Source organism: Bufo gargarizans, chromosome 3, assembly GCF_014858855.1.
Source record: "Bufo gargarizans isolate SCDJY-AF-19 chromosome 3, ASM1485885v1, whole genome shotgun sequence".
Classification (NCBI taxonomy): Eukaryota; Metazoa; Chordata; class Amphibia; order Anura; family Bufonidae; genus Bufo; species Bufo gargarizans.
In genome coordinates this window covers 313,060,782-313,204,960 of record NC_058082.1, presented here as the reverse complement: position 1 = coordinate 313,204,960, position 144,179 = coordinate 313,060,782, and the positions used below count along the sequence as shown (strand labels likewise).

Below are 144,179 nucleotides of genomic sequence, written 5' to 3'. Positions count from 1 at the left end.
TTAGATCACTGCCACAATACCGTAAAACAGGGATTACTCCACAAGGTTTAACTCTATATAAGACACCAGCAACTGATTTATGTGGAGATGAGTTGAATTCTCAATGGGAGTGTTTTTTCAAGTTGCAGTCTACAGCAACCAATAAAGAAAATAGAAGTCAGATTAAACTAAAGATGGATATGTTTGTGAAAGATGAGGATTATTTGAGGTTACAAACGGACTTGTTTAGGAGATTCGATAAAGTTGAACAAGAAGTTATACAGAAAAAACTAAAACATTTTCAATTACAACTAGGAAGCCCACAGAATTAAATAATTCACAAAAAGGTGGAAATAACGGAAAGGGAGAGAGTTCAGTATCTAAACAGGGGGTGTCTAAGATTAATATACCCATTTCAAATAGGTACCAACTATTAGCTAGTCCTTTTTCGGGGAAAGGTACCCACACCAAATATCATCATCGACGAGGAAACAAAAAAAGTTATACAAAACCACACTTCAAGAACAATTATGCACCAACACACAAGAAGTGGAGCACATATATGAAACCAGTCACTAAATCGGTTACACTATGGACCTTTTCCCTATAAAAAAACACACAAATCTTACAATCAACACAACAGTCTGTTACATGTTGCTTCACTGTGACTGTGTTGCCGTGTTGGCTGGCTACACGTTCCCGAGCGTACCGGCTGCAGGTTGCCGCCTGTGTAGGCTGGTTGCTTAGGGCTGCCCCCCGGTTCGGTGGTGTGCGCAATCCGTGTACTTTTTTCTCCTCTTTGCAGTATGATATCCCAGAGGGTATTTCTGGTACTGCAGTTTTCGGTGCTGTGGTTTCTGTTTCCTCTGACCTGCTTGTAGTACCTCCCGTTTAGTTCTGAAAGGGTTAACTCCCCTCTGAGGTTCTGTGGGTGTGTCCTTGCAGGTGCTCTCATTAACTGGCTATTTGTGTCTGTGAGCGTGGAGTCTCTTGGTCAGTCTTGCTTGTTCTGTTCCTGGTTATGATGGGTTTGCCCCTTGCTACTGACCCTTGGGGTCCCTGCTGCCGTGCATGTCTGTCCATGTTTCTGTGTGGAATTCCTTGTTCTGCATTGATTTTTCCATGTGGTTGCTATGTTATGTCCTTGTCTGGTTTTGTCTGTATTTGCATCCATGCGCCTAGCAGAGCATATCTGCTTCTGTTCCTGTCCCTGTCTTTCCCTGCCTGTTCTGCTTATGTCTGTGGCAGCCCTTACTGCTCCTTGTGTTATGTCCATAGCCTAGCAAAGCTGATCTGTGTCTGTTTCTGTTATGCCTGTTTCTGTTCTTGTTTGTTGAAGTTTTACTCTGCTTCTGTTCATGTCTGTTTGTCCGCCTGCGGAAGTGGGTTCCTGTGTTACCCGGAGGGGGAATGCCCAGTCTGTTTATGCCATGTCTGTCTATGTCAGGTTTCTGTTCTTGCTTTGCCTGGGTTATGTTATTACCTGTATTCTGAATTTTCATGCCTGTCTTTGCCTGCTCAATGTACTGCTGATACCTTTAGTACCTTCAGGTTCCTGGTTCCTGCTGCCACTGATTGGTTTACATTCTGAAGTTTCCCCTGGAAACTACCGACGGTTAGTCTATCCTCACCACCAGGGGCTCTAGTGAAGTCCAGGTAGTTGCTTAGTTACGCCCCCCAGAGTATGGCTAGTCAGTGGCACAGTGGGTTTTTCCCGCTACTCAGTAGCAGTACTCAGTCACAGGGGGACAATGCACCAACAACAAGCCTGACAGTACCAATTCACAATCCATTTTCATTACATCTCAACAGAAAAAAGAGAACACGAAGAGGGAGAACCAAGCGGAGGCCCAAAACAGAAAATCAGGAAATCACAGGGGACAACATAATTAATTTAAACTCTAGAGTTTTAACGGAGGATCATAAAAATGATTGAGTAAAGGTCTGAAGTTTGCCCCTAGTACCCCTTTGAATAAGTTTGATACTTATGTGGGTATAGAGAAGTACATTAAAAAGTTATGTTGCAAGAAATATTTTTTTAAGAATCCTATGAACCAGTATAGTGGGGTAACATCTAGTTATCGACATGTAAATGTTAAGTTAAAATCGAGAATGTATCCAAGACAAGACATAGGGAATGAAATAGCCGCTTTTAGGGATGCAGTGGAGGCGGACATTAGGAAAATAAAAACTAGGGATAATAGAAAAAAGAACTTGACAAATAAGGCAATAGAGGCAATTAAAGATCTACAGCAGAACCATGAAATCACTATACGCCCAGCTGACAAAGGCAGGGCGATAGTGATCTTAGATACCAAAGAATATGAGGATGAATGTAGAAAACAGTTGTCTGACATCAACACATATATTCAGTTGGAGAAGGATCCAGTGGAAGTGTATTACAATGAATTGGCTGCAATTTGTGAAAAAGCATATAATAGGGGAATACTCAATAAATCTGAATTTGACTTTATTTTAGGAACCCCAAAAAGACTGCCAGTGTTCTTTTGTATGCCCAAGGTTCATAAGAATCCTGTTAATCCCCAGGTAGGCTGAATCTTTCCGGCATATAACATCTAATCTGTCCCAGTATCTGGACAGATTTCTGCCGCCTTATGTCGGAGACACTACATCCCACCTGAAAGATACCACAATGGTGGTTAATTTGTTGAAGAATATTGTATGCCAGCCTCATTGGATTTTGGCAACATTAGATATTAGCTCTTTGTATACATGCATAAATCACAATCAGGGAATACATGCTATATCTAATATTTTAACACAAGAGGGTAAACTTAAAGGGGAACAGATACAGCTTATATTGGAGGGTAAGTTTGTACTGTCCCATAATTATTTTTATTTTTATTCTAGATATTATTTGGAGATGACAGGGACTGCCATGGGCACGAGGTTCGCCCCCAGTTACGCCAATTAGTTCATGGCGGCATGGGAGCAGGAGACTAGTCACTCCCAAACTGGGGTCGAGCCTGGTGCTCTGGCGAAGATATACAGATGACATTTTGATTATATGGGAAGGTTCACATCAATTATTAATGGAATTTATAGACTAAATTAACAATCAGTATAATTTGAAATTTACCCCTAATATTAATTCAAAAATGGTGGATTTTTTTTTGCAGTACAAACCGGATTCCCAAAAAGTTGGGACACTATACAAATCGTGATTCAATACTGAATGCAATGATGTGGAGGTGCCAACTTCTAATATTTTATTCAGAATAGAACATAAATCACGGAACAAAAGTTTAAACTGAGAAAATGTACCATTTTAAGGGAAAAATATGTTGAATCAGAATTTCATGGTGTCAACAAATCCCCAAAAAGTTGGGACAAGGCCATTTTCACCACTGTGTGGCATCTCCCCTTCTTCTTACAACACTCAACAGACGTCTGGGGACCGAGGAGACCAGTTTCTCAAGTTTAGAAATAGGAATGCTCTCCCATTCTTGTCTAATACAGGCCTCTAACTGTTCAATCGTCTTCTTTGTTGCACCTTCCTCTTTATGATGCGCCAAATGTTCTCTATAGGTGAAAGATCTGGACTGCAGACTGGCCATTTCAGTACCCGGATCCTTCTCCTATGCAGCCATGATGTTGTGATTGATGCAGAATGTGGTCTGGCATTATCTTGTTGAAAAATGCAGGGTCTTCCCTGAAAGAGATGACGTCTGGATGGGAGCATATGTTGTTCTAGAACCTGAATATATTTTTCTGCAGTGATGGTGCCTTTCCAGATATGCAAGCTGCCCATGCCACACGCACTCATGCAACCCCATACCATCAGAGATGCAGGCTTCTGAACTGAGCGTTGATAACAACTTGGGTTGTCCTTGTCCTCTTTGGTCCAGATGACATGGCGTCCCAGATTTCCCAAAAAAAGTTTGAATCGTGACTCGTCTGACCACAGAACAGTCTTCCATTTTGCCACACTCCATTTTAAATGATCCCTGGCCCAGTAAAAACGCCTGAGCTTGTGGATCTTGCTTAGAAATGGCTTATTCTTTGCACTGTAGATTTTCAGCTGGCAACGGCGGATGGCACGGTGGATTGTGTTCACTGACAATGGTTTCTGGAAGTATTCCTGAGCCCATTCTGTGATTTCCTTTACAGTAGCATTCCTGTTTGTGGTGCAGTGTCGTTTAAGGGCCCGGAGATCACGGGCATCCAGTATGGTTTTACGGCCTTGACCCTTACGCACAGAGAATGTTCCAGATTCTCTGAATCTTCGGATGATGTTATGCACAGTTAATGATGATAGATGCTGGGTAACACCTTTCTGATATTGCTCCACTATCTTTCTGCGCAACATTGTGGGAATTGGTGATCCTCTACCCATCTTGGCTTCTGAGAGACACTGCCACTCTGAGAAGCTCTTTTTATACCCAATCATGTTGCCAATTGACCTAATTAGTGTTAATTGGTCTTCCATCTCTTCGTTATGCTCAAATTTACTTTTTCCAGCCTCTTATTGCTACTTGTCCCAATTTTTTGGGGATTTGTTAACACCGTGAAAATTTTAATCAACGCATTTTTTCTTTAAAATGATACATTTACTCGGATTAAACGTTTAAACGTTTGATCTGTCATCTACGTTCTATTACAAATAAAATATTGACATTTGCCATCTCCACATCATTGCATTCAGTTTTTATTCACAATTTGTTTAGTGTCCCAACTGTTTTGGAATCGGGTTTGTACATTTCAAAAAGAAGTAGCAAAAAATAGTTTCATATTGAGTACAAGTTGCCATCTACCAAGATGGCTGCTTAATGTTCCAACAAGCCAATTTCGACGTTTGAAAATAAATTGTACACAAATAGAACAATTTGAGAAGGAAGCAGAACTAATGAAATCCCAGTTTTTACAAAAACAATATCCGGTAGAGCTATTAGATAAATCTCTTACTAAGGTTAGAGAAATGGATAGGCCATCATTTTTTACATCAAAAGCAATACAAGTAAGCCAAACCATAGAAGATCCATGTAAAATCATTTTACCATTTAATGTGGACCATAGTAAAGTTGCCAAAATCATTCAAAAACATTGGCATTTGTTAAAAGAGGATAGAATACTGGGGTCGGTAATTCCAAATCAGCCACCAATAGTCTATACTCGGGCACCCAATTTGTGCCTACAGGTAGCAACAATGGTCAGGAATGCTCATGCCGCTCTACAGAGCACTAGTGAGACCTCATTTAGAGTATTGTGCTCAGTACTGGAGACCACATCTCCAGAAGGATATTGATACTTTGGAGAGAGTTCAGAGAAGAGCTACTAAACTGGTACATGGATTGCAGGATAAAACTTACCAGGAAAGATTTTAAATTAGAGGGGCAAAGGTTTAAAAGCAATATCAGGAAGTATTACTTTACTGAGAGAGTAGTGGATGCATGGAATAGCCTTCCTGCAGAAGTGGTAGCTGCAAATACAGTGAAGGAGTTTAAGCATGCATGGGGATAGGCATAAGGCCATCCTTCATATAAGATAGGGCCAGGGGCTATTCATAGTATTCAGTATATTGGGCTATCCATAGTATTTAGTATATTGTGCAGACTAGATGGGCCAAATGGTTCTTATCTGCCGACACATTCTATTTTTCTATGTTTCTATGAATAATAAAATGAAAACATTAGGCCAATTGGATGAATCTGAAAGTTTTTTTTCAGATGCAGATTGTGTCAAAACTGTAAACAAACTAATTTTGATAGGAAGACAACTGTAGTATCATCCACAACTAATGGTTTTAGATGGGAGATAAAAGAAACACTCGTATGTTACATTAAGTCTATTATATATTTAATAGAATGTCCATGTTCAAGACAATATATAGGGAGAACGAAGAGAGCCCTGAAAACAAGAATTGCCGAACATATCAACAATGTCAAAAAAAGATACGACAAGCATACATTGTCAAATCACTTTAGAATACATCATGATAGTAATCCAATGGGTCTAAAGTTTGTGCCCATCAAATCGTTCAGTGAAAATTGGCGAAGGGGGATATTTTATCTCTCAAATGTCCAGGTGTGAATCAAAGAAGATATACTGTATGGGTTTGGATCCTTGTTGCCAACGGGGTTGAATGCAGAACTGGAGATCTTCGGGTTCCTATAATGCATTGGGGGGATGGAACACATGAAGCGTTGATGCCAGGCTGTATACCAGCCCATTGACGCTCCCTGTAGCTTTTCTCTCACCCCTCGTCTTCATGTTTATTTTTATTTCTATTTTTATTTTTCATTTTTGTTTTATTTATTTATTTTATTATTTTTTCATTTTTTATTTTTTTTATTTATATCTGGTATTTTCTGGTCCTGCTATTCTGTTTAGTCCTGTGTAGAATGTCATGTTAGAGCTAAATGATACAACTAAGTGAAAGATCGGTTGTCTAGATTAGATAAATGGTAAAATAGATTAACACATAGTGTGTATTTAGCCTATATTAGCTGTAAATGGAATGGCTGAAATAGCTACACCCAAGGTAATTGTGAGACTAAGGCTCCATTCACACGTCCGCAAAATGGGTCCGCATCCTTTCCGCAATTTTGCGGAAAGGGTGCGGACCCATTCATTCTCTATGGGGACGGAATGTGCTGTCCGCATCCACATTTGCGGATCCGCACTTCCGCATCCGTGCTTCCGTTTCCGCAAAAAAATAGAACATGTCCTATTCTTGTCCGCAATTGCGGACAAGAACAGGCATATTCTATTATGTCGGCAATGTGCGGTCCGCAAAATGCGGAACGCACATTGCCGCTTTCCGTGTTTTGCGGATCCGTGTCTCCGTGTATCCGCAAAACACATTGCGGATGTGTGAATGGAGCCTAAGGCTACATTCAAACGACCGTATGTAATCCGTTCCGTTTTGCGGATCCGCAAATAACGGATCCGCATGTCCGCAAAAAACGGAAGAGTGGCTTCCGTATGTCATCCACAAAAAACGGTCCGCAAAAAACGGATGAGTATAAAAAAAAACCCTGAGGGCAGAGCCTTCATTAAAATATTTAAATAAAAAAAACGGAAACGGATCCGCAAAAATCGGATGACATACGGAAACCATTCCGTATGTCATCCGATATTTGCGGATCCATTAACTTCTATGGGAGAGCGGACCAATTTCTACGGACAATAATAGGACATGCTTCATATTTTTGCGGTGGATAAAATCGGAAACACGGTGGCAGACAACATACTGAATGTTGTCCGCTAATTTAATTCACCCATAGGAATGAATGGGGCCGATTTTATTCCGCAAAATACGGAACGGATGCGGATCGGACACAGAAACAAATAATACGGTCGTGTGAATGGACCCTAATTGTGATCTGGTCCAGTTTTTGTAACCCACTCAGAAGGTTTTAAATTAAGAGTATTAGGTCCCTGATATCAGATACTTTTTTACCACTGACGAAGGAACAGTTTGTTCTGAAACGTGTCTTGTGTCAGTTTCCGAGGTGAAGGTGTACACTGACATCTGAGAATACTGCATTCTCCCTTGGCGTCTTGGTGCTTCCAGAGCGCATGCGTGAGTGTAGTGCTAACAAAGCCAGCGTACACTGAAGCCGGTGTACAGTAGAGAAGGAGGCCTGTCTGTAAGGGAGGAGAGTGTTCGCCACGGCGGGATCTGTAAGTAACAAGTTTGCCAGTTACTATTAGGATCAACTATGGACCCGACAACAGTTTGCATGTGAACACTCAATATATGCGCATTATCTATAGCAGCTGATAATGTAGCTGACTAGCAAGCAATACTACAAGATGATCAACAATAAGAGAACTCTGGACATAGACTGTTACAAAGTGTTGCGAGTCTGCTATTGAATGAGAGAAGGTTTGGAAATTGGAATTGACATCAAATAGAGATATACAGTTGCAAGACAAAGTATGTGAACCCTTTGGAATGATAAGGATTTCTGCACAAATTGGTCATAAAATGTGATCTGATCTTCATCTAAGTCACAATAGACAATCACAGTCTGCTTAACCAGCTCCCGACCGCCTAACGCAGGGATGCGTCCTGCGGGCTGGCAGTCTGTTCCTCCTTGACGTGCCGGCGCGTCATCTCGCGAGCCGCGAGATTTCCTGTGAACGCGCGCTCACAGGAGCCCGTGTTCACAGGATCGCAAAGTAAACGAGTTGATCTACAGCCGATCATTCCCTGGCAGGCTGTAGATGCGATTTTTTTTAACCCCAAAAAGGTATATTAGACGCTGTTTTGTTAACAGCGTCTAATATACCTGCTACCTGGTCCTCTGGTGGTCCCTTTTGCTTGGATCGACAACCAGAGGACACAGGCAGCTCTGTAAGTAGCAGCAATCACCACACTACACTACCCCCCCTGTCACTTATTAACCCCTTATTAACCCCTGATCACCCCATATAGACTCTCTGATCACCCCCCTGTCATTGATCACCCCCCTGTAAGGCTCCATTCAGACGTCCATATGTGTTTTGCGGATCCACGAATCCGCAAAACACGGACACCGCGGATCTGCAAAACACGGACACTGGCAATGTGCTTTCCGCATTTTGCGGATCCGCACATTGCCAGAACTATATAGAAAATGCCTTTTCTTGTGCGCAATTGCGGACAAGAATAGGACATGTTCTATAGGCTCTACAAAAAACGCAGTGTTCGCCCGATCAAGCCTGATCTTGTGCGCACACTTGCGTTCAGTCCGCCCCACCACAGTGACAGAAATTTTGATTTTCTGATCACTGCAATAACACTGTAAAATCGCTGCGGTGCTATAAAGATCACTTTTGAGGGGCATGGCGAGTTCCTAGAATATTTTTATTTTTTGGGCACGAGTTAGCGGAGATTGATATATATATATATTTTTTCTTACAGTCTCATATTCCACTAACTTGTGACAAAAAATAAAATCTCACATGAACTCACCATACCCCTCACGGAATCCAAATGCGTAAAAAATGTTAGACATTTATATTCCAGACTTCTTCTCACGCTTTAGGGCGTGGTGCTCGGGCTCAGACATGTCCTCCAAGCAGGATATGTTGGCTAATTCTCAATTTTACATCAGTATGAGGGTTAGTAAGACCGCATAGTGCACCTGTCTCTGTTTTTGTTATGTTATTTTGATTGCTTATCACATCCACACAATTGCTATCCTGTGTAGGATGTCCATTGTGGTACTTGTGGTCCGCTGCAGGCATCCTCCATTGTATGCATTTTTGCTGGGGATTGCCATTAGCAACTGGGCCACAAGTGCGGGATCTGCCCCCCCAGTATAGATGCACCACTGCATATGGGTTTGAGCACTTCCTGCTTTTTAATACCACACCAATTTGTAGTTTGTACTCACGCTTTAGGGCCCCTAAAATGCCAGGGCAGTATAAATACCCCACATGTGACCCCATTTTGGAAAGAAGACACCCCAAGGTATTTCGTGAGGGGCATGGCGAGTTCATGTCAAATTTTGTGGAATATGAGACTCTGTAAGAGAAAAAAAAATAATAAAAATTTCCGCTAACTTGTGCCCAAAAAAAATATTCTAGGAACTCGCCATGCCCCTCAAGGGATACCTTGGGGTGTCTTCTTTCCAAAATGGGGTCAATTGTGGGGTATTTATACCACCCTGGCATTTTAGGGGCCCTAAAGCGTGAGAAGTAGTTTGGAATCCAAATGCGTAAAAATGCCCTGTGAAATCCTAAAGGTAATCATTGAAATTTGGGCCACTTTGCACACCTAGGCTGCAAATAGGTGTCACACATGTGGTATCGCTGTACTCAGGAGAAGTAGGGCAATGTGTTTTGGGGTGTATTTTTACATATACCTATGCTGGGTGAGATAAATATCTCTGTAAAAGACAACTTTTCCCATTTTTTTAATACAAAGTTGTCATTTTACAGAGATATTTCTCTCACCTAGCATGGGTATATGTAAAAATACACCCCAAAACACATTGCCCTACTTCTCCTGAGTACGGCGATACCACATGTGTGACACTTTTTTGCAGCCCAGGTGCGTAAAGGGGCCGAAAGTCCAACGAGTACCTTTAGGCTTTACAGGGTTGCTCACAATTTAGCCCCGCCCAAAATGCCAGAACAGTAAACACACCCCACAAATGACCCCATTTCGGAATTTAGACACCCCAAGGTATTCGCTGAGGGTCATATTGAGTCCGTGAAAGATTGAACTTTTTGTCCCAAGTTAGCGGAAAGGGAGACTTTGTGAGGAAAAATAAATAAAAATTTCCGCTAACTTGTGCCAAAATAAAACTTCTATGAACTCGCCATGCCCCTCACGGAATACCTTGGGGTGTCTTCTTTCCAAAATGGGGTCACACGTGGGGTATTTATACTGCCCCGGCATTTTAGGGGCCCTAAAGCGTGAGAAGAATTCTGGAATCCAAATGTCTAAAATTGCCCTCCTAAAAGGAAATTGGGCCCCTTTGCGCATCTAGGCTGCAAAAAAGTGTCACACATGTGGTATCACCAAACTCGGGAGAAGTATGGCAATGTGTTTTAGGGTGTATTTTTACATATACCCATGCTGGGTGAAAGAAATATCTCTGTAAAATGACAACTTTGTATTAAAAAAATGGGAAAAGTTGTCTTTTATAGAGATATTTCTCTCTCCCAGCATGGGTATATGTAAAAATACACCCCAAAACACATTGCCCTACTTCTCCTGAGTACGGCGATACCACATGTGTGACACTTTTTTGCAGCCTAGGTGCGCAAAGGGGCCCAAATTCCAATGAGTACTTTTAGGATTTCACAGGGCATTTTTACGCATTTGGATTCCAAACTACTTCTCACGCTTTAGGGCCCCTAAAATGCCAGTGCGCATAAATACCCGACATTGTGACACCCCAAGGTATTCCGTGAGGGGTATGGTGAGTTCATGTAAAATTTTATTTTTTGTCACAAGTTAGTAAAATATGAGACTTTGTAAGAAAAAAATAATAAAAAATATAATTTTCCGCTAACTTGTGACAAAAAATAAAAACTTCCATGAACTCAATATGCCCATCAGCGAATACCTTAGGGTGTCTACTTTCCAAAATGGGGTCATTTGTGGGGTGTTTCTACTGTCTGGGCATTGTAGAACCTCAGGAAACATGACAGGTGCTTAGAAAGTCAAAGTGCGTAAATTAATTGTTTTGCACCATAGTTTGTACATAGTTTGTAAACACTATAACTTTTACCCAAACCAATAAATATACACTTATTGCATTTTTTTTTATCAAAGACATGTAGAACAATACATTTAGAGAAAAAATTATATAGAAATGTAGTTTTATTTGAAAAATTGTACAAGAGAAAGTGAAAAATTTCATTTTTTAGCAAACATTTGGGTCAGTTTTGATTAATATAAAAAAAGTTAAAATGTTAGCAGCAATGAAATACCACCAAATGAAAGCTCTATTATTGAGAAGAAAAGGAGGTAAAATTAATTTGGGTGGTAAGTTGTATGACCGAGCAATAAACTCTGAAAGTAGTGTAGTGCAGAATTGTAAAAAGTGGTCTGGTCATTAAGGGGTTTAAAGCTAGGGGGGCTGAAGTGGTTAAACTAATAACACACAAAGAATTCAATGTTATCATGTTTTTATTGAACACACCATGTAAACATTCACAGTGCAGGTGGAAAAAGTGCAGGTGGAAAAAGCAATAACTTCAACCAAACGTTTCCTGTAGTTGCAGATCAGACGTGCACAACGGTCAGGAGTAATTCTTGACCATTCCTCTTTACAGAACTGTTTCAGTTCAGCAATATTCTTGGGATGTCTGGTGTGAATCGCTTTCTTGAGGTCATGCCACAGCATCATAATCGGGTTGAGGTCAGGATTCTGACTGGGCCACTCCAGAAGGCGTATTTTCTTCTGTTTAAGCCATTCTGCTGTTGATTTACTTCTATGCTTTGGGTCGTTGTCCTGTTGCAACACCCATCTTCTGTTAAGTTTCAGCTGGTAGACAGATGGCCTTAAGTGCTCCTGCAAAATGTCTTGATAAACTTGGGAATTCATTTTTCCTTTGATGATAGCAATCTGTCCAGGCCCTGAGGCAGCAAAGCAGCCCCAAACCATGATGCCCCCACCACCATACTTTACAGTTGGGATGAGGTTTTTATGTTGGTATGCTGTGCCTCTTTTTCTCCACACATAGTGTTGTGTGTTTCTTCCAACAACTCAACTTTGGTTTCATCTGTCCACAGAATATTTTGCCAGTACTGCTGTGGAACATCCAGGTGCTCTTTTGCAAACTGTAAACGTGCAGCAATGTTTTTTTTTTTTTTTTGGACAGCAGTGGCTTCCTCTGTGCTATCCTCCCATGAAATCTATTCTTGTTTAGTGTTTTACGTATCGTAGATTCGCTAACAGGGATGTTAGCATATGCCAGAGAGTTTTGTAAGTCTTTAGCTGACACTATAGGATTCTTCTTCACCTCATTGAGCAGTCTGCGCTGTGCTCCTGCAGTCATCTTTACAGGACGGCCACTCCTAGGGAGAGTAGCAGCAGTGCTGAACTTTCTCCATTTATAGACAATTTGTCTTACCGTGGACTGATGAACAGCAAAGCTTTTGGAGATACTTTTATAACCCTTTACAGCTTTATGCAAGTCAACAATTCTTAATCGTAGGTCTTCTGAGAGCTCTTTCATGCGAGGCATCATTCACATCAGGAAATGCTTCTTGTGAAAAGCAAACCCAGAACTGGTGTGTGTTTTTTTTAGGGCAGGGCAGCTGTAACCAACACCTCCAATCTCATCTCATTGATTGGACTCCAGTTGGTTGACACCTCATTCCAATTAGCTTTTGGAGGTGTTATTAGTCTAGGGGTTCACATACTTTTTCCACCTGCACTGTGAATGTTTACATGGTGTGTTCAATAAAAACATGGTAACATTTAATTCTTGGTGGGTTATTAGTTTAAGCATCCTGTGATTGTCTATTGTTGTGACTTAGATGAAGATCAGATCACATTTTATAACCAATTTGTGCAGAAATCCATATCATTCCAAAGGGTTCACATACTTTTTCTTGCAGCTGTAATTGTCCAATTTGATCTTATTGCAACAGATGCACACCCAAGTGATGAACTAAAAGAAAAGGAAACTGTGTTTTATATGAACTCTTTATATATATATATATATATATATATATATATATATATATACATTTTTTATGCGAGTGCTCTGCATTTAAGGGGACAGTGATCATATTATAGGGTGTATGAAATTTGTTTTTTTTAATCTGTATTTTATTGGTATGTATATGAATTATTTTAAAAAAATTGCACATTTCTGTGAGCCAGACATTTATTTGATTTATAGACTTAAAGTTAAATGGTATAGTTGAAAAAAAACATCCACCAGAAAAAAAGTCATGGCCATTGTGGGTCTCACCACCAAAGTTGCAGTCCACTGCCTGTTGTCAGGTAAGATCCATCCCTAGTAACATATAAGATGGCAGAAAGGAAATGGGGGCATGTTAGGGGTAGATGAGATTGTGAGCCTGATAAAACAACTTCTTCTACATTACTTCTGTAGATCACAGGAATGTACTTCCTTTCTGTAAGTGTGATTTTCCCCCTGCTCATCTGTTCTGTAAGCTCTGGAGCTAAAAACAATCTTAGTGGGAAGTAAGGGAAAGGACATCACAGCAGTACAGTGCTGGCAGATTCCACAGAAGTGATATGTCCTGTACTCGTGAGAGAAATGCATCTAGCTGTCCAGCTGAAGAGGGGAATAATGAGTTATGATTCTAAAAAGAAGTACAGTTATAAATGCAAATTTTTTTTGAAAATTCAGTTAATCTTTAAGCAATTGTAAGGGTTAACTCAGACAAACCCTTAAGCAGTACTTTTTTATTTTTTTATTTCTTCAAACAAGCGTAACACTATTTTGTTTTGTAACCAAATTTGATGGTGATTAGATTCATTCCTTCATGTTAGTTCTGCAGGTATAGGGACAGCTAAGTCAGTTTTTCAGTGCAAAACCTTAGTTAATTAAACCCTGACCCAATAGTATTGCAGTATAGGTTCTAACCAAACTACTGAGAATGGCTCTTGCTGAAATTAAAGGGAAACTGTAATCAACTTTATGCTGCTGCCCTCAGTGTTTTAGCAGTTTGTCACTTATCTGCTGATGTTATGTGGTTGTGAGACTCTCAGGGTAGGTTCACACAGAATTTTTGGGTGGAGGTTTCAGATTTTCCTGCAGGTTTTTGAGTGAAAGACAGAAGTGGATTCAGCAGAAAGGAGACTTTATATTTCCAAATCCTTTCAAATCCAATCCTGGCTATGGCTGAAACACCTGTAGGAACATCTGTCTCAAAACCTCCTCCAAAATACTCTTTGTGAACCTACCCTTACTGTTTAATTCTTGTAGCGCACACCAGAGAAGAGCCCTGTTTTTTTCATGAGTCCTCTGCCAGCCCATGACTGCCTTTCCTTACAATAAACTTTTATTGTGTACCAGATAGACACGGGGAATGGCAGCTCACAGATAAACTGGCATCTTCTCTACTCCAACAAGCGCAGCAAGGATTAAAGGCTATGTACACCTTTGGGGGCAATTTTTTTATTATTGCATTGTACTTATTTTAAGCTAAAAATCATTTTTTCAATTCAAATATTTCAGTTATTAAAAATATGAAAACTTTTTTTCTGTACAGAGATGAGATGCTCTGGTAGCAGCCTGTGTCTTTTCCATCATTTTCAGGGGAGCTGACTGACTCCTTATCTCTGCTCTCTGACATTATCAACACTCAGCTCAGTTCTTATCTAACTGATAAGAATGTGGCTTAAATAAGTGTTTATGATCTCTTAGTAGTTTAGAGATAAGGTTTATCAGATGACTAGAACAAAGTGAAAGCTAGAAAAACTGTTAACCCTTTGTGACAGAATGGCTTATTATTTTTAATAAAGGCCAATTGAAAATATGATTTTTAGCCAAAAATTTGTGAAGTGCAATCATAACAAAAATTGCCTCCAAAGGTGTAGATAGCCTTTAAACAGTAAGTTCTTCTATACACATACCATTAGCAGATAAGGGACAGACCACTGTTGGTTATAGGTTTGTTTAAATAAAGAAAAAAAAAAAGCCTATATGCAGTATCTATTTAAAAAGTATAGATTATGGAATATATTACCAGTACCTTTCTCTATGTAGTGTGTAGATAAAGTGGCTGTTAAATTTGCAGATCAGTGTTAACACGTCGACTACTGGCATTACTTGTCAGTGACATCCTTCGATTTGGGGAGAAGGTTATAGGGCCATCGCATTCTTTATACTGCTTGCGTTCTGGGCTCTGCTCTCCTATAGTATCTGGCGTGCCTGGCCGGCTGGTTTGTTTTAGGTCGGACTTTGAATGTGCCCATGGTCTATTAGAGTTAAAGCTGTAACGTCCTCTGGTACTGCATATTGAATCCTGGATGAATGCACTTCTCTCGCCCACTTTAGAACTGTGCCATGGAGCACTGATCTTTCTAGATTTCCGGACTGCATTGCTGGCTATAGAACACATAAAGTTTGTTCTGGAGAAATCCTCATTGTCCTCAGATGGTATCTCATTCATTGTTCCCATTGGTATACTTGGTACATATTCAGCACTTGAATAAGTGCTTCTTATGAAACCACTTTTCCGCTGTGGTTGCTTTTTTGCTGGCTTATTGTCAGAAACAAGGCTTTTACTTGTCTTTTCATTATTATTAGAACTGCTGTTGTGACAATGGCTTTCTGCTGTATTAGCCGAGTTCACCTCATTAGCAGATTTGGTTTCCTGCTCATCAAGGATACATGTATTACTGTTATCTGGGTGCAAATCTACAGGGGAATGGAATCCACAAGGCGGATTTAAGATTGGATATACAGTTGGGTCATGTTGTTTTTCCATTAACAATGTATAGTTGCTTGGCGCCGAAGGTATGGTCTTTTGTGGGCTAGCACACATACCCATACATGTATGAGTAGCTGAGGAATGTTTTTGAGGTTTATTCATATAACATTCATCAAATTCATCTTTCAGTTTATATTTTTCTAAACATCCTTTCCTTATCTTTTTCATGCCAAGATGACCTATTTCCAAAATGTTAAGAAATAAAGAAACCCCTGCTATGCACTGCATAAAGAGCATAAATACCGTCTTCTCAGTAGGTCTTGATACAAAGCAGTCAACCACATTGGGGCAAGGGTCTCCTTGGCATTTGTAGAGAGGATTCATTTGAACTCCATAAAGTAAATGCTGACCAATCATAAAACCAACCTCAACCCCGGATCTGGTGAATATATGTATGATATAAGTGCAGAGGAGGGAACCACGGAGAGGAGCCTTATTGAGTTTTCTTTGCTCCAGTTGTCTAAGTTCACGCTCTAGTCTTCTGCGGTCCTCTGTCAACTCATATTCTACACCCTCGAGCTCGCCTTTCAGCTGAGCTTTCTTTCTGTGTCTTTCTTTCTCAAGAACTCTTAATCTGTAAATGGCATGTCCCATGTATACCAGTGATGGCGAAGACACAAAAATAACTTGAAGAACCCAATATCTAATTAAAGATATAGGAAATGCTTGGTCATAGCAGACATTTTTGCATCCAGGCTGGTCTGTATTGCATACAAACTGTGATTGCTCATCATTCCAGACTTCTTCAGCTGCTACGCCCAAAACCAGCATACGGAATACAAAAAGAATGGTAAGCCAGATTTTTCCAACTATTGTCGAGTGAATATGGACTTCCTCCAGAATGACCCCAAGGAAATTCCAGTCTCCCATCTTTAGTCCACCATGTCAACACTGTTAGACAAGAAAAATAATTCCAAAGTCAAAATTATTGCTCCATGGAATAAGTCAACTAAAATAGTGCAATGCTTTAATAGTGCAATGTTACATTTGTAGGAGTATAAGTTCTCTGTCCACTCTGTAAGACAGATGTTTATCTCTGTATTGTTTTAGTAATTTTCATATAATTTCCAATTTTTTATATTTATGGAAATTTTACGTTTTTGCTGATATAAAAAATATGTTTTTACAGCCTTATATCATAATGAAAGTTATGTTCCTTCTTTTTTATATCAGGGGTTGTCTGACATGACTCAAACATCAAAAGTAATGAGTAGAAGAAGTGTTATACAAAACAATCATCTTTTTAAACTTTCTCAGTTTCACCACCAAGGCCAGAAGTAGTGAGGTTCTGTTGCTGGTCACGAGATTGCTGCAGCCAGTCACTAGCCTCGGTGGTCATGTGTGCAAGAACTGCGTGTCACTGCTGAGGGAGTTTCTTCTTTTTTTTTTATATATGCACACCTAACCTGGGTCGGACTGGCCCACCAGAGTACCAGAGGATCCTCCGGTGGGCCAATCACTTATAACTACAGTCAATTTTTTTATTCAAAAACCTGGGTCGGACTGGCCCACCAGAGTACCAGAGGATCCTCCGGTGGGCCAATCACTTATAACTACAGTCAATTTTTTTATTCAAAAACCTGGGTCGGACTGGCCCACCAGAGTACCAGAGGATCCTCCGGTGGGCCAATCACTTATAACTACAGTCTATTTTTTTATTCAAAAACTATTAAACTTTATTATTGATATTGGCGTCAAGAATAATTTTCTCTGGTGGGCCCAAAGAAAAACCAATCCGACACTGCAGCCAACTGCCTGCCATTCAAGTTTGAGCTATGTAGCGCAACCCCTTTAACAGTAGTCTATTTTACAATTTAGTCATAGTCTGAATAGTAACCATCTATTTGTTTTACAGCAGCCATAAAGTGAGACTCCTGAACCATCAGAGTAATAATATAGATGGAGAGATCTGTTAACCAGTCATAACTAGAGAGAGACTAGTAAATCCAATTGTCTAAATAGATAAATGCCTACTACACATCTAATGGAGGATTTGTGAAAATTCATCATTAGGCTCCATTCACACAGCCATAACGTGTTTTGCGGATCCGCGGATCCGCAAAACACGAATAGGAAATGTTCTATTTTTTGGGGGAATGGAAATGCAGACCCGGAAGTGCACATCGTGCGGCCCAATAGAAATGAATGGGACCGCAATTCCGTTCCGCAAAATGCGGAACGAAATTGTGGATGTGTGAATGGGGCCTAAGTCATTTCAAACATGTAGACACCTGACCAGATTGAACCCAATTTATTACCAGCTTGTAGAATAGGAAATGTAATTATAGCATGTTTATTCTAGTGCAAAAATGAATACAATGCATATAAGCTGTCATTCTGCTTTCACTTACTTTTTCTAACATACTATTTTTACTCAGCTAGTCAATGATACATTGTGAACCATCAGACGACAGAAGAATGTATTGTTCTTTTTGATTGCGGATACCATTTGAATCATGAAAGCGACAAGAATTTACCTTATATCTTTAGCCAACCCTATCACGGATATCAGAATCTTTTTCATCCTAGTAAATTGATGCTAGACACTATAATCGGATAACATAGCATGCTGGTATGTTCCCCTAAACTATGATCTGCTTATTAATAGCCCTGTATTAGCACAATCCTAGTACTCTCTAGAGACATAGCACATACCCTTTGGGGAACAAGTTTCATAGATTGAAAACCTAGGAAGTAAGCACAGAGCATCAAAATGACCCCAAAAAATACATAGATCACCGGACATTATAGAGATGACCGCTAATCTACTGAGAAATAGAATCACAGATAACAGTAAAATAACAGTTTCTTGATAGCTGGAACATTGTGTATATTATACACTATGAGCTTTACTATTACCCCAAACCTCTCCATGACAGCATCTTATCCCAGTTATCCCTACTTATTCTGTGTGCTTTTATTTCATCTACAGTATTAGTTGTAGTTGCTAGCTCGTGTGCATTAATTAAGATATACACTTAATTTCTGCACATAAAGGACATGGCTAGAAGACGTTATCCAGATAACTACAGCTACATTATAATGTAAAGATGTACATATGTAGCATGCAATAACATTTTCCAGGAGTTTGTTATGTACAGTTATCTATAGTAAGATAGTTTATACAATACCTTTAGGTTTTTTGCAGTCTCAGGTAGGATTCCATGAAGCAACGCTTGCTCTGTCCTGTAAAGCTATCATTGTGATGGGCACAGGAGGGAAAGCTAGTGCTTTGTATCCTCTGCCTATAAAAATCAATGTGTATGCAGCCTAACATTGCTTCCAGCAACATTGAAATGGCTTAGATAACCCACTCCATCCCAGAAGCTTGTCTGAGTAGTATTCATAGCATAACAAAGGGTCTTGACCTGTGAATCGCATAATCTTGCCACAAAACCATTATAAAATAAAAATCTGAAAGTGTTTCTCCACTGTAACTACACTAAACTGGTGCCTGTACACATAAGAGATGTGCCTTTAAATCCTTATGCGTGTGGCTAATTTGGGTTTCAGGACACATTGAGTGACACTTATCAAGACTGACATTTGCCAGTTTTGTTCTCCCTGCACTGATGTGAGATGTGCCTAATTTATTAAGAGGCAGATATCTCTTAATAAATTAGGCATATCTCTGCTCTGCCATGTGCCAAAATCTGGAGATTTCAGCTATAGCTTCCACCAGTCTCTGGCAAAGGTTATAGCAATTTCGGCAGGCCTTGTGAAGCCCCATGCCCTCCTACTAAGCCCCACCCTCTTTTCTTACCGCTTTGGAACCTGTGTCCTCGGGCCTCAGGGTTCAGAGACTAATAGATCTCTGTTTGACAGCTGCAAGATCTACAGCAAAATAAATAGGAGAAGTTCTGAAATCTGTATGGCTGAGCGACAAGAGTTAGGCCTCTTTCACACGAGCGTGTCCGGATAAGGTCCGGAGGCGTTGCGGCAAACCCGAGTGAGTAGGTACGCAATGGCAGTCAGTTTTTTGACTGCGATTGCGTTCCGTCGTTCAGTTTTTATCGCGCGGGTGCAATGCGGTTTGCACACGCGTGATAAAAAACTGAATGTGGTACCCAGACCCGAACTTCTTCACTGAGGTTCAGGTTTGGGCTCGGTGTTGTGTAGATTGTATTATTTCCCCTTATAACAATAACTTGTTCGCGCAGCCGGCATCTCTTCTGTCTTCTTCTTTGAGGAATAGGACCTTTGATGACGTCACTACGCTCATCACATGGTTCGTCACGTGATCCATCACCATGGTAAAAGATCATGTGATGGACCATGTGATGGGCGTAGTGACATCATCAAAGGTCCTATTCCTCAAAGAAGAAGACAGAAGAGATGCCGGCTGTGCGAACAAGTGGATTAAGGTGAGTTTAATTTATTTTTTTTTACCCCCTCCAGCGCTATTGTACTATGCATTCTGTATTCAGAATGCTATTTTTTTCCCTTATAACCATGTTATAAGGGGGAAATAATACAATCTAAACAACACCGAACCCAAACCTGAACTTCTGTGAAGAAGTTCGGGTCTGGGTACCACATTCAGTTTTTTATCACGTGCGTGCAAAACGGAACGCAATCGCAACTGCGTACCTACTCGCGCGGGTTTGCCGCAACGCATCCGGACCTTATCCGGACACGCTCGTGTGAAAGAGGCCTTAGTCAGATGTAACCACTGCTGAGGGCATAACATGTACATGTCTGTATACATACAGGGAGTGCAGAATTATTAGGCAAGTTGTATTTTTGAGGATTAATTTTATTATTGAACAACAAACATGTTCTCAATGAACCCAAAAAACTCATTAATATCAAAGCTGAATATTTTTGGAAGTAGTTTTTAGTTTGTTTTTAGTTTTAGCTATTTTATGGGGATATCTGTGTGTGCAGGTGACTATTACTGTGCATAATTATTAGGCAACTTAACAAAAAACAAATATATACCCATTGCAATTATTTATTTTTACCAGTGAAACCAATATAACATCTCAACATTCACAAATATACATTTCTGACATTCAAAAACAAAACAAAAACAAATCAGTGACCAATATAGCCACCTTTCTTTGCAAGGACACTCAAAAGCCTGCCATCCATGGATTCTGTCAGTGTTTTGATCTGTTCACCATCAACATTGCGTGCAGCAGCAACCACAGCCTCCCAGACACTGTTCAGAGAGGTGTACTGTTTTCCCTCCTTGTAAATCTCACATTTGATGATGGACCACAGGTTCTCAATGGGGTTCAGATCAGGTGAACAAGGAGGCCATGTCATTAGATTTTCTTCTTTTATACCCTTTCTTGCCAGCCACGCTGTGGAGTACTTGGACGCGTGTGATGGAGCATTGTCCTGCATGAAAATCATGTTTTTCTTGAAGGATGCAGACTTCTTCCTGTACCACTGCTTGAAGAAGGTGTCTTCCAGAAACTGGCAGTAGGACTGGGAGTTGAGCTTGACTCCATCCTCAACCCGAAAAGGCCCCACAAGCTCATCTTTGATGATACCAGCCCAAACCAGTACTCCACCTCCACCTTGCTGGCGTCTGAGTCGGACTTGAGCTCTCTGCCCTTTACCAATCCAGCCACGGGCCCATCCATCTGGCCCATCAAGACTCACTCTCATTTCATCAGTCCATAAAACCTTAGAAAAATCAGTCTTGAGATATTTCTTGGCCCAGTCTTGACGTTTCAGCTTGTGTGTCTTGTTCAGTGGTGGTCGTCTTTCAGCCTTTCTTACCTTGGCCATGTCTCTGAGTATTGCACACCTTGTGCTTTTGGGCACTCCAGTGATGTTGCAGCTCTGAAATATGGCCAAACTGGTGGCAAGTGGAATCTTGGCAGCTGCACGCTTGACTTTTCTCAGTTCATGGGCAGTTATTTTGCGCCTTGGTTTTTCCACACGCTTCTTGCGACCCTGTTGATTATTTTGAATGAAACGCTTGATTGTTCGATGATCACGCTTCAGAAGCTTTGCAATTTTAAGAGTGCTGCATCCCTCTGCAAGATATCTCACTATTTTTGACTTTTCTGAGCCTGTCAAGTCCTTCTTTTGACCCATTTTGCCAAAGGAAAGGAAGTTGCCTAATAATTATGCACACCTGATATAGGGTGTTGATGTCATTAGACCACACCCCTTCTCATTACAGAGATGCACATCACCTAATATGCTTAATTGGCAGTAGGCTTTCGAGCCTATACAGCTTGGAGTAAGACAACATGCATAAAGAGGATGATGTGGTCAAAATACTCATTTGCCTAATAATTCTGCACTCCCTGTATGTGCATTTATGTATTTATTAAATCACCTGCGGTCTCAATATAAACGGTCCACTCCCGTAACTTACAAAAAAACACAACAAAGAAGGAGTGTATAACACACCAATGTAAGGAAACGCTAATCAATTTTATTATGTATCAATAAAATGTACATGATGCATGATATATATAAGTAAATAAGCAGGGACAAACACAGTCCTACATCACCCTATTATCAGCCCAGTCATATAAAATGTTTTGACGGCACAATGTAAACTATGAATAAGGTCCACGTTTGGCCAGAAACAGAGATACGCACAATGTTTTTAGGATGTGCATGTTTTGGTTTTTAACATGATTGTACAATAAAGAGGATTTTATGGATTTATCAAGTGTATGCTGGAGTTCATCTGAATATATTAGATTTACTTGTACCTGGTTCCCAGTTCAGCATTCTCCAAGCAACAGAGCCACTGACCTGGAAAGATTGATGAGAACAACTGAGCCCTTGTGGTAAGCTGAGGATTCTTACATTTTATATAGTAGGCAGTAATTTACCACTGAACTATAGTGCCATTCTGTCATAAAGCTTGAATTTTCTGTGCCTAAAAAGCTACTAAATAGTGTTACGGTTTTCTTTAGTAAAAGTTATGGCATTTAAACTGAACTTACACTTTTCAGCTTTTCTTTATAGTATAAGAAAAGTTGAAAAATAAAAGTTACATTTTTCTTGAATTTAAAAGGGTTTTCCAAAGGTTTTATACTGAAGACCTATCCCCTGGATAGATCATCAATATCTGATTGGTGGGGGTCCAACACCTGGGACCTATGCAATCAGCTGTTTGAGCTGTGAGCACAGCGGCCTCCTCCGTGCTAACCAAGCTGTGCTTTGTATCGCATTTAGCCCCATTCACTTGAATGAGGCTGAGCTGCGCCTACTCCACATGACCGATAAACGTGACGGGACTGGCCTACGGGGCCCTGAAATTCCTGATGTCATTCCTGCAGCTGAGCAATGCAGGATATAGTCTACGGGAAATTTCTCCTCTGCAGAAGGCTTATTTAGTGGTGTGTAGTGTACCCTCAAGAGATAGGCTGAAAAGCAAAGTATATGTCAGCAACCACAAATTTGACAACCTCACGTGACCACAAACAGGACAAATTTATCCGAGTGTGTTCCAAATGGAATAGAATTAAACCAGCTGACCAAATCTGTGTTTCTCTAATGAAAATGAGAAACAAAACCATGTCAAACACTGCCTTGTAGCAAGTGGCTTGAACAAATGTGTTGCAGCCTTAAAAAAAATTGCTTAGGCCCTTTAACCCCTTCAGGACCCAGCCTAATTTTGCAATAACTTTGGATTTTTAGAGTTTTTTTGTGATACATCATACTTCATGATAGTGAGTAGATATGTTTTACCTATATTTATTTTTTTTAAATTATAAAATTTTGAAAATTTAGCAATTTTCAACACCCCATATGTGGTCGTAAACTGCTGTTTGGTTTCAGAAGGGAAGGAGCACCATATGGCTTTTAGTGCAGATTTTATTGAAATGGTTTTCAGCCACATCGTCACATTTGAAGAGACCCTGAGGGACCTGTACAGTCAAAAACTCCAAGAAGTGACCCCATTTTGGAAACTGCATCCCCCAAGTATTTTTGAGGGGTGTAATGAGCATTTTGGCCTGAATACAGCAACTCCGCATACGTGGTCAGAAACTGTTGCTGGGCATGCTGTAGGGTTCAAAAGGGAAGGAATGGCTTTTGGAGGACAGATTTAGCTGTTATTTTTCGCCCACCATGTCGCATTTGAAGAGACTGAGGCACCCCTATAGTGGAAACCCTAAAGAAATTAGAGGGGTTGTCTCACCTTCTGTGTTTAGCACTGCAGGTCCGGACTTCGGGTGGTCTAGGGGACGGTGCCTGCTAACATGAGTGGCAGCACAGGACAGCGGCGCTGGGATGATGTAATTCCCTGCCCTGGCCTGTACGTCCGCGCTCCTGAGAGCGCAGCCTTGGTCGGCTCAGCAGAAGGATAGCCGGGGGCGCAGCACTGTGGAAGCTCCATACCACATAGGTTAATACCAAAAGGCACTTCAGACTCAAGACAATACAAGGTGGCCAGGTGCGTGAGCTAATGCGCATGCGCGGGAGACTAGCGCTCGTTGCCGCTATCCCAGCCACCAGAAAGGTCGGCTTTGGCTTTTTTCACAGCGCAAGCACGGCCACTGCTAAGGAATAGCAGTGGTGGCTGTATCCCCTAGAGACAAGCAGTTTATAATGACAAGGAAAATTGAGAGAAGTGAGAACAGCAGGCATTATGGTCACGTAGAGTATATTGGTAAGTTACTTCTATTAGGTTATTAAACAACATAAGTATCACTTCATAAGATGAGACAACCCCTTTAACCCTTTTTTGAGATCACACCCCTCAAGGAATTTTTCAAGGAATGTAGTAAGCACTTTTACCCACTAGGCATTTCATAGAATTTAAAAACACTTTTTATTTTCACAAGGGGTAACAGGAAGAGACACCCCTTTATTATACCCATTTTCTCCATATTTTGACAACACCCCATGTATGGTCATAAACTGCTATATGGGCACACAAGAAGGCTCACAATGGAAGGAACGCCATATGCTTTTGGAAGGCAGATTTTGCTGAAATGGTTTTCAGGCTCAGTGTCACATTTTAAAAGAACCTGAGGAACCCCTACAGTGGTAACCCCCAAAAAATGACTCCAATTTGGAAACTAAACCCCTCAAGGAATTTATTGAGAGCTGTAGTGAGTGCTTTGACCCAACAGGTGGTTCATAGAATTTAGAAACCTTTTCGCCCATTTTGCCCATTTTCTTCATGATACGACAACACCCCATATGTGGTCGTAAACTGCTGATTAACTGATATGGTTAATGAGGGAAAAAAGGATGCCACATTCCTCTTGTCCTCTTTATCCTCAACATCATCCAGTGATGAATGGCCTTCAAGAAGGCGCCCCAGGGCAACTACTCTGGCAGCCCCCCATAGTTATCCCATCTGGACCCCACCCCCTGAGTATTATCAGCCTCAAATAACTGAGTTTTTGGACAGCTCAGGAATCCAGGCTGACACTGCGGGCTTCGCACAAATAGATTTTTCTCTCTTTTTCATTGATGGCTTTGTAAATTTAATGGTGGCCCAAACTAATTTATATGCCTATCAATTTAAGGTCCAACAGGGGCGTTGCTAGGTTAAAACATTCGGGGCCTGGGCCCCTGATGTTTTGTCTTAGGCCCAAATAGCCTGCATGCCAGATAGATACAACTGTATTGCCATGCTCAGAACGGCAATACAATTGAATATAATGCCCTGCAAGAACTGAAGGACCTGTGATGATATCACAGTCCATTTGATCAGTTCTAAATGCAGTAGCTGAAATGGACCTGCCATGATGTCGCCATCATGTGAACAGTGCAGTAGAGGAGAGAAGTCCTGGGGAAGAAGCTGAGGTGAGGTCTGCTACATGAGGACAGGTAAGTGAAGGGGTAGATTACTCGGTGTGAGAGGCAGAGCAATGTTGGGAGTTGTAGTTATTTAACTGGGACTGTATATTAGGACTGAAGGGAGAGAAGTTATTTACATGGGACAGTGGGGTGCAATGATGGTATTTGCATGGGACTGAAACTTGAAGGGGTGATGTTATTTACATGGGAATGCATGTTGGAGGTGGTTGGGGCAGTGTGATGTTATTTACATGGGACTATATTTTGAAGGCGACTGTGGGAGGGAGTAATATTATTTACATGGGACTGAATGTTGAGAGGTGATGTTATTTACATGGGACTGCATGTTAAAGGTGGCTGGGGAGGGAGTGATTTTGTTTATATGGGACTGCATGTTGAAGGTGTCTGGGGGAGGTAGTGATGTTATTTACATGGGACTGTATGTTGAAGGCGGCTGGGGAGGGGGTGATGTTCTTTACATAAGACTGTATGTTAAAGGCGGCTGGGGAGGGGGTGATGTTATTTATGTGGGACTGTATATTAGAGGGGGCAGCAAAGATGGTGTGATGCTATTTATACGGGACTGTATTTTGGAGGGGGCTGTAGATAGAGAGGGCTGTTATTTACATGGGACTGTATATTGGAGGGGGCTGGAGAGATGATGCGATGGTATTTACATGGGACTCTATGGCAGTGGAAGGAAAATAATGTTATTTACATTGAACTGTATGGTGGAGGGGCTGAGAAATTATAATTTCTGAGGACACTAAATGGAGGAATATAACTACAGTGGGCACTGCAGGGGGCATTAAAAAATACTGTCGGTGCTTCAGGGCGAGCATTATAACAGTAGTGGCAATATAAATATTAGGGGCACTTCAGGGCGAATATTATAACAGTAGGGGGCAATATAAATACTGGGTATGTACTAAACCACTTCAGTATCCTGGTACTGTAAATGGCAGAATTGGTATATCGATTTGTATTGTGGTTTTATGCCTTTTGCACTGATAATTTACTCTTGTCCTTAATAAAAGAGATTGAACATCAATATAAATACTGGGGCACTTCAGGGTGAGCATTATAAATACTGGGGGACTGTAGGGGCATTTTAAATCCAGGGGACATTATAGGAATTCTTATTACTACTGGGGGCTCTATAGGAGGGACTTATAGATCCACATTATTTCTACAAAGAGTAGTATGGGTGCCTTATTACTACTGATGGATCTGTAGAGAGCTTTATTACCACTGGGGTACAGTAGGGGTGGCATTATTATATTTAAGGGCATACTGTAAGGGCATTATTATATTTAAATTTGTTTATTGTTTTTTTTTCTTACAATACAAAAATTTGAATAAAATTGAACAGTGCTGAATCCGAGTACAACAATGCACAATCTGCCAACATTACAAATATAAAGAGTTATGACACATTGAACAGACAGAAACATACAAATCTAGTGCATAGTCTACACTATTTTAGGGGGTTTCACAAACTCCCTAATCGCTTCCATATTACTTTTGACTCGGATTATCTTCTGTCTATCCAACCTTATCGCCCATCTCCTGCCCCCCCCCCCCTGATAGTCATCTCAGTGAACTTTGCCGGTAGCTGCTCCGGTCCCGCCCCATCCCGGGACAAAGATAATACTTATTCAGGACATAGCACATATTCCTCATATCTCTCGATCAATGCAAGAAGAATTTTCTATTGCCTAATATTCGGTAATCTTTCTGATCCCCATTCTCTTGCTATAATCACTTTTGCCACCATAAGGCCTCTTGTCCAGACTCTTTTCTTCTCTCTTTCCCTAATTGGTGACGGGAAACAACCTAGGAGAGCCACTTCCGGTTTATATGAAAGGAATATTAAAGACTCTGCACTTAAAGCTCCAAAAACCTCTCGCCAATACGATTGCATACTTGAACAGGTCCATATCATGTGAATATAATTGGCAGACTCTTCACTGCATCTCCAGCATTTTGGTTCTCGTTCCTTATAAATCCTACTTAGCAATATTGGGGTCAAATATATTCTATGAATAATATTAAAACAAATAATCTTAAAATTACTAGAAATCGTTGTCTTTTTTATATTTTTGTATATATTCCCCCATTCAATTCTATTTAACCTCTTAAGGACACAGGGCGTACAGGTACGCCCTGATGTCCCGGTACTTAAGGACATCAGGGCGTACCTGAAGGCGGGTGGGAGGCGGGCGGGAGGGAGGTAGTGTGGGGGGTGGGTGCGGGTTTATTCTCAGGATGACCGAGAGATCGAATCAGAGTGTCAGCACATCTGTTCAGATGTCAGCCGCTTTAACCCCTTCCATGCCGCGGTCTGTAGGAACCGCTGTATGGAAGCGGTTAACAGGGAGGGAGCTCCCTCCCTCTCCCATCGGGGGGCTGCTGTGCCTTTGCAGCCCCCGGACAGGATGGAGTCACAGAGGGAGGGAGCCCCCTCCCCTTACCTCAGTTGTCGTAGACGGGGAAGGTTCCCATAGCAACAGGACGCCTTCTCAGGCATCCTGCTGTCCATGGTGCTGAACAGATCTGTGCTAAAGGCAGAGATCTGTTCAGACAAATTGTAAGTGAAATACAGTACAGTACACTATATAGTGTACTGTACTGTATTATACAGACATTAGACCCACTGGATCTTCAAGAACTAAGTGGGTCTGGGTAAAAAAAAAAAAAAATTAAAGTGAAAAAAAGTTTCAAAAATTATATTATTGTGTAAAACTTAAATAAATTTAAAAAAGTAAACATATTAGGTATCCCTACGTCTGTAACAACATGCTCTATAAAAATAGCACATGATCTAATCTGTCAGATGAACGTTGTAAATAATAAAAAATAAAAACAGGTATTTTTTGGCAGATTTTCCATTTTAATCCATTTTTTCCCATAACAAAGCAAGGGTTAACAGCCAAACAAAACTCAATATTTATTGCCCTGATTCTTTAGTTTACAGAAACACCCGATATGTGGTCGTAAACTGCTGTATGGCCACGCGGCAGGGCGCAGAAGGAAAGCAATGCCATATGGATTTTAGAAGGCAGTTTTTACTGGACTTGTTTTTTGACACCATGTCCCATTTGAAGCCCCCCTGATGCACCCCTTGAGTAGAAACTCCAAAAAGTGACCCCATTTAAAAAACTACACCCCTCAAGGTATTAAAAACTGATTTGACAAACTTTGTTAGCCCTTTAACTGTTCCACAAGAGTCATAGGCAAATGGAGATGAAATTTCAGAATTTCAATTTTTTGTTACTTTGCTTCACAAAAAGTGTAATATAGAGCAACCAAAAATCATATGTACCCTAAAATAGTACCAAAAAACCTGCCACCTTATCCTGTAGTTTCCAAAATGGGGTAACTTTTTTGGAGTTTCTACTCTAGGGGTGCATCAGGGGGCTTCAAATGGGACATGGTGTAAATAAACCAGTGCAGCGAAATCTGCCTTCCAAAAACCACACGGCGCTCCTTTCCCTCTACAGTACAGTGGTGTACGACCAGATATCGGGTGTTTCTGCAAACCACAGAGTCAGGGCAATAAATATAGAGTTTTGTTTGGCTGTTAACCCTTGCTTTGTTAGTGGAAAAAAATTTTATTCTGAAATTTCATCTCCATTTGCCATCAACTCTTGGGGAACACCTAAAGAGTTAATTATGTTTGTAAAATCTGTTTTGAATACCTTGAGGGGTGTACTTTCTAGAATTGCGTCACTTTTGGGTGGTTTATATTATGTAAGCCTCACAAAGTGACTTCAGACCTGACCTGGTCCCTAAAAAGTAGGTTTTTGAAAATTTCAGAAAATGTTCAAGATTTGCATCTAAACTTCTAAGCCTTGTAACGTCCCCAAAAAATAAAATGGCATTCCCAAAATGATACAAACATGAAGTAAACATATGGGGAATGTAAACTAATAACTATTTTTGTAGGTATTACCATGTATTAAAAAGTTGAGAAATTGAAACTAATTTTTCCCTAATTTTTGTAAATTTGGTATTTTTTTTTTTATAAAAATGATTTTTTTGACTCCATTTTACCAGTGTTATGAAGTACAATATGTGACGAAAAAACTATCTCAGAATGGCCTGCATAAGTAAAAGCATTTTAAAGTTATCACCACATAAAATGACACTGGTCAGATTTGCAAAAAATGGCCTGGTCCTTAAGGTGAAATAAAGCTGAGTCCTTAAGGGTTTAATCCAATATCATTTGCATTAAGGGCATTATTAATACTAGAGGTCTCTTCTACTAATAGAGGCACTCTCGGGGAGCATTATCACTTTTGGGGGCACTGTAGGGGGCAGTAATACTAATGAGGACATTCTAGAAGAGAATTACTATTGGTGGTACTCTGAGGAGCACTATTACTATAGGGAAGATTAACTGTATGGCACTCATTTTTCTTCAGGATAGTATTTGGGGGAACTAAAGGGTGAAACATAGTCACTTTGCTGTTTGTTATCATGATGTATACCGCACTGAACATGGACCAAAGAAGGGGAAATTAGAGAGTTGTTTCAGGAGATTAAAGGTAAAGGCTATAAGACCATCTCCAAACAGCTTCATGTTCCTGTTGCTACAGTTGCACATATTATTCAGAAGTTTAAGGTCTATGGGACTGTATCCAACCTCCCTATACATGGCCATAAGAGGAATATTGATGACAAATTAGAGACGGATAATACGAATGGTAACCAAAGAGCCCAAAACAACTTCCAAAGAGATTAGAGGTGAGTTCCAAGGTCAAGGTACATCAGTGTCAGATAGTACCATCCATTGTTGTCTTAGCCAAAGTGGACTAAATGGAAGACAACCGAAGAGGAAACCACAGTTGAAAGCAAATCATAAAAAAGCAAGACTAGAATTTGCCAAAATACATAATGACAAGCCACAAAGCTTTTGGGACAATGTACTTTGGACAGATGAGACAAAACTGGAGCTTTTTGGCACATCACATCAGCTCTATGTTCACAGATGCAAAAATGAAGCATACAAAGAAAAGAACATTGTAGCTACTGTTAACCATGGAGGAGGCTCAGTTATGTTTTGTGGCTGCTCTGCTGCATCTGGCACAGGGTGCCTTGAATCTATGCAGGGTACAATGAAATCTCAAGACTGTCAAGGCATGTGTCAGAAAGCCTGGTCTCAGTCGCAGGTCATGGGTCCTCCAACAGGACAATGACCCAAAACACACAGCTAAAAACATCCAAGAATGGCTAAGAATAAAGCATTTGACTATTCTGAAGTGGCCTTCTATAAGCCCTGATTTATATTCTATTTAACATCTTAGGAAGGAGCTGAAACAAGCAGTCTGGAGAATGCACCCTTTAAACCTGAGACAACTGGAGCAGTTTGTTCACAAGGAGTAGACCATAATACCTGCGGACAGGTGCAGGTATTGTGATTGTCTCAAAAGGTTGTGCAACAACATATTAAATTAAGGGTACCATTGTTTAATTTTCAGTAAATTTTTATTATTACTTTTGTCAGTTTCGAGTTATTTCAGTGACCATTGTGAGTTTTTTTTTCTTTAACGGAAAGGTACCAACAATTTTGTCCATGTGTATATATAATTTCATTTGGCAGTAGTCATTATACACACATATAAAGCTTGCATAAAGATGGAAAAACAAGAATATATTAAACTTGAAATTGAAATTAACCCCTTAGTGACCATCCTGTTTTGGGCCTTACTGACAAAGTGTTTTTCTTCCTTCTTGCTTCGTTGCTTTCCAAAAGCTATAACTTTTTTATTTTTCCGTCTATATAGCTGTATGAGGGCTTGTTTTTTTGTGGGACAAGTTGTAGCTTTTAATGGTGTCATTTTGGGGTACACATAACTTTTTTATTAACTTTTATTAACTCTTTCTAGGAGGGAGATGGGAAAAACAGCAATACTTCCACTGAGTTTTTACGTTATAAATTTCTACAGCGTTCATTTTTTTTATATAAATAACATTATCTGGATCCGTATGATTACAGCGATACCAAATACATATAATTTTTTTTTGCATTTTACTACTATGTGCAATAAAACCCCTTTATTTAAAAAAATATTTTAGCATTTTGCCCTTTCCCAAGACATATTAACATAGTAACATAGTATATAAGGCCGAAAAAAAACATTTGTCCATCCAGTTCGGCCTGTTATCCTGGAAGACCCATAACTTTTTTATTTTTTTCTGTGGAGTTGTGTGAGGGCTTGATTTTTGCAGGACGACTTGTAGTTTTCATTTGTATCATTTTGGAGTAAATTACAATTTTTGATCGCTTGTTATTATGTTTTTTTGGTGGTAACTAGGAATAAATTAGCAATTCAGTAATTTCTTTTTTCTTTTTTTTTTTACTGCGTTCACCGTAGAGGATAATTTATGTAATATTTATGTAGTGTGGGTCGTTATGGATGCAGGTGATACCAAACATATGGGGGGTTGCAATTTTTTTTCAATGAAAAGCATTTTTTTTACTTGACTTTTTTTAATTTAATTTACCACTTAACAGACAACATTTCGATTGCTTTTAAAATACAATGCACTATCCCTATAGTGCATTGAATTTAAATGTCATTTTTATATTGACATTGACCAGCAGGCGGCGCCAGAGAGGCACAGGCTGCTGGAAATTGCTCAAGACAGGCTTGGGGCCTACATCAGACCCTATCCAGTCTTTACACACATCGGTACCCCGCGATCGGATTTGCACAGTGCCGATGGGAGACAGAGGAAGTCCGTGTGGCAGGCGCCATTACATGTGGCAGGTGCCATTGCCCACGGCAAATAAAGCATTAAACAGCCCAGATTGGCACTCCTGCCAGTCCAGGCTGTTAGAGCAAGACCGGGGCTCTCATGTTAGAGCCGGGTCCACGCTCCCTGCTGCATGGAAGACCCGTGCAGCGCTTAGACTGGACCACCGTGAAAAAGCGGTGGCCCAGCCTAAGGCCCCTTAGTGACTGCCGTAAAAAGGCGTATGGGTGGTCACTAAGGGGGTTAAAAATAATGATTGCTAAAAATAAAAACAAAAGCTTCTAGACAAGTTAAATGATATATTGATGTATATACATGAGCATCCTGTCTTCTCAGACCATTGAACTGAACTTTATTGCTTGCTGTATGTCTGCCTCTATAAATAGAAAGAAATCATTGTGCAATCAATACAGGAAATTAGGGCCCTTGGTGTATTTACAGCTCTTTTAACACATATATAACTACCTTATAAATAGGAATAGGGTATGCAAATATGTTCTCAGCAAGCTCTGCCTCTTATGCCACCAGATGTAAGGCAGCTATCATATAAGTCAATGTTCAACCTTTTAAACAGGCCTTGAGACATGACTTGGATAATAATTAAGACAGCACCTTATTTGCAGACAGAAATTTCAGGTGATTGCCCCTCATCAGTGCAGACCAGAGAGTACTGGCTTAACTGGGTGAGAGGCCTAGGTCAGGATTCAGGGAATACTATATTCCCTTATGGAGAGTGCCTAATCAGCATTAAGAGTCTTATAGGCTAGGCAACACTCCTCTGGATTTCTGGGAAGAACCTCCGGCTCTCCAGCTATTCTGGAACTTAACTCCCAGAATCCTTCTTTCACTTCAATGAGAGTTACAAGAACAGCCGAGTACCTGTGTATGCTAGGAATTGTAGTCTCACAGCAGCTGGAGTGCCGAAGGTTGCTGACCCCTGCTATAAATCAACATACCCTCTTCTCAGAATTCCAAAGGAGTATTGTTTAACCTGTAAGACTCCTCATGCCAATTAGGCACTTTCTATAAGGAGCAGGGTGGGGACGATGGGTAGGCAAGAACTTGTCACCATGACCTCCTGAGGCTGGTCTCACACAATGACATGATCACGTGAGACCTGACGTGGTAACACAGGCCACAGATTGGAAAAACAGGAGAGAGGCAAGTGTTTTGTTTTTTTTAAACACTAAGCAGTGGTATACTGGGGGCACGAAGGAAGGGGGAGGGAGCAGCATGATATACTGGCACCAAGTGGTGGGGGAGCAGCATTATAATACTGGCACCAAGGGGGGGCAGTATTATACACTGGCACCAAAAGGGGGAAGCAGCATTATATACTGGCACCAAGGAGGGGGTGGAAGCAGCATTATATACTGTCACCAAGGAGATAGAGAAGCAGCATTACATACTGGCACTGGGGGGGGGGCAGTAAATACTGGCACCAAGGAGGGGGGAACCAGCATTTTATATGGGCACTAAGGGGGAGAAATCAGCATTATATAGTGTTACCAAGGGGTGGGGGAGCAGCATTATATATGGGTACGAAGGGGGAGGGATCAGCACTATATACTTGCACCAAGGGGGGAAGCAGCATTATATACTGGCATGGGATTGGGCATTATATACTGGCACCAAGGAGGGGGGGAAGCAGCATTATATACTGGCACCAAGATGGGGGAACAGCATTATATACTGGCACCAAGAAGGGGGTGAGCAGCATTATATACTGGCATATGGAAAGGAGGCAGCATTATATACTGGCACCAAGAGGGGGGAGCATTTTATACTGGCACTGGGGGGAGCATTATATACTGGCACTGGGGGAGCATTATGTACTGACATTAACGGGGGGAGGCAGAGGAGCATTATATACTTTTTTACGTCATGTATAACGGAACAAACGGAACCGTAATTTGTGGACATATACATGTATTAGGACGGTGCAAAATGGAATGCCTATTAAAGGCTTCCATTTTGCATTCCGTCCTAAAATTTCATTATAACTCTGTTATGACGGAACCCTGTAACGGAATTCCATAACGGAAAGGCAAACCTGCCCTAATTTGTGCCTGTCCACCAGCGTCAAGGCGATCTTTTTAGGACAGGAACCTAACACCAAATACTACCTCTACTGGTGCCATAATGTCCTCCATTAAATTCAGTGAATTCAGGTTCCATATGCATGCTAAGACACACTATATTATACCTCTTATGGTGCCACAATGGCCTCCATTGAATTCAGGGAATGCAGGTTCCGCATGCATGATTAGCCCACACTATAGTGAGTATGGCACTATTGTATTTACTTTATTATTTGTGAATGCTGTTGCATTATTTGTTTTCTCTTCAAATGCTATATGGCGCCAGATAACATTTCAGCAAAATCTGCCCTCCAAAAGCCTTATAGCACTCCTTCCCTTCTGAAACCTATGGTGTGCGCATACAGCAGTTTATGACCACATATGGATGGGATGTTGCCGTATTCAGGAGAAAATAGTTTACAAATTGTGGGGTGCTTTTTCTCTGGTCAGCCCTTGTGAATATTATAAAGTTGGGGCTAAAAAGACATTTTATTTGAAAAAAGTGTAATTTTTCATTTTTGCATGCCGTGTTTCTAAATTCAATAAAACTGCTGTTGTATCAAAATGCTAACTACAAAACCTTTGAAAAATGTGTTGAGGGGTGCAGTTTTTTTTCTGGTTTCCACTGTAGAGGTACCTTAGAGTCTTTGCAAATGTGGCCATTTGGCGCTCCTTCCCTTCTGAGCCCTGCTGTGCACCCATAATGCAGTTTTACTACATACGGGGTATTGTCATGTTAAGGAGAAAATGGGTAAAAAATTAATGGAGTGTGTTTTCCCCTTGTGAAAATGAAAAATCTGTGGCTGAAGTGGCATTTTATTGTAATTTTTTTTTTTTCCCAGCCAAGTGCTTCTGAATTCGATGAACAACTGTTGAGTCAGAGTGCTCACTACACCCCTTGAAACTTTTCTTGAGTGCCATGATATGACATGGTGAATGATTTCCGTTGCACCATGAATTGAAGTTTGAGGTGCTTTGGTCCAAGAGGTAAAAAATTATTGAGCTACAGGTGAGCTTGTGCTTCCTGCTTGTTTTTAGCCCCACAGTTTGGAGATGTTTCAGAGGTGGTGTGGTTGGTTACTTACTAAAAAGAAAAGAAATCATGGACTTCAAGTGCTACCACAAAAACCTGGTGTGCAATGCAGTCTCTTCTGGCACCCTTCTTATTTCTTGTGGTTTCACACTACAGCAATATAACACACTTCTTGTCAAAAGAACAACAACCTGTTGTTGTTCAGTCAAAAAAAACAACAGGTTCTGAAGAACATGGTTTGACCATCCCAGAGTCCAACTGCAATCCACCTGAACACTTGTGGGATTATCTGGACAGTTGTGTTCGAGATGTGCAAGTTACAAGCCAAAATAACCTTTGGGATTTGCTACAAGAGCAGTGGGTTACAATCAGAGCTGAAACGTTAGGCAAATTGACTAATAGAATGCCACATGTTTTCAGAAGTTTATTTGCCTAATTTCAGTAAAATCCATATTTATCATAAACTAGCTTAATTTTTTCATTTCCAAACATTTTATGATTTGGGTGGTGTATGGAAATAAATAAGAAGTGGTATTTTTGCAATATAATGTCAAATCAAGTTTTAGACCTATGAGGCCAAAAAAGAATAATCCACTTTACCTAGCTCATCTATTTTCCAGCTGAAAAGGAGCATGGCTTAACTCCCAATAGTATGAATGGCGCTGGCAGGAGACCTATAATGGCGATCTAATGGGAACTTTGCTTGCACGCACAGCAGCAGGATCATGGCTGCAATACACAGCAGAGCTCCTAAAGCAATTACTCTCATAAAGAATTAATAAAAGTTATATTCACCCTAAAATGGTGTAGTTGAAAAGTGCAACTCATTCCTCAAAAAACAAGCGCTCATACAGCTATGTCAATAAAAAAGTTTAAAAAAAGTTAGGGCTTTTGTGATTTATTCACATGTCCATGTCCATTTTGCAGAACCATTTTGTGTTTGTGTTTTTCATACGAGTATAGGACACGTCACAATATTTTTTTCACAGTGGTTCATCGTTTTTTTTTGCATTTGTGAAGAAGAAATGGTGTGCAGTAGATCAGAGAAAAACAGACCAAACTCAAATGTTATCCATGTGCTGTCTGTGGGTTTCTATTTTTCCATTAAATAGAATGGGCATATTCAGCCCCAAAAATGGATCAAATTAGTGCACACCCCCATTTTCTTTTTGCAGACCAATGTTTAGTGGATCTTTAGACTGTGTATGTTTATGCTGTCTACTTTTTAGACAAAATTAGTAAATCAGCCCCAATGTGCTATTACTGACATTTTGACATCACTTTGTACATTACTTTGTATTATCATAAGCTGTGAATTTTATCACTGTGATATCATTATCTCACAAATCCAGTTATATTTTAAAAAAATTTTAGCACTTTTTGGGGCAGATTTATCATACCTGCACTCCAGAATTCTAACTTCAAAAAGTTGCGACTTTTGCATTTTTACACCACTCACTCCAGTTTTGAAATATGGATGGAAAAGTGAGCGTGGTTAGCTATGTATATGAGTTTCACTTCAGATTTATCACTGAGACTTTTTTTTTTTGAAGTCGCAATCTCACTCGAGTAGGAGGGTTGAGTAGGAAAACTAGAGTAGCTTTTCTAGATAAAAGTGTTAGGAATAAAACAAATTTATCAAACATGCAACATTTGGTAAATGTGGCATAACGTACTCAAACATTCAAGCAAAAATGACTTAACATATTCCCTTTATGATAAATTCTCCCCTTTGTTACTATTATTTAGCTTTTTTGTAATTAAATATATAATGTCATTTGGCATTAGTCATTCTATATAAAGCTTGCATGAAGATAAAAAAAAAAATATATATATATATATATATAAAGTTATTAAAGTTGAAATAATGATTGCTAAAACTAGGAATTAAAACTTCCAGACAAGTTAAATGGTTGTGTTGTGGTATTGAAATGTCAGTGACACAGGCCAGGAGTTTAATCTATACATTAATAATATATATACATGAGCATCCTATCTTCTCTGACCATTGAGCTGAACTGTATTGCTTGCTGTATGTCTGCCTCTATAAATAGAAAGAAATCATTGTGCAATCACTACAGGAAATTAGGGCCCTTGGCGTATTGACAGCTCTTTTAGCACATATATAACTACCCTATAAATAAAATGTATATATACATTCTGGTATCAGCGATCTGTTTTTCTATAATTTCTATGACTCATTGAACAGTATTACCCTTTAATAGAAGGAATATCAGTAGCGACCTACTACAGTATAAGTAGTTATCCCAAAGGAAAGCCAGTGACAACATTTGAAGTATGCTGTCCCTAAGTGCAACACAGTGACTCAGTGATTGGAATGTGTCATCATAAAATGACCTATTGTTTAAATCACATTTTTATGTTTAATATATATTTTTTTTAATTGCTTTTATTATTTTTAATTTTCCATGTCAATATCTATATTTAAACAAAAAAAAACATAAAATTCTGTAGATTTCGCACTGGCCACTAAGCCTAATAATTATTGGTCTGTACAGATCACTTTACTGCAGTTATCTGCTTATCTGTCATTCGAATCCTGCTTGTAATGATATCACCTCTGTGTATAGATAAGACAGGATTCACCATTCATAATAGGTGATTATGACAGCTTATCTACTCCCTCCTTGTACAATGACCTCTGCACAGGTCACAGAGCGTGCCTAGAAAACTCTACCATAGAAGTCAATGAGTTCCTCTCCTGACCATTGTGTCTATGGACTATGTGGCTGCCGTTAAGCAAATTTTCTTAATGCTTTCTAATTAACAGCTCAGGCAAGATGGCCACTCCTATAATAATGTACAGGAAATGGAGAAAATAAATCTGCAATCAGAAAATAAAAACAGAGTAGAAAAAAGATTGTGTACTGCATTCTGACAGAAAAGATTTTGGTGAAACATTTCCTTTTAAAGCAGGTCGAAAAGAAGTGTGTATGTTTTCTTATGTGTTATGGTTTCCTAGTAGACTAATTGCCCTGCTGTTACATTGATCATTATTGGGCCATTGTGAAGGACTGATGTGAGTGATAATCTGTATACAGTGCAGCATAATATACTCTAGAGGCTAATCAGTTCAGTAAATGGTGGGAACAATGCAGGTTCAGTTACTTATTCCAAAGTAAGGGAGGTAAATGTTACAGAAGTTATCCTAGAACAGGGATCAGCAGCCTTCAGTATTCCAGCTGCTGTGAAACTACAACTCCCAACATGCAACATGGCCGGTTTTCCTTCTAACTCGCATAGAAGTGAATGGAGAATTCTGGGAGTTGTAGTTTCAGATAACTGAAGTGCTTTTGTAATTATTTTTGATTACAAAAATGCTCTGGATCATTACAATGGCAACACCTCGTGTTTTAACGGTATAGTGATGCACACGTCCAATACTGAGGTGGTCATACATGCTCATTTCCATGTGCAATGAGCAGGATACCGGGTATACACACTGGCGCTAAATTATGCAATGTCGGAGTCAGGTGTAGATGATAGTCCATGTTTGTTCATAATGCAGAGTCAGGTGTAGATGATAGTCCATGTTTGTTCATGACGCCAATTGCAACATGCGCAGGGTACTATCACAGGGCCCTCCCAAGGTGTTATAACTCATGTCCCGGTTTAGGAATGCCAGAGTGGTGTAATGTCTCTCTATGGTAGTGGCAATTGTGTCAACGGTGTCTCCTACCTCGGTACGGCTAGACTCCTGGCTCACTTGCAATAAATTGAGTGTAGTGATAGGAGGAGTAATAAAGGGATTTTGCAGCAGAAATTAAGATCCAGACCTTTGGTAAAGTTCAAACTTGTCTTTACTGAGGGTAACTTTCATCCAAGCAAGGTACAGCTTTTTGTCTTAGGTCCCAGCAGGTTTTTAGCAATGGTTGGCAGGAATTTATCTTCTGCTCTATCAACCTGGAGCTTGCAGGAAAGGACGTCTGCTTTGTAGCTCTAAACATGTGGCAGGAATTTGGGTTCTGCACTTTCTATCTTATGCTGTATGGGGACTGACTAGCTGAGGAGGAATATGACTTCTCCTGGGTCTCTGGACTTTACTCACAGTTATCTTCTCAGGGTATGTTTTCTTCCTGGAACTGGAGGTTGTCTGTTGTTTCATCCAGCTGAGGCTGCAGGGGTCAGGCTGGGGATTTGATCAATGTCTCAGCCGAGACAATATCCTGGCTTGGTTTACTATATCAGGGACTCCTTCTCCACCCAAACTGCAGGATGTGGGCACAGCCCACTCTGCTCACAGAGGGGGAGCTAAGCTGGAATGAACTATTCCAGCTCAGAAATACTAAACTGAACCTAAGTTCTTACCCAGCCATTGCTGCCACCTGCTTGTGAACATGGAAATTACAACAATAGTTTACATTTAACATGGTTTATGCACATTTGTAAATGACATAATGCAAAATAATATCAGATAACAAGGTAAAGGCTCTTAACAGATTGTAGCGGGGTAGAAGAGTGTCGTAACACAACTCTGGGGTGTTACACATCTTCAACTACCACCAGCTATATCTACTAGAAGCTGTGATGGCTACAGGAAGAGAGCTGCAGCAGAAAGGACACACCTCCTGAGCTGTGATAAGGAGCAAGCTGCAGCAGAAAGTACACACTTCTTGAGAAAGAACACACATCCTGAGAGGTCGGCCTGAAGAGAATCTAGCAGAGCAATTAGAGAAATGAATGGGGTAGCTTTGGATCCATGTGAGGTACATGGCTGGTTCTAGCCTTGTTAGAAAGAGATTGTCATGTACTATATGATCACTAATTTTCGCTCCTTAAACTAATCATGGCAGAACAACTTTAAATATAATTTACTGGAATGTATACTGTATACCATATACAACATAATGGTAGGTATACAGTATACAAGAATATAACTGTAACTGTATGAACATATAGTATAAATATACTACATGGATGGTATATAATTAGAAAACAAAAAATGTAATTATTATTAACTATACACTTGCTGATAAATATAGTTGAAAAGATGGTAAAGGCACATGTGGAAGGTAGAGCTAATTTTTCATCACATCAGCTATTTTTGTAGTGCTTCCAAACCAGGGCCCAAAGTCTTGTTTCACATAGAGAATGTGTCAATTATTGACTTCTAAAATGCACAGTCATCACATCATAGCAGGACCGCTATACTAAGTAATGTACTGCAGTAATGAAGCTAGTACCGCACTACTGAACTCACAGCATTTACAACGCACACAGCCAAGCACAATCAATACCTCTATAGTCTGGCTGTGAACAGAAGAGAGCCAATCAATCGGTCATGTCCGATTTCATAGTTAAATGGAAACCCTGCCCCAGTTTAATTAAGCAACGGGCAGCAAATAAACCTTTGGAGTTGAAGCAAATAGCTGCTTGATATTTACTGTGCTGAGAAACCGCTTGATAGATTTTCCTAATATGCAGATGTTACTTTATTCAAGTTTTAAGCAGATGTTGAGTTTCTAATTTACACATGACTGCCCCAATTATTTTACTTAAAGAGAACTTACCACCACAAGAGGCCACCTGTCTTAAATTGTTAAAGAATTAGACCTCGCGGAAAATAATTCTGTAAAAAGAGACCTTTTTTTAGTAGTTTTTTTGTAGTACATTTTTTATTACCTATTTTGACAAAATTATTTTTGGTGGGGGATTACTTGTTATCAGTTAAAAATGGGTCCTCTTTTGATGATAGGTCTCCATAAAGAGGATGTGTCACCACTTCTATATAAAATAGCAATTCTGGAGCATCTTTTCTTATAACTCTGCATTGTCCCTAATTATTACTCTTAGAAATATATGAATAAATTGACAGCTGGGTGTTACCATTCCATTTATCAACGTGTTGTGCCCCTGCACAGTGTTGACACTGTTAGCACCGATTAGACAACAACAATGTAGGAACATATGCCCAACTGGTTACACCCAGTTGTCGATTGGCACAATAGAGTTCTAATAAAAGATTCTCCAAAATGATTTAATGGGGGCTGCAAATATTCCCTAAAACATGTCAGAATTGCTGACAAACCCTGTTTAAACCTTTTTTGCTTTGCAAGCTGTAGTTTTTATTGATATCATTTTGGGGAACATGCAACATTTTGATTATTTTAATTCCATTTTTGGGTAGGACGGGATGACAAAAATGCTATTCTGGCTTTGGAATCGTTTCTTTTCTGCATTCATAGACATAGAAATGTTAATATTTTGGACATTTTTGGACACGGCATACCTTTTTTATCATTGTTTTATTTGACCAATGGATTTGTTGAACTTATTTATTTTTATTATACTTTTAAACATTAACTTATTTTTACTTTTGTTTTTTACCCTTCTTAGGGGACTTGAACCTGCAATACTTCTGTATTGCTGTGAATAGTGATTTGGCTGAAATTATATTACCCCTTCGCTAGAGGATCGGAAACGTGGTATGCCTGTGGCCCAATATTTAACATTATAATGTTATTCAAACTGGATAGCAACCTTTAAAAAAAATGCCAGAATTGTTGGTTTTTGTTGACCCCCCCAGCCCATAAAAAAGTATATATCCCAAAATGGTACCAATAAAAACCATTATTTTCTATTGTTATTGTGAAAAAGTAGTGAAACATTTTGGCATTGCTGTAATCAAACTGTTTTACAAAATAAAGTTAACATATCACTCCTTTTGCATTGTGAGTGCCATAAAAATTAAAACTTTGGAAAAGTACTACTTTTTTCTATTCCCCTCCAGCAAAAAAGTGATAAAAGTTTTTCAGTGTGTTATATGTATCCCAAGTGCTTTTAAAAATACAACTCTGCCCACAAAAACAATTCCTCAAACTAAGGCTACATGCACACGAACGTTGTTTGTTTCCGCGTCCGTTCGTTTTTCTTTGCAGATAGGATGCGGACCCATTCATTTCAATGGGTCCGCAAAAAATGCGGACAGCACACCGTGTGCTGTCCGCATAAGTATGTCAGTTTTTTAGCCCCGCAAAAAAAATAGAACATGTTCTATTCTTGTCTGTTTTAGGCATTGTTACAATGGATCCGTAAATCAAAGTCATAAAAGTAAAAGATACTGGTCCACACTGTTTATGTGTTCATAAAACAACCAATCTGGACAGAGATACAACCCTCTTGTAGGAATTTTCATGTATTCATAAGATCTCATACAGAATCGTTCTTCACCGTTAAGTCTGAACAGCTGCAGACGATATAATGTTCGTTACTCCAGTCGTACTCCATAGAAAAACCCGTGGAAGACGCAGAGCAGACCAGAATGGTGAAGCACAGCACAATTCAGTAAAACAGCAATGTGATTTATTGTACTCACAAACACAGATAGAAAGCAGACACATGAAGTACACAAAAGTGCATTAAAGCCAATTCTCATGACTACAGATGCAAATCACGTTTTGCTCAAAAGCTTCTTCTGGGACTTCAACCCCTTCCCCATCTAACATAGAAATCCTGCTAATCTCATAAACATCTGTTGTGTTTCCTCTCATCCCCCTTTTAAGTGTGCACTCTGGAACCCACAGCCAGTGTGTAACAAATTCCCCTACGTTCATAACTTCTTTTTTACAAATTCTCTTAACCTGCTGGCTCTCACCGAAACTTGGATTCAGAAATCTGACACTGCTTCTCCTACTGCTATATTTTATGGTGGCTTACATTTTGTGCATACCCCCAGTCGGCATACTTCTTTCCCACAATGCACTTTCCAGGTAATTTCTCCAGGACCACCAATCTCATTCCCATCTTTTGAAGTTCACACCCTCAGACTCTTCCATCCTCTCTCCAACAGAGTGGCAGTTGTATACCGACTCCCTGGCTCACCCACCCAGTTCTTGGATCTCTTTGCTGCCTTGCTGCCACACTTCTTGTCCTCAAGATTACCAAGTCTCATTTTGGGGAACTTTCTCTATAGGCAGCCCAATCTCCCCGTCTGCCACCCAGCTTCTATCTCTAACATTATCTCTTGGCCTTTCACAACTTTGTAACTTTCAGACACATAAAGATGGTTATTCACTTGACCTGGTCTTTCCGGCTCTGCACTGCTTCTGACTTTACTAACTTTCTTCTCCCACTGTCGGACCACAGCCTTCTCTCTTTCACTGTCCTCATCCATTTCAGCACACTCCTACCTATCACACACTCCTACCTATCACACATTCAGAAAACTGCATGCCATTGACACTAAGAAACTTACAGACTCTCTACAGTCTTCATTGTCCCCAATCACTTTCCTAACCTGTCCTGAACTGACTGCAAAACACTATAATGACTCCTTCAGAAGCACCCTTGATGAAGTTGCGCCCCCTATTCCCTGTGAGGAATATGGATTATTGTTCTTTGTCAGCCATGTTCTCACACCAGCCATCAGCTGTAAGATAGCAGAGGCAGTGAACTCCACAGGAGGGCCTTGCTTCAAAGCCCAGCCATATGGCAGAGAACTTCTTGCAGGCTGCAAGTTTGCACATCCATTCAGCAAGCCAGGAACCCAGCTAATAGAACAAAGAAATACCTCTCTGCAGGGGGTCTAGGCCAGTCTCCAGTTCAGTCAAAATGATCAGACTTTCTGCAACTGGTGGTTCATAAGGAATCACAGACATAAACCAGATAAATATTTGTGTCCCTGTGGCCACGATGAACAGGCTCGTGGTCATAGCTTGGTAATGGGATGCCAGGGAGGGGAGATATACATATATCCCCACAGAAACCAAATAACAGTACCATGCTTGGACTCTACTGGTAGCCAGAACCAGGTGGATGCATTGGTCCCAGAACCACATCGCTGCGACATTCTGGTCTGGAGCCATAAGCCCTAATGGGTTTTGTGGCTCATGTGCTGCCAGCCCAGCAAAGGGGGGGTGGACCCCTCCCAGAGGCCAGGAGAGGAGGGGCCGGCTACAGGTTAAAAGGCGTGTGCCAGCAAGCGGGCGTGTCTTTTCTCTGAAGGAGGGTCACATCGTGCCATGTGTTTAGAGGGACCTGCAACCTGCTGACATCACTGCCCTCCATGTGACTACAGCAAAGAACTCATCCCCACCCAAAGAACTCCTATACCTGGTAAAGCAAATTTGGTGAGCTAAACGGGAAACAAGGCGCTCATAGGGTAGTCATTTTTAGTAAATAGTTTTAGAGAGAGTACTGTATCAGTAGTTGCACTCACCTTCTGGTGTTGTGCTTGTGTCAGCACAACACTTGCAAAGGCGGGGGGGAGTAAAAGTTCAATCCAGATGAGGTATGCTGCCGGTATCTTTCTCAATCCTAGGAGTTATAATCATAATTTTTATAATATTTTATCAGTCCATCTGTTTTTCTTTACCAAGGCCACCGTTTCAACTTCAGCATTCTCTTTCTTGCATTTTAATTTTTTACCGCAAATTTTAATCCTATATCTATTGATCTATTATCATTATGATCTATTATTATTATGATCTACACACCTATATATATATATTGTTTCTCTTTATGTTTTATCTTTATGTTTTATCCTCTGGCACTACTACTTCACATATTACTTTTAGACTTGATAAAGTAGTATTTTTACTCCGAAATGCGTTGTCACCTGAACAAATAAATATTTCTAAAAATACGTCATTCGCTATTGTGGTTTTGCGCCAAAAGGTATCACAGTGTGTACAAGCTAGTACACAGCCCTTTCACAGTATACCTGGTAAACTGACTTTTCTTCTGTTTAATCCTGTTTGTACCACGCCATCTGTATTTGTAACCTCAGACCACTGTATATATTCTTTGTGTGTATAGTGTTATTTCTAGTGAGCCCTTAAGGCGATTAAATATATAATTTAATCTTGCACTGTCTTGTATCTCAATCACGAATCCCCACGTCCGTGTTTCGGCTTAGTTATACGCTACCGTGGGTTGGTTTCTTACCCTATATAATCCCGTTAGCGGACCGGGCTTATATCAAACAAGAAACTGGTGGCAGTCTTCCCAGGCTGAGAATGCGCTGTTTGACTGGGGCAGTGAAAAGGCTCTCTCAGCTTGTTGCCTCTCTGTGCCCATGTGGACAGGAGGAATCTGTGAAAACTGTACCAAGACTGACCTTACCCGCTCCTCCAGGAGGGCGTAACGTCACACCTTGGTAACCAGGGATCATACCATATCTTGCTGGCTCTACATAGTTGACGTCCGACGTCAGTCGGGGTACAGTATTCGCCACACATCTCAAACTTAATTTTTCCAGTGATGCTTCATAAGTGCTGAACACCTATGGAGAAAACTACAGGATTTCCTCCATTACAAATTTAAGACGACATTCACCTCTCCAAACAGACCTATTTCATGACCCTCATCGCCTCACTATCCAATAATCCCCAAAACTCTTTGACCCCTCAGTCCAGAAGTGCAGGTGCCTATCACAGACCTCTATGCTGAAGATCTGGCCACCTACTTCAAGGAGAAAATTGAAGCTGTCAGGCAAGAAATTAGCTCCCAGCCTATAAGTGTCTTTAATCCCCTTCCCCCACATATCCTCTGGTTCACTTTCCACATTCAGCCAGTTACAGAATAAGAAGTCCGGCCCCTCTCTTTTTCTCGCCCTACCACATGCACTGACTCTATTCCCTCACACCTTCTCCAGTCTATTTCCCTAGAAATTGGAAAATGGGTCAGGAGTAAGAACTGCTGGTTTATGCAGCTCTAACTGAGATCCATTTCTAACATCTGTATCTTGAGCTGTATGGTACTTAGCACCATGAGCCAGTCTTGTTTTAAAGTTTAGATTGTTAGTCAATTATAGCCTAAGAAAGAACCCTCATAAGCGGCCTCCCCTCTGTAGCCACACAGCCTGAACACAGTTCATCAAATACACTATTGTCCTTTTCTACTAGAACAAACTTTGTTTGGGGTAATTAGTGGGTGTGGGTTGGAGGGTCAGTTTGTTCAATTAATAACATGTATTCCAAAAATGTGTCCTGTAATTCTTTATAGTAATGTCAGATACATTGTTCAACTCATGACACTGCTATAGTTGTGAGAACAAAGACCATAGTTACAGTAAAAAGGTTGAAAAAAGACACAGGTCCATCAAGCTCAACCTTTTTTAAATCAATTATACAACATTTATTGTTAGATTACTTATAACCCTCAGTGCTGTTTGCTACGAGATAAGCAGCTAGGCCTTTTTTAAATGCTGACATAGTATCTGCCATTATTTCCTCTTGGTGCATTCCATAACTTGACTACTGTACTGAACCATTTCCTTGGAGGACCTATCTGCTTAAACTTTTAAATCTTTGTACCTCCCTTCATGACTGGGTAGTTAAGGATATTACTGGCTGGGGTAATATACAAACAAGAATACTACAACTACCAGAATTTCCCTGGCTGCTATCTCTCACATACAACAGCTGACAACCTATTGAAGAAAGAAAACACTAAATCTATCACTTCTCCATTTTTCTCTCCTCCATACAAACTACACAGAATAGTTAAACTCACAGAACAGCTCCACCCCCTAAAGTGACATGATCATCCTCAAAGGTCCTTGAACCACCGCTTATCCTCTCCACTGCTGAGCTCTGCCTACTCACATAACTTATCACATGGAGGTAAGAAGACAAGTTCTTTAGTCAGCACTTATCATTCCCACTGTTAATCTCTGCCCATAGAGAGCAGGGGCAGTGGTGGTGGTGTGTGCCACCCTTCTCCTCAATCCTAGGTATGCCCAGGGCACATGCCTGTATTGCCCAAGCCCCCCAGCTACATCCCTGCATAAAGAATGTCTCCTGGTTCTTTGTAAATGTCATTGAAATTAATAAAAGATGTGCCATTTGTATCGACAACACATATTTATACATGTAAATGATATTTTTATTTGTGTTATGTTTGGGGCAATACACATGCATGGAATGAACTGGTTAAGCACCTGGTTAATAATATGGGCCCAAACACTATATGTAAATTGTGGGTTTATTGCTTTGTGCAGTGATCCCTGGCCTCAAAACTCAAAACACAGATTTTGCTGTGGGCCGTGGCAAAAACAGAGATAAAATGCAAAACTTGCTGAAGGAGCTTCAGATGATTACATGACCTCTGAAGGTCTCCAAACTACAGGAGAGAGCAGCAATGAGGCAGAGGGGAAACTGCTAGGTAAGTATATAGGGTCTGATGTCTGAATTTATTTAGGGTGTACATCCTGTGATGGTATTAAGAGGGTCTGAATTTATTTGGGGGGTCTGCTCTGGGTCTGTCTTTTCAGGGTCTGGTTTGGAGGTCTATATTTAGGGGGTCTGGTCTGAGTCTATATTTTGAAGGGGGTTGTTTGCTGTATGTATTTATTAAGGTCTGTCCTGAGTCAGTGTTTAGGAAGTCTGGGGTATGAATTTATTTAGGGGTATGTCCTAGATCTGTATATAGGGGGTCAGATTTGAGATTTAAACAAATATTAGCTATTATATTCAATGTTGCCCAGGTGTACATCCATCTATATAAATATTTCCAATGTTGTTTCTTACCTAGAAATACTCATTGCTTTCTTTGGCCCAATTAGTGAGGTAAACTTCCACCATTTTTTAAATCATTTACCAGTTTTTTTTCTTTAAAGTCTCCCATACACGTTAGTACAATGTTGGCCAAACATGCCATTCCCTGCGGGTACGGCCAACAATTTTATGTGTATGGGAGCTCATGATTCTGCCCCCAACAGATGATGTCATGGGAGAGAAGAATCGGGCGAAAATATTTTCGTGTGATCCTTTTTTTCTTTCAGGAGATAAGCCGCCCAAGTGGCTTTCTCTGCTTTCCCCATTAGATACACATACACAGCCGGGTGGAAGTTGGGAGAGATAGCTGATGGTTCAGCCAACAGCTATTGAATGTGTTTGGCCACCCTAACACTTTAGTCATGCCTGTAAACTTTGCAAAATCCACTTAGCAAAATCCAGGTGCCCATTCACACAGGAAAAATCTTTGCACCTGGTTTGGTTGTCTTTTCGATCTTACATCTCCCCTGCATTTCAGTCTGCCACTCATCTCCCTGCATATGCTGTCTAAAAGACAAACTGTTGCCCAGAGCAACCAATCACAGCACAGATTTTGTTTTACTACAGCATATCACAATCTGCCTCTCCCTGTGTGATCAGAAAATAAGATCCTTTGTGACTTAGAGTGGTAAGCTCCCAGCATGTTCTGTCTAAAAGAAAAAACTGTTTGTTGCCCATATCAGCCAATGATGCAGTATGCATTTTATACAATAATGTAACTGCAACTGCTTCTCATTCTGACTCTCATCTCCCTGCATGTTACCTGTTACTATATCCCTGTTGCTATTGAAAAAAGAAACAAAGTTGTTCCATAACGCGTTCCGAATATTAACACTTACTGTCCATCCTGCACCTATCATTTACATCTATCAGTGGCAGCCCATCTCCGGCGTTCTCAAGAATACATAGCGCATGCGCTAGATGCGGTCTGCTTCAAGGATAGCACTTCCAAGAAAGGTACAGCCACAAGTACACTGCATCTGAAATGCCGGAACAGCCCTAGAGCTCCAAGAGCAACCGCTCTGATTATAAGCACATCACCTCTGAGATACTAGAACAGCCCTGCAGCAACAAGAGCAACGGCTCTGACATCTAGCAGGACACAGCATGTAAGGACTAATAGGGACTTAGGGAGGGTGAGATATGCACAACAGCACTGTTTGGAAAACTAAATGACTAATCAAGTGGATATAAAATATTGCACTAATTCTACTGTGACTAAATACATTATACTGGATTTATTTACATTATGCTACATAGTTGGAGCCATGCAATGCACATGTGAGGATGGGCATGTTTAAATTTTTTTATATATTACATTACATCAGCCTTTAGTAGTGAGGGCTCCCACACAGCTACCTATAGGGACCAGGACTGCATACATATGTTTACAAATATTTTGCTTTATGTATTGTATATGCACTTTTATTTTATATATAATCTAAAATATTTTAATAAATATTATTGCCAGTACTTTAGCCAACTGCTACTGCTCCAGATTCCAGTCCAGGTCCGACGATAACCTGTTCTTCATCCCCAGATTCAGCCTGCCCTGGGGAATACATTCTGCCTGCTGGACACTGTAGTTCAGCTGTGTCTGTGCCTTCACCCTGCTTTTTAGCTCTCTGCAGGGCTATAAAGCAGCGTGAACCCAGTGTAAAGTGTTGTAACTCCTTCAGGACTTTCGCCACACATGTACTGCAGAAGTCCAAGGATTAAACATGGTGTCCGCTCAGAAGCTGCAGTAGCCCCCATGTGCCTTTTGTTTTACACAGCAGACACCCAGAGGCATTGTCCATGATCTGAGCTGTCTTTCCCCGAAAGTGGTGCACTCAGAGATTGAGGGAGCTGTTCGGTAGGGAGGGGGCCCAAGTTGGGTAAATAGCCACAGGCATATGGTGCACCTTATCGACCCCTGATCACTGAGGTTTTTAATATAAGCACAATATTGTCAGTATCATTGTGCTTGAGAAAGGCCCTGTGATTGGACGGAAATGTAGCTGCCGTACGTATGGGTGAATAAACTCCACTTATTTGTGCTTTATTTACCAGACTGATGTAGATTTCTACTGTAGACAAAAAGACAGATACACAAGTGATAGAGATAGTGTAGGAAGGGACAAGGGTCCGTCGTTGACGGAAGGTATGTGTCACCGAGGTTCCTGGCCTCGGTGAAGTAAGAGCCGGTATTTTCAGGTGTCAGCGGCAGCTAATGCTAATTGACACTTTGCTATTTTAGTATGGCTTTATAGCTGATCCGGGACGGCTCTTACTGGGAGTAGTCAAAGTGATGGGTGGGTGACTACTCCCCACGTTCCAGGCCGGGTCTTGACTGGCCTATAAAAAACCCAGCCAGCAGTGTCAGCTGTGAGTGATTACCTCTCTCAGACAGAGGAGCTCTGGCAATCGCTGTGTGGGAACTGAGCCCTGTGCTGGGCTGAGAAGCTGACACCTGTGTATTGGGAAAGCAGGCCACCTAAAGCCTGCATTTGACTGCTGGAGGCAGAACTGCCGACAAGGTGGCTTTTTTTGTTATGCACAAACTTTCTACTTGGTGTGAACCAACCTTGCAAAGAGTGTTTTTTGTTTGACCTTATGTGTGAATAAACACGGACATTTGAATTACGAACTTGTACTTTGCCTCTGTACTGCACCCGCTTATCCCAACTACCAGAGCGAATACCCATGATAGATAAATAGATAGATAGATAGACATGAGGCTCTAGTGGAAATGTATTGGTTCCAAAGGCAGCTCCAAATGTTTTTTTGTCTCCTGGACCTTTAGGCCCCACTATGGTATCAGGGCCTGGGCCTACTGAAGGACTCTCTGGTACTGTAGTGGGCCAGTCTGCCATTGGTACACACCTAACATAAAGAAAACTCTCAGTGTAAATCCAGCCTTACTAGTGATCTGTATGCAGAGACATGCAGAGAAAATGTAGATTGGATCTTCTTTGCTTGCCATCTTGAGCCCCCTCTCTAAAGGGGGATATAATTAAAGACGTGACACGGTTCTCTGACAACAGCATGAATGCAGAATTGGCAGCTATTTCAGTTCCCTGTCACAGTGCAGGATACGAGCTGTTAGTGGCATCCTGGTCATGGTACTACCGCATGTGCCATTAGTCCATTCAATTACACAGGGTAGACAGGAAGGTGTCCGCTGGCTAAAGTTTAATATTCTGAAAACTTTACAGCTTTTAAAGAGGTTGTCTGAGTTATTAAAAAGTCAGCCAAAATTGCATTTGTCATAAAACGTTAAAATAACATATAATCACCTATCTCATTCCCTACCGCTTTCACTGCTGTTGCTTGGATCCTCACTGCAGGTGCCATAACATGATCTTCTTGGCTGCAGTAGTAATGTTCCCATATACCTGACATCACTGGCCTCAGCAATTTACAGAAAATTACCACTGAGACCAGTGATTGGTTGCAGTATATAGAGGCATCATCGCTGAAGCCAAATAACCACAGCCAGGCGGGTTGGATCGGACCAGCAGCACTGGACGCAGCAGGAGATGAAATAGTCGAGTAAGTATGTCATTTTGAAGCAAGTTGTAAATCCAGCGCTAAATGAACCATAAAATTACTATTATTGTATCTAAGGCGTATTAAAACTTTAATGGAACACTGTATGGTCATCTGACATGTTTCAGCAATATGACATATTCATAGCTCATTATATACACGTTATTTTATTATTTTATGACAAAACCTGCCTTCCTTCTTATTGGTCATAGGATAGAACTTGATTTGCATGTGTGTCTGATTCAGGCAGGGTGGAAACAAACAATGAGTCAGCCTGAAGAATGATGCTAGCACAATAATACCTTTGCTATTCCGCTGTCAATCATAAGCATTTTTCTACTTTTATCTGAATAGAACTTACTCATTGTATAACTGACAAGTGATGCAACTTGTATCAAGTCTAAATGTTTGTCAGGGGCTAAACTTTAGGCTAAAAACCTGTACAGTCCTAATTGGAGGAGTAACTTGAACCCCCTCCCTGGGATTCAACTCGAAATCTGTAACAGCACTTTTATAATACTTCACGCCCTATAGTACGCCCCCCGACCTAGTCCCTGCCAAATCGGAAAGTTTGCTACACTTGTATATTGGCAATCTGGTAAACATGCTCATTAGATTGTATTACATTAAAAAGCTATCACATAGATATCCTTATTTTATTAGTTTGATATCATAACTTTATATTATTGTATATAACTGTGTACATGGATGACCACTGGAAGCAATATACAAGCCATGTGGTTTGTAGTTAAATGTATAGTGTTATAGTGGAGCTTCCACTATGCTGTATACTGTATACTTTTACTGTGCGCCACAACATCTCAAACAGCTTATTTTGGCCTCAGCAGCCTTAGCATCAGTGGTCGACATCCATGTCCAAAGATGGATATGTAGACAGTGCCCTGAGTACCAGCCACAAAGCCCCCATTAACAGTCATTGGCCCTGATTTAATAAACTGATGGAATTAAAAAATAGAGGCAGAATCTGATTGGTTGCTATGGGCAAGTAAGCCAGTTTTTCTTTGCACCAATTTTGATAAATCTTCCCCAGAGTGTTCCTGCCTCTTCCCCATGGTGCAGGGTCTTGCAGCTTTGATTTATTCACTGAAATGAAACAAAGCTGAAATATCCTGTACAACCCCTACTAAGTAGACAGCATGCTGGTAGACAACCCCATGTAAATAATGAAGAGGCTAGAGCCTCCACACAAGCACTGCAGTTCTTCCAAACAGCTGGCTGGCCTGGGTGCTGAGAGTCAGCCCCCCACCGATTTGTTGTTGGTGGCCTATCTTGAGGATAGGCTACCAATATCTTAAACTCAGAAAACCTACATATGACCAATTTTGATTGCACCTTGCCTCCACCACTTGTACTCAATAGAGTAGAAGTGGTGTAGGGTATTACACATGCTACACTGTCATGTTCAATATGCAATTTCCACATTTTATTGTTCAAACAGGATACTATATATACATATATATATATATATATATATATATATATGTATATATATATATATATATATATATATATATATAAAAGGCTTGTGTTCACTGTGACAAAAGCCAAAGTTATCATCACATGAAAAGTCAGTAAAAACTTAAAGGGTCTGTCATCAGAAAAATTGTTATGTAGCTGGCTGACATGAGCGATGTGCTAATGTCAGCAGAACATAACTGTATGACTTATATGTCACTGCCTGCTGCCGTTCGCGCTAAATAATGACTTTTATCATATGCAAATGAGCATCTAGGTGCTAGTGGGGCCTCGCTGCAGTATCTAGAGGCTCCGTCCTCTCACCGTTTGGCACTGTGCCCCGCAAATCCCGTGCCGTCCATTTTAGTATTAGGCACAGTGAGTGAAGGACGCTCGCCTGCTGCCGACCTTCACTCACTGCGCCTGCGCCTAATACTAAAATGGACGGCGCAGGCGCGGGATTTGCTGGGCACGGAGGTGACCGAGGATGTCAATCACCTTTACAAGGGGCGTCAAATGGTGAGAGGACAGAGCCTCTGGTGCTGCAGCGAGGCCCCACTAGCACCTAGAGGCTCATTTGCATATTATAAAAGAAATTATTTAGCGCAAACGGCGGCAGGCAGGGGGATATAAGTCATACAGTTATGTTCTGCTGACATTAGCACATCGCTAATGTCAGCCAGCTACATTTACAGATTTGTCTGATGACAGGGACCCTTTAAATGTGTAAACTGTCATTAGCAGCACCGCTCTTGTCTATGGGCAATATCGCTAATATTACAGTTTACGTGGGGTGGATCCACCGATGGATTTAGCAGCCGCAATGCAGATTTCCCATTGAGAGAAAATAGAAGATGGAATACACATGGTTTTCCATGCAGAATATATGTCAAAATAACATAGAGAATCCACTGTGTGAACATGCCCTTACTATTAAACATCTGTGTATATTTAAATATTTCTGGGGTTAGCAGAATATGCTCATATACCATTTATTTTAATTTACGGTAATTAAAGTGACTTGGAAGGGACAGAGAAGACCCCAAACAGTCCCTATTGTAATAAAGAAATCGTCAGAGAGCCAGCTTCTATTGAAGTTTGAAACCATAAACTAAAAGCGCATGTACCATTAACTTCATATATACAGCGTGGAAGTGATCAAGGTTGCTATGCTGGTTTTATGGCATAGAATAGCGGATTTTTTTTTTGCAAGGCTCATATGCGCAAAAATTATGAGACTTTCTGTTGCTTTCAAAATGTTTTTAAAAAGTGGGCAGGGTGTGAGTGGGAGGTAATGAGAAACGTAACACGACTTACACCTGAAAGCAGGTTTATAATTACGTCTAAGATCTACACCAACTTCTGGCTGGTATAGTTTTCAGTTTCTGACGCACACACACCTTCCCAGATGCGCCAACATTTTTAAGAGGTGTGTGCCAGCAAAACAGCTGATTAAGACAGGCATATCACATGCCACTCAATAAATCAGTCCCAATGAGTAAAAGTAAAAGAGCCACCAAGAATATAGAAAACAGGCAGATGACAGTTGGCTTAAAGACATGCTATAAGATGTCAGGAAGGGTGGCACTACAAACGGGATAATACATGAGTATATATGTACAACATAACCGACCAATAAATATAGTAAACCTTTAGGTACACCTGACATTTAAATTACAAGTAAAAAGGCACAAAACATGTATAGTTCTGATATGATCCATCAAGCACGATAAATTGGTCAAGTATTACGCATATCAAGGCACTTCATGGCTGTTCAACCACAGGCAATAGTCTTTCCGAAATTTGACATATACACTTAGTAAGTGAGGAAAGGGTTTTTTCCTGTGGCACTGAGGTATAAACTAGATTTTCTGAATCTTGTAAACATTTTTAAAAGTAAGGCAGTAGCATACAGGTCAAGTTGAACCGTGGCATGATGGTTAGAAATGACTCCACTAGGCGCCCTTTTCTGTGTCCATATTCTGAGAATTATCCAAAACTGTGTTTAACTATTGGGATATCTGGGGTCAAGAACAGGGGTGGGCACCTTTGCAACATGATAAGACATCCATAATATAAATTGCATGTGGGAGGTTGGCCCAGAAGCTTCAAGTTCTCAGATTTGAGATGTTGAGGAGTAAACATATTCTGGTTTTTTAAAAGAATTAGGACACCGGAGACAAGAATATATTGAAGAATACAGCAAAAACCAGGAAAGCGACGTATGCGGCAATGCAGATCCAGAACCTTGGGTCCTTTATCAGTTTTTTGTCAAAGCAGCTGAACACTGCGTAGCCTATAGACATTCCTGCAAGCCCTCCTGCAAAGTGAGCCACAAATGAGACCTGTGAAAGCCAGAAGAACAAATGGTTAATGCCAAGAAAGCCATTAATTGATTGACTGTAGCCTGCAAGTTCCAAAGCATTTTGACATATTTTTTAGATTTACTTTAGTTTTATTCAAAGTAGAAGAAAAATGTCCCAAAAATGCCAAGACCACTTTTACAAATTATATTTCTAAATTCACATAAAAAATGGATACATGTACACCTTTTACATATGCCCGATCCTGCCAGAGCAGTATGAAAAGTGGCTTTCTCGCCTCTCCTCATTCAAAACACATGCATACTTATTGGAGCGGAGCATGTGTGTGTGTATGGGGGATCAGGAGTGGTAGCTGTCAGCTGAGTAATGTGTCCGGCTGACATCTATCTCATATGTATGACAGGCCTTTGTCCCTGTGTGAACTTAGCTTTATCGAAAAAAGACTGTTTACCTTTGAACCGGACACTTTAGAGATATATCTTCTGTAGAGGGCAAATCCAACATCAGTCCCAACTGTACAACAAAGAGGAAATCATATTTTAAGATTTAACAAGCAAAATCCATATAACCTTAATGATTGTGGTGATGCTGAAGGCCATTCCTTCACCTCTGTTGTGCATCATACTGTATGTAGGACAACTTACAGTGGATGCACAGTTGTAGGTAAGTGACTACTTATTTTCATCAGTGCTGGCTGCATTTTGCCTCTGCTTTATTAGGCCACAGATATGGTCAGTGGCTCCAGCGATTCTGAAGTAGTTTAAAATGCATCTCCTAAGGGTACTTTCACACTAGAGCTGTTCGGATCTGGCAGGCAGTTCTGGCAACGGAACTGCCTGCCAGATCCGGCAAACAGTATGCAAACGGAAATATGTTTTTTTCCGGATCTGTTAGATCAAAGCTTAAAAGCAAAAAAGCAAAAATAGCTGCTCCTATGTCCCGGCGCATGTGCAGACCGGAAGACCAGATCCGGCAACGCGGCAATTACCTTTGTCAAATACCGTACAAGGGACGGAACAGACATCCTGATGCATACTGAACGGATTGATTTCCATTCAGAATGCATTAGGAAAAAACTGATGCGTTTTTTTCCGGTATTGAGACCCTTGAGAAAGTACCCTCACTCATCACAAAATCAGGCTACTGTTCTCCCCTATTGCCTACTCTGCAGCTCTGCTTTTTAAAGTTGGCTGATTTGCATGAACACAAGCCCACCCTAATATTTTATAGACTATAGTGCTGCCTATCACCATTACAGAACGAACAGATGATTTCAAACTGCTGTAATTTTGTAATATTAAAAAACAAGATGCAAACATGTCCCCTCTGTGAGAAGAGAGACAGAAAGAGACTCAAAACAGCCTATAATGAGAAATAATGTCAGACCAGTTGGTATATATGTAGACTATATTGATAAAAGTATTGGGACAACTACACATTACATCTACAGGAAGACTTTCTACAACATTTTAGAGTGTGTCTCCAGAAATTTTTGCCAATTCATCCAGAAAAGCATTTGTGAGGTCAGACGTTGATACTGGATAAGAGGGGCCTGGTTCTCAATCTCCGTTCTAGTTCATCCCAAAGGTGTTTGATGGGGTTGAGGTAAGGGCTCTGTGTGGGCCAGTCAAGCTCTTCCAAACCAAGCTCACCCAACCATGCCATTATGAACCTTGCTTTGTTGGGGCACAGTCATGCTGGAACAGAAAAGGGTCTTGACTAAACTGCTCTCACAAAGTTGGAAGCGTACAACTGCCCAAATGTCTTGGTATGCTGAAGCATTAAATGGAACATGTCACATTGAACATGGTGTCTGAGTTGCAGACATCATGTTATAGAACTGTAAGAGCTGTGTAGACTCAGGATAACTTGTATATCATTCATTTAAATTCCTGATCATTCTGGGCTTTGAAGTCAAGGGCCTATCACTGACTGACAGCTATCTGTGTATTCACAGTCATAGGGGGAGACTGTCAATCACTGATAGGACCATCTCCTTATCTTCAAAGCCCAGAATGAGCAGGAATTTAAATGTATAAATTACAAGTTTTACTAAATCTTTTCCCATAAAACTTATATCAATCTACTCAGCTGCCCCTGCTCTATAACATGATGCCTGTAGATTAACACCCCATTTTCATAGAGACAGGTACCCTTTAAGATTTTCCTACACTGTAGCTAAGGGGCTTAGGCCAACCATTGAAAAGCAACCCCATCACATTATGCCTCAGCCACTAAAACTTATAGTTGGCACATTGCAGTCAGGCAGGTAATGTTCTCCGGGCATTTGTCAAATCCAGACTTGTCCATCAGACTGCCGGAGAAACATGATTCATCACTCCACTGCTCCAGAGTCCAGGGACAGCATACTTTACACCACTCTATCCGATGCATCGTGCTTGGTGATGTAAGACGTACAGTACATGCACCTGCTCGGTAATAGAAATCCAGGCCATAAAGTTTTTGTGCTGATGTTAATGCCAAAGGAGGTTTGCAGCTCTGCAGTTATTCAGTCGGAGGAGCGTTGGAAACTTTTATGCACTATGCGCCTCAGCACTCAGCTCTGTAACTTTACATGGTCTGCTACTTTATTGCTGAGTTGCTGTGGTTCCTAAATGCTTCCACTTTGCAATAATAACGCTCACAGTTGATGGTGGAATATCTAGTAGGGAAGAAATTTCATGCACTGACTTGTTACAGCAGTGGTTCCCCGCTCAATGTTTCTAAAGGCAGACTGCATGGCTAGATGCTGGATTTTATACACCTGTGGCAAGGGGACTGAATGAAATACCTGAATTCCATAATTAAGAGGTGTGTCCAAATACTTTTGTCCATCTAGTGTATATTATAGGCACTTACCTATCATAAGAATGGCCAATATTCTAAAAATTCCAAACAAAGGCACCATGTCTGTGAAATTCTGTGGAAAAAACAACAAATAACATTTTCTTCATTTTGACTGTACCTCTAGCAGTTATTGCAGTTCTAATATAAATTATAGTAAGTCTTTTGGGCTACGGAGTCCTAGCCCTTTCTGCTAATCCCCACCAATTTTAAAAAAAACTGGCAAGAGCAGAGAGCCTCACATTATTCACGAAATGAAACTTGAACAAAAATTTGCAACTTTCATATGCCAGTCCAGGTGTAAGTATTTTTATCCATTTCCTTGTGTTTCCAGTATAAACACATTTTACAACTCTACTTGGCTAGACCCAATTACCCCCATTGTTTTACTGTGAGCAGAAGAATATAGATTTATATCAAGGGTTGTATCAAGTACTAAAAAGAATCAGCATTTAAAATGAATGTCAAATGTCATCAGACATTATTTGTTGATTTCTCTACTAGGCATTTTTTTTTTTAGTTCTTAATACCACAGTACCAGGTATCTTATTTAGTCAGTATTATGGATACACAATAACAGCTGAAAAGTTAATACCATATACAATATGTATATATTGTTACAAAATTCAACTTACCACTATGACATTCATGAAGTAACCTCCAATTAGGGCGTAGACTCCCCCAGAGGCTCCTACCAGACCAAGGTGTGGATCAAAGATGGAGCTTGCCAGAGACCCTAGTTGTAAAGACAGAAATCCTCACATGTTGGTATGCAGCTGCAGAATATGAATAATGGGTGCACTTTTCTGAAAGTTCAAGCATTCAGTTGGATTGTGAGCCCCCTGCGGACAGGGGCTGAGGTGTGTGATGAGAATCGCTGTACAGCACTGCAGAATATGTCAGCACTAAAATAAAAATAAATGAGTTCAGATTGATGTGGAAAGTATCTATAATTAGTGTGCTTCTTCAAATGACAGTAGAATAATTAGATACGTTGATAAAGTCTTGAATTATATCAATATATTCCACAGCACTGTACTGAGATTGTCAACTCTCACACCAGTCCTCGCCCCCAGTGAGATCACAATCTAGAGGGCATCACTCACACCAGTCCTCGTCCCCAGGGGAGTCACAATCTAGAGGGCATCACTCACACCAGTCCTTGTCCCCAGGGGAGTCACAATCTAGAGGGCATCACTCACACCAGTCCTCGTCTCCAGGGGAGTCACAATCTAGAGGGCATCACTCACACCAGTCCTTCTCCCCAGGGGAGTCACAATCTAGAGGGCATTACTCACACCAGTCCTTGTCCCCAGGGAAGTCACAATCTAGAGGGCATCACTCACACCAGTCCTTGTCCCCAGGAAAGTCACAATCTAGAGGGCATCACTCACACCAGTCCTTGTCCCCAGGGGAGTCACAATCTAGAGGGCATCACTCACACCAGTTCTTGTCCCCAGGGGAGTCACAATCTAGAGGGCATCACTCACACCAGTCCTTGTCCCCAGGGGAGTCACAATCTAGAGGGCATCACTCACACCAGTCCTTGTCCCCAAGGAAGTCACAGTCTAGAGGGCATCACTCACACCAGTCCTTGTCCCCAGGGGAGTCACAATCTAGAGGGCATCACTCACACCAGTCCTCATCCCCAGTGAGATCACAATCTAGAGGGCATCGCTCACACCAGTCCTCGTCCCCAGTGAGATCACAATCTAGAGGGCATCACTCACACCAGTCTTTGTCCCCAGGAAAGTCACAATCTAGAGGGCATCACTCACACCAGTCCTTGTCCCCAGGGGAGTCACAATCTAGAGGGCATCACTCACACCAGTCCTTGTCCCCAGGGGAGTCACAATCTAGAGGGCATCACTCACACCAGTCCTTGTCCCCAGGGGAGTCACAATCTAGAGGGCATCACTCACACCAGTCCTTGTCCCCAAGGAAGTCACAGTCTAGAGGGCATCACTCACACCAGTCCTTGTCCCCAGGGGAGTCACAATCTAGAGGGCATCACTCACACCAGTCCTCATCCCCAGTGAGATCACAATCTAGAGGGCATCGCTCACACCAGTCCTCGTCCCCAGTGAGATCACAATCTAGAGGGCATCACTCACACCAGTCCTTGTCCCCAGGGGAGTCACAATCTAGAAGGCATCACTCACACCAGTCCTTGTCCCCAGGGGAGTCACAATCTTGCGATTGTCATAACTCACACCAGTCCTTGTCCCCAGTGGAGTCACAATCTTGAGATTGGGTGAAGGCAGATGAAATGTTATCATTTGACTTTATTTATTATAGCCCTATCCACCCTAAAGAAAGATATGCTGCATTGTGAAATTCTGAAAAGATATGTTAACATTCTGTCTGGGGTTCCACAATTTTTGATGTGTCTTTCAAAGGTATTCTTGCTGGGGGAAAAAACACAACCAAACTGAAGCCTAACAAACCCTTATTATAGGTCAGTGGGACCCATCAGAGTTGAGAACAGGATCTGTTATAGCTGCCACGTTTCCATTATGAATGGAAGCCATGACGCCTTAAAAACAAAAACAAAAAATAGGTACATAATCATAAGTAAATATGAATATGTTTTGATATATTTATGTATTATTTAGTACATTATTTGTCATTTATTAACCAGAAATACACCTATATTAGGCGTATTTCTGGCACAAAGTTCCTTTGTGCCGCAATCTGCGACTTCACCCTGCTCACGCCAGGTCTAAAAAAGTGGGCCTGGTGTGGGCTGGGAAGGTCGGCAGGCCCATCTCATTTACCATTTTCTATGCCTGTTTTCGGCGTAGAAAATGGTCTAAATGTAAGCCAGCTCGGAAGCTGGCTTATATTTAGAAGCGGCGGTGGATCTGTCTAGAGCTCCCTGTTCCTCTTTGCTGCCCAGTGGAAGTGAGGAGGAGTTGGAATGGAGTGGCGGTTAACCGTGAACACTGCTGATAGATTCAGAATCTATGAGGTTGAGTTAGTAAAGGCAAAAATAATTACTGTAAAGTGAAGCCTCACCTTTGAATAACAATCATTATGGTCTGTGAAAATACCTACTGTAGATCAGCCATGATCATTAACACATTAGTGCCTGCTGCTTTTTATTATGTGAGCATACAAGCAGTCTAAGTAGGCCACAGCATGTATTATGGTCATAATAATCCAGTCAGAGCCATGGTCCATGACCATACATCCCAGTGTATTCATATTACTAATAGAGACATAAGGGCAACAGCTCCATCAACAACAGCCTGTTGATATTCTTTGTACACTACATAGTATAATACAAAAGTATGACGTAAAATCCTTAGACTTATTCACTTTTTTGACTATAGAGAGTCAGTGTTACTCATTCATTCAAAAAATGGTACATTAGAGTTTACAGGTTAGCACTTGCAATAACACTGACCTCCGATGACTCCTGCAATGTAAACTAATCCAACACGGTGTCCTTTATGGACCATCTCTAGTGGGATTCCAAGAAAAAGCTGGAGAAACAGGTTCCCAATAATGTGTTGTACTCTATGAAAAAAATGCATACATGGTTAAATTAAATGTCAGCCTGGGTCTGTCTGTTAGACTGTTGGAATGTACTGGAGGAGCAAAGGGCTATGTTATCTGCAGCAACAATCCCACCCTCTCACTCAGGCTTCATGGCCATCATTGCTGTTGCCTTCAGGCTTTTGTTTCCACAGCGCATGTCACTTTAAGGGTGGTGTCACACACAGTTTTTATGGCAGCTTTTGATGTGGTCTTTTGAGTCAGAAGTGGGTTGGAAGGGAATTTGAAAAATAAAGGAAGGATTTCTATTTATGGTTACTCTTGGATCTACTTCAGGCTTTGGCTCACAAAACTGCATGAAAAACTGCCACAAAAACGTATGTGTGACACAACCCTAATAGTGCATGAGCTGTACAAACATTGCCAAACCTTCTTATTAATTCATGGATGATGTTTTTATTTTCGATGCCAGACATAATAGTCAATAGAAAAACCCCAATGTTGTCTGTGGGCAACCATGGTTTGATTTTGCATGCACTTTTGTCATGTTCAAATCATTCTTAGGCCTCATGCACACGACCGTTGTGTGCATCCGTGGCCGTTGTGCCGTTTTCCGTTTTTTTTCGCGGACCCATTGACTTTCAATGGGTCCGTGGAAAAATCGGAAAATGCACCGTTTTGCAGCCGAGGCCGTGATCCGTGTATCCTGTCCGTCAAAAAAATATGACCTGTCCTATTTTTTTGACGGACAACGGTTCACGGATCCATTCAAGTCAATGGGTCCGTGAAAGAACACGGATGCACACAAGATTGGCATCCGTGTCCGTGATCCGTGGCCGTAGGTTGCTTTCATACAGACGGATCCGAAGATCCGTCTGCATAAAAGCTTTTTCTGATCTAAGTTTTCACTTCGTGAAAACTCATTTCCGACAGTATATTCTAACACAGAAGCGTTCCCATGGTGATGGGGACGCTTCAGGTTAGAATACACTGCAAACTTGGTACAAGACTGCCCCCTGCTGCCTGGCACCACCCGATCTCTTACAGGGGGATATGATAGCACAATTAACCTCTTCAGGTGCGGCACCTAAAGGGGTTAATTGTACTATCATATTCTCCTGTAAGAGATCAGGGCTGCCAGGCAGCAGGGGGCAGACCCCCCCTCCCCAGTTTGAATATCGTTGGTGGCACAGTGTGTGCCCATCGCCCCCCCCTTCCTCCCTCTATAGTTAAAAATCGTTGGTGGCATAGTGTGTCAACCTGTTCAGTCCATTGTTCTCCTGGGCGTTAAGCCACTACTGTTGGTGTCTGGCAGCTGTTTATTTCTCTTGAGAGTACATGCGCACTTGTTCGAAATGAGAGTGCATATGTATGGAGAAATCAGGAGGAACAACAGTCGGACAAAAATGGGGGAACTTATCACACCCTGCACTCTAGAATTCTGGTTTTAAAAAAGTTGCAAAACAGAGTTTGCAACTTTTTGAATTTTACACCTCTCACTGGTTAGGTATGGTAATTATTTCCCCTCCAGATTTATCAATGTAACTTTTTGAAAAGTCACTTGAGCAGGGGGATGGCATAGAAAAAGTGGAGTAACAAGTGTAAAGTTCAAAGATGCATTAAATGAACAAAACAATTTTTACATTTGATAAATTTGGATCAAAGTATGCCAATGCAGACTTAAGCAAAATGGACTTCAAATATTGCATATGATAAATTCCCCCTAAAGAGTTTTGGCAACAACTATTGAAGGCATGGCTTAGGTTGTTTAGTTTATGCAGCCACCAGGATCCTTGTTTTCCCCAAAGGTAGACATTGGTAGAAGCCTGTCAGACCCCGTATATATTAAACAGTCTGTAGATCCGATTGAAATAGGAGACAAAAATCCACTTTACGGCAAGCTTTATTTATGGTGTATACCAGGCATGTTCAACTTGCGGCCCTCCAGCTGTTGCAAAACTACAACTCCCACCATTCCCTGACAGCCTACGGCTATCATCCTACAGAAGAGCATCGTGGGAGTTGTAGTTTTACAACAGCTGGAGCGCCGCAGGTTGAGCATCCCTAGTGTATACAATGCTGACTACTTCAGTGGAAGAAATCATTCTTCTAGATCATTTATTCTTAAAGGGGTTGTGCCATGGAAAATATTTAACATTTTTCAAACAAGCACCTGGATCTGAATACTTTTCTAATAGCATGTAATTAAGCATTTAGTACAACCACTGAGTTATTCAATAAAATGTAACTATATAGTGCTACCTGCTGGTAGTTCTTTTCCTTATTTCTTGTCCACCTCATTCAGGTGGTCGCACGCGCTCAGTTTAAATCTTCAACTACCACCCGCCATAAGTTTTGTTACAAGCTGTGGTAGTTATGCAGAAAGAGTTGCAGCATAAAGAGCATGCCCCCACGAGAAAGGATACACCCCCTGAGCTACCAGCATAAAATAATGGCAGTGCAATTGGCGCAATAAATGGGGAGATCTCTGGATCCATGTGAGATACATGGCTAGTTCTAGCTTTGTTAGAAAGAGATTGTTATGTAAAATATGATAATCATTTTTTTACATTAATCATGGCATAACCCCTTTAATTGCAGAAAATGGCATATTGTATAAAGCCCTCCATTATGCTCCGGGTGAGATTTCGGAACTTCTCTGGTATAGCTTCTGTATGTAGTTTAAAATCCACAGATAAGTGAGTTCCATTGCACATTTAGGCCTTGGGTTAGCGAGTTCAATCATTACAAGTTATTGATTAGCTGCATGCTGCTCCGGCTAAAGAACTGGGTGACAGGTCTTCTCTTAATGGTATGTTTAAGGGCCTAAAATCTGATATAATTACTCCCATTCCAGAAGAAATGTAACCTAATGGATATACAGTTAAGTCCATAAATATTGGGACATCTACACAATTCTAACATGTTTAGCTCTATATACCACTACAATGCATTTGAAATGAAACGAACAAGATGTGCTTTAACTGCAGACTGTAAGCATGGGCGTAGGGATCACCATAGCAGCCATAGCAATGGCTATGGGGCCCAACGCCACTGGGGGCCCGGGCCGCCGGCTAAGGATTATTATTTTTATTCATGTGGCGTAGCTACAGGGCAGGCCCCTCCGGGACAGACAGAGAAAGCGCTATCTGCAGGGCCTACAGGCTGTGGGTAGTGTGATAGGGCGCGGCCGGAGGCAGAGAGGCATACCTGCAATGAGGCAATGGAGTGGTCCCGCTCCCAGTCTGGGCGGCAGTCCAACTGGCCGGAAGTGGAGGAGGCGGAGCGTACAGCGAAGCTGTGTGCTGCTGGGCCTGGCAGCGCTGCTGGAGTGTGGGCGCGCAGACGTTCAAGTTGCTGTGAGGTGAGGGCTGGCTGACTCTGGGACTGGTAAAACTTACTGTGGAGTCCTGGACCATTATATCTGGGGAGGAGGGGGGAGCAGCACCCTGGAGGTCTGGACCAGTACATTTAAGGAGAAGGGGGGAGCAGGACCCTGGAGGTCTGGTCTGGACCATTATATAGGGGGGAAAAGGACACTGGAGGTCTGGACCATTCTATTTAGGGGAGCAGGACCCTGGAGGTCTGGACCATTATATCTGGGGAGGAGGGGGGAGTGGGATCCCCGAGGCCTGGACCATTATATCTGGGTAGGAGGGGGGAGCAGGACCCTGGAGGTCTGGACCATTATATTTAAGAAGGGGGGAGCAGGACCCTGGAGGTCTGGACCATTATATTTAAGGAGAAGGGGGAGCAGGATCCTGGAGGTCTGGACCATTATATAGGTGGGAACCGGACACTGGAGGTCTGGAAAAGGGGGAGCAGGATCCTGTGGTCTGGACCATTATATAGGGGGGAACAGGACACTGGAGGTCTGGACCATTCTATTTAGGGGGAGCAGGACCCTGGAGGTCTGGACCATTATATTTAGGGAGGAGGGGGAAGCAGGACACTGGAGGTCTGGACCATTCTATTTAGGGGGGAGCAGGACCCTGGAGGTCTGGACCATTATATAGGGAGGAGGGGGGAGCAGGACCCAAGAGGTCTGGACCATTATATTTAAGGAGAAGGGGGGGATTAGGACCCTGGAGGTCTGGACCATTATATTTAAGAAGGGGGAGCAGGACCCAGGAGGTCTGGACCATTATATAGGTGGGAACCGGACACTGGAGGTTTGGACCATTATATTTATGGAGGAGGGGGAAGCAGGACCCTGGAGGTCTGGACCATTATATAGGGAGGAGCAGGACCCTGGAGGTCTGGACCATTATATATTTGGAGTAGGGGGAAGCAGGATCCTGGAGGTCTAGACCATTATATATGGGGAGTAGGGGGAAGCAGGATCCTGTAGGTCTGGACCATTATATATGGGGAGTAGGGGGAAGCATGAACCTGGAGGTCTGGACCATTATATAGGCAGGAGGGGGGAGCAGGACACTTGATGTCTGGACCATTATATCTGGGGACTGGCGGTGGAAGATTTAGGGTGGGAGGTCTAGGAGGGGTGTGGGGATGTTGGGGTGGGAGGTCCTGCAAGGGTGTTTGGGTGGGAGCTCTGGAAGGGGTGGGGGTCTGAGAGGTATGTGGGGGTGGGAGATCCGGGAGAGGGGGGCCCATAAAAAAATGTTGCTATGGGGCCCAGTCATTTCTAGCTACGCCCCTGGCTGTAAGCTTTAATTTAAGGGTATTTACAGCTAAATCAGGTGAACGGTAAAGGAATTACAACAGTTTGCATATGTGCCTCCCACTTTTTAAGGGACCAAAAGTAATGGGACAGAATAATAATCATAAATCAAACTTTCATTTTTTAATACTTGGTTGCAAATCCTTTGCAGTCAATTACAGCCTGAAGTCTGGAACACATAGACATCCCCAAACATTGGGTTTCATCCCTGGTAAAGCTCTGCCAGGCCTCTACTGCAACTGTCTTCTGTTCCTGCTTGTTCTTGGGGCATTTTTCCTTCAGTTTTTTAAGTGAAATGCATGCTCAATCGGATTCAGGTCAGGTGATTGACTTGGCCATTGCATAACATTTAACTTATTTCCCTTAAAAAACTCTTTGGTTGCTTTTGCAGTATGCTTTGGGTCATTGTCCATCTGCACTGTGAAGCGCCGTCCAATGAGTTCTGAAGTATTTGGCTGAATATGAGGAGATAATATTGCCCGAAACACTTCAGAATTCATCCTGCTGCTTTTGTCAGCAGTCACATCATCCATAAATACAAGAGAACCAGTTCCATTAGCAGCCATACATGCCCAAGCCATGACACTACCACCACTATGCTTCACTGATGAGGCGGTATGCTTAGAATCATGAGCAGTTCCTTTCCTTTTCCATACTCTTCTCTTCCCATCACTCTGGTACAAGTTGATCTTGGTCTCATCTGTCCATAGGATGTTGTTCCAGAACTGTGAAGGCTTTTTTAGATGTTGAGTGGCAAACTCTAATATGGCCTTCCTGTTTTTGAGGCTCACCAGTGGTTTACATCTTGTGGTGAACCCTCTGTATTCACTCTGGTGAAGTCTTCTTTGACACACATACACCTATCTCCTGGAGAGTGTTCCTGATCTGGCCAACTGTTGTGAAGGTTTTTTTCTTCACCAGGGAAAGAATTTTTTAGTCATCCACCACAGTTGTTTTCCGTGGTCTTCCGGGTCTTTTGGTGTTGCTGAGCTCACCGATGCGTTCCTTCTTTTTAAGAATGTTCCAAACAGTTGTTTTGGCCATGCCTAATATTTTTGCTATCTCTCTGATGGGTTTGTTTTGTTTTTTCAGCCTAATAATGGCTTGCTTCACTGATAGTGACAGCTCTTTGGATCTCATCTTGAGAGTTGACAGCAACAGATTCCAAATGCAAATAGCACACTTCAAATGAACTCTGGACCTTTTATCTGCTCATTGTAATTGGGATAATGAGGGAATAACACACACCTGGCCATGGAACAGCTGAGAAGCCAATTGTCCCATTACTTTTGGTCCCTTAACAAGTGGGAGGCACATATGCAAAGTGTTGTAATTCCTACACCGTTCACCTGATTTGGATGTAAATACCCTCAAATTAAAGCTGACAGTCTGCAGTTAAAGCTCATCTTGTTTGTTTCATTTCAAATCCACTGTGGTGGTGTATAGAGCCAAAAATGTTAGAATTGTGTTGATGTCCCAATATTTATGGACCTGACTGTATACTCTCTTTATAGAGTATAGTAATAAATAATTTCCTCACAAACACATTCCCTGCAGGGACGTAGTTCTTGTATTAACATGTCTTTGTATGAATAACAGACATCGGTGTGAATTCCTGCCTGTACTCAATCTGTATTCATGTGAGGGATCTCATTTACAGAAACTATACACCATATACATCATTACATCACATTGAAGGCCTTCCAGCTTTCATTCTTACCCTGCATGGACTAACATGTAAGATACAAAGCGCCATGCCTCCTCTCGCTTATCTGGTCGGTATATGAATGGACTGTTAGTGATACCAGTATCCAGTGTGATCCATTGTTTCTGTGGCATCCATACTGCATAGTAAATGAAAACCCCCAGCTGGATCAAAAGAAACAAACAGGAACAAAGATGAATGAAAGGAAACAATTCTCTACTTTTCTTGTAGAATAAAATCTAGACATTACCAGTTAGTGAATTGGAAGAGCTTCATAGGCTGCTCAGAGATTAAAGGGAACTTGTCATATTGTGTGTGTGTGATCTGCAGCATCGTAGGGCAAAGCCGAAGAAAATGAGTAAAACGATATACAGATTTGTAGGAAAAGACTCAATAATTCATTTATTTAAACCCCTGCTGTCTATGTCTAGGAGTCTAGTGGGCGGTCCTACTCATGACTGACAGCTATCTCTGTATGCATACGTATAGAGGAAAGGCTGTCAATCACTGAGTAGGACCGCCCACTGGACTCCTAAACAAAGAAAACAGGGATTTAAATGAATGAATTACAAGGTATACTGAATTGTTTCCTAGTAACAATATATCAGTCTGCTCATCTCTTTGATGGGAATGTGTCGTCAGAAAAATATATATAGTTTAAATCAAGTTTTATATTTTAAAATAATTTTTGTGCTGTTATTTCTAATTTTCCATGTCCCTATCTATATTTTAAAAAAATCCATTTTTTTTTTACAGTGTTCACACTGGCCTCTGAGCCTAATAAACGGTGCCACTTCTTGGTCTGTACAGATCACTTTTCAGCACTCATCTCCTTCTCATCACAGTCAGGATTAGAATGAAAGATATCACAGTGATACACATTCAGTAGCTGTCGGCCAACGTCTACTGTATCTTTTCCAACTCCTTCCCAGCTCCACTATAAACATACATGTTCAGCTCAGCTGTACATGTATGTGTATTTATTTTCGGGAGAGCGGAGAAAGCCGCTGTCAGACACTTTTGACGGTAGATTACCTCCACAGAGAACAAAAGGATCGGGTAAAGTATTCATTTCGTCCAGTCCATCTCTCCGCTGACAAAATCTGTCTAGAGAAAGTTGGGAGCTCCCCATGCACATTAGACTGTCGGTTGAACCCATGTGAACAGGGCCTTAAAGACACATGGTAGGTGGAGGTCCCTGCTACAGATTTTGCTTCGGAGTGGTGTATTCTTAGGAATATGACTGGCTTCCTTTACCCGCACAGAGAGCCATTCATCACACATGTAATCAACAAGAAGTAGGAAGCTGTAGCTCTATTTACTGGAATATATTACATAGTTACACAGTAAATACGGTTGAAAAAAGACATAAGTTCAACCAAGTGATAGGTGGGGACGCGAATCCCAGAAGGAAGTGAGATTTCTACACGTTTTCATAAGCATTTTTGTTTTTTACTTTTAAGAATTCGTCTAAACCCCTTGTAAAACTGTCCACTGTTCCTGCTGTGACCACGTCCTGAGGAAGTCTATTCCACAGATTCACATTTCTTACAGTAAAGAAGCTTTGACGCTTTACTTTCCTTCTCCAGTCAGAGGCAGTGCCCCTTTGTCTTTTGAGGGCATTTTACATGGAACAGTTTTCACCGTATTTTTTGCATAGCCCATTTATATATTTGTATAGGTTGATCATGTCCCCCCCTTAGACGTATCTTCTCAAGATTAAATAAATGTAAATCTTTTAATCTTTCTTCATAACTTAGGCTACTTTCACATTAGCGGCAGCCTTCTCCGGCAGGCTGTTCTGGGGGGTGAATCTGTGCTGCCACTAGTGCACGCTTGCTGCCGGAAGTCCGCTCCGGCCCCATTCATTATAATGGGGGAAGGCCGGAGGTCCGGCCGCAGCCTGGCAAACATGCCGAGAGGCGGCCAGAATAAAACTACACCGGAACAGCCTGCCGGAGAAGGCTGCCGCTAATGTGACAGTAGCCTAAGACCCTCCATTCCCCTTATTAGTTTAGTCTCTCTCCTGTTTACTTAAAAGATTCTTCCCCACCATTCTTTTGATTTTCTTTTAAAGCCTCATGCAGACGTCCGTGGAGCACGGTCTGTGGGATACCGGACTGGCATTACAGGAGCGCACTGCGTTATTGGTTGCTATGACGCCGTGCGCTCCTGCAATGCCAGTCCGATATCTCACAGACCGTGCTCCACGGACGTCTGCATGAGGCTTAAGACTTCATAGCTACCACACCTACTGTAACATCTTTTGGGGAATGACTGACCTTGTCATTGAATTATAGGGATATACTGCTGTATATCGTATGTGCTCACCCCTGTGAAATAAGGGTGTGATTTCATATAAATCCCCTGGACTCAATGGACACAGTTGCATATCCTGAATCATGACTGGATGAACTATAAGGAAGAAGGACTGTATGAAAATAGGATCGACTAGATTAATGTTAATTGGGTACATAATGGAATCATCTTTTATGAGGATTGGCTGTACTCATGTCAGGGTTGATGCATTATGGTAATCCTCATTTTACCTGTTTTTGCTTGTCGTTACAGGTAAATAATTGTAGCAAACTTAGTTTTAAGATAGGCGTAATACAGGCTAAAATTAATCAGCAATGCTATAAAAATGAATTGTGTGCAAGTCCTGGTTATGGGAAAATAATTATACATGTATTTAAATGTGTGGAAAAACATAGCATGGCAGGCGGTCAAATTTATGTGGGAGAACATAATCATTAGGGGCTATCTGAAAACTGCCTTAGTCGCCCATAGCAACCAATCAGATTCCAGCTTTCATTTTACAAAGGAGCTTTTAAAAATTGAAGGTGGAATCTGATTGGTTGCTATGGGCAACTAAGACAGTTTTATCTTACACCAGTTTTGATAATTCTCCCCCATAGTAATTACAGTAAAAAAATAAATAAATAGGCAAAACAATATGGTTGGTGGATATTGATATCAGTGATTTGGGACTGCTGCAGTAGCTTGGCAATGATAGTGTGTATATTAGTCACATGCATATACTATTGTCTTCTGAAATCTGAGTTCAGACAGAAGGAAGGCATTTAAAACTGTATGATTTTTCATAAAAAAATAAATATATATGAAATGTAATATGAACATGTATTGAATTTTTTTTTTACATTAAAGGGGTTGTCTGGCCATATATATTGATGACCTATCCACGACTTAAAAAGACCTCAGAGAGTGGCTGACCTGTGGTGTGGTTCATACTTACCTGGTCCCAGCAGCTGGGTTCCGGCTCCATTGCTCCCCGGGCGCCTCTACAGCTCCACAGTTCTGTAGCGTCAACATCTGGTCGACGGGCGCACATGCTGCAAGGGTGAATGCTGTGTTCAGTGATTGGCTGCAGCGGTCATATGGTGCCCGTCAACAGAATGCTAATCCCAGAGCATGGTAGAGCTGTAGAGATGGCCGGGGAGCAATGGAGCTGCAGGGACCAGGTATGTATAAACCCCATTGCGGGTCGGCCACTCTCCTTAGATAACCCCTTTAAGGTCCATACAGACATCATTGTTAAAAGGCTTCAAGGTGTAAGATCTTATCTCTGGTTTGGAAGAAGGGATCTGCAGTGTTTAGATGTGTCACTACAGAGGAAGTGAAGCATTATGGACACATTTTCCACAGTTTTGTGGCTTACTATGATGAGAATGCCTTCATGGTTATATCTTGTACTGATTTTGTATTATTAAACAGCTTATTCAAAATCTATGAATTTCCCACATACCTCAATGATACTGATGGAAATGATAAAAATAGGAGGCGGTAAACAGTTTGCTCTCTCCATATATGTTATTCTGTGGCGAGGTGGCAGCATCCAGTTTGAAATTGTGGTGTTAAATTTTTCCCAACAAGTTTTAGGAGGAGGATCTTTCTCAGGTTCTTCAGTCTCTTCTGCCCAACCTGCCATCCCTTCAAGTTCCATGTTAGTCATTGTGTCTGCAATATCAAAGAAATGGAAGAAGCTTGGAATGGAGCCAAGGTATATGAAAGACTTACGAATTTAGTCTCCACTCTGGCCATTGTGACTTTCCTTCTTTCCTTGGTCTCCCAGTGACCTGCACTCAATTGCCCACTCTCTTCTTCCATTATCCAAAGTTAACATCAGCTGCACCTCACCTCTAAAGTGAGATGGGCCACATTTATTTCTAGATTCCACAACAGCTGCTACGTAATTACATCCATTCAGTCATAATATGTCTTCACACCTCTGTCCTGCTCACTTTAGGGCTGATTCACACGACGGAAAACACAGTCCATGTGTTGGTCATATTTCCCTGACTGCATCATAATGATTTATTTTATTGTCAGTTCTTATCAGATGATGGGTCTGTTGTACTGTTACCACACCATGTTAGTATAGTACAATAGGCCTGTGATTAGATATGAACTGAGTGTATGTGTATCATAAATCACTTTGATGCAGTTAATTTGGGTCAGGGGAGCTGCAGTCAGTCCATGAGATGCGGCGGACACATAGGCCGTGTTTCCCAGACCAAGCACGCTCCTGTGAATCAGCCCTAACAGGACAGGATCGCTCCCAAGTATTAGTGGCCAGTTGCCACTATTTATAGCCATACTACTACATGTATCCTATATGCATAATTAACAGTAAATTACAAAGAACAGAAATGCCTCCAATATTTACATAGTTAAATGGTTGATAAGAGTTAAAAAGACAGAGGTCAATCAAATCAACCTATAATGCTACTATGTTAATCTAGAGAAAGGCAAAACTCCTTGAGATGGATACCAATTACCCCATATTAGAGGAAAAAATCCTTTCCGACACCAAATATGGGAATTAGAGTAAGTCCATTCTATCTCCAGTAATGTAGTACCCATAACCTGCTATATTTTTGCGTTCAAGAAAGGCATCCATCATTGGACTGGCTCACCAGTGTACCAGAGGATCCTACAGTGGCCTCAGGCTCTAATACCATAGTGGGTCCCAAAGGTCTAGGAGAAAAAAAAACATTTGGCTGCCTTTGGAGCCAATCAGCTGTCACTAGTGTCTATTTATTTGATTCAAGACCTATTACATTTTATTGATGTTTTAGGGGTTGGGACCTGAGAATAGCTTCCTCCGGTGGTCCCAAAGAATTTCATTCAAACACTGAAGGCATCAGGGCCTTCTTGGACTGGTTCAATGAATCAACCATCACACTATTGTGTGGAAGAAAGTTAGGCTACTTTCACTATTAGCGTTTTTAATTCCGCTATTGAGATCTATCATAGGATCTCAATAGCGGAAGAAAACGCTTCAGTTTTGTCGCCATTCGTTGTCAATGGGGATAAAACTGAACTGAATGAAACGGAATGCACCAAAATGCATTCCGTTCCGTTTGGTTGTGCTCCCATAGCGGACAGAATAATGCTGCAAGCAGAATTTTCCTCTCCGCGATGTGGTGCGGAGCAAGGCTGATCGGTCCTGACACACAATGTAAGTCAATCGGGACGGATCCGTTTTCTCTGACACAATAGAAAACGGATCCGTTCCCCATTGACTTTCAATGGTCTTCATGACGGATCAGTCATGGCTATAGAAGACATAATACGGATATGTTCATGACGGATGCATGCGGTTGTATTATGGTAACGGAAGCATTTTTCCAGATCCATGACGGATCCGCAAAAAACGCTAATGTGAAAGTAGCCTTACATAGTCTCCATGCTTTTACAGTAAAGAATCTCCTATTCTGAGGGTGAAACTTTCTATCCTACAGATGTAGAAGATGCCTCATTTCCCTGCTTGCATCTCTAGTTATAAACAGATCTACACTACGTGCAGAATTATTAGGCAAATGAGTATTTTGACCACATCATCCTCTTTATGCATGTTGTCTTACTCCAAGCTGTATAGGCTCGAAAGCCTACTACCAATTAAGCATATTAGGTGATGTGCATCTCTGTAATGAGAAGGGGTGTGGTCTAATGACATCAACACCCTATATCAGGTGTGCATAATTATTAGGCAACTTCCTTTCCTTTGGCAAAATGGGTCAAAAGAAGGACTTGACAGGCTCAGAAAAGTCAAAAATAGTGAGATATCTTGCAGAGGGATGCAGCACTCTTAAAATTGCAAAGCTTCTGAAGCGTGATCATCGAACAATCAAGCCTTTCATTCAAAATAGTCAACAGGGTCGCAAGAAGCGCGTGGAAAAACCAAGTCGCAAAATAACTGCCCATGAACTGAGAAAAGTCAAGCGTGCAGCTGCCAAGATGCCACTTGCCACCAGTTTGGCCATATTTCAGAGCTGCAACATCACTGGAGTGCCCAAAAGCACAAGGTGTGCAATACTCAGAGACATGGCCAAGGTAAGAAAGGCTGAAAGACGACCACCACTGAACAAGACACACAAGCTGAAACGTCAAGACTGGGCCAAGAAATATCTCAAGACTGATTTTTCTAAGGTTTTATTGACTGATGAAATGAGAGTGAGTCTTGATGGGCCAGATGGCTGGATTGGTAAAGGGCAGAGAGCTCCAGTCCGACTCAGACGCCAGCAAGGTGGAGGTGGAGTACTGGTTTGGGCTGGTATCATCAAAGATGAGCTTGTGGGGCCTTTTTGGGTTAAAGGGTTTCTACCACTTAGGTGTCACATATTTGGCTGTCAGACACTAGCGATCCGCTAGTGTCTGCTCTGGCCAACCATCCTAATATAATTGCTTTTGGGGCGGTGGTTTGGCTAAAAAAACTACTTTTATTAATATGCTAATGAGCCTCTAGGTGCTATGGGGGCGTCATTAGCACCTAGAGGCTCCGTCTACCTTCAGAAACTGCCGCCGCCGAGCGCGTCCCTCCAGCCCGCCCATCTCCTCCTGAATGCGATCCTCGTATGTATTCTGCGCATGCGCAGTGAATGTCTGACCGCTTCCTTGCTCAGACATCTCCACTGCGCCTGCGCGATGACGCCATAGTGCTCCGAGGAACAGGCGCAGTGGAGATGTCTGAGCAGGGAAGCTGTTAGACATTTACTGCGCATGCGCAGAATACATACGAGGATCGCATTCAGGAGGAGATGGGCGGGCTGGAGGGACGCGCTGGGGGCGGCAGTTTCTAAAGGTAGACGGAGCCTCTAGGTGCTAATGACGCCCCCATAGCACCTAGAGGCTCATTAGCATATTAATAAAAGTAGTTTTTTTAGCCAAACCACCGCCCCAAAAGCAATTATATTAGGATGGTTGGCCAGAGCAGACACTAGCGGATCGCTAGTGTCTGACAGCTAAATATGTGACACCTAAGTGGTAGAAACCCTTTAAGGATGGAGTCAAGCTCAACTCCCAGTCCTACTGCCAGTTTCTGGAAGACACCTTCTTCAAGCAGTGGTACAGGAAGAAGTCTGCAAGGTAAGAAAAACATGATTTTCATGCAGGACAATGCTCCATCACACGCGTCCAAGTACTCCACAGCGTGGCTGGCAAGAAAGGGTATAAAAGAAGAAAATCTAATGACATGGCCTCCTTGTTCACCTGATCTGAACCCCATTGAGAACCTGTGGTCCATCATCAAATGTGAGATTTACAAGGAGGGAAAACAATACACCTCTCTGAACAGTGTCTGGGAGGCTGTGGTTGCTGCTGCACGCAATGTTGACGGTGAACAGATCAAAACACTGACAGAATCCATGGATGGCAGGCTTTTGAGTGTCCTTGCAAAGAAAGGTGGCTATATTGGTCACTGATTTGTTTTTGTTTTGTTTTTGAATGTCAGAAATGTATATTTGTGAATGTTGAGATGTTATATTGGTTTCACTGGTAAAAATAAATAATTGAAATGGGTATATATTTGTTTTTTGTTAAGTTGCCTAATAATTATGTACAGTAATAGTCACCTGCACACACACAGATATCCCCCTAAAATAGCTAAAACTAAAAACAAACTAAAAACTACTTCCAAAAATATTCAGCTTTGATATTAATGAGTTTTTTGGGTTCATTGAGAACATGGTTGTTGTTCAATAATAAAATTAATCCTCAAAAATACAACTTGCCTAATAATTCTGCACTCCCTGTATTTGTGCATTGCAATTAGATCTTCCCTAAAGGCTTGTTTACACAGGACAATGATTGTGGCAATTATCAGGAAGGAGCATTCTAGGAAACAATGCACAATAACACACAGCAGTTCTCAAACATGACTGAAGACATGGGAATTGCATACTATACCTCTCTGGCACCATCTCAAAACAGAATATAAACCTTAAGTTGTCCCTCCAACTACACAGAAAAAAAATAAAAATAAATGACTACCGGTATATTATTTTCATGACTAGTTTCTCGGCAGAGTTCGTGCCTGTTTTTCTCCCTTTCAGTAGTTAGGAAAAATCTTTATAATGAAACAGCATGTGGGCGTAAGGGACCCAAGAGATTGTGACTGCAAGAAAATATAAACCATACTTGCAAACATTTGAAACCTTGCTGTGGAAAATGATCCGTGCTAGGTGAATGTTTCAGGTGTGGATGTGCCCCCATTGCATACCCCCCAACCTTTTGAAGGTTTAAAGAGGGATACCTATAGTTCATTGCATGTCAGATCCTTTTTCCTGCATATCTATAACCTTCAGTAGTTTTCTCTAATGAAATAGCTCAAAAATTATCTGAATATAGAAATTTCTAAAATTCAAAATGCATCAAATAATGAAATAATATACAAGGTGGGGGTTAAATATACAGAGAGGAACAAGACAAACACTTTCTGGTTCAATATTGTAAATGCAATAATGAAAATCTATACCTCAGATCAAAAAGAGGGACATTTATGGAGCAAAAAGGGACAGAGGGACTTGGATCAAAAAGAGGGACCGTCCCTCCAAAAGAGGGACACTTGTGGGGTCTGCCATTGCATGGAGCCTCACCGCTTTTTGTACAATGCTTTATTCATTTTGTGTGGCACCATCCAGTCTTTGTGTGGCACCCTACCACCTCCAGTGCACTTTGAGCACCAGGGTTGCATCTAATGCTGGAGGATCTCAGCCTGACGTAAAGTACATGGAAGGCTGTTCATAAGGAGAAAGCGGTCCTCAATGCTGCGCCCTGGAAATTTGATAGAACTCGTTCGGGAGTCCAGGAGCTCTCTCCATTTTCTAGGACGGTCCGGGAAAGTTGGAAAATATGATCTAAAATAAAGGCCCCTATCATAGTAATTAGCGAGAAGGAGCATTCCTAGGAATGCTTGTACACAATAACTGCCCTGTGTAAAGGTGCCACTGAACTAGCAAACTGGGTGAAAGCATCACTGATGGGGGCACTAAAATCATTGTTTCTGGGCAACAGATTGTTTTGTGTAAACAGGGATCTGCTACCCAGGAACAATGATTCTATATGGGGATGAGCTATCACAGCGGCAATCCCCATAAAGCGGAGGTGATAGCTGCATATAAATGCAGCTCTCACCTCCTCTGATGAGTAGGCAATGATCGGGAATGAACAGTTCATTCCTGATAATTGCCTGCAGAGTTGTCCCATGTAAAGTCCCTCTACGTATTCTACTTCCCGTCCTGGCTCTTTAACGTCTCCCTTTGCTTGAACTTTTAGCACGATAAACAGTCTTACTTGACTTTCTCAGTCAAACCATTCACTCTGACAAGATAGGGAAGGGGATGAGTTAAGGTCCTCTTACACTAATAGATTTAGCAGACGATTGTCGGGAAGAAAGCTCGGCCAGTGTAAAGGGGCAAGTGCAATTCTCTTCTGTGTTCAACTTTATCTATGCCTATCAAGGGAACAACAGTGCTGTCTTACTGTTATCCCAATTCTACACCTATCATTGTCATGAGATAATATCTTCTCTCACAGCAGCAGTAAACTGACAATAGAATGAAAAAGAAAAACATTTTTTTAAATTACTCTTTCTGGTAGAAGTGTCCCTTTACCTGCGCCTTGCAGGGATTCAGAAGAATGCTTGCTCTTTATCTTAGGCTACTTTCACACTCGTGTTTTGTGCGTTCAGATAATACACCCGTCTGTATCCGTTCAGAAGGGATCCGTTTGTATTATCTTTAACATAGCCGTCTTGAACATCATTGAAAGTCAATGGAGGACGGATCTGTTTTCTATTGTGCCAGATTGTGTCAGTGAAAACGGATCCGTCCCCATTGACTTACATTGTGTGCCAGGACCGTTTGGCTCAGTTTCATCAGACGGACAGCAAAACGCTGCAAGCAGCGTTTTGGTGTCCGTCTCCAAAGCAGAATGGAGACTGAACTGATACAAACTGATGCATTCTGAGCGGATCCTTTTCCATTCAGAATGCATTAGAATGCAAACTGATCCGTTTTGGACCGCTTGTGAGAGCCCTGAACGGATCTCGCAAACGGAAAGCCAAAACGCGAGTGTGAAAGTAGCCTTACCTGTCCCTCTCTTATCTGCTCTGCCATACCTCTGCACCTCTGCAGACAGCAGACACCCCTCCCCTTAACAACCAGTAGCAGAGAAACCAGTGTCTCACAGGGATGGATCTGGAAACTACATGACTACAGGCTGAGAATGAACATTTTGTGTTTGTATACTGCAGTTAACTTGTGCTAATGGAGAACTACAAAGAGAAAATCTAATAAATAGTGCATTGCAAGCCATTCCTAAACCACTAAAGTGTAAATAAACTTCAAAGAGCTCTCCAGGGCCCTACCAAAATTGTCTGTTTCAGCTAACCTATGGAAGGAAGAGAGTTCCAGCAGCACTTATCCTTACATCGCTATGCCAATTCAGCGATCTTGGCGGTGATCACATGACTGCTCAATTGGCTGGGGGCTCTTCCTCTTAGGTCCCGGCCGGTTGCGCTCCCATGTCTTCCTGTTGAGCTGCATAATCTACAGAGAAACAGGAGGACATCTGGTTGGGACTTTAGCAGATGAGCCAACAGTTATTCAGGTGGTCATGTGATCACAGCCGAGATCACAGAATCGGTAGCGGGGTGGAAAGGTAAGTACTGTTGAAACTCTCTTCTTTTCACAGGTTAGCTGAAACAGACAATTTAGGTAAGGCGCCAGAGAACCCCTTTAAAAGCCATGTTTTAAGACAGATTTCAGAAATTAGTGCCACCCTACTAGTTCAGAAGTTCAGAGCTTACAGTTCAGATGTTTCATTTTAGTTAATGGTTAAAGGTCCTGAAAAAATAATTAAGGATACTCATGTGAGTAAAAACAAAACAAAAAAAACCTCACCTGCTCTGATATACCCATATCAGTCATATCAGTTTCTGTGGTGCGTCTCAATTCCCACCGCTTCCGGTCCCAGCCAGGCTGGAAATGTGATGTGCTGACTCCTCACACGTCACTGCTGCTGGCCAGATCAGTGGCCTCAGCAGTCACATGCCATACCTGCACACATCAATGCTGAGGCCACTGATTGACCACCAGTGGTGACATGCAGGGACTGGAAGTGGCAAGGATGGAGACATGGCCCAGGAGCCAGAACAACTAGAGCAGGTGCCTTTTTCTTTTGTAGTCACACACAATGCTTGGCCATCCCCAACTTTCTTTCAGAGCCTGGACAACCCCTTTAACTAAAATGAAATGTAAGCTCTGAACATTTAAGACTTGATGGGTGGAACTGACTTCATGAAATCTGCCTTGAAAACATGGCTTTTAAGTTTATTTATACATCAGTGGTTTAGGAACTGCTTCCAACATAACCAGTGGAAAAAAGTAACTGGCGGACACAGAAATGACTACTGTGCTTACTGGTCTGTATGTGTAGAACCAGTTTGTAATCTCTATGTGCCAGCTCTGCCTGTACAGGAAGACTTCATGGGGCTGCACTTTTTGCTGTTTCATTTAAAATGATCATGATGAACTTTCCATGGAAATGAATATTTTCCAAAATTGTACAGTTCCTAATGTGTCGTTCAACAAAGGGTTACTGTATAGACCTTAAGAGCTTAATTTATATAGCCAGAAGGAAATAGGGGAAAGAACAGGCATGATCGAGAACATGACGGCACAACCTAAAATTACTTGAGAGGAGGATAAGAAGCAATGTCAGTAAATATTATTTTACTGAAAGAGTATTAGATGCTTAGAGGAAACTTCTACAGTAAGGGCTTATGCACACGGCCATAGTTTTGGTCTGCATCCGATCAGCTTTTCTTGTGGCTCAGATGTGGACCCATTTATCTCAATGGGGCTGCAAAAGACGCGGACAGCACACCTGTGTGCGGTCTGTCTTCATAAGTCTGTTCCGCGGCCCAGCCAAAAAATAAATAAAAAAATAGAACATGACCTATTCTTTTCCGTATTGAGGGCAAGTATAGGACATTTCTGCAGGAGTAGCATGCACTTGGCTGGTATCCATGTTTTACGGATTCGCGATTTGCAGACTGCAAAACACTTACGGCCGTGTGCATGAGCCCTAAGTGAAGTTAAAGGGGTTGTGCAGCTGTACACTACTGATAACCGATCCTCAGCAAAGGTCATAAATATCAGATAAGTGGGGGTTCCGGGCACCCCTGCTGATTACCCATTCGATGGCCTGTTTGGTGTCTCCTTTGCAGCAGCGCAGTGCAATTACAACTTCTTGTCCTATTCATTTGAACGGGATGAGCAGTTGTAATTGAACTGCACCACCTCTACAAGCGAGCCAATGAGCAGGTAATTTGGAGGCCGAAGCAGCCCTCACATTAGCGCCGCTACTGCTTCAAATAGCTTATCAGCAGGGGTGCCAAGAGTCGACCCCCACTGATCTAATATTGATGACCTATCCTAAGAATAGGTCATCAATATTGTAGAGCTGCACAACCCTTTTAAATCTGGAATAAACATGCGTCTATTCTATAGGAAAAATAAGTGATGGTTAAATGAATCCAGCCAGCAAAGGAAGCAATATGGACAATCACAATACATTAGTAAGTGCCTTGTATTAAAGGGGTTATCCAAAGTCTAAAAGATCCCCACCAATGCCCATGCCCCTCGTATACATTATACTTACCTGCTTCCCAGCACCCGCATCGCTCTGGATCGGGGTCTGCTATTGGCTCAACCCGGGGGATGCATCGGCGGCTGTGAGGGCATCAGAGGCAACGCGGGTGCTGGGGAGCAGGGTAAGTATAACCAGTATGAGGGGAACGGGCATTTTGGGGGGCATTATAGGGGTTGCACAACCCCTTTACTTACCACATTCATCCTTATGTGCTGTACAGATCTCAGCTGCTAATTTGCTACAATGTATCAGCCTGGACTGCTGGCTCTTTAAAGGATATCTGTCACATTTAGACCCTAATTGCAATGTTCATATATGTAGTTACTAATAACATGATATTCCAGAATCAGTTACTATTAGACTGACTTACCCCATATTTAATAAGATTCAGCCCTTAGCAACCAGTCTGCATAAAACTGCAATTTCACTATTCAGTTAAGATGGCCGCCATTGCCCTTACCCTGAGGCTAATCCCGCCTGCCCTCACTAGCCAGTAACAATAGCCCCCAAAAGTGTCAGCAACCAGAGCCCTCCCCCTAAAGGGTTAATCTCCTGCAGCACAAAGGGGTCCTCTTCCCACATGTTGCTTTCGTTTATACACTGAGCAGACGGCAGATCTTCCTTCCCTGGTCTGCGCTGCTTCAACTCTGCATCCACCAGCTCTGCTGAGTGAGGGAGCGTCTGCCAAGCGCAGGGACAGGGAGAAGTGCACACAGCCCAGGCACTGTTATCAACAGATAGACGGAACATGCCTAGCAACCCTAGTTTAAGCACAGGTAAAAGTAGGCAGTACAGGGAACAAAAATTTGGAATTAAGGGGTAATTGAATACACAGTTAAAAGTTGAAATAGGGCCACCAAGGTGATATTAATCACCACAATCCAATACAAAAAAAAAAAAAATACGACAGTTATCCTTTAACTCACAGAAACAATCCTTTTCACTTTTTAGCTGTGAAAGCAGGACTAGGTCTGCCTTCCAGTCTCTGAATGTAAGCAAAAATGTTCACATTCACTGACAGCATAATAATCAAAATAATACCTTGGCACTGGTGAGGAAGTTTAACAAAAAGTTTATGAGAAAGTTGTAGAATTCTTTATTTAAGCAGTGGTTTCTTTAAGTTGCAGTAACACATGGTATCCAACCAGCAGTTAACATACATAAATCTAGGACGAGTTCCCTATAAAACAAATGTTCTCAGCACTTAGGTCTTGTAACTTGTACACACGATAATTGAATATACTGACAATTGTATCACAGCCAACATAAGTATAGGATTAGAAGTTGCTGTTGGGACTTGAGGAACGACTCCAGGAAATGGAGGATATTGCTAAAGCTGAGCTGAAAATACCAGATATCTTAGGAGTAAATCTTGGTGCATAGCACAGTAAAAAACGTACCTTACCTGTTTGTGCCCTGATGTCTTCTGGTCTCTGGAATCTTTGACTGAACTCGTGGGTGTGTTACAAGTTCTCCCTTTTCACAGCCGGTTTCCCCTCCTCCAGGCCACAAAGAGTTTGGAGAAGGCAAAGCTGGTTAGTCCACCTCCACACTCAGTCACATTTCCATACTGAAAGGTAAAGAACAAGCCTATTATGATTCTAATGTGTATGGAGGACCTTATTCTGGTAACAGCAAAGATTAAGGGTGTGACTGACCATACCAGGGTTTATGACCTGTTCTAAGGCTGTGCTACAAGTGTGATTCATTTACATCAGAGTATAAAATATAATTTTCCCATCTGTTTTATTAGATACTATATAATGGGTTGTCCTGTTATTACTAGGTCTGAATGGATTACATTATTGTAACCAAGACCGTATGCTTTTATATTTTCTGGACAGATTCAGCCATGAAGCTGCTATCTGGAGACGTAGGTGGGAACTTGCCAATGATAAGAAACCCTCAAGATCAAATTTATTGGAAAATCTCTTGAAAATGAACCAGTCCTTCCTCTTTCTCACGGGTATGCCTCAGTTAGGACCAGTGTTGCTTTGATGTTTGAAGGACAGATGTCTGAAGATTTAGTGCCCTAGGACAGGGGTAGGCAACCTCCGGCTCCCAGCTGTTGTGAAACTACAACTCCCAGTATGCATACTTGCTCTGCTCTTCTAAGAACTCTCATAGAAATTAATAGAGCATGCTGGGAATTGTAGTTTCACAACAGCTGGGAGCCGGAGGTTGCCTACCCCTGCCCTAGGATAAAGGAAAAGTGCAAACGCTGAAATCATATCTAGGTGTCTGAGGGGTTCCAAAAGCCCCTCTGCCTCATAACAGAAAATATGTACTATAAATGGCAAATGATGATTGGGACATTCCCAGCTTTGGGCCTAGAAGTTCCAACTAAAATTCCACTAAGACATCCACCAAGACACATATTCATAATTTTACTGATTTTTAAGATATTACAAAACGTGTGAAATATCTTGCATCTCTGTAATGTATATTTAAAAAAGGGAATACATTTTATTTGCTCAAAGTACCGTACTTTATATTGAAATTCATTCTCTTCCAGAGCCAATGTCCTTGGAAATGATGTCGGCAATGATTTACAGTTTACAATAGTCCAGTGTACTGAAGTGCTGGACTGTGCACATTGTGGGACCAGTATATACTTCCTTAGGATGCTGGTAAAATATCACATTTAAATATGACTCCGTTTACCACAGTGGAGCCAACCTTCCCACACATTATACTTAACCCTGCTGGAGTAATTGGTTACAACCGATTGTAATAGCTCAGGTGCATGCGTGAGATTTTAAGGACTGGTATCACAACAGTGAGGATTCCTGACCCTGTTATTGTGCGCAGGAGGGGGTGTGGTGATGGGGGATAGGACAAGATGAGGCGGTGCTCTGAGGGGCTAGGCCTGCTCCTTGGTGCTCCATTAGCATATAAATAAAAGTTAATATTTCCCTGCAAAGGAACAAAGGATTGCACAAAGTGAGGTATAGTGTTCAACTCTCTCCATGATCAATCCTACAAGGCACTATGCCTCGTTTAATAGGGTTGATCATGGTGACGGATGCTGTTTAACACATGAGCTATCTTGTCACTGTTGAGTATATGTGACATGCTATTTTGTGGCCCTTGCATCAGGGAGGGCACAAAGAGTAACATGTAGAGCACTCTGGCAAAACAGGCCTACATGTTGGATGATGGGGCAAGTAGCCAACATCTCCATTTTACACGCCAAGGGAATTGGATTTGGATTTGCCTAACTACTGATTCTGCTGGAAGAGCACAAACAGTACAAAACCAGTTCCCTAAACAATATTGAAAACAAGGTTATGGCTACTGTATCTACTTACCGACATATAGTGGACAATGTATCAGAGGTGTCCCTAAGCTTTGCATTGATAATCAAATAACAAAATGCTGCTTGTAAAATATTAATATATCACACTGTGAAATGGTGGCCATCTCCTGCAATTCTTCACATGCTAGAACCTAAACAGCAAATGAGTGCCGTTCATGAATAGATAGAAATGGTACCGATACCAAAAAACATGACTCAGTATCCTACAGGAAATATAGAAGGCTAATGCAACTTTCAAACAGAGAATGCTTCAGTATGCTTCCTTGTTCCTTAAATGTTCAATTTGTTAATATGGGAATAAAACAAGAGTCATACTAGAAATAAATGGTTAATGAGAATCTAGCCCTTCCTGTTACCGATTTATTTAGTTCATCAATGGTACATTGTATACAAAGTATTAAATGTAGGAAGTGAAGACATTTACAGTATTTTTATCTGCCAATGATAAACATGTAGGCATAGACATAGAAGAATGATGGTATTAAAGGCCACATGGTCCATCTAGTCTTCTCTTTTCTCTTATGATAGATATATGTTTCTTAACAGGCATGTTTAAAGAGGTTTTACAGGACTCGTATATTGATGACTTATCCTCGGTGGGGCAACTACTACTCTTTCATTAAACTATTTTCTGACATTGCTTCTCACTAATTTCAGATTCGAAGAAAAAAACGAAGGTTTTGCACAGCTCACACTGAATTTGCGTAATCCAGACCCATGTGAAGGAAAAGGCAGCACGGATGAATCCCCTGAATTTGGGATCATGAAAGACTTCAGTAACAAATTTTCAAAGGATCCAGCGCCTTGGAATTTAGAATAAAACGTAGCTGTTATTTACATAAGTAAAAGAACTCGATGGTGTCCTCGGAGGAGGAGTTTCGCAGAGATCACGCTTCATCAAGCCCTAGTGAGAACATTCTCCAGGAAAAATTTAAAAGGTTAATTGACAAATTGAGATATTGAGCAAACTCGATATATCACACCCCTCTCCTGTCCGCATGGCTGAATGATTAGACCAAATCTCAGAAGGGGAAAACTTCTCATGTTAGTGTGCAATTATTTAAAAACAAGTGCTGGTCGTATTAGGTATACATCCATTGGCATAAGCAATAAAATTTGTAATAATAATCAAATTAGACAAGGTATCACAGTGGAAAAACGGATCCACTGTTTAAGGTTGAATGCGATACTACCACTTGGGACCACCCACAGATCTGTGTGTGAACACGTACTAAGATATGAACCAAAGCATATGCATACAATACAGCTGTTTGGGATCATATGCGAATCTGTGTGTGAACACGTGTCAAAATGAGAGCCACAACATATGAGTAGATCGTGGCCGGTTTAAGAGCGTATATGTGAAAAAGCCCAATGAAGCTCTCCCCTTAGTTGAACACATGTCATGAATGATTGTGTGTCAGGCAAAATGTAAGCATAAATTGTGTAATAATCTTGGCAAGGCGTGGGATCCATTGAAAATTTGTTACTGTGATTTCAGATTCTGCCCATTGATCTCACATTCAGTTTGAAATAAGAAACCTCCTCCTGAACCTTATGTAACCCTTTAACATATTGAAACATTTCGATTGTGTCTCCTCTCTCCTTTCTATCCTCCAGGCTATACAAATTAAGTCATTTAAGTCTTTCTTGATATGTTTTATGCCTAAAGGTGCATGTAGACAAGCAGATAATTGTTACGGTTCAATCGCTAATGATTCATGTAGGACGATAATAGTAAGGCCTCATGCACACGACTGTTGTTTTGGTCCGCATCCGAGCCGCAGTTTTTGCAGACAAGAATAGACAGTTATATCAATGGCTGCCCGTGCCATACCGCAAATTGCGGAAAGCGCACTGACGCCATACGTGTTTTGCGGATCCGCAATTTGTGTAAAAGATACTGCACCGCTTGGGGATGCTGGTTGGCTGCCACAAAGAGGACCAGGAGAAGGACAGACTGGTCGAGAATGCTGGCCAGTTGTATTTTCCCAAAGGATCTGGTAATGCCGCCTCATGTGCTGCAATAGACCACTGGTACCTATAATTGTGTTTGAACAGCAAAGGCTTATTTTAATCCTGCAGATCTTGCACTTCCCTGTGGCTTTGTGTGCCTGCCTTGTGGAGAAAAGCGCCATATGGGAGTTGCTCACACAGAGCTACAGGCAGCCAACCTGGCAGACGTGGTCCTGGCTGTTCTTTGGGAGGTAGGTGGCTCTACTCTTTATTACTGCTGCCACCGTCCTTCTCCCCTGATGATGCCTCCTTCTCAGTACCCCGATCCGGCTCCCAGGTCCTGTCCAGCACACAATCATCATCGGAGTCCTTACCCTACCTGCCACTTTTGTCATACTGTGAGATATCATGATGGGCTCCTGACGATTGAGGTTAACACTCAATTTCTTGTTATCACTCACAGGTAAATTGCTGCCCTACCCTGTGTCTTATACTTAAGTAATCACATTTAAATGCTAGTTTAAATTTAACAATCCCCCCAAAAATGTAATTCCAACTGTGTGGAAACTGAATGAACAATATGGACAATTGAAGCTTGATGCTAAATTTATCGTTAATACACACAGGTAGATTGCTGCTACACCTTGGGTATTGATGCAGACAGACAGTAACAATGGCAAGATGGGGCACTGCCAGCAAGCGAGGTCTATTCATCAGAATCAGCAGGAGGACTGTGAAAATGTTGGTATTGATGCAGTAATGAAGTACATGCAGCTTAATTAAATTGAACCCCTCCCCCCCCTCAAAAAAAAATGTTTTATTTGCAACTAGGTGGAAACTGAATAAACGGAAATGGACATTCGAGGATTGATGCTCAATTTATAATTAATATACACTGGTATATTACTACTATACCTTGGGGTTGTCTGAGTTATGGAAAAATAAATATAGAACTGTAAATGTGATGGTCAGCAATATATAAGTAAGCTAAGCAAGTTTTAGGCAAAAATAAATAAATCTATTTACTAATTTCCCTGGTTCTAATTTGGCCCTTTTTTTACCTGCAATAACAACAATCTCTGGAGTTTTCTCATGAATATTTGTGCTCTGCAAAGGGAGTGAATACAAGTGCTGCCCTGAGTGACATGTCTGACTGCTGGGAGAGTGTGGTCCCTCGCGTTGTCCTCTTTCTCTATTTTTGCCCTCCCCCTCAGATACCATCTAGACCAGTGGCCCCCAACCTTTTTTGCACCAAGGACCAGTTTCATGCAAGACAATTTTCCCAGGGACCGGGTGGGGTGAGGGAAGGGGGCGGGGGTTCTGGGGTGGGGCTTAGGCGGTGGGCGGGGCTGACTGATTTATGCGCATAACAAAACACAAGGTGCATATTGAAATATATAACACTATATATCGACTATATAAACTGACTATGGTCTCTGCTGCACTGGTCTCTGCTGCACTGTACCGTATTTTTCACCCTATAAGATGCACCTAGGTTTTAGAGGAGAACAATAAGAAAAAAATATTTTTCATTACACCTCAGGTCAGACCAGCAATCAGACCCCCAATGTTAATCAGACCTCAGATCAGACACCCAATGGCTCAGATCAACCCCCAAACCTTTAGCCATCTATCAGCCCCCAATGTCAGCCATAAGCCCCCTCAATGTCAGCCATAAGCCCCCCATGTCAGCCATAAGCCCCCATGTCAGCCTCTCATGTCAGCCATATGTCAGCCCCTCGTGTCAGCCATATGTCAGCCCCTTGTGTCAGCCATATGTCAGCCCCCCCATGTCAGCCATATGTCAGCCTCTCATGTCAGCCATATGTCAGCCCCTCATGTCAGCCATATGTCAGCCCCTCATGTCAGCCATATGTCAGCCCCTCATGTCAGCCATATGTCAGCTCCTCATGTCAGCCATATGTCCCCCCAGGTCAGCCAGCAGCCCCCAGTGCAAATTAAATAAAATAAACACTTACCTCTCCTGCTTCTAGTCACCATCGCGATCCTCTTCGTTCTGCTGTCGGCTGGCTGTGTATAGCGGCGCACAGTGTGAGGTCACAGAGCGACCTCACACTGTGCGCAGCCCTGCACAGCAGATAGCTTAAACCGTGGACCAGGAAGCGGTGAGTACAGATCCTTCACCGCTTCCTGGTCCTTCTGTACTAATGAAGCGCTTCCATAATGTTAATAGTACTGGGAGACTCAGCAGCACGTTGTATGTGTAGAACTACAAGTCCCAGCTGTACAATGACACTGCTGATACCCACATGATCTTCCCTCTACCTGTTCATGTACAATGCTCTACAGAACTCCAGTCTGTCAGCTCTGTGTCTGCAGGATGAGGAGGGCAGATCCCATAATTTGTCTCTTCACTGCCTGCAGCTACTCAGTAAGGCCTTCAGCCCTGAGTCTGTGCTGCTGAAGGGGTTAAAGTTTTTTTCCAGAAGAATCCAGAGAGAGTGTCACCACCAGACATCTGAGAAGCTCTGACAGATGTCTTTCAGAACCTCCTCCTTGAGCTTCCTTTTGTTTTGCTTTCATTTTCTCATCTCGTTAGCCTCTCTCAGCTGTCATGTAGTTGCACTGATTGCATCCCTTTAAATCCTATCCCAGACTGCTTCACTTTGCGGTTTATATTCCTTCCTGGAGTGTGTTCATGCTGATCCTACTTCTGAGTCTTCTACAGATAAGTTTTGTTCATTCATTTGTGTTTTCCTGTTTGCTGGATCCCAGGTGACCCTGACTCCCTCCGTATCAAGTGTAGGGAGCCGGTGGCTGTGTCCCCTCACTATTATAGGGTGTTAAGGTTTTATACAGTCGAGGTACGAGGATATGAGATCATCTACCATTGGGATTTTCGCATAGGCTGAGCAGTCAGGGAGAGTGCCAGGTCTGATGCAGGGCTCTCCCTTTTGTTCCTTAGTTTTGGATCCAGTCAGTCGGATATTCATTTTGTGTCTTCTAGTTTCCTGTACACCTTCCGTGACAGAGAGAGAGCAGATGGCATCTCAGCCAGTGCAGGGGGGAGTGGCCAGCCCAATGACGTCTCGTGTACAGACACATATCTGCCCCTTGTGCACGAAACATCATCAAAGCTGGGGGAGAAGTGGACATCACAGGTCATATGACCCTCAGTGAAATCTGAGAAAGCAGCAACTGCAGAGAAAGTAAGTGCATGGTAAAGCCTTTACATTTGATTAGTTAGAAACATACAAAGGACAAAAAAATAACTCTGAAAACCCCTTTAATTAAATTGAAATACATTTTTATTGCAACAGTCAGGAAACTGAATAAACGGAAATGGAGGATTGAGGCTTGACCCTAAATTTCTCGTTAATACACACAGGTAGATTGATGGTACACCTTGGGTATTGATGCAGACAGACAACATCAGTGGCAAGATGCAGCACTGCGAAAAAAGGCAAGGTCTATTAATCAGAATCAACCAAAGCAGTGTGAAAATGTCGGCATTAAAGGGTTTCTACCACTTCAGTTTGACCAAATTAGCTTTCAGACACTAGCGATCTGTTAGTGTCTGATCTCCATAACCATGCAATTCTTAGACCTTTGTGTGGAGCCGTTTCATTAAAAAACTAACTTTTATTCCTATGCAAATGAGCCTCTAGGTGCTATGGGGGCGTCTTTTCAGCACCTAGAGGCTCAGTCTACTCACACTGTCGTCTTGAATGCCTGCCTCCATCACAGCCATCGGACGAATTCTCGCGCCTGCGCCGTTCACTTCTGTCATCGGCGCAGTGAGCAAATGATACGCTCCTGGTGCCGGATTCCTCACTGCGCCTGCGCTGACTACGTCACAGTGAGGAAGCCGGCATCAGGAGAGCGGCCTTCACTCACTGCGCCTGTGCCGAAGACAGAAGTGAACGGCGCAGGCGCGTGAATTCATCCGATGGCGGTGATGGAGGCAGGCATTCAAGACGAGATGGGCGGGCATACAGTGTGAGTAGACCAAGCCTCTAGGTGCTGAAAAGACGCCCCCATAGCACCTAGAGGCTCATTTGCATAGGAATAAAAGTTAGTTTTTTAATGAAACAGCTCCCCACAAACGTCTAAGAATTGCATGGTTATGGAGATCAGACACTAGCAGATCGCTAGTGTCTGAAAGCTAATTTGGTCAAACTGAAGTGGTAGAAACCCTTTAATGCAGTAATCACTTATATATGCTGCTTAATTAAACTGAACCCCCCCCCCCCCAAAAAAAAAAAATTATAATAATAAATACATTTGAAATTGCAACCGTGTGGAAACTGAATATACGTAAATGGGTGATAGAGAATTTGTCTTCAATTTCATGTTGATACACACAGGTACATTGCTGCTACACCTTGGGTATTGCTGCAGTAATCACATATATATATATATGCTGCATAATTAAACTGAACCCCACAAAAAAAGGATTTCTATGAAAATAGGGGGTGGGGGGAGAAAGTATTTGCTTGCAGGTAGCTATTTTTGAGGTCTGCAATGCAGCACCTGCACTTCAGTCACAGCCAGCCGCAGCTCCTGTCTTCTCTCTCCCAGGCTAACAGCGGCCCTGCTTGTCCGTATTCTACACAACACACACAATTCTTCTTTGTGATCCTAGCCTTTCCCTTCACTCTCCCTGGCAATAAGCTTGATTGATTTCTAACTCTCCCTGACTGCCTAAGATCGTTTTCCTGGCAGACACTGACGTTCTGCTCATTCTGTTAGGGCACCTCCCTGCCTGCTGCAGCACTGATTGGCTCATCCAGGCTGTTTGTCATCCTGGGAGCCAATCAGGGCAAGCCTTTTTCCCCCACTTTCTCCCTAGTGCTTTTTCCTGGACTTCTGAAGTTCTATTGACAGATATTTAACCAAAGTTCACCTAAGTCTAGTTGCACTCAGTACTGGGTAGCCATTTCCCTGCATGTCTAGGAGACAGAAATGTACTGAGATCACATTCATATTGCTCTGAGCTGAGACAGCGTTGGGGGGGGGGGGGGGGGGGGGCGCAAACTGGACAATTGCCCTGGGCCCCCGTCACCAAAGGGGCCCCATTCCAGTGAGTGGCGGATTACAATAGGGACGTTCGGATCGGCAGCCCCGGGCCCAGCATCGCTAGGAGCCCCAACTCCAACCTGAACACCCACATACTGCGGCGGGGCATGGGAGCGCATAGTTCCCTGCCCCGCGCCGTACACCTCCATAGGCTTCAGGCCTATAGGCCTGAGGCCTATGTGGTAGTGAAATACCGGTGCAGGCGTGCATGATGGCATCATCGCGTGCGCCTGTGTTGGGACGCAGCACAGTGAAGTGTGTGCGCCTGTCATCGTGCACCTGGACAGTGATTTAGCTTTTATTTTATTTTTTATTTTATGTGCCAACTTTGGGGGACATGGGGGGGACACAGGAGAACATGTGAAGAGACAGTACATTGGGGGAAATTGCAGTATGGGAGCAAATTACTGTGGGGGAAAAATATTATGGTGGGATTACTATGTGGGGGCAAATTATTATTGGAAGGGATTACTATGTGGGGAAAATTACTATATGGGGCAATGTGGGGGAAACTACTGTGTGGGGGAAATTACTGTTTGGGGGGAAACTACTATATGGGGCAGTGTGGGGCTAATTACTATGTGAGGAAATTACTGTGTGGGGGGGCAAATTACTATGGGGGATTACTATATGGGGGCAGCGTGGGGGGCTTTGCTATTAGGGAGGCACTGTAGAGGCAATTCTATTATTTTTGGGGACACTATACAAGGATTATTACCCGGAGCACAACATAGGGTGTTATTATTACTGGGGCACTCTAGGGGAGATTATAGCTGCTGTGGACACTATATGGACATTTGAGGTAATTTATCAAACTGGTGTAAAGTAGAACTCGCTTAGTTGCCCATAGCAACCAATCAGATCTCACCTTTCATTTTTGATAGCTCTTTTGGAAATCCAGTTTTACTTTACACCAGTTTGATAAATGACCCTAATTATGTCTATTAGGGTCACTATTTTTTCAGCAGTATAGTACCTGGGACATTGGGGAGCACCACGGGCACAGTATTGGGGGTGGAAGCAGGATGACACTGTGGGGACACTAGGATGGGGAGGTTGATAGAAAAATTAAGAAATCTAACATGTCTGTATTACAAACTCTGTAGAGACGAGATGTGGCTAAAATAATTTGTCATGGCGGTCTGGGTCAAATAGAGGAGAAGAGTAAAGAGAAGATCTACATGACAGGAGATGTCCCCGGATGTAAGAGGTATGTGGTCACTATGATATGTAGAAAGTGTTTTTAAAGGAGAGTTACACTGAAATGGCTATATTTGTTTGTCTTTCCAGCCTGCTTCTTATTTTTTTCAGTTAAAAGGTTTACTTGGGAATTTAATATTGATGGTCTGTCCTTAGGATAGGTCATCAGTATTAGATTAGTGGGGGTCGGACTCCTGACACCCCTGCTGATCAGCTGTTTGAAGAGGCCATGGCGCTCACCAGAGCACCAGTGAGCACTGCGGTCTCTTTATAGTTTAGCAAGCACAGCGCCGTACATTAGACAGCAGCGATGCTTGGTATTGCAGATCATCTTCTTTCACTTAAATGGGACTGAACTGCAACTAGGCCATGTGACTGATATACAGTGACATCACTGGCCTCCCAACAGTGAATCGGCAGGTGTCCCGGGAGAAGGACGCCAGCCGATCTAATATTGATGACCTATCCTAAAAATAATCTTATACATGTTGCTGGTACTGTATTACACTGCAGTTTCTCTGTGTGGAAAAGCCATATGTAATTCGCAATCAGTGCAGGCAGGCTATGTGTGAATGTGTTGTTTGTGCAATATTTCTTTTGGGGCTCCACTTAAAATTTTGCCCAGGGCCACACTTTGTTTAAAACCATGGGGTTCTGTGAAAATGATTTTATACGTTTTATTTATATCTTATCAGAAGGCTAAAATACAGCTTTATCTAATTTAGTGCCAAGAATGGAATCAGATCCATTCATTACAAGGCAGGAAAACCTTTCCCAAACAGCCTTTATGAAAGGTTTCCTTGCTTTGTCCTGTTATGATATGATCCACTTCTTGGCCCTAAGTATACAGCTCTTGCACAGAACTGTATTCTGGCTGAATGTGGCCGAAAGTAAGGCCCCTTGCAGACGAGTCCGCAACGCAGCTCCCGGCCTGAATTCCCAGCGCTGCCGGGGGTCACATAGCATTATATTGAGTTATGATGCTATGTAACTCTTACAGTTCTGGAATGTATTGGATAACACTGGCATAATGCTGTCACTGTTATCCATTACATTCCAAAACTCTAAGGGTTACATAGCATCATAACTCAATATAATGCTATGTGACCCCCAGCAGCGCTGGGAGATCAGGCCGGGAGCTGCGTTGCGGACTCGCTGCAGGAGGAACGCTCGTCTGCAAGGGGCCTAAGAGTTTGACCTTGTGTTTTCTAACAGAGGTGATAAAATGTGAAAAAACTTAACATGGTTTTCTGTAAAAAAAAATCGGATCTTTCAGTCCTTGCTGTGGGATTCCCAGGCCAATGACAGGGAGATTTAAAGTTGTTACTGGAAAAAGCGAGGCATAAAAGTAACAGCTACATATTAGAGAATTGTGCTTTATAGGATTTCCTACTGTACTGTTTATGGTATAGCAATAAATGTAATCTTAACAAGAGCATAAATACAATAAAACCACAAGTTCACGAGTCCCTTTATTACCTTGTGATTCTTCTTCTGTTGTGTCTTTGTGCGGATTTTATATTCCCCTCCCGCTTCCTGGTCTGCAGTTGTATTCTGTAGGCTGCACGCTCTCCATGTGCAGCTACTTTCACTTTCACTTGTGGGGTAATAAATGTCACACATATTCTACTTCCACTCTCAAAGTCAAATTCAACACATATATATATGTATCTGGCTTGCTCTCACCCATATAATAAATTAATTGTGATATTACAGACTCCTTGTATATAGTTTTATAGTAAATTTAATGTGTAGCAAAAAAAAAAAAAAAACATACAGAGAGTAAAAACAACAAAGAAAATTGCCAATTATGTTTGGGGTTTTCTCATGTCCATAGGGTAGGTGATAAGTGTCTGACTGTAGGGAGTCTGACTGCTGGGACTCCCACTAATTATAAGAACATGGATCTCTATGGGATTGACAGAAATAGATGAGTACAGCGATTACGAATCGCCCTCAGTCCCGTAGATTTTGAATGGAGCAGTAGTGTGCACGTGTGACTATCACTCCATTACAGTGAGGCACAGAGACCCCTCTTCTCATGATAGGTGGGGGACTTGGCATTTAGACCTCTAGTAGGAAAAATAGAGGGGAATGCAAGTAGTTACTAAAACAGAAATGTTTGGAGAGGTGACAGGTCCTTTGTAATCAATAAGTCCTATGTACCCCAAAATGGTACCAATGAAAATTACAGTTTGCAGAAAAACAAGCCTCATACAGTGCTGTGGATAGGTGTTACGTGTTGAATGAGAAAAGCTCTTTAACAAGGTTGGTACGAAGGGGTTTTTATCACACAATATATTTATCACCTATTCATAATGCAGTAACCCCATATAGCTTGAAGGGGTTTTCCCATCTAAACATCTCCGGTATATCACAACTGTCAGATAGGTGTGCGTCTTGCCTATGGTGCCCACTCCTATCTCCAGAACTGGACCCTGATGTGGGTCTTGCCTATGGTGCCCACTCCTATCTCCAGAACTGGACCCCCAAAGTAAACAGAGAGTAGACACGCATGCACATTCTGAAGATGGGACTCACTCCTATCTGACATTTGTGGCATATCCTAGTGATATATCAGAGATGTCTAGACGGGAATACTCCTTTATTATCATCTATCCTGTTAAAAGGTGATAAATCTATTTAGCAAGAAACTTTGGGGTCATTTCATATTTTACAGCTCCTTTGGAAAATGAAAGGTGGAATCTGACTGGTTGCTATGGGAAACTAAGCCAGTTCTATTTTACACCAGTTTGATAAATCTCTCCCTTTGCTTAATTAAATTGTATTTTGAAAGTATCTAAAACTGGTCAGTAGATGGCGCTGTGGTATTAGCAATAATGCAGAGTGGCCAAAATGTTCATATATTTTCCCTTTGTGCAGTAATATGTAACTTTAAGTTGAATTTCAGAATTTAGACACTTGTTACTAACCAATGTGCTCCTATTATGTTCCACTTATATTTAATATATTCTTTGTAGATTTCAGTGACAAATTCAACATGACTCTTTTACAGATTAGAAAAACAAAAACATAAAGATTCTTAGTGTAACATATGCATTAGAAATGCAATAGCAGCATTTAAAGGGGTTGTCCAGAGCCTTTAACTTTTTTTTTTTTTTTTTACCACAAACTTATAGGGAGAGATTTATCAAAACCGGTGAAATAGAAAACCGGCTTAATTGCCCCATTAACAACAAATCAGCTTGATAATTACATTTTCCAAATTTATAAACCTGTAGTTATTGTAACTGTAACGGTCTCTGTATCTTGGGGTCCAGCGGTGACACGAACATGCGACCTCTGCAGCCAACACCACGGAGGTTTACCGCTGGTAAGATATTAATCAGTTTGTTATTTTATAGCATTCTAAACTTTTGGTAAAAAATGTCAACCCCTTCTGACATTTGACATATATGTACACCATAATGGGAGACGGGGTATATAGAGTGGTTCCAGTGACTAGGGCGGATATACCACGGTCATTTAACCCCTCAGATGCCTTCCTCTGTCCTCTGATCGCATCCCCTCCCCGTAATCTCAGGGTGCTGAGTGGTTGTAATATAAGATAATTAGGCTAGGTCTACACAACGACATTAAGTCGCGCGACGACAGATAGGGCACAACTACACTGCAACATTTGTAGCACAACATTTTGTTGCACTAATGTCGCGCAACAATTTTTATAATGGCAGTCTATGGTGTCGCACTGCAACATGCTGCGACTGTGACGCAACAGTCGCAGAAAAATCAATCTCGAATGGATTTTCTATGACTGTTGCGTCGCAGCATGTTGCAGTGCGACACCATAGACACATTACAAAAATTATAAAACATTATAATGTGTCGCGTGACATTAGTGCAACAAAATGTCGCGCGACAAATGTCGTTGTGTAGACCTAGCCTTGAAGTCACTAAACAGTGTAATACAGTGGAGTAGAAAAGATTAGAACAGTTTTGAAAAAATATATTAAAACTATTATAATATGATATACAAACCGGATTCCCAAAAAGTTGGGACACTAAACAAATAGTGAATAAAAACTGAATGCAATGATGTGGAGATGGCAAATGTCAATATTTTATTTTTAATAGAACGTAGATGACAGATCAAACGTTTAATCCGAGTAAATGTATCATTTTAAAGGAAAAATACGTTGATTCAAAATTTCACGGTGTCAACAAATCACCAAAAAGTTGGGACAAGTAGCAATAAGAAGCTGGAAAAAGTAAATTTGAGCATAACGAAGATCTCGAAGACCAATTAACACTAATTAGGTCAATTGGCAACATGATTGGGTATAAAAAGAGCTTCTCAGAGTGGCAGTGTCTCTCAGAAGCCAAGATGGGTAGAGGATCACCAATTCCCACAATGTTGCGCAGAAAGATAGTGGAGCAATATCAGAAAGGTGTTACCCAGTGAAAAATTGCAAAGACTTTGCATCTATCATCATCAACTGTGCATAACATCATCCAAAGATTCAGAGAATCTGGAACAATCTCTGTGCGTAAGGGTCAAGACCGTAAAACCATACTGGATGCCCGTGATCTCCGGGCCCTTAAACGACACTGCACAACAAACAGGAATGCTACTGTAAAGGAAATCACAGAATGGGCTCAGGAATACTTCCAGAAACCATTGTCAGTGAACACAATCCACCGTGCCATCCGCCGTTGCCAGCTGAAACTCTACAGTGCAAAGAAGAAGCCATTTCTAAGCAAGATCCACAAGCTCAGGCATTTTCACTGGGCCAGGGATCATTTAAAATGGATTGTGGCAAAATGGAAGACTGTTCTGTGGTCAGACGAGTCACGATTCGAAGTTCTTTTTGGAAATCTGGGACGCCATGTCATCCGGACCAAAGAGGACAAGGACAACCCAAGTTGTTATCAACGCTCAGTTCAGAAGCCTGCATCTCTGATGGTATGGGGTTGCATGAGTGCGTGTGGCATGGGCAGCTTGCATGTCTGGAAAGGCACCATCAATGCAGAAAAATATATTCAGGTTCTAGAACAACATATGCTCCCATCCAGACGTCATCTCTTTCAGGGAAGACCCTGCATTTTTTCAACAAGATAATGCCAGACCACATTCTGCATCAATCACAACATCAAGGCTGCGTAGGAGAAGGATCCGGGTACTGAAATGGCCAGTCTGCAGTCCAGATCTTTTACCTATAGAGAACATTTGGCGCATCATAAAGAGGAAGGTGCAACAAAGAAGGCCCAAGACGATTGAACAGTTAGAGGCCTGTATTAGACAAGAATGGGAGAGCATTCCTATTTCTAAACTTGAGAAACTGGTCTCCTCGGTCCCCAGACATCTGTTGAGTGTTGTAGGAAGAAGGGGAGATGCCACACAGTGGTGAAAATGGCCTTGTCCCAACTTTTGGGGGATTTGTTGACACCATGAAATTCTGATTCAACATATTTTTCCCTTAAAATTGTAAATTTTCTCAGTTTAAACTTTTGCTCCGTGATTTATGTTCTATTCTGAATAAAATATTAGAAGTTGGCACCTCCACATGATTGCATTCAGTTTTTATTCACGAATTGTATAGTGTCCCAACTTTTTGGGAATCCGGTTTGTATTATAAAACATGTAGTTGCCCTATTTATGATATGTAAATACAAAAAATAAATATAATAATTGGTATTACTGTGTCCGTAGGTGAATTTATCCTGCGTGGTGAATGATGTAAAGAAAAAAAAATCCCAATGTCAAAATTGTAATTTTAAAATTGGTAAATGATTAAAAGTTGCATGGACCCGAGAGGTACCAATAAAAAACTACAGCTCACACCACAAAATATAAGCTCCCACACTGCCCTATTGAAATAAAAAAAACGTTAGGTGTCAGAATATGGTGACAGAAAGCAATTAAATAAATGCTTTTAATTTTTTTAAAGTAGAAAACCCAAATTTATGAAAATTTAGTATCAACATACTTATATTGGCCCCAAAAAAAGGTTTGCCATAAAAAGTAAATCCTAAAAACAATTGCACAATTGGTTTTTTCTTGGTAATTTTCCTTAGTCCACAAATAATTTTATTACAGTTTTGCAACACAGTATATGGAACATTAAATGGTGCCATTAAAAACAAAGCCCTCACACAGAAGCCCTCAATGAAAATTGGTTGTGGCAGGAAGGGGTTAACAATTATCATATGTCATTATAACAGGTCAAGTCTTGAAGCATGAGCCTTGTACAGTGACACAAGTGGTCCCTGTGATCTATAGTTTCCTTGTGGGTCCCTGTGGTCGATGCCATACGATGCCTCCACACTGGACATGTCTGGTGCCATTTCAGAGAAAAGGAACATCTTTTTCTAACCTTAGGAATCATATCTTAAAAAGAAAAACACATGGGGAATAAATTCCATTCAGGCCGGGTATAAGGTTAAACTTCAACAGAAATCCAAATGAATATTGTGAAAGCTTTTATGAAACCAGAAATACTATGTTTTTCTAAAAAAAAAAAAGGTCTTGGCTGCATATTGTAATTCTGCCCTACATGTTTACCCGAGTACCAGCATATTCTATCTGGTTGACCTCTATATGGGTGCATCTCAACAAATTAGAATATCATGAAAAAGCTCATTTATTTCAGTAACTCAATTCAAAAAGTGAAACCCATTATTATATAGATTCATTACACACATAATGATCCATTTCAAGCATTTATTTATTTTAAAACTGATCGTTATGGCTTACAGCTAATGAAAACACGACAGTCAGTGGGTCATTTATGAAGCTGAAATATGCCTGTATTAGGTGTATTTCAGGTGCAGATCGCAGTGCAATGGCTAGTTGCTCCGCAATCTGCTTCTTTTTCCTGCTTACGCCAGGTCTAAAAAAGTGGGTGTGACGTGGAAGGGGGTGGCCACCAGGCCTGTCTCATTTACTATTTTCTACAGTTTCAGGCATAGAAAAAAGATCTAAATGTAAGACAACTTGGAAACTGTCTTATATTTAGAAGCGGCAGTGAATCAGTTGAAGTTATGAAGAAACCTGCACCTCTTCATAACTCTGGATGATCCACCGCCAGCTTCAGGGTTTATTAAGAGCGGTGTCTAAAACGCTGGTCTTTATAAATGTGCCCCAGTATCTGAGAAAATTAGAAGATTGGGAAAAAGTGAAATATTGTCGACTCATGGTGTCACGATGTAATCAGTTAACACCTGCAAAGGTTTCCTAAGCCTTTAAATGGTCCCTCAGTCTGGTTCAGTAGCCTACACAATCATGGGGAAGACTGCTGACTTGACAGTGGTCCAGAAGACAGTCATTAATACCCTCCACAAGAAAGGTAAGCCGCAAAAGGCCATTGCTGAAGAATCTGGCTGTTCACACAGTGCTATTACGCATATTATTGGGAAGTTGAGTAGAAGGAGTGGTAGAAAAAGGTGCACAAGCAATATGGATAACCACAGCCTTAAAAGGATTGTCAAGAAAAGGCCATTCAAGAATTCAGGAGAGATTCACAAAGTTTACTGCAGCTGGAGTCAGTGCTTCAAGAGCCACCACACAAAGAAAAAGCACTGGACTGTTGCCCAACGGTTCAAAGTCCTGTTTTCAGATGAAAGTAAATTTTGCATTTCATTTGAAGATAAGCGTCCCAGAGTCTGGATGAAGAGTGGCTAGGCACACAATCCAAGTTGCTTAATGTCCAGTGTCTGCAGTCAGTGAAGGTTTGGGGAGCCATGTCATCTGCTGGTGTTGGGCCACTGTGTTATATCAAGTCCAAAGTCAGCACTGACGTCTACCAGGAAATTTTGGAGCACTTCAAGCTTCCCTCTTCTAAATTTTATGGATATGCTGATTTCATTTTCCAGCAGGACTTGGCAACTTCCCACATTTCCAAAAGTGCCAATACTTGCTTTAATAACTACAGTATCACTGTGTTTGATTGTCTAGCAAACTTACCTGACCTAAATCCCATAGAGAATCTATGGGAAATTGTCAAGAGGAAGATGAGAGACACCAGACCAAACAATGCAGATGAGCTGAAGGCTGCTATCAAAGCATTCTGGGCTTCCATAACACATCAGGAGTGCCACAGGCTGATCGCCTCCATGCCACGTTGCACTCATGGAGTAATTCATGCAAAAGGACCCCATACCTATATTGAGTGCATATACTGTACATACTTTTCAGTAGGCCAATATTTCTGTATTAAGTGATTTTTTTTTTATAGGTCTTCTATAATTTTCTGAGATACTGACCTTGGGGTTTTTATTAGCTGTAAGCCATAATCAACATTAAAAGAAATAAAGTCTTGAAATAGATCACTCTGTAAGGTAATGAATCTATACAATATATGAGTTTCATTTTTTTAATTGAATTACTGACATAAATTAACTTTTTGATGATATTCTAATTTATTGAGAAGCACCTGTAGCTCAGCCAACCAACCTACCAAAAGTTCTCTACAATATTCGACTCACACTGATTTTAGATGCAGCTGCATTTTTTATGTGATTTTGATGCTTTTTTTTTTTTTGTTATTGCTTTACATTTATGCGTATTTCTTTATAGAAAGATTTTTTTATAGCATTTAACTCTTAGTTTGACAATTTTAGGTACAGCTGTGTTTTTGATGTTATTTATTAGATTTTTTTTAATGCTAATTTGATGTTTGCCTCTCCAGATGTAAATCTATATTCTTACAGGTGGATATGGATTGGGGGATATTAAGTTGGGAGATTTATTAAGCTAAATGTGTAAAGATTCTGGCTCAATTTGTAATAATGTGTTTATGCTTAAAATCTGTCTAAAGAGTGGGGCAAATTTTGGCACAATTTGGTGAAACTAAGGTTTCTACACTTTTCTTCTGACTTGCCAAAAAGTGGGTGGGGCTTGTCCGAAATGAAAGGAGTCTCATACGCAAGGGCATGGCCTAAGATGCACGATTTTAAGCCACAGTTGCAACACTATTCTGGCATAAAATTCTGTCTCAAAGTAAGCCAACCAATAGTTAATATAACTACGGGCACAGGGGCGTAGCTTCAGGGGGTGCAGATGTAACAGTCGCTACCAGGCCCAGGAGCCTGAGGGGGCCCAAAGACATCTGTATTATAGAAAGTGCACGCTGGGAGGGCTCGTCATAGATTTTCCACTGGGGCCCAGAATTTTCAAGTAACACTTCTGGCTGGAGGGAAGGGGATTAGGTCAACAGTTTGCCATGAGAGGGTGCTGTTTAAATTTTTGCCTCAGACAGCACGAAGGCTATGTGCCTGTCCCTGGCCACAAGGAAGGGGGGCCCCCAAGCTGAACTCTTGCCAGGGGAGGGCTGGCAGCCTTAGTCCTGGGGGGCAAATCCAGTCAAGTGGCCCATTTTAGCCCGCCCATTATTAAAAGCCCCTCCTACATATAATAGGCCACTCCCAACAAACACTGTACAGCTGAAATTCTATTGTTGAGGCCTGTCTCTACACATCATACGGAGATACAGCCAGGAAGCTCCTCCCTCCCCAGATCCTGCTTAAGGCCTGTGGTCCCCCCCACCATCTGCCACCCGGCCATGGCCTGCTGCCCCCTTTCGCCATCCTCACCCAGCTCTGAATCTTCCTTCTGCAAATGGCAGGAGGAGCCAGAGCATCTCCTCTCCTACATAGCGCCACATACCTCTTACATCCAGTGATGTCACCTTAGTGCCAGCTCCCCTATAGTGCAAGCCCCCCCCCCCCATAGTGCCAGCTCCCCCACATAGAAAAAAATAATAATACTTACCTCCATCAGCAGCGATGCAGGCCTCTTCCGGCCTGTGTCCCTGCTGTGTGCTGCCCGGCTCAGGTGGCGCAATGATAATGACGTCATCGCGCTGCCTGAGCCGGCCTATCAGAAGAACAGGGGAGGGACACACCTCTCCCTCCCCTGCCCCACAGCACAGCCATCTGTATCGCTGTCATGAGGACGGCTATACAGATCAATATGGAGATGAGCGCTTCCACAATGGAAGCGCTCATCTCCTACTGCCTGCCGCAATTACATCCAGGGCCACACCACCTGTGCCTTTGCCTGCCTGCCTGCCCACCTCACCCCTGACACTTGCACCAGGGCCCATCAGCCTTTAGCTATGCCCCTGCAGGGGCATATTATAATGAGGGCAATCTAGGCTACAGCCCAGGGCCCAGTGCTTCAGGGGGGCCAAGTTTTTCCTCATTACACTTCATCCCTGAACAGGCTTGCAGCTCTCACTACATGATGTAATTGAATTACATTGGGAAGCAAATGACGAGATCTTAATATGACTGTCATCTCAACAGATGTCCTCCATTATCCCTATGGCAGCACCATGGAGCCCACAGTGGAAGAAGTTAATCTGTGCCCTCACTATGTGTGTGCACGGGTAGCCCATATTCTGGACTCTGACTAGAGTGTAATGGCACATTGTGTTCTCTGTGCTGTTACATACGACTGCAGATAACTTCTACTACATTATCTGTACTCAGAGTTCTCACTGTGTTAGGCTACTTTCACACTTGCGGCAGTGTGAGCCAGTGGGCAGTGCTGTCGTTGGAACTGCCCGCCGGAATCTGCCAATTTGGATGTGACTGTCACCTGCAGTCCTGCCATTTAATAAATGATGGCAACATAAAGTAGACATATGTGCATGTTATTAACTATTTTATGAAGTATTACTATCCATCTTAAAAACAGAAATTCAAATTTAGAAAATAGCGAATTTTTCATGCATTTGCGTTTTGTTTTACAAATAAAAATGTAAAACCTACTCACTCAAATTTACCACTAACATGAAGTACAGTACATCACAAGAAAATCGCAGAATGGCTTGGATAAGTAAAAGCATTCCAGAGCCATTACCACATAAAGTGAAATGTCAGATTTCCAAAATGTGGCTTAGTCCTTATGGTGAAAACTAGTTTGGTCTTGAAGGGGTTAAATAAGCAGATATGAATATAGTAGTAATTCAAAGTTTTGCGCAAATTCAGGCCAGACAAAGTTTGGCTCCATGGAGCCAATACATTTTAATGCTGTACAATCAAAGTTTTTGAACTAATGGACTTCAGATCTATGATCCAAAGGCGGATTTGCTCAAGCCTAATTACACCTGAGAACAGTGGAACTCATCACTGTAGAGGATAGACTACCGTTGCTGTGCCCCATGATACCCCTTTCAGAGAGGTGATGTTATATCAATGAAACACCTGTAGCTGGACAGCTGCCCAATGGTTTGCATAGACACAGATGGGAAAAAAAAAATATATATATATTGCTTTCCATCTGACTTTATGGCTCTCCCACATGCCACAGGTTGGAGCTAGGTGCTTAAAAATTGGATTATCTGTAGATCTTAACCAAAACCTACTTCCTCAATTTGCATAACCATACAGCTTTGTCCTGCTTTTTGTTGCAATTTCTACATTGAAGAGTGTATGCTGATCCTATATTTCTATTGACAAATGAACATTAAAAGGGAATCCATCACCAGTGACTTTCCTATCAAACAGTTTGCATAGACACATGGCTCTGGTTCCCCTGAACAAAATGCTTTTATTTTGTTGGTATGAGGCTCCATTGCAAAGTTATGATACTTTATTTGGAAATAAGACCTTTGGTGCAACAAGGGCATCATGATTGCTCTAGTCACATACCCTCTTTGGCTGATTTGATTGACAGAGCCAGGGAGTGGCAAAGTGAGGGAGGGGATGGCCACAGAAAGGAGCAGAGCTTAGGTGCAAAAACAGCAATGGTAAAAGCCTCATTGCACTAAAGGCCTAATTTGCATATAAAGAAAAATTATAAGGCCGAATGCACACAGCCGTGAGCGGTCCGTGGAACGGGCTGGATTCCTGCTGAGAGCAGGCGCGCACGGCGTCACTGGTTGCTATGACGCCGTGCGCTCCCTGCTGCCGCAGTACAGTAATACACTGGTATAGATCATACCAGTGTATTACTGTATTGCAGCGGCAGCGCACGTCGTCATAGCAACCAATGACGCCGTGCGCTCCTGCTCTCAGTAGGAATCCAGCCCGTGGTTCCAGACCGCTCACGGCCGTGAAAAACGGCCGTGTGCATTCGGCCCAACTCTGGAACAGAGCCTCGGATTAACAAATAGATGTGATTTAAAAATCGGATGAACAAGCCGTGTACAGTATCTATACAGTTTGATGTGGGGGGGGGTGCCCACTGGTGACAGATTCCCTTGAAATGCTACCAGAATTTGATCTGCTCATAAAAAATGGACACCGGTATAAACATGGCTTGCATTGTGCTATATGGAAATCAGTTTATTTTATATTTTTCAGGTGAATCCTTTACATACTTCCTTACTGCTGTAAAATACCGTCAAATATTGCTTGTTTTTTTTTGCTTGCATGATCCAGGTTTTCTTCAGCTCTCCTCTTACACAGAGCCAAATATACATTGAGCACAGTCTATGTAGAAGCCCATAAGGATCTCAGCCTCATCTGTAAGATTCATTTTGGTGTTCACTGGAGTCAGCAGAGATCCATTCCCATATCTGAAGGAGGAGGGAACCTCAGAAGTGGGAATATTACCACTCCAGTTTTTAGTGAGAAAAATCAGAAGGGAGAACGGATTCCTGAGGCCAATAAGAACCAAGCTAAACTTCAGAAACGCAAGACATTCGCTTACCGATACTGCTTATGACATCACCATGCATGTGCTTTCATCTATCAATCAGAAGTCCTCTTAAGAGGCTAAACCCAGGAACCTTTATTCCATATAATTCAAAATGACACTAGAGGCACAATATTCTCATATAAAGGCTGTGTGGAATTCGTCTCAACATTTTCATTCTAAGGTATTGTTGTTAAAGTATATTATGACAAAACACTCAGTATATGATCATGCAAAAACCAGAAACCCTTTAAACGACGCATACATCAATTTCCCAGCAGATATCTGGCTACAAACAAAAGGACAGATTTTGTCTGTAGCAACCAACATATAGCCAGTTAAATAAAAAATACATATATTTCAGAATAAACAGGTTGGGATTGGCATTGTTATGTATATAGCAGTTAGGTTAATGTCACTATTCACTAATTAAGCCACAGTTATAGTTTGTATGGTCCTTTATTTTTATGTCCTTTTTTCTTAGGCGCCTTTCCCAAAAAATTATAATAATCTTGCAACTCCGTTGTAGTGCATAAAATAAAAATCCCCAATCTTTGGAGGTAAAAGTAAAATAATGATCACGCCATGACCAAAAAAAAAAAAAAAAAAAAAAAGATATGAAATGGTTCATACATAAGATGCCATGTTGGGGGTTACGCGAGTGGATGAAGATGGATTATCCGTTAAGAAAAAAAAAAAAAAAAAAAAAAAATTGGCAGACTAGTCAGTTTTATTGGGCAATGCAGTATTAAAACAAATGTTCATGACAAAAAAAATTAAAAATTAAAAAAGAAATAGGTGAAGGCAACCAGCAATGACATCAAACTGTCTGGTGACACGGTGTGAAGAAGAAAACATAGCACCTCCCAGGTGGCAAGACTGTAAAGCAGCTGAAAAGTCAAAACTGGTACCCAAGCAACACGGGAAAATTTCAAGACACGTCTGCAAAGACAGAAAGAAATTCTGGTTATAGCTGTTGTAAAAGATTTCAAGTGATAGATTTATATAATCTATATAAAATCACACCTTTTCTCAAGCCTAAATAAATTGGATCCCATGCGATCACGATCAAGAACTGACAGATAAAGGCATATAGCCATGGCTGGCAAACCCCCCCCCCCCCCCCCCCCCCATGGACCGTGCTAAAACACTGATGTGTGAATACACACATTAAAATGAATGGGGACGTGTGCTGTCTATGGAGAACACGGACGTGTGAATGAGGCTTTACTTACACGTCACTGATTTCCATCAGTGACTGAGAGCCAAAACCAGGTGCAGGTCTAAACAGAGAACTGGTGCATATATTTCCCTTATACCTGCTCTGTGTAGCCTCCACCCCTGGTTTTGGCTCACAATCACTGACGTGTGAATAATGCTTAAAGCGCGACTCAGACAGACTACAGTGTGTGTAGTCTGTTACCATGGAAACAGATGTCTGCATAGCAGCTGTATACAATTCTGAATAGTTATTTTAACATAGAGTCGGTACAAAAAAAAAAAAAAATGGAAATGTACAGGATTAAATTTTTTTTTGTAAATCACTGAAACACTTACAGCTGGCTGGTCTTGCCCCATACCGCCGCATTATCTGGTCATGTGTAAATTTCACAAACGATTCATATTGTTCTACATATGCAAAGGGGAAAAAAAAACAAATTATACCATAACTGCCTTATAAAAGACACCATTAAAGAGGCTGGCCAGTTTATTTTATAACAATTCCTATAAAGTCATGTTTTCTCAAAGGGGTTTTCCAGGAATATTACGTTTCAAGAGAATGCCCCTAAACCCTTACCTGATCCCGCCATTCTGGTCCCCAGCTTGTTTTCTTCCAGCTGGGACATTAACATGGCCACATGCATCACTGTAGTAGGTGTCACGCCACCACTGAAGTCACAGCGGCACACATGGCCACACCCATGCTCCAGCTGGAAAAAAACAAGTCAAGGACCAGAAGACTGATGAACAGAAGCCAGCATGCAGTGAACAGGTAAGTACAAATCTTTCAGGAGGCCATGCAGGCTAGAGCACTTCACTTAAAATGTAATATTCCTAGAAAGCCCCTTTAATGCAAACAAATTATTTTGGTTACGACTAAGGACATTGTGTACGAAACTCGTAAACTATTGCATGGTTAAAGGCTCTGTCTGTATATGGATTAATGTTATGTCAATAAATAGGAAGATTTTACTGAAAAACATTACCTTTCTTTCCAATGTTCTGAGCATGCAGAGCAATTGTGAATAAGGCGAGCTGGATGTGTAAACTTTTGAATAAATGATTTTGGACTGTAACTCCAGTGTGACAGCAGCCCTGGCATCGACAGTGTAAAGAGTCACATGCCCGCTTCCTCTGGCTGTTCCTGGCGCACACACACACACACACACAGATACAGGGGATTCTGATGCTGCGTCTGTTCATGCACTGAATGCATCCAGTTACCAGTAGTAGAAGCCAGGAACAACCCAAGAAAGCTGTTAGGGGGATGACAAGTCTGTTTACACCAGAAATACTTGTTTGGGGGAGGGGGAGGGGGTGAAAAAACACCTAAATTACCCATTTTAGGGTAAAACTCTAGAGCAGGGATCAGCAACCTCCGGCATTCCAGCCGTGGTGAAACTACATCTCCTAATATGCACACTTGTTTGACTGTTCATAGAACTCCCATAAAAGTGAACAGAGCATGCTAGGAGTCGTAGTTTCAAAACCGCTGGAGTGTGGGAGGGTGCCGACCCATGCGCTCTACAGCTTTAATGACCATTGTCTTACTTGCCTTTCAACTCATACTAGAGACCTGAAAAAACACTGCTTGTCCTGGAAACCGCACAGCTCTGGTCAGCAGTGTTTGTATTGGACTGCGCACAGCTTGTGTGACTGGATGACTCCAAAAATCACACTGGTTTCAACAAGTGAACGTGAACATTCATGAATGCGGGAAGCAGTTACAGCACTGACCTTCTAGTTTTGTGTTGAGGATCTGCTCATATTCTACCCTTATCTTCTCTTCATGGTCCTTCAGAAGACGTTCACACAGAATTCCTACTTGTCGCAAGCTAAAAGATGGCTGGTCTTTCTTCACCATTGACCCTTCAGGGAAACAAGACATAACGGTTAAAGCATACTTGATACATAGTGACATAACAAACCTTGTGATCAGTAGGGGTCCGAGTGCCGAGACTCCCACTAATCACCAAGACAAGGATAAGGAAGCGCTGTCTCCTCAGACCCCATCTTCAGCAGCGAGGAGAGAATGCGCTATGCAACTTCTCTCTCCTCATTCTGTTGACCGGTGGGGCTCTCAACACTCAGACTGCCACCAATCAAAACTTTTGGTATGTCATATCAAGAATATTTTTAACGCATGCGTACACTAAGATCAGGCCTGTTTCGGGCCTTTAGGAACCCAGGCCTTATAAGGGCTTTTTTTATCGCGACGAGTTGTATTTATTGGCACAGTTTTAGGGTACATATAATTTACTGAATAATTTATATATTTCGTTTTTTTTAGGGGCGGGGGGGGATGGGAAAATTCAGACTTTTTGTTAATGTAATGCATTCTCTAAGAATGCATTACACTTCTGTAGAAGCTGCATCAGAAATCTGAGACTGACCCTCTGGTTTCTGCATTTTGCGGATCCTTCTGCAGCTTTAGCCCAATTCATTGAGGCTAATCTACCCGCTACAGACAGTGGCAAGAAAGGTCATGTCCCTTGGTGGTGCAGTCTTGAAATTTGCATGGAAATAATCCACAACAGCATGGACGGCAACGCGGCCTTCCATTAACAAACATGGTTTAGGTGTAGTATCTGCAGTTTACAGCTTGAAAACATATGCACAATAATGCCCCATGAAAGAACCCTTATTCTATAGGTCACTACGGATGCACTGATACCGTACATGTATTTTTTAAATAAAATATTTTTAATGCAAAATGGGGTTTATTAATATCTCAGTAGGTAGTGTTTTTTTTATTTATTTTTTTAAGTTCATATTTGACTTGAAGCTGTGATCATCTGATTGCATACGTAATGCTTCGGCATACTTACTACTCCAAAGTATTATAGCCTGTCAGTGTAATTATAGCCTCTGACATGGCCCAATAGGCAAGCCTGTGTGTCCCTGTTAGGCCTGTGCTATAGTAATGCAGTGGCACTCTGTGGGTCACAGGGTGCTGATCAGCAGACAGGGAAAGCACCCACCCAGTCTAGCTACTTAGGCTCCGCAGTTGCTATTGAGCCAACAAAGGAAAGGAGGTGTGTTATATGGCTCCCTCCTTGGTATAAAGGAACGCCCAAAGAAGGGTGGGACATTCGCCCATGACGAAGCTATCCTGGCGAAACCCGGGAATTTTAACGACTATTGTGAGAATATTAAAAAACTATTTGAGAGATAAAGATTGGTTGAACTTCACTATGTGTAGCGCAACTTTGTAATCCACAGGAGGAACTCGTACGATAGAGATTGCCTTTTCGCAATAGCTACACAAAGAGCTGTTGCTTTTCCTTGACTTTGCACTCTAATGCTTTGAAGTGTGCCTGACACGACAACTACACGAACTAGGCATGTTAGTTATTACATGGCTGAAGTCAGTTCCTCTGGCACCAGCCAGAGATGCTTGGCTGTCAATCACTGCGATGTGCATTAAGGGGTTAATGGACTGAAACTATAGTTAAATATTAAAAAGGCAAACATAAAATGAGAGAAGGTCAATCTAAAATTAACAAAGAATATTAAAACCTCATCACCTGGAGAAGACGGGGCTGTAAGAGATGAACTGGTCTGAACCTCACTAGGCTGTCCTGCTTCATTTTGGTTGAACGATCCTTCTAATTGCCTTCGTCTATGGTAACGTGTATACTCCTGTCTCAGGTTCTGGAAAATTTGTTCTGCAGAAAATAAAAATATATATATACAGTGAGAAATGTATTAAGACAAATTACACGACTGCTTTAATGTGTCCAGTGAACAGCCCCACAGCTCCAGACACACAATCAGATCTGTCCGTCCAGTCACTAAAGCTGGCTATACAAAGATTAATGGCAGCCGAAATGTCGGGGAAAAGATGAGTCTGCCTGGTGGATCGCTTTTTTTTCTCAGGGAAGATAAGGCTATGCGCTTGTATTTTCGGTATTCTGTTCCAGCAGAGGAAGAGAACACTGGATTTGCAGTATTCAGCAGATGTCAGATACCACCAGATCCTGGTCACTAATGGGATCTGCTGGGTGTCCGGCATGAAGATTAGCATTCAGATGGACTAAACACATGCCCATTTGGCAAAACCAAATGTGTACGAGGGTGAGAGCTGTCAGTCCAACAAGCCAGCAGGTATTCAATGTCCAAAAGACAGAGGAAGACATTTTAGAAGCACAGATTCCATAAGCCATTGTACTACCAGAGTGAGTTATAAAGAAGGACACCAGAATATCCCAAACAAACATTTTTGGGGGCTGCACCTTTTACAACCAGATATTGCTGCCATGAAGCCTCTTCTGGAGCCATTAGGGCGTACAGATTACAGCTCTACTCTTCAGAATACAGACAATTCTCTATGGCTGCTCCACCCCAGTGATTCAGGTAATAGCTGTATATCAGGGAATCACTCACAACATTCATACAAAGCCTATAAAAACTGAAGGGACAAAAGAAAAACAAAAACATACTATGGTATGCAAGCAGAAAATTAGGGCGGATCAGAAGGCTTACAACTCAGCTTGAAGACAGGACTAGTTTTGTTTGAGCAGATGCAAACTCCATAGAATTTGCAATCACAGAAAAGGGGTTCTCCAGATAAGGCTTTGGGTGCCCACTGCCAGTCCAGCTTGCCACTTCTGTAATAACCGAGACCCACTGCTGCCTCCTTGCAGAACATTAGTGTGCTAGATTTCCTTTAGTTATTTTATAGCAGTCCAAATAGGACAATTTCTGCCCCTTTGGCATATAAAAGCTATAGAGGCGCTTAATCCGTGAGCCACAGCAAGGTAAGGGTATGTTCACACGTGTTTTTCAGTGTGTTGTTGACTTCAATAGAAAACTATTTCTAGCTTGTAGTTTTGGCGCAGATCCACACTATAAAACCACGCAGAAGTGTGCAAAAACTTCATGGATACATACGAAGTTGTTGTATTAATGCTTCTCATTCATTTTAATGGAAAGTTCTGCACGGATTTCACCCAAAGACATGGCATGATGCTGTTGTGACTGCTTTAGTTGGGGAATGCCAAAATCCCTGTTCTGACAACTGTATCAGAGTGTGGGGCCAACGTTTCTACAACTAGAGAGGACAGTCACTATGACCAGAGTTCTATTCTGTGCACAGCCACACAACCCCAACTGTGGTACAAATGCTGGACTTTTAGTAGCTTTAAAAGGAAACCTGTTACCAGGTTTAGGGCTCATTCTCACGATAGTGAATGGGTCAGCAAATGATGTGAACAGCACACCATGTGCTGTCCGCATCCGTAGTCCATTCTGCAGCCCCACAAAAAAGATAGAGCATTACCTATTCTTGTAAAAACACAATTGCGGACAAATATAGGCATTTCTGTTATACTGCCAGCAAATCGTGGAACACACATGGACTGCTATCCGTGTTTTCCGGACCACACTACGGTGGTGTGAATATAGCCTTATGCTGCATGAAGTACTGATAGACGCTCTAGCTTCAGGAGGACCTCTCACCACAAAATGCAATCTGCAGGCAGCATGTTACAGAGCAGGGCAAGCTGAGCAGATTGTTATATAGTTTTGTGGGAATTCAGCAAAACTTGTAATTTATACATTTATATCTCTGCCATTTCTGATTTTATTGTACAAGGGAAGCATACACAAACACAGAATGCTATCCATCACTGATAACACCTCCCTGTGTACAACTATCAGTGACTGACAGCTTATACACACAGTTAGGGATATTTTGTTTGTGGGCTAAATTTCAGGATGAACCTATAATGCACATTAAAAGTCACATTAACCTGTAAAGGTTAATGTGACCTTCTCTAAACTTCTGAACGCACATGTGCAACTCTTCAATGTTTCACAACTTGCTGTTCAACAAGGAGATTAAAGGGAACCTGTCACCTGGATTTAGGGTATAGAGCTGGGCACATGGGCTGCTAGATGGCCGCTAGCACATCCGCAATACCCAGTCCCCATAGCTCTGTGTGCTTTTAGGCAGAGTGATCCAGCAAGCAGTTCCGTCGCCGGCAAAACGTATGCCAACTGATAGCATTTGTAAGACTGATCAGGATCCTTATAAGTCTTAAAAATGCCTGGTCAGAAAAATGCATTGAAATGCCAGATCCGTCTTTCCGACGTCATCCAGCAACACTGATACAGCATTTATTTTTGCGCATGCGCAGACCGGAAGGACGGATCTGGCATTCCAGTTTTTAGAATGCTGGATTCGGCGCTAATACATTCCCATGGAAAAAGATGCCGGATCAATTCAGGCATGTCATTTTTGGCCAGAGCATGCTGAGGTTCTCTCTTTTGCCCAGTTCAGTCTTTTTTGACTAATCAAAGATCCTGAATGGAATGCTCCATTCAGAATGCATGGGGATAAAACTGATCAGTTATTTTCCGGCATTAATCCCATTTGACAGAACTCAGTGCCAGAAAAGAAAAACGAAAGTGTGAAAGTACCCTTATTGTGTATAAAAAAAAAAAAAAAGAAAGAGCCCAGCACCGCATCCTCCGAATCTCCTCCTTGCTCCCTGACGTCACAAAGCTAGAGCGCCGTAATCTCGCGATGCGCGAGCTAGCTCATGCACAGTTAGTTCCCTGAGGCTGATGCCAGCACAGGGAAGGAACACTGCATGACCTAGGTCGTGCATCTAGCTTTGTGACGTCAGGGAGCAAGGAGGAGATTCGGAGGATGCGGGGCGGTGCTGGGCTCCTTCACAGTGGGCGTGGCTGGACTTAGCTAAGGTTAAATTTACACATCTATAAAATAGTTTTGTTTTTTTGACACAATAAAATCACAGACAGCTGTGGGGACTGGATATTGCAGATATGCTAGCAGCGATCTAGCAGCCCATGTCCTCAGCTCTATACCCCAAATCCAGGTGACAGGTTCCCTTTAACAGCAAAATTAACAAGGTGTTTGATCCATGAATCGCCCAATAAATTTACTGGTTTCATTAGAATTGATATTTAAACAGTCCTCCTCATCATGCTGTTCACAATTTGACATCATGAGACCAAGATGACACCTAACAATTGATCAACAATATCACGCCATTGTGAGGCTTCAAGCAGGATGTTATGACAGAAGTGGCCACTGAGCTTAGAGAGTGTCATCAGCAGGTTGCAACAGAGATGGAGAGACTGGAAAAGTCACAGAAAGGCATAGAAGTGGGCATCCTTTGGCCACATCCCACACTGAAGACCGATTCATTGTGAACAATGCCCTGGAGAAACCAGATGATTAATGCCACCCTACTCCAGGCACATTTAGAGAAGGTAAGAGCCACAGACTGCTTACATCAGTGTGGTCTGCGTGCTAGACGACCTGCAAGGATACCTGACCACACCACCAGGCACAGACATCATCATGGGGAGCATCTATGCTGGACGAGGGACCAGTGGGCCTCAGTGCTGTTTACTGGTAAAGGTCGATTCACGCTAAGCAGAAATTATGTCCAACGATGTTGGAGACATCAAGAAGAGTGCTATGCATCAGCCACTGTTGACACCAGATGAGACTTTCTTGGTGGTGGTATTACAGTGTGGGCATGTGTCTAGTCAATACTGAACTGCCCTAAACTTTGTGAATGGTACAATGCCAAGCCTAAAATACTTGAACAACATCATGAATCCAGTCATTGTGCCTCTGCATGAACAACACAGGCCTAATGTCAGCTTCATGGATGCCAATGCACCAGCTCATCGAGGTTGCATCATTAGAGAACCTCAAATGGAGTGACCTGCACTTTCTCCAGACCTGAATCCCATTGAAAACCTATGGGATGAGCTGAGTCGCCGTGTAGAGGCTCGTAACTCTGAACCCAGTACTTCAATGACCTGAGGGTCGCCCTTCAAGAAGAGTGGGATGCCATGCCTCAGCATACAATAAGTCAATTTGTGAACAGCCTGCAACGTCGTTGTAAAGCTGTAATTGATGCTCAAGGCCACGTGAGAAGGTATTGAGACACTGACATTTTTGTTGGGTTATTCCCACCACTGGTGTTGGCTTTTGTTTCAATAAATAGTTTGAGATGAGGAAATCACCATTGCTGCTTCTACTTAAATGCCAGACTTTCATGATATAATCTGATATCACTGCAGCGTGAACTTTTTATGTTCTACATAAATTTCACCCGAAAGCCAAATGTCCCTAATTTGTGAGTAGAGTACGTATACACACTAAAGGCCTCTTGCACACTAATGTTTTTTATTTTTCAGTTTGCGTTCCGTTTTTTTGCGTACTGCAAAATACTGAAAAGGCCATATGGTCATGTGCAAGAGGTCTTGCACAGAGAATACTATAAATCATTGATAACACCTCCCCTGTGTACAGCCATCTCTGTATACACACTTACACAGAATGCAGTCACTTAACTTTTATGGAATCTTTTCCCACAGAACTATATATCAATCTGCTCAACTCTTCCTGCTCTATAACCTGCAGCCTGCACTACATTTCAGGGCGACTGGTTCCCGTTAAGTGTGTATACGGTTTCAGTGGTTACGTTTTATAGACAGGACAGGCTAGCTATGCTGCAGTCGGATGCCAGTGTTGTGTGTATTCAAGATAAGTGGGCACACCCTGCCCTCCAGCCGCTGGTTGACAGCTTATGGAGAAAGCTGCCCATCAGTGGCAGGTTGAGGCTGCGCTCTACAGCGAGACTCCTGGATGTCTGGTGCTACTTTATGCTGCCCTCAGATAGCATGCTGCCTGGTTTTGTTCAATGAAATTCCGGGCTCCCTCGTGTAAACCTGATGGACTCCACAGATCAAAGGGGTCCGTGTGGTGCCGTTCACTTCATGCAGCATTTCTTAGAAATAATCAGGAAAAGGGCACAGATGTGAAGGTGACCTTAGGTAGGTTCTGTAGGCCAGACTCTTTCCGGGCGTAAAGGCTCAGACAACTGTATCCGCTTTTGCGGTTTGCAAAACACAGACATCGGCTGTGCATTACGTATTTTGTGGAAGGGAACATCCAGCCCTATTATAGGAATGCCTATTCTTGTCTGCATCTTTTTTTGCAGGGCCGCGGAATGCAAGTAGGGATACGGACCGCACACGGTGTGCTGTCCACATCTTTTGGGGCCCCATTGAAATTAACTGGTCCGCGTACATTCCACAAAACTGCGGAACAGATGAGAACTCAAATATACAGTGGTGTGAATGGGCCCCAACTCATATGTATACACACACACACACACACCAGGAGCCCTACCTGTGAGACATGTTGCTTCGTGTATAGACCATGCACAGGGCCGACCTTACTTATGGGGGCACACAATCTTCAGGACCAGGCAGTACTGGCCTCAACATCCATAGCGAATGCCATCATTGCTCATGCATCAATCTGCCCAACCATGAACTAATCAGAGACCGGCAAATGTTAGATCAATCAGCTCTTTCAAGTTCATGCTCTTAAGCTACTGTCACTTGTGGTAGCATTTTCCAGCAGGCTGTTCTGGCGGGGGAAACAGCCTGCCAGATCTGTGCTACCGCTAGTGCACCGTGCCGCCAGAAGTCCGCTCCATTCACTATAACTGGGACGGTCCGGAGTTCCGGCAAAAATGCCGAGGGGTGGCTGGAATAAAACTACAGCACGCTGCGGGTTTTTGCCCAGCTGCCTCTTGGCTTGTTTGCTGTGCTGCGGCCGGACCTCTGGCCCACCCCCATTATAGTGAATGGAGCCAGAGCGGACTTCCGGCTGCACAGTGGACCCGCCAGAACAGCCTGCCGAAAAAGGCTACCGCAAGCGTGACAGTAGCCTAAGGTGGTAAAAAAGACTTCGAAGCCGCCAGGGATAGTAAAAGGGCTTTCCAAGATTTTAATACCGATGACCTATCCTCTGTAATTGGTGGGGGTCCGACATCTGGGACATTGTTTGAGAAAGCACCGGCGCTCGCAGTAGCACTATGGTGTTCTCTCTGCTTCCCCTAGGCCACAGCTCAGAGTGCGATACCAAGCACAACCGCTATATAGTGTACGGCGTAGTGCTTGCTTAGCTGTGAGAAGGCTGCGGCGCTCACAGGAGCGGATAGGTCATCGGTATTAAAATTTCAGAAAAGCAAAAAGTTAGAGTACTCTCATCTCAACAGTTATAGTATACCGCTAGTGTCAGATAGGAGCAGGTCCCAGAGATGGAACCCACACCTACCTCCAGGATGGGTCCCTCGAAGTGCAGCCACCCACATTAACCGCTATGGGTAATCCAAAACTAGTTGGGCACCGTATGTACAATGAAGACAACCCAGGGGCCACAGAACCAGAAGGGTGCGTTGGGGAGAAGGCAAGTAGTGTAGACCAAATATAAAACCTCCACAACCACGTAAAGGGGGTGTCCCATCTCAAGGTATATGGCACATTACTAGGCTATACGATAAGTGTCAGACCTGCACAGGGGCACCATTCTGGAGATAGGAGCAGGTACCGATGGTGAAGGGAGCAGGTAAGTGTACCAATTAAAAAAAATATTCAGCACAAAACCAAGCAGCTTCCATGTCACCATTTATCCTGGTGTAATTCTCAACACCTGATCTATAGTTCCCTGGTGAAATGGGATGGCCACTCACAGACAAGGAAGGGTTAACCCTGATCAATACATTTCCACTCAACCCCAAGTCCCCAATCATTGCTCAGATCACAGTGAAATGCCCCCTCCCCCATCGGATCTATGGCCACCTTGAGGTAATCCATCACGTCCGATACGTCCCCGTCCCCCCCCCAATCCGATGCGTTACCGCCATGCTCCATAAACCGCACAGATAGAACAATGCTGAGGACTACGTACCCGGGGTGAGCCTGCAGTCTCCAGCCAGCTGGGGCAGTGGGGACTGCGGGCCGGGCTGACTCTCCTGCCGGAGGCCGCACCTCTGACGGGAAGGGGTGGCCGGAGATCCGGGGAGCGGGGTGCACCGGCGACGCTTAGGAGACTGAGGGCTCAGCAAGGCCTCAAACTCCATTGAGCGTTTTAACGTCGCTCCGCAGGCCATATTCGCCTTCCTATATCCTCGCAGTACAAAAGAGAAAGCCTCGGAGCCCGGTGTACGGCCGCTGAGGGGGGATAAGGCACAGCTCGGCGGAGACCTTCTGCTTCCTCTCGGTTAACTTCACACCACAGCAATGGCGACTCCTCCCGGCAACCGGCCAACTGCCGCGATTGTGACGTCACGTGAAGGACTACACCACTTGCCATGGGAAAGGGAGGCGCACAGAATTTCCTTGCCGCTGCAGGTTTGCTTTTGGCAGTATCTTATATATGTTATTCCTATATTTATGCTATATTAAGGTATGACATAAGGTTATTATAAAATACGTTATTAGTCTCTAGGTCACTACTCCCCCCCTGTTTTATTAAGTAATGGCACGGTCCAATACAAATGTTAATGCTTCTGAGGCAGAGGTCAGAAGCTGGGGCGGCTTCTCACGGGGAGGAAGGGTGCGCTGTGGTAGCGCAGGGCGACGTGTAGTCGCATTTATCCACCCTATTTGGTTACAGGAGGGACAATTTGTGAGAGAAATTGTCTTAGCCAGTTCGAAATGCAGGTTTATTGTCTCCTGGCTTGTCACGTGGACATGTCAGAAGATGATGCTGGGGGGGGGGGGCACTGAAGAAATGAGTCCCGTCACATGGGCTTATCTCTGGGTCACGTGATCTTATAGATTTTAGTTCTCCTAAAATGATACCAGTTCACATCTGAGAAGTGTAGTAAAACCTTTTGTGGCACCTTTATGTGCTATCAGGGTTTGTTTCCTTTATATCTTCGTGTGAAATTAAAAGTGAGTAATTCATGGAAAACCCTGTAAGTGCTGGCAGCCTGCCTCTGCTATTGAAAGGGTCATACTTACCTGTCCCCCCAATCCTGTGGGTCAATCTTCCGGCCCCTGGCTGTTTACTTCCAGCAGGGGTATGGTCACGTGCTTAGCTTCAACAGATATGCATCACTGCTGAAGCCAGCGGTTGGCCACGGCGGAGGAGGTGACCATGTCTATGACACAGCACAGGGAATAGTAAAATTGACACACATGAGCCAGCACACAGGACTGGATTGGCAAGGAGAAGGTAAGCTATGGGCACTTAAAAGTTTGTTTTTCCTGGAAACCCCTTTAAAAATGCACTCTCACAAAAAAAAATATATATATTCTCTGACCTGTTAGAAAGGCGCATGCTGTAAACTGTAGTGAAGGTAATTTTCTTATCATTGACTGTATTTGTGAGTTATAACCTCCCTTCTGATTCTCAGCTGTGTAATGTGACTGACACTCAACATTATATGTGTTTTCCTTATGTTTTTCTATGAGAGCCTCAATGTCAGTCTCTTAGGAATAAATAGAGAAGTAACTGACTTCCTGTCCTGTGTCATTTGATCAGAGTGTTGGTCACATGACAGCTGAGGAGCATAAGGGAGGTTATAACTCACAAATACAGTCACTAGTAAGATTTCCTTCACTACAGTTTAGGTCATTTACTTTTCTAACTGGTCAGCGAATAAAAATGTTTGTGGGAGTGCTTGTTTAATATAAATAACTTACTGATATCACTCGGTACTCTACCACTGGTTTTGTGTGTACCCTATTGCTCCTGTACAGGTACTGATGTGTCATCCACTAGAGACGGGACATCACCACTGCAGTAGTGAGATATTAGGCAGACTAGATGGGCCAAATGGTTCTTATCTGCCGACACATTCTGTTTCTATGTTTCAGTAAGGGATCAGTTGCGGCCGCCAACATACATGTCATTCTGTCAGCGAGCACAGAAGAACAGGAGTGGTGGAGGACAGGTGCAATAAGACACATGTTCCAGTGAGTGTGAGGTGTGTTGCTCCATTTTTTTTTTTCCACATCTCTCCAAATTACACCTAGTATACTTAGTTAACAGCATGAAACTAAGATGGAGAGTACCCTCAACGTCAAAGAAAATCCTTCTAGAATTGTCATTGTATCTGTACAACCTTCTTAGATGCTCCATTGTATCTTCACGTTTTGTATAAGGGTATGTTCACACAGTGTGAAATATTTCCAGCATTACAGCTGTAGGCAACTACTCATTTCAAATATACATTCAATGGGTTGTCTAGGTTTTTTGGTTGTTTTTTTTTTTTTTAACTGCACCCCACAGCCGGCAGTACCTGTCGTAAAAATCATACACATTTACTCCCTATTGCCCAGTTCTGTCTTCATTGTACTTCTGGTCTCCATCTGTCAAGTTGCACACGGACAGGGTCACGTGCATTGCTACAGCCAATGACTGGCCTCCGTGCCGACGTGTTCCCAAGTGGCACATCACTGCTGGGTCATCCCATCCATGAGTAAGTTGAAAAGACGGACCGAACTCCAGTGAAGAGCGCCAAGGAGCTGGACCAGAGTGGTGTATAGCAGGCATCAATGGCTGTGGGCACATTAAAACACCTGGATAACCCCTTCAAAGTATACGTTATATACAGTATATGAAAACAGACACATTAAAAGCACTTGCCTGTGTACTATGCAGTCAGATGGGATGCACTGCATGTTCTGACACCTTTCTGTACTACAGGAGATCTTCGTGAGCTGGCTTGGTGGGTATATAAGGTGTGTGATAGGCTGTCTGCACATACACTCACCTAAAGAATTATTAGGAACACCTGTTCTATTTCTCATTAATGCGATGATCTAGTCAACCAATCACATGGCAGTTGCTTCACTGCATGTAGGGTTGTGGTCCTGGTCAAGACAAACTCCTGAACTCCAAACTAAATGTCAGAATGGGAAAGAAAGGTGATTTAAGCAATTTTGAGCGTGGCATGGTTGTTGGTGCCAGACAGGCCGGTCTGAGTATTTCACAATCTGCTCAGTTACTGGGATTTTCACGCACAAACCATTTCTAGGGTTTACAAAGAATGGTGTGAAAAGAGAAAAACATCCAGTATGCGGCAGTCCTGTGGGCGAAAATGCCTTGTTGATGCTAGAGGTCAGAGGAGAATGGGCCGACTGATTCAAGCTGATAGAAGAGCAACGTTAACTGAAATACCCACTCGTTACAACCGAGGTATGCAGCAAAGCATTTGTGAAGCCACAACACGCACAACCTTGAGGCAGATGGGCTACAACAGCAGAAGACCCCACCGGGTACCACTTCATCTCCACTACAAATAGAAAAAAGAGGCTACAATTTGCACAAGCTCACCAAAATTGGACTGTTGAAGACTGGAAAAATGTTGCCTGGTCTGATGAGTCTCGATTTCTGTTGAGACATTTAAATGGTAGAGTCCGAATTTGGCGTAAACAGAATGAGAACATGTATCCATCATGCCTTGTTACTAGAGTTGAGCGGACACCTGGATGTTCGGGTTCGAGAAGTTCGGCCGAACTTCCCGAAAATGTTCGGGTTCGGGATCCGAACCCGATCCGAACTTCGTCCCGAACCCGAACCCCATTGAAGTCAATGGGGACCCGAACTTTTCGGCACTTAAAAGGCTGTAAAACAGCCCAGGAAAGGGCTAGAGGGCTGCAAAAGGCAGCAACATGTAGGTAAATCCCCTGCAAACAAATGTGGATAGGGAAATGAATTAAAATAAAAATTAACCAAAATCAATTGGAGAGAGGTCCCATAGCAGAGAATCTGGCTTCACGTCACCCACCACTGGAACAGTCCATTCTCAGATATTTAGGCCCCGGCACCCAGGCAGAGGAGAGAGGTCCCGTAACAGAGAATCTGGCTTCATATATGGTTAAGGGGAGGTAGTTAATGTCTAATCTGGACAAGGGACGGACAGGTCCTGTGGGATCCATGCCTGGTTCATTTTTATGAACGTCAGCTTGTCCACATTGGCTGTAGACAGGCGGCTGCGTTTGTCTGTAATGACACCCCCTGCCGTGCTGAATACACGTTCAGACAAAACGCTGGCCGCCGGGCAGGCCAGCACCTCCAAGGCATAAAAGGCTAGCTCTGGCCACGTGGACAATTTAGAGACCCAGAAGTTGAATGGGGCCGAACCATCAGTCAGTACGTGGAGGGGTGTGCACACGTACTGTTCCACCATGTTAGTGAAATGTTGCCTCCTGCTAACACGTTGCGTATCAGGTGGTGGTGCAGTTAGCTGTGGTGTATGACAAAACTTTTCCACATTTCTGCCATGCTAACCCTGCCTTCAGAGGAGCTGGCCATGACACAGCTGCCTTGGCGACCTCTTGCTTCTCCTCTGCCTTGGCCTTGGGCTTCCACTTGTTCCCCTGTGACATTTGGGAATGCTCTAAGTAGTGCGTCTACAAACGTGCGCTTGTACTCGCGCATCTTCCTATCACGCTCCAGTGCAGGAAGTAAGGTGGGCACATTGTCTTTGTAGCGTGGATCCAGCAGGGTGGCAACCCAGTAGTCCGCACACGTTAAAATGTGGGCAACTCTGCTGTCGTTGCGCAGGCACTGCAGCATGTAGTCGCTCATGTGTGCCAGGCTGCCCAGGGGTAAGGACAAGCTGTCCTCTGTGGGAGGCGTATCGTCATCGTCCTGCCTTTCCCCCCAGCCACGCACCAGTGATGGGCCCGAGCTGCGTTGGGTGCCACCCCGCTGGGACCATGCTTCATCCTCATCCTCCTCCACCTCATCCTCGTCCTCCAGTAGTGGGCCCTGGCTGGCCACATTTGTACCTGGCCTCTGCTGTTGCAAAAAACCTCCCTCTGAGTCACTTCGAAGAGACTGGCCTGAAAGTGCTAAAAATGACCCCTCTTCCTCCTCCTCCTCCTCCTGGGCCACCTCCTCTTCCTAAGTGTTTTCTCAAGGAGACATAGAAGTGGTATTGTAACGCTGATAACGGCGTCATCGCCACTGGCCATGTTGGTGGAGTACTCGAAACAGCGCAACAGGGCACACAGGTCTCGCATGGAGGCCCAGTCATTGGTGGTGAAGTGGTGCTGTTCCGCAGTGCGACTGACCCGTGCGTGCTGCAGCTGAAACTCCACTATGGCCTGCTGCTGCTCGCACAGTCTGTCCAGCATGTGCAAGGTGGAGTTCCACCTGGTGGGCACGTCGCATATGAGGCGGTGAGCGGGAAGGCCGAAGTTACGCTGTAGCGCAGACAGGCGAGCAGCGGCAGGATGTGAACGCCGGAAGCGCGAACAGACGGCCCGCACTTTATGCAGCAGCTCTGACATGTCGGGGTAGTTGTGAATGAACTTCTGCACCACCAAATTCAGCACATGCGCCAGGCAAGGGATGTGCGTCAAACCGGCTAGTCCCAGAGCTGCAACGAGATTTCGCCCATTATCGCACACCACTTGAGGCTTGAGGCTCACCGGCAGCAACCACTCGTCGGTCTGTTGTTCTATACCCCGCCACAACTCCTGTGCGGTGTGGGGCCTGTCCCCCAAACATATGAGTTTCAGAATGGCCTGCTGACGTTTACCCCGGGCTGTGCTGAAGTTGGTGGTGAAGGTGTGTGGCTGACTGGATGAGCAGGTGGAAGAAGAGGAGGAGGAAGCCGAGAAGGAGGAGGTGGCAACAGGAGGCAAAGAATGTTGCCCTGCGATCCTTGGCGGCGGAAGGACGTGCGCCAAACAGCTCTCCGCCTGGGGCCCAGCTGCCACTACATTTACCCAGTGTGCAGTTAGGGAGATATAGCGTCCCTGACCGTGCTTACTGGTCCACGTATCTGTGGTTAGGTGGACCTTGCTACAGATGGCGTTGCGCAGTGCACACTTGATTTTATCGGATACTTGGTTGTGCAGGGAAGGCACGGCTCTCTTGGAGAAGTAGTGGCGGCTGGGAACAACATACTGTGGGACAGCAAGCGACATGAGCTGTTTGAAGCTGTCTGTGTCCACCAGCCTAAATGACAGCATTTCATAGGCCAGTAGTTTAGAAATGCTGGCATTCAGGGCCAGGGATCGAGGGTGGCTAGGTGGGAATTTACGCTTTCTCTCAAATGTTTGTGAGATGGAGAGCTGAACGCTGCCGTGTGACATGGTTGAGACGCTTGGTGACGGAGGTGGTGGTGGTGTTGGTGGTACATCCTCTGTTTGCTGGGCGGCAGGTGCCAACGTTCCTCCAGAGGCGGAGGAAGAGGCCGAGGCGGCAGCAGCAGAAGAGGCCGAGGCGGCAGCAGCAGAAGAGGTAGCAGGGGGAGCCTGAGCGACTTCCTTGTTTTTAAGGTGTTTACTCCACTGCAGTTCATGCGTTGCATGCAGGTGCCTGGTCATGCAGGTTGTGCTAAGGTTCAGAACGTTAATGCCTCGCTTCAGGCTCTGATGGCACAGCGTGCAAACCACTCGGGTCTTGTCGTCAGCACATTGTTTGAAGAAGTGCCATGCCAGGGAACTCCTTGAAGCTGCCTTTGGGGTGCTCGTTCCAAGATGGCGGCGGTCAGTAGCAGGCGGAGTCTCTTGGCGGCGGGTGTTCTGCTTTTGCCCACTGCTCCCTCTTTTGCTACGCTGTTGGCTCGGTCTCACCACTGCCTCTTCCTCGGAACTGTGAAAGTCAGTGGCACGACCTTCATTCCATGTGGGGTCTAGGACCTCATCGTCCCCTGCATCGTCTTCCACCCAGTCTTGATCCCTGACCTCCTGTTCAGTCTGCACACTGCAGAAAGACGCAGCAGTTGGCACCTGTGTTTCGTCATCATCAGAGACATGCTGAGGTGGTATTCCCATGTCCTCATCATCAGGAAACATAAGTGGTTGTGCGTCAGTGCAGTCTATGTCTTCCACCGCTGGGGAAGGGCTAGGTGGATGCCCTTGGGAAACCCTGCCAGCAGAGTCTTCAAACAGCATAAGAGACTGCTGCATAACTTGAGGCTCAGACAGTTTCCCTGATATGCATGGGGGTGATGTGACAGACTGATGGGGTTGGTTTTCAGGCGCCATCTGTGCGCTTTCTGCAGAAGACTGGGTGGGAGATAATGTGAACGTGCTGGATCCACTGTCAGCCACCCAATTGACTAATGCCTGTACCTGCTCAAGCCTTACCATCCTTAGAACGGCATTGGGCCCCACCATATATCGCTGTAAATTCTGGCGGCTACTGGGACCTGAGGTAGTTGGTACACTAGGACGTGTGGATGTGGCAGAATGGCCACGTCCTCTCCCAGCACCAGAGGGTCCACTAACACCACCACGACCATGTCCACGTCCGCGTCCCTTACTAGATGTTTTCCTCATTGTTATCGTTCACCACAACAACAAAAATATTATTTGGCCCAATGTATTGTATTCAAATTCAGCTGAATATAAATTTGAGGCCTAGTATTTAGGCGCTGGGTGACAGGTATGGACAGGTATAGATTTACTGACAGAATTAGACTTGGAAATGCACAGTAGCGTGTGTGTGAAGTTATTCTGAATGACCCTATGTGCACCTTGAATATTATATACCCTTTTAGGGATAGATTTCAAATAGCTCTGATACAGCAGAAACCACTAAATTAGGAAATTGCTAAATTGGGAATTGTATTTCAACCCAGAACAAAAAATGTGCTTTGACGGACACTAAATAACTTGCCCAGCCACAACAGTACAGCAGTAACGACAGATTTAGCGGGATATAAATTTGAGGCCTAGTATTTAGGCGCTGGGTGACAGGTATAGATTTACTGACAGAATTAGACTTGGAAATGCACAGTAGCGTGTGTGTGAAGTTATTCTGAATGACCCTATGTGCACCTTGAATATTATATACCCTTTTAGGGATAGATTTAAATAGCTCTGATACAGCAGAAACCACTAAATTAGGAAATTGCTAAATTGGGAATTGTATTTCAACCCAGAACAAAAAATGTGCTTTGACGGACACTAAATAACTTGCCCAGCCAGAACAGTACAGCAGTAACGACAGATTTAGCGGGATATAAATTTGAGGCCTAGTATTTAGGCGCTGGGTGACAGGTATAGATTTACTGACGGAATTAGACTTGGAAATGCACAGTAGCGTGTGTGTGAAGTTATTCTGAATGACCCTATGTGCACCTTGAATATTATATACCCTTTTAGGGATAGATTTCAAATAGCTCTGATACAGCAGAAACCACTAAATTAGGAAATTGCTAAATTGGGAATTGTATTTCAACCCAGAACAAAAAATGTGCTTTGACAGACACTAAATAACTTGCCCAGCCAGAACAGTACAGCAGTAACGGCAGATTTAGCGGGATATAAATTTGAGGCCTAGTATTTAGGCGCTGGGTGACAGGTATAGATTTACTGACAGAATTAGACTGGGATATGGCCAAAAAATAACCACACTATTGCTGGTTAAATGCACTTGGTGTGACAGCTTGACCAACCACACTACTGAGGGTTAAATGCACTTGGTGACGGGCGCAGCTTGCCCCTGATGTAGTATATGGCCAAAAAATGAACAGACTATTGCTGGTTAAATGCACTTGGTGTGACAGCTTGACCAACCACACTACTGAGGGTTAAATGCACTTGGTGACGGGCGCAGCTTGCCCCTGATGTAGTATATGGCCAAAAAATAAACAGACTATTGCTGGTTGAATGCACTTGGTGTGACAGCTTCACCCTGATGTAGGCTTTAGCCAAAAAACAACCACACCATTGAGGGTTAAATGCACTTGGTGACAGGCGCAGCTTGCCCCTGATGTAGTATATGGCCAAAAAATAAACAGACTATTGCTGGTTAAATGCACTTGGTGTGACAGCTTCACCCTGATGTAGGCTTTAGCCAAAAAACAACCACACCATTGAGGGTTAAATGCACTTGGTCGCAGCTTGTGCTGGCGCACCACAAGACACAAAATGGCCGCCGATCATCCCAGAAAAAAGTGACTGACAAACGGTCTGGGCAGCCTAAAAACAGTGAGCAATTGAGTATCAGCAGCTCAATGATCCACAGCTGCAGATCGATCACTGGATGGAGTCTTTTGGAGGAGTTAATCAGCCTAATCTCGCCCTACTGTCGCAGCCGCAACCTCTCCCTACGCTAATCAGAGCAGAGTGACGGGCGGCGCTATGTGACTCCAGCTTAAATAGAGGCTGGGTCACATGGTGCTCTGGCCAATCACAGCCATAGCCAATAGTAGGCATGGCTGTGACGGCCTCTTGGGGCAAGTAGTATGACGCTTGTTGATTGGCTGCTTTGCAGCCTTTCAAAAAGCGCCAAGAAAGCGTCACAAAAGCGCCAAGAAAGCGACGAACACCGAACCCGGACTTTTACGAAAATGTCCGGGTTCGGGTCCGTGTCACGGACACCCCAAAATTCGGTACGAACCCGAACTATACAGTTCGAGTTCGCTCATCCCTACTTGTTACCATTGTACAGGCTGGTGGTGTAATGGTGTGGGGGATGTTTTCTGGGCACACTTTAGGCCCCTTAGTGCCAATTGGCCATCGTTTAAATGCTATGGGCTACCTGCACAGTTCTGAAGGCAAAAGCGGGTCCAACACCGTATTAGTATGGTGTTCCTAATCTTTAGGTGAGTGTATATCCCTCGTTGCTGACATGGGTAAAAGGGGCAATTTATCAGAGTTGCAAAAAGAGATGATTATTGGCTTTTAGGCCAAGGGCAGTATTTCTTAAACTGCGCAGTTTGTGAACTGTTCACGCGCTGCTGTGGTGAAAGTGTACAGTGAGTGGACAAATGGCACCATTGTGAATGAGTCATGTGGAAACTGTGGAGCACCACGCACCATTGATGTGAGAGGTGACCGACATGCTACAGTAGAGCCAAAATGAAACAGATGTGTGTCTAAAACAACAGTTCAGTGAACCCTTCTGTGTATGGGGCTCCGAAGCAGATGGATGGTCATTGCACATCTGGTAAGGAAGTTGCATCAGAAAAAAGGCTTCAGTTTTTGCAGCAGTATTGGAATTAGACCTCCGCTAATTGGCAGAAGGTTGCCTTCTCCAATGAGTCACGTTTCTGCTTCATTACGCAGATGGACATTAGTGTATCAGATAAGAAACATCAGAGAACAAACACCCTGCAACCATTACTGGAAGAATTCATGCTGGTGGTGCTAGTGTGTTATTCTCTGGGCCCACTCATCCATGTGGAAGGTACTCTCAACTGATTTGGCTATGAATCCATCCTTGCAGATCATGTACACCCATACATGCTTGTAATTCCTAGGGCAGAAGGGATCTTCCAGCAAGATAATGCAACATGTCACACATTGGTTGGAAGAGCATCATCAAGTACACCGCTGGCCCCCTAATTCCCCAGACTTGAACCCAATTGAGCATCTGTGGACAACCTCCATCATCATGTTTGTTCTGTGAATCCTCCAGCAGCTATAGGATGCAGTTCAGTCAGCATGGCTCTAGATACGTGTGAGAACCAACAAGGACCTTATTGAGTCACTTGCTGCACACGGTGGTTACTGTGGATACAAGCTGGTGGTCATAATACTGTGACTAAACTGTGTATAGCAGACTAGTCAGGTTAGCCTTTATTCTTTCCAAGCATCAATGAGCCTTGAACATTCTTGATCATGTGTTTTGGGGATGCTCTGACCCAGTCATCTAGCCATTTTAATTTGGGCCTTGTCCGAGGAAAGACAACCAGTGACATGTCCCAAAGTCTAATTTATGTGTGTGGGGAGTCAGGTCTAGCCCATCTTGTTTGATTCCACAGAAGAGTTACTGCTGGCTATGATAGAAAAGGATCAAAACAGTGAAAATCTGAATGATGGGTATGGGCTGTGTCACTGCAGACCTGAGTGCCCATACTGACCCTTGTCCACCAACTAAAGTGCTACACCAACTATAGCCAACTTCAGCATCAAAACTGGACCATGAAGTAGTTGAAGAAGGTGGCCTGGTTTGATTGATCACATTTTATTTCACATCATGTCTATGGCAAGGTATGTTTAAATAACTGGAGAAGAGATGGTACCAGGATTTGGCTGGGTTCACTGGTGTCTAAACCACGACTGCATCATATTAAATAATTGGAACACAGCCATTAATAAGGATCATTAAATAAACAATTTGGTTCTCTTTAGTTAATTTGACCAAGTTGAGGTTTGTATGGCTATATGGTGCTCAGGCACAAGGTGGCCAAGTTCCAACTGCAGCTAAGCTAATTTTTTATACAAATTCAGCTCACCGAGGGGCATGTCCAACACTGGAAATCTGAGGTGCACCAAGGGGCTGGGCCCTGTCTGTCTGGAATACTGCATTGATTTTTACAAGACAGGTATCATTTTATTTAACCCCTTCAAGACCACCATAGTACATGTAAAGTGGAAGTCCGTTCTTTAAAGGGGTTATCCAGGAAAATATATTTATGACATATCTTTCAGATAGGTCATCATTATCAGATCTGCAGGGATGCGACACCCAGGACCCCCGCGATCAGCTGCTAGAAGAGGTCTTGTGCGCCGCAGCCTCTTCCTAGGCCAGTGACACCACTGTACATCGGTCATGTGGCCTAATTGCAGTTCAGCCCTATTTAAATAAAAATAGAACTAATGTAACCTGGAGGTACGGGATCAGCCTTCCATTTAGAGATCCTAAGTTCAAGTCCCAGACGAGACACAATCATATTTTTTTCCCAACATCCAAAACGCATTTTGTGCAGGTTGGATGCAGACCCATTTACGTCAGTGGGGCTGAAAAAGATGCGGATAGCAGACTGTGTGCTGTCCGCGTCCGTATGTCCGTTCCATTGCACCCACAAAAAGATACAATGTGTCCTATTGTTGTCTAGGTTCTATGGAGGCCAGGATGTTCCGTTCTGCAAAATGCAGAACGCATACAGCTGGTATCAATGTTGCAACGTGCGCTCTGTAAAATAGGCTACGGTCATCAGCCCTAAATTAGAATACAATGTTGATGATCATGGCTTACAGCTAATAAACCCAAAAGTCGGTATCTCACAAGGTTAGAATATTATATAAGACAAATTAAAAAATGATTTTTAATCCAGAAATGTTGGCTTAGTGAAACATGTACAGTATATGCACTCAATACCTGGTCAGGGATCCTTTTACAAGAATTACTGCATCAAGCGCCATGGCACTGCTGAGGTGTTAAGGAAGCCACTGAAGGCCACTGTGCAAACATCCAGTCTTTTTTCTCCTTAGCCCAGGTAAGACGCTTCTGATGTCTCTGGGTCATGTGTGAACTGACACAAGGAACGTGACAAAGTCTATGTTCTGGATGCGTGTGTGTGTGTGGTGGGTCTTGAAGCACTGACTCCAGCTGCAGGCCACTCCTTGTGAATCTCCCTCAAATTCCTGAATGGCCTTTTCTTGACAATCCTTTCAAGGCTGTGGTTGTCCCTGTTGCTTGTGCACCTTTTTCTACCACACTTTCCTTCCACTCAACTATCCATTAATATGTCTGAATACAGCACTCTGAACAGCCTTCTTTTTTTATTTTTTTATCAATGATATTTTGTGGCTTACCTTCAATGTCTTCTGGACAACTGTGAAATTAGCAGTCTTCCCCATTACTGTGTGCACCTGTATGTTTGTTTTCTGTTTTTTTTTCTCTCTCTCTCTCATTTAACCCATAATAAAAGGCTTACTATATTGAAAATATTGTTTTTTAATTCTTAGAAACCTAAAACATATTACTGGTTTATTCAGGCACAATATATGATTATAAAGAAACCAGCAAAATGTATTAGCTTTCTATGCATAAAAGACTCTCAATATGATAAGACTATAGCCTTTTATTACGTGTCACTCCCAAGATTCAAAGTTTGGATCTCTACCTGCTGACCACTTGCCTCCAAGCTACAACCTTATGATAATGTATGCAAGTTTTTAGAAATTGGAGGGCACTTACTTATCTAGCGTCATATGAACTACTCAGATGCATATAGAAACAACCATATTTATTGAAAATCTAAATATAAAATTAATAAAAACTAATAAAAATGAAAAATGCACCAATTTAGTGTTCGGGTTATCCTGGATTCAGGAACGGAACATTCAGTTTGAATGTCAGCTCATGAAAGTTCCATGATGCCACTCATCGTTATAGTTGATTCAAATATACAGAAACCAAACTTCACAAAATGATAAATATATAAAATATAAAGTCCGTTGCATTGACTTCTAATTGCATATACGTATATAAAAAGGTGGTCAGCCAAACTCAATAGTAAATATGAGTGGCGTTTTTCAGTGGCACGCGTCACTCATAGCATCAGTTAATCACCGCCAAATATATTGAACCAGATATTCCTCCAAAGAAAGTCACATATAGCCTGGCGGTAATCCAAACCTTAGGTATGTTTTTTTTTAGATATATTTTTATGTGTGAGATAGGGATGTATCCAAATCTCCCCAATATTTGTGAGATCACAGCTGTAATAGTATTATTATTATAGCATTATAGCTAGTGAGAGCAAAATGGCGTTAATTGCTCTAATATTGTGGCGGTGCTTGTTGATAGTGTTGCTGCAGCTGCAGATTAGAGCAATGTAGCATTGTTCTGTTCATGTAGTATAGCGATACTTGTTAGTGGTGTTGCAGTCAATTAGGAAGACATAGCATTGTTAGTGTATACCATTACTTTAGAATAAAGATGGTTACATTATCACTCCCCACGGACATATATAATCTTGGCATCCTGCTTGTTACTGTTGCTCCCCGATGGTTGGGTACACTCCGTGCGTTGATACAGCTACCCGCGTGGCGTCCCACGTAATCGGGAGCTGGCGCTTTGTACTATCGCAAGATGTCCGCGGCTCGATGTAGAGGATTTCACTGTGGAAATGTAATTCCAGCTTGTTGCACTGTAGAGATAGACGAGCCTTCAAATTGGGGGCATATGACTGCACTGAATCGCTTGACTGTTCTGGTAGTTCACCGACAAATGTATTACACCAAACGCGTTTCAGAGTTACTGACTCCTTCCTCAGTGGTAGGCGGTGAATGTTTTTCTGACCCCTTTTAAAAAGGAGGTTTACTAATGGGAGGCGGACATAAAAAAATAGAACTGGATCATTCAAATAAATATATTATATATCTAAATAGAGCTATAGCTGTAAATAGAGCAATATAGCTGTAAAGAGGGCTATCTAATGCATGTTCAATAAGCCATTAGACAACATCATATATAATAAAATATAAAAAGATGTACATAAAACGCACGTGCGTTATTAGTGCGTTTTTGACACGGCAATGAATAAAATATATCTGTATCCATTTTACTGCTTCTACGTCCTATATATGCAAATTTAAAGTGGATACATTATTCCTATATTACATTTTTCAGTTTTTTAAATGTTTTACCTTTTTCTTCTTTGCATTTCTTTCTGTATTTAGGGATGACTGTGTATGAATATTGGTGCGTTTTTAATGCGACAGTTAATGTAATGTAGATCTATGTCCATTTTACTACTTCTACATCCTATATATACAGATCTAAGGTAAGTACATTGTTCCATTTTGTATTTTTTCCTTTTTTCAATTTTCTGTTTTTCATTTTTTTATGGGATGTGGGCGGGGGCGGAAGCCAGCCCAGGAAGGAAGATCAAGGTGCTGATAAGCAGCCAGACCCCGATGTTCCATCTCAGACCGGCATCCGTCCCAATACCACAGAAAACCGAAAAGCTCCATCTTTGCATTGAGGCCAGACGGAATTATGGTGTCAAATTCGAATATTCTCGTCAACTCCACTCTAGACATGTTTGCCACGTGATTACCTCCTCTCCATTGTTTTCTAACCCGTTAAAAAGCGACAAATGTGAGGTGGGTCGGATCTTTATTATGGTAATGTTTAAAATGTTTTGAAACAGAGTGTTGTTCAAAACCTTTCTTTATGTTTGCAATATGTTAAACTAATCTTTTTGTAAAAATTTGTTTAGTCCTCCCTATATATTGTTTCCGGCAGGGACACTAACATATATATGACATCTGTCGAATCACAAGTGAGGTGGTCCCTAATTTGCAAATAGTAGGTATTTTCTGTAGAGTAGAGTTATATAGTTTTCCTAGAGAAGTTGGTAGTCTTACAATTACAGCACCTCCTACATCCTATAAAAGCCTTTTAAGGACAACCAATTAGGTTTCACTACTGTATGTTTATTTTTTACTGTTGGTGCTACTTTAATTCCTACATTTGGGGCTTTTGTATATGTGATTCGAGGGTTAGTGTTCAGAATAAGTCCTATGGTTTTATCTCTCAAGAGATGATGCCATTGTTTGTTGATTAGTTTCTCTACAACCTTATATTGTTCATGATATGGTAAGATGATACGAAGGTTGTCATCTTGTGTCTTGCTGTTTTTAGTCACTGTCAAAAAAGACTCCCTATTCATAGTTCTCACTTTTTCTAGAGAGGCATCTATTAATGTATTTGGGTAGTTTTTCTCAAAAAATTGTTGTTTTAATTGTGAGGTTTCTTGTTTAAATTTTTTTAGTGCAATTTTACTTGATTCTTCTAAATTGGCTAGTGGGAATGTTCATAAGCCATCTTGGGAGATGGCAGCTCGAGAAAAGGATATAGCTGTTTCTCATGACTGGCTTATGATAGGTACTACATATCATTTTATAATTATCTACCCCTATCATCAAGTCTAAAAATTCTACTTGCGTTTTGCCGATTTTGGTGGTAAATTGTACATTTCTATCGTTTGTGTTAATCTCTTGAAGAAACAATTCCAGGTCCAGAGTTGTTCCCTGACAAATAAAGAGAATATCGTCTATAAATCGCCACCATAGTACCAGATTTGTCCCCAGCATGGATGCGATGACCTCCTCCTCCCACTGCTCCATAAAAAGGCTCACATAACTGGGGGCAAAACTGGTGCCCATGGCGGTTCCCCTCTTCTGGACATAGAATTTAGACTTGTATACAAAGTAATTATGTGTCAGTATGTATCGGATCCCTTTTAATATAAATGTAATTTAATCACTTTGTATTGAACCTTCTGCGGTCAGTTGTTTCCTCACAGCATCCATACCTTGTTCATGGTCAATAATGGTGTAGAGTTCACATCCATAGTTCCCATAATCCAGTCATCCTGGAATTTAAACTTTTCAACCACTGAAATGATATCTGTAGTGTCTTTTATATACGATGGTATGTTTTTGACCACCGGTTGCAAGAACTTATCTATATACTGTGAGGTTTGAAGTAACAGAACCAATTCCCGAAATGATGAGTCTTCCGAGGCGGGTTGTCAAGATTCTTATGTATTTTAGGGACACAGTAGAAGACCGGTAACCTTCCCGGTGTTCCCAATATATATTTATGTTCACGTGTTAAGAGAATGCCTTTCTCAAGGCCTACATTGCAGTAATCTGTCAATTGTTTACGATATTCATTTGTGGGATCGTGTTTCAATTTATCCTAAGTCAATTGATCAAGTAATTGTCTTCTACATTCTAAATCACATTTTTCAGTTTCTTTTTCTAGGATGACTATCGCTCCTCCCTTATCTCCCGTTCTGATGGTTAAGTTGTGTAGCGATTGCAGTTGTTTGAGGGCCTCAAATTTATTGTTTTTGTTATTACCTTTCAATTTTCTTAAATCTACCTCAACATTTTTACAGAACGTGGCTATTTCGTCTCCTATTTCCTGTTTGGGATATCTTTTTGATTTATCTTTTAAATCTGTGTTTATATGTAGTAAAATTGGTCATGTCCCCGATTATTGGATTTTTAATGTAATATTTTTTCAGACATAACTTTCTAACAAATTTTTCTATGCCTATATATGTGTTAAATTTGTCCAGATTGTTAGTAGGTACAAATTTTAGCCCTTTGTTTAGTAGTTTGAGTGGGGGTGAGTATTGTGGAATTTAAATTAATAATTGTATCCTTTATGGGCATGTCCTGTATTGTCTGTGTGGGTTTCTTCTTTCGTCTACCCCTTCGTATTACCTTCCATTGTCGTGTATTGGTGTTCTGTGAAAGTTGTGGCTTTCCACTTGGTGATGATAATTGTGCGTCTGTATTTGTGGTTTTCTCCCTGATGTGTTGTCCCCCTGGTGATGTCGGTGTCTCAGATTGTAGTCGTGTGTTTGGGATTGTGTCCTTGGCCGTCTCCTTTCTGGAGACCATGATTGTGTTAGTTTGGTCCCTATTTTGTGATGATGTGGTGTTTGGTCTAAAAAATTAGGGGTGGCCAAAGTTTAAAAACGGTTAGATGTAGAGACATTATATTGGTTATAATTTCCATATTCTCATTGGTGGTATATGTTTTATTTGGTAGGGATATCATTTGTATGGGTCACTCTGTTGGAGTTTTAATTTTTTAAATTTTGTACTGATATTTCAAGTGTATCCAATCCTCTGCATATCCTATCCTGCCATTTATTAAAAGGTGTCATCACATGGCAAAGAGTCGATCTTCCCCTTTAAGGCGTAAATTTGGCATACTATCTCTTTCAAGATCTGTGTTAGTCTTTTTATTATCATTTGCATCAAGACAAGAGATTGAGTTTTCAAAAAGGATTCCCATTCTCTTGAGAAATCATCGCAAATTAGATCCCGTGCTGGATCTTTGTTGATCAGTAATCCCTTGGGTACAATGCCACTTTCCAAATATTGATTTAGAGCTTTTATCCCCCAACTCTGTCTCAACTGTCTGTTCAATAATTTTTCCATATCCCTAAATAAATCTATGGTGGATCTAAAGGGTCCTTTTTGTAATTTATATTCTCCACTTGGTCAAAAGTATAAGTTTCTATTCTTTTACATTTAAAGAGGACCTTTCACCAGAATTAAACTTCTAAAGTAACTATACAGGCATGTAGAGCGGCGCCCAGGGACCCCCCTGCACTTACTGTTATACCTGGGCGCCGCTCCGTTCTCCCGTAATTGCCTCCGGTATCTTTACAGTTAGGCTCCACCCAGGGGAACCTGTCGGCGCCGCCTCCTGGCATGCTGCAGCGCTGGCCAATCACAGCGCTCAGCTCATAGCCTGAGAGGCTTTTTTCTCTCTCAGGCTATGAGCTGAGCGCTGTGATTGGCCAGCGCTGCAGCATGGGAGAAGGAGGCGCCGGCAGGTTCCCCTGGGTGGAGCCTAACTGTAAAGATACCGGAGGCAATAACTGGAGAACGGAGCGGCGCCCAGGTATAACAGTAAGTGCAGGGGGGTCCCTGGGCGCCGCTCTACATGCCTGTATAGTTACTTTAGAAGTTTAATTCTGGTGAAAGGTCCTCTTTAACTTCCATATGACTTCAGATATCCATAGTGTAGCAGCAGGGAGCTCTACCGTAGGGTGTAGATGATACAGGCAAAAAAGGAGGGCTACAGAGGCTCCACCTGCTGCGACCTATAGTAGAGGTGCACACTCCTCGATGCACCCGTCGATATGTAGTAATGTATGCAAGTTTTTAGAAATTGAAGGGCACTCACTTATCTAGTGTCTACTCAGATACATATGGAAACAACCATATTTATTGAAATCCTAAGTATAAAATTATTAATAAAAACTAAGAAAAATAAAAAATGCACCAATTTAGTGTTCGGGTTATCCTGGATTCAGGAACAGATATTCAGTTTGAATGTCAGCTCATGAAAGTTCCATGATGCCACTCATTGTTATAGTTAATTCCAATATACATAAAACAAACTTCACAAAATGATAAATAATATAAAATATTAATTACATATACGTATATAAAAAGGTGGTCAACCAAACTCAATAGTAAATATGAGTGGCGTTTTTCAGTGGTTTTTCTATGCTTAGAATGCTAACACATATTACTGGTTTCATTATAACCATATATTGTGCCTGTCAATAAAGCATTCATATTTTTTGTAGCTTTAATAGAAATTCACTATTCCCAATGTGGTAAAGCTATAGTGAGCAGTGTGTATTATATATATTATATATATATTTTTTTATATTTTTTTTATATTTTTTTATTTATTACATTCTAAACAGCCCTGTCAATCTAGGGGTGGGGCAAATGTGCAGAGCAAAGGGGATGCTCCGAACTGCTCATTTGCATATGAATCAAAAACAAGTATGCAGCTTTTTAACATACAGATAAAAGAAAGGTATTGTATAAGCATGATGAGTCCTACCAGGCAGGTTGATCATGTTGACAGAACATCTTTAAAGGAGTATTCCCATCTCAGACAATGGGGGCAAATCGCTAGGATATGCCCCCATTGTCTGATAGGTGCGGGTCCCACCGCTGGGACCCGCACCTACAATGAGAACAGAGTGGGGAAATAACAGAGGGCGCACTGTACATGTGCCGCCGTCACCCTCCATTCATTTCTATGAGGCCGCCATAAATAGCCGAGCGTTGGCTCGGCTATTGCCGTCTGCCCCATAGAAATTAATGGGAGCATGGGCCGCGCATGCATGGTGTGCTCCCATTCACTTCTACCATTACCATACTAATAGAAAGTGGAACAATCCAGTCCATGTTTTTGTTGTAACCCCTTTTTGGGGGGTACCTCCCCAGAAGATGAAGCACCTCTTTATAAAGAACCATTGAATCATTCACTGCAGGTCACTGATGAAGAAGCGCTAAGCTCCGAAAAGCGTATGGTAACCTGGCAGTGATTGAAGTTACAAATATGTCAAAGAATCTCTTATAAATTCCAAAAAGTCTAAATCGCAAGGTCCAATACTTCTTCAGCCCAACGGAACAAGCCAACGGTAATGTACTGGCTACAAGCCATAAAAGCTATCGATCATTTTTAGTATACATAAGAGACTAATTTCTCCCCATATAACAAAGGACGCATTGATTGGGAGATAACAGAAGGAATATCAGTCTTGTCTACACAAGTATTGGGACAAACAAACACCAGTGCCATGTATCTGTCTTCAGGACTGACACAATTAGAGTTATATATCTCAATTTAACCTCTGCTATATACACCAGAGGAGTAAACTGACTCTATACAAGGGACTTTCCTTTTCTACATCTTTTTATGTATCCAATTTTCCCTTATGCACATGACAGCACCCTTGAGAGAGCCCGCCTCTATCCAGGACAGGAAACAGGAACTTCCGCGGAGAGCTTCTTAAGGAGGGACCCGGCCTCTATCTACCAGTTCCTGTTTCCTGTCCTATGGAAAGGACGCTTCTCTGGAGAGCTTTAACTGGCTGCAGGGCCCCGCCGGTTTTTGGAATTTACCATAGGGTTTACCTGGTGCGGCGTAAGTCTCCTCTTGGAGCCGCCCTAAGTCTGGACGAACACCCTTCCCGATCCTGGCTGGAGCCATATCGTCATCTGCTGGCAGTTCCGGCGGTACCAAGAGGATCCTCCTGGCGGTGTTCGGGAGGTCCGGGGGCTGTTCTCCCTGGCATGCAGCATCCCGGGTAGGATTACAGAGGGGGAAGCGGCGCAGAGCCTTCTGGGCAGGCGCGCAGTGAGAACCGGAAGTGACGTGTGCGCGACTTCCGGTGTTTGGAATGCACAGCGTCCCGGAAGTCAGCGCTGCAGGCTGCAGAGTGGATGATGGTGAGGACTGAACTGGGAGTATTTAACTCCACTCAGTGCGCAGGTGGAAGGATGCCAGCCAGCCAGAGGACGTCTGCAGACGCCATATATGGAAAACCCTCCATCCCTGGACCTTACCATGGAAGAAGAGCACTGAAAACCAGGGCAACCATGATTCCAGATCAGTACTTCTGGTTGGGTAAGGGGGTTAATTCCCAACCTTTTTTATATTTTATACTAAGAGGGTCTTTTTTCTGTTATTTGTCCCCAGAATAGAAAAAAGAGCCCCAGGAAGGCTATCGCTAAGACCCGTGGGAAGGAGTATGCTACTTGTAGGAAGAAGTTAACCCCTTCCTGGCCTAAGCCGCTCTGCCAGCGTTGTATTGATAGGATGCTAGAGGAAAAATCTCCATCTTTCATGCAAAACATCAAAAGCATGGTGAAATCCAAGATAGCGGATTCTTTAAAAGAGTTTAAGAAACTCCTTTCCTCAACCCCCCCCCCAGCAGACAGAGTCGCACCAGTCGCTTCTCAGACTCACTATTCTGAGGATGAAGCAGAACAGGGGGAGATCCTCATCTGAAGAGGAGTCAGCGGGTAAACAGCTATTCTCGCATGAGGACACAGACTTCTTACTTAAAGCCATTAGAGCTACAATGAAGGTGGAGGAGACCAAAGAGCAGAGGACAGTTCAGCAGATCATGTTCGGTGACTTGGGTCACAAAAAATCCAGGGTTTTCCCAATAAATGAGGATGTAAAGTCTCTAATACAAAAAGAATGGAAAAAAAGCCAGATAAAAAAAAAAATTCGGCCCTAAAAACGTTAAAAGAAAATATCCATTTGATTAAGGGGAATGCTCTAACTGGAATAGACCACCAAAAATAGATGCGCCGGTAGCCAAGATGTCCAAAAAAATCAGCGTTACCATTTGAGGACCTGGGGGGCCTAAAGGACCCTATGGACAGAAGGGCAGAATTGTTTCTTGAAAACGCCTGGGAAGCCTCCACTCAGGCATTTAAACCTAACATCGCCGCTACCTCCACAGCTAGATCCCTTAAAATATGGTTACAAGACCTAGAAGCGCATATAGAAAACGAAACCCCAAGGGAACAGCTGCTAGAAGTTTTCCCCACAATCCTAAAGGCCGTGGACTTTATCTTTGATGCATCCGCAGATGCCTTAAAATTAAGCGCTAGATCTGCCGCTTTAACTAACTCCGCCAGAAAAGCGGTTTGGTTAAAAGGATGGTCAGGAGACACGGGGTCGAAAAACAAATTATGTGCTATACCTTGCCAGCGCGACTTTTTATTCGGATCTGTCCTTGACGACCTTTTAGAAAAGGCCGGGGATGACCGCCAGTTTTTTCGTAAAAACAAAAAGAACTAATTTCCGAGATACAAGACAGAGATACTGGAGGGATAACAGAAATAGGAAAGAAAAAGGTCTCCTTTTCACCTCCCAGTCCGGTAACCGTTCCAAGTCTACACAACAATGACGGTGGGGGGAAGGTTGTCTCCCTTCCTTCAGGCTTGGGAATCTATTTCCGCAAGCCCTTGGATTCTAGGGGTAATAAGAGACAGATTCCGTCTAGAATTTGCCTCTTCCCCACCGGAAAGGATAAAAATTAAGTAACTCGACGGGAACGCTATAAGAAACCAGGCCTTAAAGTGAGAAGTGTTTTCCCTGTTGGCGAAAAAAGTCCTAATAGAGGTTCCAGAATCAGAGAGGGGGAAGGGGTTCTATTCCTTGCTTTTTCTGGTTCCCAAACCAGATGGAACCCTAAGGATGATAATAAACCTAAGATATTATCACATCCCGATCCACTCAGACTCCCAAAGGTTCCTGAGGGTAGCAATTCTCATGGACGGAGACATCCACCATTTTTTCAATACAGAGTGCTTCCTTTTGGGATATCCCAGGCACCCAGGCTGTTCACCAAGCTAATGGCGGAGGTAATGGCTCATGTAAGAGAGAAGGATATCCTAGCGATACCCTATCTCGACGACATATTGGTCGTAGCAGAATCAGAAAGCATACTGTCCTCCCACCTCTCAGAAGTAATCAAAATATTAGGTAAGTTAGGATGGAGTATAAATTGGAAGAAATCGAGCTTAACTCCATCAAAAAGCTGTGTGTTCCTAGGCCTAATTTTAGACTCTATTAACCAACACTGCCTGCTTTCCCAGAGTAAAGTCTCCAAAATTCTGGAAGGTGTACAATCTTTAATTACATCAAGACACAGAACAATCAGACAAGGGATGGCAGTGTTGGGCAGGATGACGTCCACAATCCCGGCAGTCAAATGGGCATTACTACATTCTCTGAAGCTCCAATTGCAAATTCGTAAAGAATGGCAGGGGTCCCTATCCCCCTTGGAGTCCCAGCTGCATCTTCCATCCCACGTCATTCAGTCCCTGCAGTGGTGGTTAGATCCATCAAACCTATCTTAAGGTCTCCTCTGGGATATGCAGGAGCAGATCTCAATTACAACAAACGCCAGTCCCATGGGTTGGGGTGCTTACTGCCAGGTAGAAATCGCTCAGGGAGAATGGTCTTCTCAAGAGAAAAGAGACTCTCAAAACGCAAGAGAGTTAAGAGTGGTACTGCAGGCTCTGGTAGCGTTTCTCCCCAAGTTAAAAGGAAAAGTGGTAAAAAAAAAATTCGGACAACACCACAGTAGTGTCCTATTTAACCACTTCAACCCCACTAGCTGAAACCCCCTTAATGACCAGGCCACTTTTTACACTTCTGCACTACACTACTTTCACCGTTTATTGCTCGGTCATGCAACTTACCACCCAAATCAATTTTACCTCCTTATAATCTCACTAATAGAGCTTCATTTGGTGGTATTTCATTGCTGCTGACATTTTTACTTTTTTGTTATTAATCGAAATTTAACGATTTTTTTGCAAAAAAATGACATTTTTCACTTTCAGTTGTAAAATTTTGCAAAGAAAACGACATCCATATATAAATTTTTCGCTAAATTTATTGTTCTACATGTTTTTGATAAAAAATAATGTTTGGGTCAAAAAAAATGGTTTGGGTAAAAGTTATAGCGTTTACAAACTATGGTAAAAAAAATGTGAATTTCCGCTTTTTGAAGCAGCTCTGACTTTCTGAGCACCTGTCATGTTTCCTGAGGTTCTACAATGCCCAGACAGTACAAACACCCCACAAATGACCCCATTTCGGAAGGTAGACACCCTAAGGTATTCACTGATGGGCATAGTGAGTTCATAGAACTTTTTATTTTTTGTCACAAGTTAGCGGAAAATGATGATTTTTTTATATATTTTTTTTCTTACAAAGTCTTATATTCCACTAACTTGTGACAAAAAATAAAAACTTCCATGAACTCACTATGCCCATCACAAAATACTTTGGGGTGTCTTCTTTCCAAAATGGGGTCACTTGTGGGGTATTTATACTGCCCTGGAATTTTAGGGGCCCAAATGCGTGAGAAGTAGTTTGAAATCAAAATCTGTAAAAAATGACCGGTGAAATACGAAAGGTGATCTTTGGAATGTGTGCCCCTTTGCCCACCTAGGCTGCAAAAAAGTGTCACACATCTGGTATCGCCGTACTCAGGAGAAGTTAAGGAATGTGTTTTGGGGTGTCATTTTACATATACCCATGCTGGGTGAGAGAAATATCTTGGCAAAAGACAACTTTTCCCATTTTTTTATACAAAGTTGGCATTTGACCAAGATATTTATCTCACCCAGCATGGGTATATGTAAAATGACACCCCAAAACACATTGCCCAACTTCTCCTGAGTACGGCGATACCAGATGTGTGACACTTTTTTGCAGCCTAGATGCGCAAAGCGGCCCAAATTCCTTTTAGGAGGGCATTTTTAGACATTTGGATCCCAGACTTCTTCTCACGCTTTCGGGCCCCTAAAATGCCAGGGCAGTATAAATACCCCACATGTGACCCCATTTTGGAAAGAAGACACCCCAAGGTATTCAATGAGGGGCATGGCGAGTTCATAGAATTATTATTTTTTTTGGCACAAGTTAGCGGAAATTGATTTTTTTTGTATTTTCTCACATCTCCCTTTCCGCTAACTTGGGATAAAAATTTCAATCTTTCATGGACTCAATATGCCCCTCACGGAATACCTTGGGGTGTCTTCTTTCCGAAATGGGGTCACATGTGGGGTATTTATACTGCCCTGGCATTTTAGGGGCCCTAAAGCGTGAGAAGAAGTCTGGAATATAAATGTCTAAAAAATGTTATGCATTTGGATTCCGTGAGGGGTATGGTGAGTTCATGTGAGATTTTATTTTTTGACTCAAATTAGTGGAATATGAGACTTTGTAAGAAAAAACAAAAACAAAAAAAATAACAATTTCCGCTAACTTGGGCCAAAAAAAATGTCTGAATGGAGCCTTACAGGGGGTGATCAATGACAGGGGGGTGATCAGGGAGTCTATATAGGGTGATCACCCCCCTGTCATTGATCACCCCCCTGTAAGGCTCCATTCAGACGTCCGTATGTGTTTTGCGGATCCGATCCATGTATCCGTGGATCCGTAAAAATCATACGGACGTCTGAATGGAGTATTACAGGGGGGTGATCAATGACTGGGGGGGGGGGGGGTGATCAGGGAGTCTATATGAAGTGATCAGGGGTTCATAAGGGGTTAATAAATGACAGGGGGGGTGTAGTGTAGTGTAGTGGTGTTTTGTGGTACTTTACACAGCTACCTGTGTCCTCTGGTGGTCGATCCAAACAAAAGGGACCACCAGAGGACCAGGTAGCAGGTATATTAGACGCTGTTATCAAAACAGCGTCTAATATACCTGTTAGGGGTTAAAAAAAAAATCGCATCTCCAGCCTGCCAGCGAACTATCGCCGCTGGCAGGCTGGAGATCCACTCGCTTACCTTCCGATCCTGTGAACGCACGCGCAGATGACGCGTATATGCGTCATTGAGCGCACAGCTGCCGCCTCCGGACCGCAGATCTGCGTTAGGCGGTCCGGAGGCGGTTAAACAGGCAAGGCGGGACAAGTTCCGAAGTCCTCATGTCACTTACAGAAGAGATCTTCTCTATAATCATCCCTTCAGTCAGCTTCGTAAAAGCGGTGCACTTCAGAGGTGCAGAAAACGGAAAAGCAGATTTTCTGACCCGAAATCGTCTACATCAAGGAGAATGGTGTCTGAATCAGACAATATTCAATCAGATAATACGTCTCTGGGGCAAACCCATGATAGACAAGTTTGCAAACAAAGAAAATGTCATCTATTCTTTTTTCTAAATCCGGAGGATTCGCCAACAGGCATAGACGCCTTCTCCCAAACCTGGCCAGACAACCTTCTATATGCCTTCCCACCAATAAGACTTATTCCAAGGGTCCTACAGAAACTGAGGCGGCACAGGACGAGACCAATCCTGATCGCCCCCTTCTGGCCCAGAAGGTCATGGTTCACCTGGCTGCGCAAGCTTTCAATAATGGAACCATGGATTCTACCAGACACGCAGGACTTGCGGCATCAGGGACCAGTTTACCATCCAGAAATAAGTAACCTAGACCTTGCTGCCTGGTATCTGAGAGAGCCATACTAGAAAAGAAGGGCCTCTCTGGAGATGTGATCAATACTCTCCTGTCGTGTAGAAAGGACACTACTTCGTCCATTTACTTAAGAGTATGGAAGAACTTCTTAAAATTCGCTGGTGTCCCAATAGACCCTTTGGACCCCCCCTCCCCCTCCAATGCCTGTGGTTCTCTATTTTCTGCAAAGTGGCCTGGACAAAAAACTGAGAATCGGTACTTTAAAAGATCACGTTTCAGCCCTTAGTGCGTATTTTGACTCCCCCTTAGCCAATCATACTTGAATAAGAAGATTTTTTAAAGCACTCAATCGTACTAGTCAAATACCCAGAACATCCGCTCCTCCATGGGACCTCAACCTAGTTTTGTCCAGTATGATGGAGCCACCGTTTGAACCTCTGCTAGACCTACCAGCAAAAATATTATCCTTCAAAACTGCTTTTCTGGTGGCCATCACCTCGGCTAGATGAGTAAGCGAAATATCTGCCCTTTCTACTTTACCTCCTTACACTAAAATCTTGGATGACAGAGTGATCCTCAAACCAGACCCCTCCTTTCTTCCCAAAGTCGTCTCCTCATGCCAAAAGCCGAATAATGAGAAATAAATGAAATTGCACTGTTTAGATGTCAGGAGATGCCTTCTAAGATATTTGGAGTTGATAGGACCCTGAAGAAAGTCTTCTAGGCTCTTTGTACAATTTGCTGGGAAGAACAAAGGCGATAAGATTACTTCCAGAACTCTTTCTAGATGGATTGTGGCAGCTATTCCTTGGCCTACTCCTCAGTAGGGCAGCCCTGCCCTTTAGGGTTTGGGGCACACTCAACTAGGTCAGTCTCCACTTCCTGGACAGAAAGAGCCAAAGCTTACCTAGAACAAATCTGTAGGGCCGCTACTTGGAAATCACCTACAACCTTTTTCCATCATTACAGGCTGGATCTAGGCGGCAAGGATCAGTTATCCTTTGGAAGGAAAGTCTTGCAGGCTG

General features: G+C 42.4%; 3 protein-coding genes across 5 annotated transcripts; all 3 read right to left on the bottom strand.

Annotated features, from left to right (window-relative positions):
* Positions 1–15,157: 15,157 nt before the first annotated feature.
* GJA9 (gap junction protein alpha 9) lies at positions 15,158–16,735 on the bottom strand. The gene has a single exon (XM_044287020.1). It carries the CDS (start codon positions 16,733–16,735, stop codon positions 15,158–15,160), a length of 1,578 nt encoding a protein of 525 aa, XP_044142955.1.
* Positions 16,736–53,629: 36,894 nt separating this feature from the next.
* Positions 53,630–94,049, bottom strand: RHBDL2 (rhomboid like 2). 3 transcript variants are annotated; one of them, XM_044286324.1, is made up of 10 exons: positions 94,011–94,049; positions 82,422–82,586; positions 82,058–82,196; positions 71,826–72,037; positions 68,075–68,223; positions 61,579–61,691; positions 58,805–58,905; positions 58,185–58,245; positions 55,777–55,838; positions 53,630–55,346 (listed from the first exon to the last, which is right to left on the bottom strand). In XM_044286324.1, exons 4-10 carry the CDS (start codon positions 72,030–72,032, stop codon positions 55,167–55,169), a joined length of 873 nt encoding a protein of 290 aa, XP_044142259.1. In that variant the 5' UTR covers positions 72,033–72,037; positions 82,058–82,196; positions 82,422–82,586; positions 94,011–94,049; the 3' UTR covers positions 53,630–55,166. The 3 variants fall into 3 exon arrangements, with proteins under 3 accessions (XP_044142259.1, XP_044142260.1, XP_044142258.1); XM_044286325.1 differs by lacking the exon at positions 82,058–82,196 and having other exon boundaries at positions 82,417–82,586; XM_044286323.1 differs by lacking the exon at positions 82,058–82,196.
* A 10,708-nt stretch (positions 94,050–104,757) lies between these two features.
* On the bottom strand, positions 104,758–117,461 carry AKIRIN1 (akirin 1). Its single transcript, XM_044287686.1, has 5 exons — positions 117,107–117,461; positions 109,884–110,024; positions 108,094–108,225; positions 106,693–106,764; positions 104,758–106,077 (listed from the first exon to the last, which is right to left on the bottom strand). Exons 1-5 carry the CDS (start codon positions 117,306–117,308, stop codon positions 106,067–106,069), a joined length of 558 nt encoding a protein of 185 aa, XP_044143621.1. The 5' UTR covers positions 117,309–117,461; the 3' UTR covers positions 104,758–106,066.
* Positions 117,462–144,179: the final 26,718 nt, after the last annotated feature.

What these genes read in the sequence shown, in the direction of transcription:
- RHBDL2 (XM_044286325.1), bottom strand. Translation starts at nt 72,032, where the DNA reads ATGACTAACATGGAACTTGAAGGGATGGCAGGTTGGGCAGAAGAGACT. An exon ending in TACATGTTAGTCCATGCAGG is followed by an intron (nt 61,692 to 68,074) that starts GTAAGAATGAAA and finishes TTTTTTTCATAG; the next exon opens with AGTACAACACATTATTGGGA. An exon ending in CTAAAGTGTCCGGTTCAAAG is followed by an intron (nt 55,347 to 55,776) that starts GTAAACAGTCTT and finishes TGGCTTTCACAG; the next exon opens with GTCTCATTTGTGGCTCACTT.
- GJA9 (XM_044287020.1), bottom strand. Translation starts at nt 16,735, where the DNA reads ATGGGAGACTGGAATTTCCTTGGGGTCATTCTGGAGGAAGTCCATATT.
- AKIRIN1 (XM_044287686.1), bottom strand. Translation starts at nt 117,308, where the DNA reads ATGGCCTGCGGAGCGACGTTAAAACGCTCAATGGAGTTTGAGGCCTTG. An exon ending in TACAGCCCCGTCTTCTCCAG is followed by an intron (nt 108,226 to 109,883) that starts GTGATGAGGTTT and finishes GTTTCCCTGAAG; the next exon opens with GGTCAATGGTGAAGAAAGAC. An exon ending in CCTCAACACAAAACTAGAAG is followed by an intron (nt 106,765 to 108,093) that starts GTCAGTGCTGTA and finishes TTGCATATGTAG; the next exon opens with AACAATATGAATCGTTTGTG.